Genomic DNA, 144,179 nt, shown 5'->3' with positions numbered 1-144,179 from the left:
TAGCCTCCTGAGTAGCTGGGACCACAGGTGCCTGCCACCACGTCTGGCTAATTTATTTATTTTTGTAGAGATGGGGTTTCACCATGTTGCCCAGGCTGGTCTCAAACTCCTGGGCTCAAGTAATTCTCCCACCTTGGCCTCTCAAAGTGCTGGAATTACTGGCATAAGCCACTGCACCTGGCTCAATAAGAACTATTATGGAAATGACATTTACATTTGTATATGTGCCAGATGTATATGAAATAGAATGAAAAAAGGCCCAAACCCAGCATAACGCACCGTTTCCTGGAATATTAATACATGCCAGGCAGCCTAAAGGTATGTCTCGTGGCAAGCCTGGGTCTGGATGAAACAAAACCTGGATTCCTCACAGCTCTGCATAGATTCTTGGAAGGCAGAGATGAGAGTCACTGTCAGGCAACCAAAATATAGTTTTCTCTTATGACTTCGAGTCACCTCACTTATGGAATTTGGAAACTTACATGTCAGATGACAGTTGGCAACAGCAGAGTGTGTCTCACAGCTAGATGTGGGTGTGTAATTAGCTGGAGGCCATACATGATTAAATCAATATGTTTCATTAGATGTCACATGTTAATCCTCCTTACTCATTTTGAGAATATTTTAATTTTCATAATAAATTATTCTGATTATAGCCGGGTGCGGTGGCTCACGCCTGTAATCCCAGCACTTTGGGAGGCTGAGGCGGGTGGATCACGAGGTCAGGAGATCAAGACCATCCTGGCTAACATGGTGAAACCCTGTCTCTACTAAATGTACAAAAAATTAGCTGGGTGTGGTGGTGGGCACCTGTAGTCCCAGCTACTTGGGAGGCTGAGGCAGGAGAATGGCGTGAACCCGGGAGACGGAGCTTGCAGTGAGCCGAGATTGCACCACTGCACTCCAGCCTGGGCAATAGAGCGAGATTCTGTCTCAAAAAAAAAAAAAAAAAAAAAAAGGAGGATATCCAAATGACCAAAAGACATAAGAAAATGTGATCTATATCATTAGTTACCAGGTAAACACAAATTAAAAGTGCAATGAAACATCATTACATAACTCAAAAATTAAACGGATGGGGAATACCAAGTGTTGATGATGTTAGGGAGCAACTGGAACTTTCTCTCATCAGTTACTAGTTGAAGTGTTAACCGAAGCAGCCACTTTTGAAAACTGCTTAGCAGGATCTACCAGAGCTAAACATACACCTACCCTTTACTCTGGCAATTTCACTCCTAGGTATAAATCCAAGATAAATGAGTACACTTGAGTAGTAAGCCTTGTGTATGAGAAAGTTCAGAGCAGCCTTATTCATAATAGTAAAGCTAGAAGTGTCCCAATTAGCTATCAGCAGCAGAATAAAAACTAAACTCCTCACACCTGTAATCCCAGCACTTTGGGAGGCCGAGGCGGGTGGATCACAAGGTCAGGAGATCAAGACCATCCTGGCTAACATGGTGAAACCCCATCTCTACTAAAGATACAAAAAAAAAAATTAGTCGGGCATGGTGGCAGGCGCCTGTAGTCCCAGCTACTTGGGAGGCTGAGGCAGGAGGATGGCGTGAACCCAGGAGGCGGAGCTTACAGTGAGCCGAGATTGCACCACTGCACTCCAGCCTGGGTGACAGAACAAGACTCTGTCTCAAAAAAAAAAACAAAAATCAAAAAACAAAAAGCAAACAAACAAAAAACTAAACTGGCCAGGCACAGTGGCTCATGCCTATACTCCTACCAATTTGGGAGGCCAAAGTGGGTGGATCACTTGAGGTCAGGAGTTCGAGACCAGCCTGGCCAACATGGTGAAACCCCATCTCTACCAAAAATACAAAAATAAGTTGAGTGTGGTGGTGCATACCTGTAGTCCCAGCTACTCGGGAGGCTGAGGCAGGAAAATCACTTGAACCCGGGAGGCGGAGGTTGCAGTGAGCTAAGATTGCACCATTGCACTCCAGCCGGGGAAACAGAGTGAGACTCCATCTCACAAAGAAAAAAAAAAAGGAAAAAAAGAATAAAAATTTAACTAAAAACTATATTCATATGGCATAGTGTTATACAGCAATAAAAATAAGGAATTACTGATATATGCAGCAATATGGATGAATCTTAGACATTATGCTGAATGAAAGAAACCAGATACAAAAAGAGTGCATACCGAATGATTCCTTTCTTTTCTTGAGACAGAGTCTCGCTCTGTTGCCCAGGCTGGAGTGCAGTGGCACGATCTTGGCTCACTGCTAGCTCCGCCTCCCAGGTTCAAGTGATTCTCCTGCCTCAGCCTCCCGAGTAGCTGGGATTACAGGGATGTGCCACCTCACCTGGCTAATTTTTGTATCTTTAGTAGAGATGGGGTTTCACCACGTTGGCCAGGCTGGTCTCAAACTCCCGACTTTAGGTGATCCACTCACCTCGGCCTCCCAAAGTGCTGGGATTACAGGTGTGAGCCACTGCACCTGGCTGAATGATTCCTTTTATATGAAGTTCAATAAATCAGAATAGTGGTTACCCCTGGAGAGGATGGTGCTGAATGAAAAGGAGTACAGGGAAATCCTCTGGTGCTGGGAACATCCTGTATCTTGATCTGAGCGGTGGTTGCAGGGTGCGTATATATATTTAAATTCAATGATTTCTACATTGCAGGGTAATGTATTTTAAAACTTTATTCTATTTATTTTATACCTCAATAAAGAAGAAAAAAAGAATACAGATGCTAACTTGAAGGGAATACTAGTGGCCAAAGATGGGACAATTTGAATATCAAGAAAAATTTTGACTGTGATGTATTGAAACATATTAAACAAATAAAAACCCATTAGTTTATAATAATTCTAAAAATATTACTTGATCTGTTATCATCTTGAAAATTGGTAAAAAGAAAAAATCAGGTATTTTTTCCTGTTTTTCCTTAGCAGTAATATTTCAGAGTAAACAAATAGTTGATGAAGAAATTATTTTCCCAACTTCCAGCTGATAAATACAGAAGGAACAATAGAATTAGAAAACTGCTGGCTGGGTGCGGTGACTCACACCTATAATCCCAGCACTTTGGGAGGCTGAGGTGGATGGATCACCTGAGGTCAGGTATTCGAGACCAGCCTGGCCAACATGGTGAAACCCCATCTCTACTGAAAATACAAAAATTAGCTGGGCATGGTGGCACGCACCTGTAATCCCAGCCACTCAGGAGGCTGAGGCAGAAGGATCGTTTGAACCCGGGAGGCAGAGGTTGTAGCGTAGCAAGCCGAGATCACGCCACTGCACTCCAGCCTGGGCAACAGAGCGAGACTCCTTCTCTATATAAATAAATAAAAAAGCCTGGCACAGCATGTCTGGGCTGAAATCAAGTCGCGGACCAGGCTGAGTTCCCATCTGGAGGCTCCGGGCAAAATCTGCTTTAAAACTCATTCTCGTCGTTGGCAGAATTCAGTTCCTTGTGGTTGCAAGACCCAGGTTTCCTGGTTTCCTCGCTGGCTGTCAGCCAGGAGCTGCTTCAGCTCCTAGAGGCTCCCTGCACTCCCGGCCGTGGGGTTTCCTGTATCTTTAAGCCATCAAAGACACATTGAGCCCTTCGTCAAATTCAAATTTCTGGCTTCCTCCGTCTTGATCTCTAGACCAGGATTTAAATGGCTAGGCCCATTTGAGTAATCTCTCAAATTTCAGATAAATTTATTTGAGACCTTAACTACATCTGCGAAATTCCTCGTCGTTGAAGGTCACATAGCCACAGGAGCAGCAGCTCTTCACATTCACAGGCTCTGCCTACATTTATGGGAAGGAAGTGATACAAGGACAAGGGTCGTTTGGGGATCACCTTAGAATAGTTCCTACTAAAATCACCAATGCAGGCGGTGGCTCACACTTGTAATCCCAGCACTTTGAGAGGCCAAGGTGGGTGGACTGCTTGAGGTCAGGAGTTTGAGACCAGCCTGGCTAACATGGCGAAACCCCATCTCTACTAAAAATACAAAAATCAGCCAGGCATGGTGGTGCACACCTGTAATCCCAGCTACACGGGAAGTTGAGGCAGGAGAATCGCTTGAACCTGGGAGGTGGAGGTTGCAGTGAGCCAAGATTGCACCACTGCTCCAGCCTGGGCGACAAGAGCAACACTGTTAAAAAAAAAAAAAAAAAATCACCAATGTAGTATTCTTGCCGAATTTTTAAACCTGGATCCAATTCTGAGGATACAGTCAGACAAATCCAGATTGTGTGACATTCTACATGTCAACTGGCCTGAACTCTTCAAAAATGTCAGTCATAAAAGATTTTTTTAAAAGAGGTTACTCTTCCAGATTCGAGGAGGTTAAAGAGACATGACAACCAAATGTATAATCCTCGATTGAAGCCTGGATTTAAAAAAATATTATGAGACATTTTCAAGACAATTTGAAATGTGAGTATATTCCAGCTATTAGTTCATATTATTGTAACAATGTTAAATTTCTTCAGTGTGATAATGGTGCTATGATTATGTAGGAGAATGTCTTTGTTCTCAAGAAATAAGTGAATGCTAGAAAATTTTAGGGGCGAAGGTCAGTATATTTGCAACTTTTAAATGGTTCAGAAAAAAATATATATATGGAGATAGAGAAAAACAGTGGCAAAATGTTAACAATTAGTGAATTAAGAAGAGTATATGGGTATTTATTGTATTATTATCATTTTTTAATCTTTCTGTGGACTTGGAGGTTGTTTTTTTTTTGAGATGGGGTCTTGCTCTGTCATCCAGGCTGGAGTACAGTGGCATGATCATAGCTTACTGCAGCCTTGAACTCCTGGGCTCAAGTGATCCTCCCCTCTCAGTCTCCTGAGTAGCTGGGACTACAGGTGTGCACCACCACTCCTGGCTAATTTTCCTATTTTTCTGTAGAGTCAGGATCTCATTATGTTGCCCAGGCTAGTCTCAAATTCCTGGGCTCAGGTGATCCTTCTGCCTCAGCCTCCCAAAGTGTTGAGATGACAGGCGTGAATGTGCCTGACCTGACTCGAAGATTTTTAAAAAAATAAATCTCAAAGAGAAAAAGAATGTGGTGTAAAACCATCTTAATGGTAAACTTATTTTCCCTTTCTGTGTTTTTTTCTATAGTGAGGCCGTACTGAAAGAATGTGATGTAAAACCGTCTTAGTGGTAAACTTATTTTCCATCTCTCTGGTTCTTTCTATAGTGAGGCAGTACTGAAAGAATGCAGCAAGTGAGTTGAGCAATTTCAGACATTCAGACAACGCCCAAATATCTTGTGGGAAATCTTTTCTGCCCATAAACATAAGTCAGAATCTATTTTCTGGAAGGCTAAATAACCAATTACTTATTGCTATGATTCATAAGTAAAGAAAGACACTACTTTCCCTCCCCCATTATCAAAACATGATCTAGTAAAAAAGTTTGGAAACTCTATCTGTTCACCAAGATTTTGCTTCCGCAGACCTTTATGTTTGCAATAGCCATAGAAGTAGTTCAGGTTCGCGTACTGATATATACAGACAGGCCCAAGCCATACCTCAATAAACGTACCATAGATGTGAAATACAGGATAGAGAGCAAGAGCTTTTGGCACGGTAATCTTAGATGTGGAAATTTACTCTAATACGATTATTAAGAAGGAAAAGTTATATAAGAATATGTATAGTGAGCCAGGCGCTGTGGCTCACGCCTCTAATCCCAGCACTTTGGGAGCCTGAGGCAGGCGGATCACAAGGTCAGGAGATTGAGGCCATCCTGGCCAACATGGTGAAACCCCGTCTCTATTAAAATTCAAAAAATTAGCCAGGCATGGTGGCATGCACCTGTAATCCCAGCTACTTGGGAGGCTGAGGCAGGAGAATCGCTTGAACCCGGGAGTCAGAGATTACAGGAGGTTGCACTGAGCCAAGATCACACCACTGCACTCTAGCCTGGAGACAGAGCAAGAGTCCGTCTTAAAAAAAAAAAAAAAAGTGACAAATTGGAAAAGGTCTCAATGTACATCTGTAGGGAAGTACTTAAATTATGTCTACCAGTACTATGTGGATTTTTTTCATTAATTTGAATATAATGTGAAATCAGAAAAAAATGGTCATCAAATAATGTTAAGGATATTTATTAAGTGCACCAAAACATTATATTCTATACCTTAAACATATACAATTTAAAAACATTAAGGACCCAGCCAGAGCAATTGGCAAGAGAAAGAAATAAAGGGTATCCAAATTGGAAATGAGGAATCAAATGGCCTATTTGCAGACAATATGATCTTTGCAGTTGATCCTTAAACAACGCAGGTTTGAACTTCACAGATCTACTTATACGTAAATTTTCTTCCATCTCCATCTCTGCTGCCCTTGAGACAGCAAGACCAACCCCTCCTGTTCCTCCTCAGCCTACTCAGCGTGGTCCCAGGTACTTGGGAGGCTGAGGTGGGAGGATCACTTGAGCTTGGGGAGGTGGAGGTTAAAGTGAGCTGAGTTTGCACCACCATTTACAATAGCTACAAAAATAAAAATACCTAGAAATAAATTTAACCAAGGAGGTGAAAGATATCTATCAGGAAAACTTTAACACAGAGATGAAAGAAATTGAAGGAGACACACACACACACACACACACACACACAGGAAAAAAAAGGGAAAGAAATAGAAATAGAAAAAAAAAGTCACCTAGCAGAGGCTTGCAAAGGTGCAGATTGCCCTCAGGGATTTGGTAGATACTAGTCCTCCTGCCCCTGGCTGCAGTGCAGAATGTACAGGAATGGGGAAGGTCAGGGAGGATTTCATTCCAGGGCTTTAACCTTCCACTTCTCCAGCCTTTCTCCCTCCACCCAAAAAAAGATTGAAAAAGCTAAGAATAAAAGGTAGAACACCAAATTGTATTCACATTATACTTTTAAACATGTATAAACGATGAGCACATGTGAATAAAGATCAGAAAGACCCAAAAATAATTGTAAATCTTTGGTGGGATTGTGGGCATAAGTCTTTTGATAATTAGAAGTTTTACTATTACTGTTTCCTCCGCCATACTAAAAATCCATGAGATCAGGAATTATCTTGTTCATCTTTGCAATACCAGGGCCTACTTCAGGCTTGAGACGTTTATTTAAGAAATGAGTGGAGAAATGAATGAATGTATGAATAAAATGTTTTAAAATTAAATAACATTTTTTAAAGGAGATTTTCTTTTCTTTCTTTCTTTCTTTTTTTTTTTTTTTTTGGAGATGCAATCTCGCTCTGTCACCCCGGCTGGAGTGCAGCGGTGTGATCTTGGCTCACTGCAACCTCCACCTCCTGGGTTCAAGCGATTCTCCTGCCTCAGCCTCCCAAGTAGCTGGGATTACTGTGAGTCCATTGGAAATGCACAACGAATATTGTGTCTGACTGCCCATCCTACCAGGAAACTGATAGTGTGATGTGGTTTCGAGTTTCCTCATAGGCAGGTGTTTCAAAATTTGGTCTTTGTAACACAGGCCCAAAGGTTGATTGAAGAGCTTGCTTTCACTATAGCTTAATAAAATGAATCCTCTACCTCTGGCCAAAATAGCAGTGTCTAAAATGAATTTGCTTCCTAACATAGTAGGCACCGAGTTTCACACAAGGTTAATTTGTGTGTGTGTGTTTCAAAACTATCATGCTCGTTGAAAATTAAACACAGCAGCATAAAAACATCAATACAATACTCTGTGGATGGGTGCTGGCCTCCCTTGGGCCTTGGCAGGAAGGTTCACATTGTTTGGTGAAGACAGTCTTTTGAGAAATTTCTGGTAAATTTTTGTGCATATTGGAAGATTAAATTAAATCTTGCTTCATAGGATCATGTCCTTACATTTTTTTAAAATTTAGAAAGAGCTAAATTGGGAAAGATGATCATGATTCTTCAGGTCATTATTTGAAGATGGTATTGCTTGACCAAATTATACCACTTATATCATGATGTACATTAATTTCACAAGTGAATATTATTACTGCTTAAATATATGTATGCTTTGCTAGATTTTTATAAAACAGACTCCTGTCATCAGGCCCTATTATCTTTTTACCCACAAGGAAACCAAGAAACCAGAAGTTGAGTAACTTGGCTGTACCAAAATGAATCATTGATACGGGGAATCAGGAAGATAGATTCCCTAGTCTATTAAATCAATTTTTAATTTTTTAGAGATTTTTGGGAGGGAGTGGTGACTCAAGCCTGAAATCCCAACATTTTGAGAGGCCGAGGCGGGTGGATCACTTGAGGTCAGGCATTCGAGACCAGCCTGGCCAACGTGGTGAAACCCCATCTCTACTAAAAATACAAAACTTAGCCATGCGTCGTGGTGTGCACCTGTAATCCCAGCTACTTGGCAGGCCAAGACATGAGAATTGCTTGAACCTGGGAGGCAGAGGTTGCAGTGAGCTGAGATTGCACTACTGCACTCCAGCCTGGGCACCAGAGCGAGACTCCATCCCCAAAAATAAAAATAAAAAATAAAAGAGATTTTTGCAAGCTTCTGGTTTCTACAAAGTCCTTGATTTCTCTCTTTCCTCCCCTCTCCCTCCCTCCTTCCCTGCTTCCCTCCTTCTCTCCTTCCTTCCTTCCTTCCTGTAGTTTGCTGATAAGTATTTAACAATCCACTCTCTGTGGGGAGAATCATGATTTGTAGAGTGTGCCAGAGCCCCTGGTGTAAATCCAGCCATGGCTGTAAACCATGTCTGATTTCCAACGGTGCTGAAAATTTAACAGTTGACTTTCATAAAGGTGGTATGGGTGATCTTTACTTCACCATTGGATGCCTCCTTTATTAAAAATAAAAACATTAAAAATAATAAAGCCCTCGGCTTCTGAGGATTTGCACAAAGAACTTTTAATGACAAATAGATTTTTAGTTTAATAGTAGAAAAAAGGAAAAAATGATACCTAGAAGGGAAAAAAAGGAAAAAAATAGAAGTAGCTACTTAATTGACAATAAAAGCACTTAGTTTCTGCTGCATACCTAAAAGGTCAGCCTGGACTAACTCCTTCTCACTGTGCCATTCCAGCACGATGCGCAGAGCTTGGTAGAAGGACCGGGTATTGGGAGGTAGGCCTGTGTTGTACTATTGTGCAACTTTCAGTATGCTGAGACAACAACATGTTCTAAAATGGGGCAGCTGGCCGAGCATGGTGGCTCACACCTGTAATCCCAGCAGTTTGGGAGGCTGAGGTAGGCAGATCATTTGGGGCCAAGAGGTCGAGACCAGCCTGGGCAACATAGTAAGGCCTCGTCTCTACAAATAATTTGAAATTTAGCCAGGCATGATGGTGTGCACCTGAGGTTTCAGCTACTCGGGAGGCAGAGGTGGAGGATCACTTGAGCCCTGATGTTGAGGCTGCAGTGAGCTGTGACAGTGCCACTGCACTCCAGCTTGGGTGACAGAGTGAGACTCTGTCTCAAAAAATAATGGTAATAGTAAAATAAAATGTGGCAGTACATGATGGAATTTCTGAATTGGATTAGCTACTTTCCTTGCTTTTTGTTTCTTTCTCTTATCTACTAGAGATCAGCAAATAATTCAGGTAATCAAAAGCTGCAAAAAAAAAAAAAAACCATGATTTTTCATAGATGACTCCCCATGACTTCTTCCCTTCACATTTGGCCACAGCTGCCATACCACTTCCTAAGTGTGGCAAGTTCAGCTGCCTTCTCACTTTCAGCTTCAAATGGACTTTTGGACTACCTGGGCGTTCCTTTATTTGTCTCTTTCTGATTTCCTATGTCAAAGATAAACAAGGTGGAAGGACAGATTTTAATCAGTAATATACTATTGCAATGTGAAAAAGAGTCTAGCATGAACTGAACTTAACTTCTGAACCCAATCAGAGGTGACTAGGCATTTTAAAGGGAGGATGAGGGAAGAGGGAAGGGTAAGTGAGGGCTCAGGAGAGTCAGGGAAATGAAAAATTACAAAAAGTAGAAGGGGGGTGGAAAATTAGTCCATTCTGTGTTGCTATAAAGGAATACCTGAGACCAGGTAATTTATCAAGAAAAGAGGTTTATTTGACTCATGGTTGATGAGGACCTCGGGAAGTTTACCCTCATGGCAGAAGGTGAAGAGGGGGCAGGCATGTCACATGGCGGGAAGCTTACCATCATGGTGGAAGGCAAAGAGGGGGCAGGCACATCACATGGCGAGAAGCTTACCATCATGGCGGAAAGTGAAGAGGGAGCAGGCACATCACATGGTGAGAGTGGGGGCAAGAGAGAGAGGAGGCAATACTTGGCTGTCTTAAACAAGTAGCTCCCGCATGAACTAATAGAGTGAGAGCTCACTTATTACTATGGGGATGTCACCAGGCCATTCGTGAAGGATCCACTTCCATGACCCAACTGAGAGGTGAAGCCAGCTGGGCTTCTGTGTCAGGCGGGGACCTGGAGAACTTTTCTGTCTAGCTAAAGGATTGTAAACGCACCAATCAGAGCTCTGTGTCTAGCTAAAGGATTATAAACACACCAATCAGCACTCTGTAAAAACTCACCAATCAGCGCTCTGTGTCTAGCTAAAGGTTTGTAAATGCACCAATCAGCACTCTGTAAAAACGGACCAATCAGCACTCTGTAAAAACGGACCAATCAGCACTCTGTAAAATGGACCAATTGGCACTCTGTAAAATGGACCAATCAGCAGGATGTGGGCAAAGCCAAATAAGGGAATAAAAGCTGGCCACCCAACCCAGCAGAGGCAACCCACTCGGGTCCTCTTCCATGGTGTGGAAGCTTTGTTCTTTTGCTCTTCACAATAAATCTTGCTGCTGCTCACTCTTTGGGTCTGCACTACCTTTATGAGCTGTAACACTCACTGTGAAGGTCTGCAGCTTCACTCCTGAAGTCAGTGAGACCACAAACCCACTGGGAGGAACAAACAACTCTGGACACACCACCTTTATGAGCTGTAACACTCACCGTGAAGGTCTGCAGCTTCACTGCTGAAGTCAGCAAGACCACGAGCCTACCGGGAGGAACAAACAATTCTGGACACGCCATCTTTAAGAGCTGTAACACTCACCGCAAAGGTCTGTGACTTCACTCCTGAAGTCAGCAAGACCATGAACCCACCAGAAGGAAGAAATTCTGGACACATCTGAACATCTGAAGGAAGAAACTCTGGACACATCATCCTTAAGAACTGTAACACTCACTGCAAGGGTCCGTGGCTTCATTCTTGAAGTCAGCAAGACCAAGAACCCACGGGAAGGAACCAATTCCGGACACACAACCACCTCCCACTAGGCCCCACCTCCAACACTGGGGATCACATTTCAACATGAGATTTGGAGGGGACAGGCTTTCAAACTATACTGGGGGACTTGATCAATGTGAAACTTCTCTGGGTTTGCTAACTAACTGGTGCTTTTGGAAGCTGGGCACCTAGCCCCCCAAGGAGGCTGGGCGACAGGGGCACTGTCTTCAGGTGTTGGCTAGAACAAGCACCAAATTCTTGGGGCAGCCTTGAGCTTTCTCTCAGGCAGCTATGTGAAGAGTGTGGGTAGGATCATGCTGGGGGAGGGGAGTTGAGCTGTTAGAAACTGTGTTACTGTTTGTTCAAGTCTTTACAGGCCAAGGATGAGACTCATGCATAACCAGGCTCAGAGGAGCCTGACTAGAGTTTGGTCATGGAGAGGATCTTTGTCACCTGGCTAGAGTTTGGTCCAAGAGAGGATCTTTGTTACCTGGCTAGAGTTTGGTAGAGGAGAGGATCTTTGTCACCTCACTAGAGTTTGGTCAATGAGAGGATCTTTGTCACCTGGCTAGAGTTTGGTCGAGGAGAGGATCTTTGTCACCTGGCTAGAGTTTGGTAGAGGAGAGGATCTTTGTCACCTGTCTAGAGTTTGGTCAAGGAGAGGATCTTTGTCACCTGGCTAGAGCTTGGTCAAGGAGAGTGAGAGGTGAAGCTGGCTGGGCTTCTGGGTTGGGTGGGGACTCGTAGAAATTTTCTGTCTAGCTAAAGGATTGTAAATGCACTAATTAGTGTTCTGTGTCTAGCTAAAGGTTTGTAAACGCACCAATCAGCACTCTGTGTCTAGCTAATTGGGTGGGGACTTGGAGAACTTTTCTGTCTAGCTAAAGGATTGTAAATGCACCAATCCGTGCTCTGTGTCTAGCTAAAGGTTTCTAAACACAGCAATCAGCACTCTGTAAAAATGCACCTATCAGCACTCTGTGTCTAGCGAAATGTTTGTAAACACACCAATCAGCACTCTGTAAAAATGGACCAATCAGCACTGTAAAATGGACCAATCAGCGCTCTGTAAAATGGACCAATCAGCAGGATGTGGGTGGAGCAAAAGAAAGAAATAAAAGCTGGCCACCCTAGCCAGCAGGGGCAACCCCCTCGGGCACCCTGCCATTCTTTTGCTCTTCGCAATAAATCTTGCTGCTGCTCACTCTTTGGGTCCACACTACCTTTATGAGCTGTAACACTCACCACAAAGGTCTGCAGCTTCACTCCTGAAGCCAGCTGAGATCACGAACCCACCAGGAGGAACGAACAACTCCGGATGCACCACCTTTAAGAGCTGTAACACTCACTGTGAAGGTCTGTGGCTTCACTCCTGAAGTCAGTGAGACCACGAACACACCAGAAGGAAGAAACTCTGGACACATCTGAACATCTGAAGGAACAAACTCTGGACAGACCATCTTTAAGAACTTTACCACTCACTGCAAGTGTCCGCGGCTTCATTCTTGAAGTCAGCAAGACCAAGAACCCACCAGAAGGAACCAATTCCGGACAAAGAGGATCTTTGTCACCTGGCTAGAGCTTGGTCAAGGAGAGGATCTTTGTCACCTGCCTAGAGCTTGGTCGAGGAGAGGATCTTTGTCGCCTGGCTAGAGTTTGGTCAATGAGAGGATCTTTGTCGCCTGGCTAGAGTTTGCTCGACGAGAGGATCTTTGTTGCCTGGCTAGAGTTTGGTCAACGAGAGGATCTTTGTCACCTGGCTAGAGCTTGGTCGACGAGAGGATCTTTGTCACCTAGCTAGAGCTTGGTCGAGGAGAGGATCTTTGTCACCTGGCTAGAGCTTGGGCGAGGAGAGGATCTTTGTCACCTGGCTAGAGTTTGGTCGACGAGAGGATCTTTGTCACCTGGCTAGAGCTTGTTGAGGAGAGGATCTTTGTCACCTGGCTAGAGTTTGTTTGAGGAGAGGATCTTTGTCACCTAGGAAATAGTTACAACTGATGTTGCAGGCATTCTTCTATGTTCTCGTGCCCCTAGTCCTACCCTTCACCCTCGAGCTTCAGAACACCCAGCTTTTGACTTTGTGAAGGTGGTGGCTAAGAGCCTGTCCATAAGCCAACCTTGTCTTCTTTTGGAGGAGAAGGGGGCCTTCCCTTTTTCTTGGCACTAACTTTGGTGCAGAAATCAAGCTGTCTGCTGGCCCCTGGACAGAATGAATTCCTTGGAAATCCTTTAGATGAAGAATTGCTTCAAGAAGGGCTAGACCTGGGACTGCTCTACACAAAAGCAAATTGTTCCAAGATTCCTGTCCCAGTAAGTTGGTTTTGCCTGCTTTTGAGCTTTAGAGGAAACGAATGACACAAATGTTCTCTGTTTGGCTTTCTGCTCGGATTAGTGTTTGTGGGATTCATTCATATCGTTATACGTTATGATGGAGAAAAAAATTAAGTTCCCTGGAAGCAACAGGAACATGGCCTCAGTGTCAGAACTGCCGATGGTGGGGTGTGATTCCCACAGTTGCCCCTCGGGCCCTTCTGAAAATCAGCCCTTGCTCCTTTAAAAAACTTACTATTATAAATTATAAAATAATCATTGTATAAATTATTGTTAAAAAGTTTGAACAATATAGAAAGGGATCCTTACTCATTGCTAGCGCAGCAGTCTGAGATCGAACTGCAAAGCAGCAGCAAGGCTGGGGGAGGGGCGCCCGCCATTGCCAAGGCTTGAATAGGTAAACAAAGCGGCTGGGAAGCTCGAACTGGGTGGAGCCCACCGCAGCTCAAGGAGGCCTGCCTGCCTCTGTAGACCCCACCTCTGAGGGCAGGGAATAGCCAAACAAAAGGCAGCAGAATCCTCTGCAGACTTAAGTGTCGCTGTCTGACAGCTTTGAAGAGAGTAATGGTTCTCCCAGCACGCAGATGGAGATCTGAGAATGGACACATTGCCTCCTCAAGTGGGTCCCTGACCCCCGAGTAGCCTAACTGGGTGGCACCCCCCAGTAGGGACAGACTGACACCTCACACGGCCGGGTACTCCTCTGAGACAAAACTTCCAGAGGAACGATCAGGCAGCAACATTTGCTGCTCACCAATATCCGCTGTTCTGCAGCCTCTGCTGCTGATACCCAGGCCAACAGGGTCTGGAGTGGACCTCCAGCAAACTCCAACAGACCTGCAGCTGAGGGTCCTGACTGTTAGAAGAAAAACTAACAAACAGAAAGGACATCCACACCAAAACCCCATCTGTACGTCACCATCATCAAAGACCAAAGGTAGATAAAACCACAAAGATGGGGAAAAAACAGAGCAGAAAAACTGGAAACTCTAAAAATCAGAGCATCTCTCTTCCTCCAAAGGAGTGCAGCTCCTCACCAGCAATGGAACAAAGCTGGATGGAGAATGACTTTGACGAGTTGAGAGAAGAAGGCTTCAGACAATCAAACTACTCCAAGCTAAAGAAGGAAGTTCGAACCCATTGCAAAGAAGTTAGAAACCTTGAAAAAAAATTAGATGAATGGCTAACTAGAATAACCAATGCAGAGAAGTCCTTAGAGGACCTGATGGAGCTGAAAACCAAGGCATGAGAACTATGTGACAAATCCACAAGCCTCAGTAGCTCATTTGATCAACTGGAAGAAAGAATATCAGTGATGGAAGATCAAATGAATGAAATGAAGCAAGAAGAGAAGTTTAGAGAAAAAAGAATTAAAAGAAATGAACAAAGCCTCCAAGAAATATGGGACTATGTGAAAAGACCAAATCTATGTCTGATCGGTATACCTGAAAGTGACGGGGAGAATTGAGCCAACTTGGAAAACACTCTGCAGGATATTATCCAGGAGAACTTCCCCAATCTAGCAAGGCAGGCCAACATTCAAATTCAGGAAATACAGAGAACACCACAAAGATACTCCTCGAGAAGAGCAACTCCAAGACACATAATTGTCAGATTCACCAAAGTTGAAATGGAGGAAAAAATATTAAGGGCAGCCAGAGAGAAAGCTCGGGTTACCCACAAAGGGAAGCCCATCAGACTAACAGCGGATATCTCGGCAGAAACTCTACAAGCCAGAAGAGAGTGGGGACCAATATTCAACATTCTTAAAGAAAAGAATTTTCAACCCAGAATTTCATATCCAGCCAAACTAAGCTTCATAAGTGAAGGAGAAATAAAATCCTTTACAGACAAGCAAATGCTGAGAGATTTTGTCACCACTAGGCCTGCCCTACAAGAGCTCCTGAGGGAAGCACTAAACATGGAAAGGAACAACCAGTACCAGCCACTGCAAAAACATGCCAAATTGTAAAGACCATCGAGGCTAGGAAGAAACTGCATCAACTAACGAACAAAATAACCAGCTAACATCATAATGACAGGATCAAATTCACACATAACAATATTAACCTTAAATGTAAATAGGCTAAATGCTCCAATTAAAAGACACAGACTGGCAAATTGGATAAAGAGTCAAGACCCATCAGTATGCTGTATTCAGGAAACCCATCTCACATGCAGAGACACACATAGGCTCAAAATAAAGGGATGGAGGAAGATCTACCAAGCAAATGGAAAACAAAAAAAAAGCAGGGGTTGCAATCCTAATCTCTGATAAAACAGACTTTAAACCAACAAAGATCAAAAGAGACAAAGAAGGTCATTACATAATGGTAAAGGGATCAATGCAACAAGAAGAGCTAACTATCCTAAATATATATGCACCCAATACAGGAGAACCCAGATTCATAAAGCAAGTCCTTAGAGACCTACAAAGAGACTTAGACTCCTACACAATAATAATGGGAGACTTTAACACCCCACTGTCAACATTAGACAGATCAATGAGACAGAAAGTTCACAAGGATATCCAGGAATTGAACTCAGCTCTGCACCAAGCGGACCTAATAGACATCTACAGAACTCTCCACCCCAAATCAACAGAATATACATTCTTCTCAGCACCACACTGCACTTATTCCAAAATTGACCTCATAGTTGGAAGTAAAGCACTCCTCAGCAAATGTAAAAGAACAGAAATTATAACAAACTGTCTCTCAGACCACAGTGCAATCAAACTAGAACTCGGGATTAAGAAACTCCCTCAAAACCGCTCAACTACATGGAAACTGAACAACCTGCTCCTGAATGACTAGTGGGTACATAACGAAATGAAGGCAGAAATAAAGATGTTCTTTGAAACCAATGAGAACAAAGACACAACATACCAGAATCTCTGGGACACATTCAAAGCAGTGTGTAGAGGGAAATTTACAGCACTAAATGCCCACAAGAGAAAGCAGGAAAGATCTAAAATTGACACCCTAATATCACAATTCAAGGAACTAGAGAAGTAAGAGCAAACACATTCAAAAGCTAGCAGAAGGCAAGAAATAACTAAGATCAGAGCAGAACTGAAGGAAATAGACACACAAAAAACCCTTCAAAAAATCAATGAATCCAGGAGCTGGTTTTTTGAAAAGATCAACAAAATTGATAAACCACTAGCAAGACTAATAAAGAAGAAAAGAGAGAAGGATCAAATAGATGCAATAAAAAATGATAAAGGGGATATCACCACCAATCCCACAGAAATACAAACTACCATCAGAGAATGCTATAAACACCTCTACACAAATAAACTAGAAAATCTAGAAGAAATGGATAAATTCCTCGACACATACACTCTTCCAAGACTAAACCAGGAAGAAGTTGAATCTCTGAATAGACCAATAATAGGCTCTGAAACTGAGGCAATAATTAATAGCTTACCAACCAAAGAAAGTCCAGGACCAGACAGATTCACAGCCAAATTCTACCAGAGGTACAAGGAGGAGCTGGTACCATTCCTTCTCAAACTATTCCAATCAATAGAAAAAGAGGGAATCCTCTCTAACTCATTTTATGGGGCCAGCATCATCCTCATACCAAAGCCTGGCAGAGACACAACAAAAAACAAGAATTTTAGACCAATATCCCTGATGAACATCAATGCAAAAATCCTCAATAAAATACTGGCAAACTGAATCCAGCAGCACATCAAAAAGCTTATCCACCATGATCAAGTGGGCTTCATCCCTGGGATGCAAGGATGGTTCAACATATGCAAATCAATAAACGTAATCCAGCATATAAACAGAACCAATGACAAAAACCATGTGATTATCTCAATAGATGCAGAAAAGGCCTTGACAAAATTCAACAACACTTCATGCTAAAAACTCTCAATAAATTAGGTATTGATGGGACATACCTCAAAATAATAAGAGCTATCTATGACAAACCCACAGTCAATATCATACTGAATGGGCAAAAACTGGAAGCATTCCCTTTGAAAACTGGCACAAGACAGGGATGCCCTCTCTCACCACTCCTATCAACATAGTGTTGGAAGTTCTGGCCAGGGCAATCAGGCAGGAGAAGGAAATAAAGGGTATTCAATTAGGAAAAGAGGAAGTCAAATTGTCCCTGTTTGCAGATGACATGATTGTGTATCTAGAAAACCCCATCATCTCAGCCCCAAATCTCCTTAAGCTGATAAGCAACTTCAGCAAAGTCTCAGGATACAAAATCAATGTGCAAAAATCACAAGCATTCTTATATACCAATAACAGACAAACAGAGAGCCAAATCATGAGTGAACTCCCATTCACAATTGCTTCAAAGAGAATAAAATACCTAGGAATCCAACTTACAAGGGACGTGAAGGACCTCTTCAAGGAGGACTACAAACCACTGCTCAATGAAATAAAAGAGGACACAAACAAATGGAAGAACATTCCATGCTCATGGGTAGGAAGAATCAATATCGTGAAAAATGCCATACTGCCCAAGGTAATTTACAGATTCAATGCTATCCGCATCAAGCTACCAATGACTTTCTTCACAGAATTGGAAAAAACTACTTTAAAGTCCATATGGAACCAAAAAAGAGCCCGCATTGCCAAGTCAATCCTAAGCCAAAAGAACAAAGCTGGAGGCATCATGCTACCTGACTTCAAACTATACTAGAAGGCTACAGTAACCAAAACAGCATGGTACTGGTACCAAAACAGAGATATAGACCAACGGAACAGAACAGAGCCCTCAGAAATAATGCCGCATATCTACAACTATCTGATCTTTGACAAACCTGAAAAAAAGAAGAAATGGGGAAACAATTCCCTATTTAATAAATGGTGCTGGGAAAACTGGCTAGCCATAGGTAGAAAGCTGAAACTGGATCCCTTCCTTACACCTTAAACAAAAATTAATTCAAGATGGATTAAAGACTTAAATGTTAGACCTAAAGCCATAAAAACCCTAGAAGAAAACCTAGGCAATACCATTCAGGACATAGGCATGGGCAAGGACTTCATGTCTAAAACACAAAAACAATGGCAACAAAAGCCAAAATTGACAAATGGGATCTAATTAAACTAAAGAGCTTCTGCACAGCAAAAGAAACTACCATCAGAGTGAACAGGCAACCTACAGAATGGGAGAAAATTTTTGCAAACTACTCATCTGACAAAGGGCTAATATCCAGAATCTACAATGAACTCGAACAAATTTACAAGAAAAAAACAAACCACCCCATCAACAAGTGAGTGAAGGATATGAACAGACACTTCTCAAAAGAAGACATTTATGCAGCCAAAAGACACATGAAAAAATGCTCATCATCACTGGCCATCAGAGAAATGCAAATCAAAACCACAATGAGGTACCATCTCACGCCAGTTAGAATGGCAATCATTAAAAAATCAGGAAACAACAGGTGCTGGAGAGGATGTGGAGAAATAGGAACACTTTTACACTGTTGGTGGGACTATAAACTAGTTCAACCGTTGTGGAAGACAGTGTGGCGATTCCTCAGGGATCTTGAACTAGAAATACCATTTGACCCAGCAATCCCATTACTGGGTATATACCCAAAGGATTATAAATCATGCTGCTATAAAGACACATGCACACGTATGTTTATTGTGGCACTATTCTGTTGTGGGAAGTCAGGGACCCTAAATGGAGGGACTGGCTGAAGCCATGGCAGAAGAACGTGGATTGTAAAGATTTCATGGACATTTATTAGTTCCCTGAATTAATACTTTTATAATTTCTTATGCCTGTCTTTACTGCAATCTCTAAACATAAGTTGTGACGATTTCATGGACACTTATCACTTCCCCAATCAACACCCTTGTGATTTCCTATGCCTGTCTTTACTTTAATCTCTTAATCCTGTCAGCTGAGGAGGATGTATGTCACCTCAGGACCCTGTAATAATTGCATTAACTGCACAAATTGTACAGCATGTGTGTTTGAGCAATATGAAATCTGGACACCTTGAAAAAAGAACAGGATAACAGCAATTGTTCAGGGAATAAGAGAGATAACCTTAAACTCTGACTGCCATTGAGCCAGGTGGAACAGAGCCATATTTCTCTTCTTTCAAAAGCAAATGGGAGAAATATCACTGAATTCTTTTTCTCAGCAAGGAACATCCCTGGGAAAGAGAATACGCACCTGGAGGTATAGGCCTATAAACGGTCCCCCCAGGTGCACCTGTCTTTTATGGTCGAGACTGCAGGGGTGAAATAGACCCCAGTCTCCCATAGCGCTCCAAGGCTTATTAGGAAGAAGAAATTCCCGCCTAATAAATTTTGGTCAGACCAGTTGATCTCAAAACGCTGTCTCCTGATAAGATGTTATCAAGGACAATGGTGCCCGAAACTTCATTAGCAATTTTAATTTCGCCTCTGTCCTGTGGTCCTGTGATCTCGCCCTGCCTCCACTTGCCTTGTGATGTTCTATTACCTTGTAAAGTACTTGATGTCTGTGACCCACACCTATTCGCACACTCCCTCCCCTTTTGAAAATCCCTAATAAAAACTTGCTTGTTTTTGTGGCTTGTGGGGCATCACAGAACCCACCGACATGTGATGTCTCCCCCAGACGCCTGGCTTTAAAATTTCTCTCTTTTGTACTCTGTCCCTTTATTTCTCAAGCTGGCTGACACTTAGGGAAAATAGAAAAGAACCTACGTGAATATTGGGGCAGGTTCCCCATTACTATTCACAATAGCAATTCTTGGAACCAAGCCAAATGTCCAACAATGATAGACTGGATTAAGAAAATGTGGCATATATACACCATGGAATACTGTGCAGCCATAAAAAAAGATGAGTTCATGTCCTTTGTAGGGACACGGATGAAACTGGAAACCATCATTTTCAGCAAACTATCACAAGGACAAAAAACCAAACACCACGTGTTCTCACTCATAGGTGGGAATTGAACAATGAGAACACATGGACACAGGAAGGGGAACATCATACACCGGGGTCTGTTGTGGGGTGGGAGGAAGGGGGAGGGATAGCGTTAGGAGATATACCTAATGTTAAATGATGAGTTAATGGGTGCAGCACACCAACATGGCACATGTATATATATGTAACTAACCTTCACGTTGTGCACATGTACCCTAAAAATTAAAGTATAATAAAAAAAGATTTATCATGTATTCTTAACATTTTGTGTGCATATACATACATTGTTTTGTCTTAAATATACTCTTGTAATGTTAGGAAATTTGGAAGATTTTCCGTGTCACTATACACAGTTTTGTTTTGTTTTTTTTTTTAGAAACATAGCCTTACTCTGTTGCCCAGGCTGCAGTGCAGTAGTGTGATCATGATTTACTGTAACCTCAAACTCCTGGGCTCAAGCAATCTTCCCACCTCAGCCTCCCAGGTAGCTAGGACTACAGATGCACATCACCACACCCAGCTAATTAAAAAAAAATTTTTTTTTTTTTTTTTTTTAAGAAATGGGGTCTCGCTACATTGCCTAGGCTGGTCTCAAACTTCTGGACTCAAGTGATCCTCCTGCCTTGGCTTCCCAAAGTGCTGTGATTACAGGCATGAGCCACTGTGCCCAGCCTACTTCATTCTTCTGTTTTTGTTGTTGTTGTGTGTTTTTTACCTAGAACCACCTGAATGGTCATACTTCATTCTTTATAGCTGCACAGTTCCTATTGAATGAATAGGACACCATAATTTATTTAATAATTCCTCTGATAAAGGACATTTCAGTTGTTTCTACTTTTTGTTATTACAAAGCAATGCTGCAATGACCATTATGTTAGTCCATTTTTGCGTTGCTTTAAAGGAATGCCTGAGGCTGGTTAATTTATAAAGAAAAAATTTTATATTTTGGCTCATGGTTCTGCAGGAAGTACATCAAGTTTAGTGCCAGCATCTGCTTCTGGTGAGGCCTCAGGAAGCTTCCAATCATGGCAGAAGGTGAAGTGGAGCCAATGTATCACATGGTGAGAGAGAGAGAGCAAGAGAGAGAAGGATGAGTGCTCTTTCAACTACCAGCTCTTGTATGAACTCATAAAGAGAGAACATACTCATTATCCTGGGGATGGCACCAAGCCATTCATGAGGGATCCACCCCCATGACCCAAACATCTCCCACCAGGCCCCACCTCCAACGCTGGGGATTACATTTCTACATGTGATTTGGGGGGACAAAACATCCAAACCATAGCAAGCATGCTTCCCAAAAAACAGAATATATATATATATATATATATATATATATAGTTTTTTTAGGGTTTTTTGTTTGTTTTGTTTTGTTTTTATTTTTATTTTTTTAGAGACAATATCTCACTTTGTCACCCAGGCTGGAGTGTAGCTCACTATAACCTCCAACTCCTAGGTTCATGCAATCCTCCTGCCTCAGCCTCCCAAGTAGCTGGGACTAAAAGTGCATGCCACTGTACCTGGCTCTGTAAGATTATTTTTTAGTGACTGTTTGCTCCACTAGAATGTAAACTTCTTGAGGGCAGGGGCTTTATTTGTTGCCATATCCCCAGTACTTTATTCCTAGTGCCTAGTATATAGTTAAGTGTTTAATAAATACTTGAATGCTTACTACTTTACACCCACCAGATGGACAAGCATGAAGTCTGAGAATACCAAGTGCTGACAAGCACGTAAAGCAAGAGGATTCTTGTATCCTGCTGAGAGCGAAAATTAGTGCATGTGCTTCAAAGAGCAGTGAGATAACTCAAATATGGATATTCTAGCACCAACTATTTTCATTCCTGACATATATTCAATACAGTTTCGCACAGGTGCTTTAGGAGAAATGTACAAGAATTTTATTGTAGCATTCTTTGTATTATATTGCACAAAAGCACTATACAAAATTGTACAAAAGCATTGTAGAATTTGGTGTATTTCTCTCTCTCCCTCTCTCCACACATGTATCACAGACATTTTTTTTTATTGTGAATCATTTGGGAATAAGTTCACGACATCATGACCAAATAAGAAAGCTGCAGGATTAACATTTACAAAATATTCAAAATATGCAAAACGGTACTATAATATTTATAAATACATACATGTATAACAAGCAGAAAGATAGGAATAGGAATAATAAACACTGAATTCAGGCAAGTGGCCGTCTTGGGGACGGAAAAGGAATGTGTTCAGGAATGAATACCTGGAAGCCTCGCTATCTGGAATATTTTTCTTAAGCTGTGTTGAGGGTACATATTTGTTATTGGCTGTACCTTTTTAGCAAGACATATATTTCAAAATTTTTAAAAGCATCCATTTATTCCTATTTTAATGAGAGTTTTTAAAAATCAGGAATGGGCTGGGTGCAGTGGTTCATGCGTGTAATCCCGACCCTTTGGGAGGCCGAGGTGGGTGGATCACCTGAGGTCAGGAGTTTGAGACCAGCCTGGCCAACAAGGTGAAACCCCATCTCTACTAAAAACACAAAAATTAGCAGGGCATGGGGGCGCTCCCCTGTAATCCCAGCTAGTCGGGAGGCTGAGGCAGAAGAATTGCTTGAACCCAGGAGGCGGAGGTTGCAGTAAATCGACATCGCGCCACTGCGCTGCAGCCTGGGCGACAGAGTGAGACTCCATCTCAAAAATAGAAAAGAGAAAAGAAAGGGGAAAAAAGGAAGAAAGAAAGGAAGAAAGCAAGCAAGCTCAAGGGTTCTCGGGGTGGGCCATCCCCGAGGCCATCCGCAGATCTTCTCGCACTCTTTGCTCCACCCCCACGTGCAACAAGGACAACCGGCTGCCGCCTCCGGCTTCCAGCAGGGCTAGAAGATGCGCTGTCCGGGGCGGCCAGAGCCCCGCAGAACAAACCGCAGCACGGAATTACGGGCCGCCGTCCGCGCCTGCCAGGCTTGGAAGCGGACTCGCCCCCAGGGCCACCGCCCTAGGAAACCTCCCGTCGGAAGCCTCCCAAGCAAGCCGCTGACCCGCGGCTCCCGCGCGAGGCGGCGTGGGCGTGGGCGCGGCCCTGGCGCGGCGGCGCGCGCGGGGTGAAGGGAGCCCGGCGCGCTGGCTGCGGCGACGGCGGCGGTTGCTGCGCCGGGTACTGGGGTCGCTGCCTGAGGCGCAGGCGCCGTGGACTCCACCCGCCCCGGGGCCTGGGCTCGCTGTGGACTCGTCATGGCGACCGAGCAGCGGCCTTTCCACCTGGTGGTGTTCGGCGCGTCTGGCTTCACCGGCCAGTTCGTGACCGAGGAGGTGGCCCGGGAGCAGGTGGACCCGGAGCGGAGCTCCCGCCTGCCCTGGGCCGTGGCGGGCCGCTCCCGGGAGAAGCTGCAGCGGGTGCTGGAGAAGGCGGCCCTGAAGCTGGGTACAGCGGCGGGGCGGGACGGGGCTGCGCGGGCGGCTGGGCCGGGGACCCCGCATCGCCCCAAACGAGCGTTTCTCCCGCAGGGGTGCGCCCTACGTGTCCCCGAGCCCTGCGTGAGGACAGGAAGAGGAGAGGGAGGGATGTTTCAAATCCTGCCATAGCTTTGTCCCACCTCCTTAACTATGTATGTGTGTGTGCGTGCGTGCGTGTGTAATATACACACACATTTTTTTTTTCTTTCCTTCTCCTCTTTCCCGCTTTTTGCATTTCTGCCTCAGTTTGGGGAGCTCCCCTGGCGAAATGGTCAAGAACTTGAGTTGTCCCTCTCTCTGCTTCATCCTGCCCCGCAGCGGGGGCACCTGTTGAATCTGCGGGTTTCTAGATGTTTGGTCGGAGAGGAGAGGAGGGCTTTGGTCTCTTGGAGATCGGAGTCTCCCTTTGCCTCGTGTTTTGAGGACGGGAGAGCAAGCTTACGAGTTGTACTGACAGTGTCTTTGTGGCTATTCTGTTTTAGTTTCTTGTTTTGTGTGTAAGAATACTCCAGCAGTCTTCCTCTTCAGAGAATAAAAAGTGTGTATTTCTGGTTTAGACGCTTACGTATTCTCTAAGCATTCAGGTAGCATGTATTTATTGATAATCTAAGCATTCAGGTAGCATGTATTTATTGATAATCTAAGCATTCAGGTAGCATATATTTATTGATTCTCTAAGCATTGAAGTAGCATATATTTATTGAGTGACGTTGTCCATGCTAAGACCTGTCCCGAGTCTGGGGTGCAGGATGGGACAGAGAGGAGACAGACACACGGATCCTGCTGCCTTCATGGCTGGGGAGACATCTGACTTACGACTCCGTAGCCTTTAAATTTGGCTATTAACTCCCCACCGTAGGTTTCCCTTATACAGACACCCATTAGAGTTCTGGAAATACTACATTCTTTCTGTTTAATCTACTTTCATACAATGCCCTGCTCGGAGTGCTTTTGTTTGTGGTTATGTACAGAAGACACCACGTAAGCTGGACTCTCCTACAGCTTTTGGTACTGACACTACCAACACGTAATTCTGACCAAAGAGCTTTTTGGTCGTTATTTTTCCAACAGAAGTAATTTTACTATGAAAATATATGCTTCCATTTCTTTTTCCGGCTCAGCAAGATCGTACCGGTACAGCCTAGTCACTTATCATATATAATGCCCAAATCAAGTTTCATTGTGGGGGATATACCTTCACCTATTGAAACCTGCATCACTTAGTTGAGCCAGTTAATTCCAATTATTTTCTTATGAGCCTGTGTGTGTTTATATAGTGTGTGCTTTTCACCTCAGAGTTCTAATTTTTTGTTTTTTGTTTGTTTGTTTGCCATTCTTCTGCCTCAGCCTCCTGAGTAGCTGGGACTAGAGGTGCCCGCCACCACGCCCTGCTAATTTTTTGTATTTTTAGTAGAGACGGGGTTTCACCGTGTTAGTGAGGATGGTCTCGATCTGCTGACCTCGTGATCCACCCTTCTCGGCTTTCCAAAGTGCTGGGATTACAGGCGTGAGCCACTGCACCCAGCCCTGATGGTTTTGATGTTAACAGTCAGTCCGAGACTCTCCATCACCTACAACTGGATCATAGTAATTGTTTAGTAGTTGATGAGAAACTTTATTTTTTTAAAGACAAGTTCTCATTCTGCCACCCAGGCTGGAGTGCAGTGGCGTGATCACAGCTCACTGCAGCCTTGACCTCTGTGTCTAAGTGATTCTACCGCCTCAGCCTCCTGAGTAGCTGGTACTACAGGCTATGCCACCATGTCAGATAATTTTTTTTTTTTTTTTTTAGTAGAGACAGGGTCTTGCTATGTTGCCCAAGCTGGTCTGGAACTCAGCTCAAGAGATCCTTGCACCTTGACCTTCCAAAGTGCTGAGCCACTGCCCTTGGCCAAGAAACTATTTTATGACATAAATTTCTTGTTGGAGAGGAAGTCTGGATAGTTATCTGCTCAGCATTTAAACTTGATTGTGAAATTGTCATGTTACACAGGGTTGTTATTTACACAACGCTTTGATTCGATTTTTTTTAAAAGGTCAGTTTTTTAGTAACTCTTAGTGTTAACTCAGTTTTCCTCATAATTTTTTCCTTTTGTATTACCTGATTAAAAACAGGTTTATCTTTTGTCTAAGCAGGAGAGCTAGCTTTCAGCATATCAGTGTATTTAGTAATTTGCTGTCACTGATTACTGTAAAAAGAAGATAAGGAAGATATAATCCTCTACCGGGATTTACTTTCCTTCATTTGTTTCTTATTTTAGGAAGACCAACACTGTCGTCTGAAGTTGGAATCATCATCTGTGATATTGCTAATCCAGCCTCGCTTGATGAAATGGCTAAACAGGCAACAGTTGTCCTCAATTGCGTAGGACCAGTAAGTAATCAACCCTTCTTTGTATCAGAACAAACAATCCATTCATTTCTAGCAAAATATTCCAGAGGAACATAAGGACAGAGGACAGAATTGTTGGTTGAAGGCCTTAACCCCATATGGGGAGTTTTTTCTTCTTGCGAGGAGCAGCTGGAGATGACCAAAGTCTCCTGAGAGAGTGAGTGACAGGCTCTCCATGACGTTATCCTTAGGGCATGTGTTCTGGCTTGTTGATTGGTTACATCTGTGATTGTCAGAATTTTCTTTCCTTTTTACTATATGCCCCTTCGGTAAAAAATGTTTGAGTGTGACTCCCTAGTATATTTTTTATTTATAAATTATATTCTTGTATTACTGGGTAAATATATTTTTTAAATGCACAAAAAGAAGACTAAAAAACGACTCATTTATTAAATAAATATTTATTGATACTTACCACATGTGAAATGCATTATTGTAGGCACCTGGGACACAATGGTGAACGAAACAGAAAATCCCTCCTGGACATTACATTCTTGGGGAAGACAGAAAAATAGGATTGTAATAGGAGGTAATGAAAAGTGCTTTGAAGAAAAGTGAAGCCAAGAAAGGAGAAAAGGTGCTGGCATATTGGTGTTTTTAGATGGATGGTCAGGGAAGGTTTCTGTGAGGAATTGACATTTGAGCCAAGATCTGAATGAAATGAGAGCAAATTGCATGAACCTTTTGAGGAGAGACTTTTCCAGGGACAGCAGGCACAAAGGTCCTGAGATGCCAGTGTGCTTGGCAAGACTGAAGAGTGTGACAGAGGCCAGTGTGGCTGGGCATGGCAGAGAGGTGGAGAGTGGATCAGAGAGAAACCCGGGAGCTGGGTCATGTGGGATCTTACGGGCCGTGGCCAGGATGTGGATTTTTTTTCCAGGTGTGACCAAGAGGCTTTGAATGGTTGAAAGGAAGGGCTTCAGCTGATTTAAATTTGAAGTTCTTTGGCTTCTGAGTGGAAAAGTAGATAACAAAGGATGAGCAATGGAATGGTCCAAGCACAAGCCCTGGGGTCGTAGTGGTAGAGGTGCTGAGAAGTAGTTAGGTCCAGAGTATATTTTCAAAGGAGAACGGCTTTTGCTGTTGTACTGTGAAAAAGTCATCAAGTCACAGGCCATCAGACTTTTGGCCTGTGTAACAAGGTGAATGTTGGTGACATTTAGTGATCTGAAGAAGCCATCACAGTTGGCAAGATGTTTAAAAATTAAATATCTAAAATATTAATAATTTTTAATTGAGAGCAAAAGGGTTTTTGAATTGCTATTAAATAAAAGTGTTGTTGATTTAGATTCATCTCATTCTTAACTAGCTTAGATTCCATCCATGAGGTCCACTGCTCCACTCTATAATGGACGCCCTCATCTATCTCCCTTGCCTTTTTCTCCTCAGTACTCTGGAAAAATCCCAGCCCTGGTTATTCTCTGCCTGCTCTTCACCTGAACATGAGTAACACAGTGTGGCTGGAGAAAAATGTATCCCCCTGCTAACTGGTCACACTTCAAATATGTGTTTACAAACCTTGTGTGGTGCTTAGCACCTCCGGCAGCTCTGTTCTATTTCCCTCAGGAATTCTCCTGCTCTCTGAAGCAGCTCACAACCTTGTTTTCCTTGAACTTTTAGTATCCCATCTCTCTTTCCTTGTTCTTATCTGATTTTATTTTTCTTTTTTTTTAACTATGAAAATAGAAGCTGGTTAATAACAGAATTTCTTTCTTCATCTTCCTACCACTAGATCTATCTACCTACCTACCTGTCTGCCAATCTGCATCATACCCTGTAGTCTGCCATATCTCTTGTTACAAGGAAAAACTGGTCCTCTTCCTATTGGGCACAGTTTTCAAAGACTTTATTATCGGGGGAACCAGCCCCCAATATTTCAACATAGGTTCTTTTCTGTTTTCCCTAAGTGTCAGCCGGTCTGAGAAATAAAGAGAAAGAGTACAAAGAGAAATTTTACAGCTGGGCCTCTGGGGGTGACATCACTTGTTGGCAGGTTCCATGGTGCCCCTTGAGCTGCAAAACCAGCAAGTTTTTATTAGGGATTTCAAAAGGGGAGGGAGTGTACAAATAGGGAGTGGGTCACAGAGATCACATGCTTCAAAAGGCAATACGGTATCACAAGGCAAATGGCAGAGCAAGATCACAAGGCCAGGGCAAAATTAGAATTACTGATGAGGTTCCATGTCCCGCTGGGCACGCATTGTCATTGATAAACATCTTAACAGGAAACAGGGTACGAGAGCAGACAACCAGTTTGACTAGAATTTGCCAGACTGGAATTTCCTAATCCTAGCAAGCCTGAGGGTGCTGCAGGAGACCAGGGTGTATTTCATCCCTTATCTTCAACTGCATAAGACAGGCACTCCCAGAGCGGCCATTTTAGAGACCTCCCCCTGGGAATGCATTCCTTTCCCAGGGTTATTCCTTGCTGGGAAAAGAATTCAGTGATATTTCTCCTATTCGCTTTCTGCAAGAAGAGAAATATGACTCTCTTCTGCCCAGTCGCGCAGGCAGTCAGACATTATGGTTATCTCCCTTGTTCCCTGAAAATCGCTGTTATCCTCTTCCTTTTTTAGGATGCCCAGATTTCATATTGTTCAAAGACACATGTTTTACAAACAATTTGTATGGATAACTCAATCATCACAGGGTCCTGAGGCAACATACATCCTCAGCTTACAAAGATGACAGGATTAAGAGATTAAAGACAGGCATAGGAAATTATAACAGTATTGATTGGGGAAGTGATAAATGTCCATGAAATCTTCACAATTTATGTTCAGAGATTGCAGTAAAGACAGGTGTAAGAAATTATAAAAGTATTAATTTGGGGAACTAATAAATGTCCATGAAATCTTCACAGTTTATGTTCTTCTGCCATGGCTTCAGCTGGTCCCTCTGTTCGGGGTCCCTGACTTCCTGTAACACTTTATGTTTACAGTTACACATTATCTTGTTATCAAATTTCTCCTCTTTACTGGATTATTTCGATCAGCATTTAAATATGTGATATCTCCCATATTTTAAAAAAAGCTGCTTGATTCCACATACCCTTCCAACTAGTCTACTTTTTGTGCCCCCTTTTTAGCAGCCTCCTTGGAAGAATTCTCACGACTCACTATCTCTGCTTCTTCACCTCCTACTCTATCTTAAACGCCTCCTATTGGGCTTTTGTTTTCCTCCCTCCTCCAATGAAACTACTCTGCTAAAGTCCCACCCTGTCAAATCCAGTCTTCATCTGAAAGCTTGCAGCATTCGATCCAGCTGACCACTTTCTCCTTTCTTTGCTCAGCTTCTACGTTGTCATCTTCTCGTAGTTTTCCTCCCGTCCACCAGCTTCACCCTGGAAGTCCTCGTCTCCTCCACTGCGTCTTTGTCCTCCCCACTCTAAATGCTTGAGGCCTCAGCATTTAAGCTTTAGAACCTCAGTAACCTCATTCAGGCATTAGGTTGCAGTAAAGTGAAAATGACTGAATGAATGAAGAGTGGTGCTGAGGCCCTCTCTGTGTGATGGAAACTTTCCCACAACCCCGTCAGGATACCTGCTGTGTCCTGTCTTCAACACATGACCACTTAACATGGCCCAGGGAATGTCTCATAGTCAGTCCATATAGTAACTGTTAACGGAACGTCATGTTTTTGTAAACATTAACATGGATAAAAGTTCTGCTATTTACTTCCACCCTCAGTGGATCATTCTGCGCTTCCCTTGGGGGAAGACTACTTGGGAGACCACTAGGTTAGAAGATGGAACTTTGAGGGCCAGGCGCGGTGGGTCATGCCTGGAATCCCAAACCTCTGGGAGGCCGAGGTGGGCAGATCACTTGAGGTCGGGAGTTTGAGACCAGCCTGGCCAACATGGTGAAACCCTGTCTCTACTAAAAATACAAAAAATTAGCTGGGCATGGTGGTACACACTTGTAATTGCAGCTACTCGGGAGGCTGATGCAAGAGAATCACTTGAACCCGGGAGGCGGAGGTTACAGTGAGCTGAGATTGCGCCATTGTATTCTAGCCTGGGCAACAAGAATGAAACTCCAGCTCAAAAAGAAAAAAGAAGAAGATGAGGCATGGAGAGCAGGATTGCAGTTCTGACCTTTGAGCCAATTGGCCTCACAGGGGAGAAGTGTCTCCCCGAGATGAAGGATTGCTACTCTGACTGTTCATCTGTCTCAGACAAGCACAGGGTACTAGTGGAGAAAAATCTCGCAAGTTCATAAAACAGGAATAAGTTAGTGAGAAGTCTCAACTCCAGATTACTCAAAGAAGTGGGCCAGATGTGACAAAATGCAGTAAAAGTAAGGAATGGGCAGACTGGCAAATAGGAAAATGCGTTTTCTTTCCAGAAGGAGCTACGATTATTTTAATAAGCTCATTAATACTTCACTGCAGCCTGCCAGTACTCGTAGATACACTGCCTAGCTGATGGGCTCACTAGCCAGACATGAGAAGTGAGCCTGTGGCTGTAAGGCAGAGCCTGGAGGAGCTGGGAGTTGGCCCAGCAGAATGGAGGCAGGGTGCTCCAGGTAGTGGAAGCAAGCACACTGGGTGTGAAGAAGCAGCATGCTTCGGGAATTACATGGAATTTAGAACTGCTGGAACATGAGAATTAAGGGGCTGTGGTATGATATGATACTAAGGACTTTCTGTGACATGCTAAGAAATTTGGACTTTGTACTATATACTGTAGGGATTTTTTTGTTTTTGTTATTTTTATTATACTTTAAGTTCTAGGGTACATGTGCACAACATGCAGGCTCGTTACATAGGTATACATGTGCCATGCTGGCCCGCTGCACCCATCAACCCGTCATTTACATTAGGTATTTCTCTCAGTGCTATCCCTACCCCTGCCCCCCACCCCACGACAGGCCCCAGTGTATGATGTTCCCCACCCTGTGTCCAAGTGTTCTCATTGTTCAGTTCCCACCTATGAGTGAGATCATGCGGTATTTGGTTTTCTGTCCTTGTGATAGTTTGCTCAGAATGATGGTTTCCAGCTTCATCCATGTCCCTGCAAAGGACATGAACTCATCCTTTTTTATGGCTGTATAGTATTCCATGGTGTATATGTGCCACGTTTTCTTAATCCAGTCTATCAGATTTGAAGAGTGGATATGTTATAGGAGTGAGGCAGGAGGAAAGGTGACATCAGATTTTTATTTTAGAATAACAATTTTTTGTGTATTTGGAGATGGGGCTAGCTGGCTGCAGTATAACCAGTTAGGGCCTATTTATAGTAAATTAGATGAGGGTTGACAGGGTCTGAACTAAGATATAATTGTGCAGGGGAGAGGAGACTGATTTGAGATATTTTTAGGAAACTGAATTGATAAAATTCGGTGACTTCCAGGATAGGTAGCATGAAAGACTGCTTCCAGATTTTTTTTTTTTTTTTTTTGAGGCGGTTCTTGCTCTGTCACCCAGGCGGAAATACAGTGGTGCGATCTAGGCTCACTGCAACCTCCACCTCCCGGGTTCAAGCAATTCTCCTGTCTCAGCCTCCTGAGTAGCTGGAACTACAGGCTCATGCCGCCACACCTAGCTAATTTTTATATTTTTAGTCGAGACAGGGTTTTACCAAATTGGTCAGGCTGGTCTTGAACTCCTGACCTCAGGTGATCCACCTGCCTTGGCCTCCCAAAGTGCTGGGATTACAGGCATGAGCCACCACACCCAGCCTGCTTCCAGGTTTTAACCTGAGAATTATGTGGGGAGTAATGCCATTAATAATTAAAAAAAAGAAGCCATCTGAGTACCATGTGCCTGGCCCCACACTAAGCTCTTTGTATTCTCTTATTTCATCCTCACAACTACCCAGGGAAGTGAGTGTTGTTATTCATCATTCTTTGATTGAAGAGGTTGATGCTTAGAGAGGTAAAGTGACTTGCCCAGGGTCACACAGCTAGTGGCTGCAGAGCCTGGATGTAAGTGTGGCCTGACTTAAAGCCCACACTCTAGACCACTCTGCTGTTCAGCCATTTGCTCAGTTTTGTCTCAGAGTCTTCCCTCTTTTGAGCACAACAGAAAGATGTTAGAAGTGGGACCCAGGCAGGCTGAACTAGAGGCTATACTTTGTTTTTTATTTTTATTTTTTTGAGATGGGGGTCTGACTTTGTTGCCCAGGCTGGAGTAGAGTGGCACGAACACAGCTCACTGCTGCCTCAACCTCCTGGGCTCAAGTGATCTTCCCGCCTCAGCCCTGAAAGTAGCTGGGACTATAGGCTGGTGCTATCACATCTGGCTAATTTTTGTATTTTTTGTAGAGACAGGGTTTTGCCCTGTTGCCCAGGCTGGTCTCTAGCTCTTGAGCTCAAGTGATTCACTCACCTTGGCCTCCCAAAGTGTTGGGATTACAGACGTGAGCCACTGTGCCTGGCCAGGTGTTTATATATATATGCCATATATATATAGTCCTTATATGTATGATATATATATATATATAATATGTATATGGCCTCTATATATAGTCCGTAGCATCATATTTTATACACACACACACACACACACACACATTTTTTTCTTAGAGAAACGGGGTCTCAAAGTGATCCTTCTGCCTCAGCCTCCCAAAGTGCTGAGATATAGGTTTGAGCCACCACACCTGGCCTAGAGGCTACACATTGAAGCATGTGCTAGGAAGTGGAGGAGGAGAAATAGGTTTAGAGAGAGAGATGATGAATTCGGTTTTAGACTTGTTGAAATTGAGGTGTCTGCTAGATACCTTGCATCAAGACAGAAAATACAAATAATATACTGTTTGTATATGATGTTTTATAAGTAAGTGAGAAAATCAGGGGGAAGAGAAAATAAAAGGAAAATGTAGGCAAAGTGAAATTAGTTTTATGTGTGACTCATGCTACATGTCCTGTGCTCTCACTGGTCCTGACCTTTCTAACAAAAAACAGAGGGAAATCCTATCAGTGAGCAACTCTAGACATAGAGGTTGGAGGTCACAGCACAGATTTTATTGAAGTTGGGAGAGTAGGTGAGATTTCCTGGGAGAATGTCTGGGGCAGTGATTCTCCATCTTTGAAGTACACAAGAATCACCTGTGAGGCTTACTTACAATGCAAGTTACTGGAGTCTACCTCAGAAAGCCTGATTCTGGGGGTCTGGAGTGGGAGTGAGTGACCAGCATGCAACCCAGGTGATTCTAAAGCAGGTGGGCTCATGGCCAACTTGAGAAATTTGGGGGTGAAATAACTAAGAGACAGGCCGAGAAAGCTCCAAATGAGTTTTAAAATGGATGTGTGCAAACCCTAAGGATCAACCAGGATAATCCACTGGGTGCAGAAAGCATATGGAGCTTCAACTTCTGTTTTAATCTCAACTTTAGTTCTATTTAAATATGTTTAAAATGTGTGTTTTATTCATTTGGTAGGCAATTTAAGTGATTTATAAGTAAATTCATATAGTTAGTAGGTGATGGATTCCAGGTGTGAACTTGGGTCTTACTGCCTTGAAATCCTTTGTTCCATGATACCATACTGCCTCAGAAGTAGAGTTCATTAATTTCATGTGGTTTGTTAATGGGAGGGTAGGAACTCGAATTTCACACACTTCTCCCAGTCCTGTAATTCCAGTGTTATCCGCCATTCTTAGTAAGAGGTGTGAGGTCTTGGAGTTAGGTAAGAGGGCAGCCCATCTGACCTATTTGTAAAGGTCGATTGTGTCTTTTAAGTGTCCCTTGTTCCTCGAAGGCTGGAAGAAAGAAACGATTTCCTTGTTCCATCTTTTGCTGCCAGGAATGAATAAAGCAGAGGAGTTTGTGCTTCTAATCTACTTCTTCACAAAGGAAAAGATTTGTCATGCTTCTTTGGAAATGGGACTGAATTCTGATGTATTAGCTTTTACATATGAAAATTTGTATTTCCTTGAGTTTGAATAACAGATAATATGGGAAATCTAATATCATACAGGCTCAGAATATCTGCTCTGTTCAGTATCAAACTTATCCTTTGCAAACTCTCTTCTTCCTGTTGGTTTGTTTTTAATTTTGACCGATAATACCACTGGTTCTTGGCCCCCGTGTCCAGCCCAGCTAGTCAGGAAATCCCGTCATTTCCACCTTTTTAGTATTGCATGTCTCATCTTTAGTATATCGTCTGTGCTATAAGTCTTATACCACTATGCTGTTTAAAATTCTCCTGGAAAGCCAAGTAAACTAGAAGGGATAAAGTTGAACCTTGTTAGCATGGCACATGTGGTCCTTCCTGATGTGGCCGTAGCCTGCCTTTTCAGACCCATCTCTTTCCACTTCCTACTCAAGTGAATTTGATTCCTGCTTCAAGCAACAGGAACAGCTCCTTTTTCTTAACCTCTGCATTTACTTTTTCCTGTATCTGGATTTTTCTTTTTCCTGGAAAATTTTTATTTGTTCTTTAGGGTTCAACTCAAGGGAATCACTTGTATGAAACTTTTCCTTTTGTCTTCAGGTAGAGGTAAGCATACATTGCTCTGTAATTCCATCATGCCTTTATTTATTCACACTGTGAGAGATGGTATTGTGCAGTTATCTTCTCAATTTATCTTTTTGTTTCTGAGACGGAGTCTCACTCTGTCGCCCAGGCTGGAGTGCAGTGGCACAATCTTGGCTCACTGTAATCTCCACCTCCCAGGTTCAAACCATTCTCCTGCCTCAGCCTCCCGAGTAGCTGGGATTACAGGTGCGTGCCACCACGCCCGGCTAATTTTTGTATTTTTAGTCGAGATGGGGTTTCACCATGTTGGCCAGGCTGGTCTTGAACTCCTGACCTCAAGTGATCTACCTGCCTCGGCCTCCCAAAGTTCTGGGATTACAGGTGTGAGCCACCGTGCCTGGCCACTTTCTGAATTTATCTTTAGGCTATTTTATTAACAGTTGATTTCTTGATAACTAGGACTGTTTACTTCCAGGATTAGATGGCATTTTGTTCATTTAAACTTGTCAAGCAAGAATAACCTCTTTGTTCTTTTTGTTTCCCTAGTATCGGTTTTATGGAGAACCTGTAATAAAAGCATGTATTGAAAATGGAGCCAGTTGTATCGACATCAGTGGAGAACCTCAGGTATAAAAAATAAAAAGGAAAAACGTAGAATTAACACATAAATTTCGGTTTAATGAAGTGGAAATATTTAGTGTAATTTTGCAGACATATTTAGAAGCCGACAACTCCTTTCTAGCATTCAGAGATGGTATTCGTATGGTATTCCATTGATAGCTCAAAGGAGAGCGCTGATGGTAAGGTCTTAGCTTCAGTTTTCTGAATTTTTTCCCTCCCTACAACATCATTTCTTGTAGGTCCGTGCTTATTATAGCTACTTCATGCTTTAAACTGAATCAATTAAAATAGCGGACTGTGCATAATTCTTAGAATCTCATTTCTGTCACGTTTTCATTTTGAATTCCCTTTTAAAAATCAGGTACCTTTAGGCCGGGCACGGTGGCTCACACCTGCAGTCCCAGCACTTTGGGAGGCCAAGGCGGGCAGATCATGAGGTCAGGAGATCGAGACCATCCTGGCCAACACGGTGAAACCCCATGTCTACTAAAAATACAAAAAATGAGCCGGGCATGGTGGCGGGCACCTGTCATCCCAGCTTCTTGGGAGGCTGAGGTGGGAGAATGGGGTGAACCTAGGAGGTGGAGCTTGCAGTGAGCCGAGATCACTCCACTGCACTCCAGCCTGGGCCACAGAGCAAGAGCGAGACTCTGTCTCAAAAAAAAAAAAAAAAAAAAAAAAGAAAATTCAGTTACCTTTATAACATTACAGAAAAATAAAGGTAAAATTCACTAGTGTAAAATCAACCTAAACATTTTAAATGTTCACATTTATTGAATGCTTACCATATGCCCAACATTGTGCTAAGTGTTTTATGTTACTTTTTACAAATATACCTATAGGGTAGTTATCTTCCTCCATTTTTTGTAGATGAGGAAATTAAAGCTTAGGAAGCTTAAGTAACTCACTCAGTAATGCACCTAGTAATGCACCTAGTAAGTAGAAGAACTAGGTCTTCAATTGAGGTTTGCCTGACCACAGGAAGTTATGTGTTAACAGGCATTAAGCTCTACTACAGCCTTTAAAATGGTAACCTCATGTGTCTCTGTAGTAACTGCTGATTATCATCATCAGCGTGCCAATATGATATTAATATGCATTTGCAGTTTATCAATTGGTAAAATACTGGAAAATACTGAGACAGTGTAAATTACCAAAATTGATTCAAAAAGGAGGAAACAAATTAAAAAAAAAAAAGGCCAGGCGAGGTGGCTCACGCCTGTTACCCCAGCACTTTGGGAGGCTAGGTGGGAGGATGACTTGAGCTGGCGAGTTAACAAATTAGCCAGGAGCTGGGAGCGCACCCCTGTGCTCCCCCTACTCAGGAGAATGAGACAGGAAGATCACTTGAGCCTGGGAGGTCAAGGCTGCAATGAGCTATGATCACGCCACTGCACTCCAGCCTGGGCAACGTAGTGAGACCCTGTCTCCAAAAAACAAAAACAAAAAACAATTCCCATGTTATTTTAAATAACCCAGAACATAGAAAATGGTGAAAAGCTTTTAAGTCATCTAGAAACTATCATAAAAGTAGTATCAAACCCCCCCTTTTTTTTTTGATACAGGGTCTCTCTCTCTCTCTCACCCAGGCTGGAGTGCAGTGCTACGATCTTGGCTCACTGTAACCTCTGCCACCTGGGTTCAAGCGATTCTCCTGCCTCAACCTCCTGAGTAGCTGGGGGTACAGGTGCACACCACCACACCTGACTAATTTTTGTATTTTTAGTAGTGACAGGGTTTCACCGTGTTGGCCAGGTTGGTCTTGAACTCCTGGCCTCAAGTGATCCACCTGCATCGGCCTCCCAGAATGCTGGGATTACAGGCATGAGCCACCACGCCCAGCCATAATATCAAAACCTAATAAGGAGTTGGGCACGTTGGCTCATACCTGTAATCTCAGCACTCTGGGAAGCCAAAGTGGGTGGATCACTTGAGGCCAGGAGTTTGAGGCCAGCCCGGCCAACATGGCGAAACCCCATCTCTACTAAAAATACAAAAATCAGCCAAGCATGGTGGTGCACGTCTGCAATCCCAGCTACTCAGAAGGCTGAGGCATGAGAATCACTTGAACCTGGGAGTTGGAGGTTGCAGTAAGCCAAGATGGCGCCACTGCACTCCAGCCTGGGCAACAGGGTGGGATCCTGTCTCAAAACAACAACAACAAACCTAATAAAGAACCAGAGGGCTGGGTGCGGTGGCTCACACCTGTAATCCCAGTGCTTTGGGAGGCCGAGGCAGGCGGATCACGAGGTCAAGAGATCAAGACCATCTTGGCCAACATGGTGAAACCCCATCTCTATTAAAAATACAAAAGTTAGCTGGGCGTGGTGGTGCACGCCTGTAGTCCCAGCTACTCGGGAGGCTGAGGCAAGAGAATCGCTTGAACCTGGGAGTCGGAGGTTGCAAAGAGCCAAGATCATGCCACTGCACTCCAGCCTGGCGACAGAGCGGGACTCCGTCTCAAAAAAAAAAAAAAAAACCCAGAGTATTTAAAGAACTTTTACAAGACAATAATAGAAATAAAGACAATTTATTTTAAAAATGGGCAGGGGATGTAATCCTAGCACTTTGGGAGGCCGAGGCACGTGGATCACCTGAGGTCAGGAGTTTGAGACCAGCCTGACCAACATGGAGAAACCCTGTCTCCACTAAAAATAGAAAATTAGCTGGCTGTGGTGGCAGGTGCCGTAATCCCAGCTACTCGGGAAGCTGAGGCAGCAGAATCGCTTGAACCCGGGAGGTGGAGGTTGCAGTGAGCCGAGTCTGCACCATCGCACTCCAGCCCGGGCAACAGTGCGAGACTCCATCTCAAAACAAAACAAAACCAAAAAGGCAGGGATGAGAAGAGACAAATCTTCTTTGTGGAAGAATTCCAGATAATTTATGTAGCTTCTCCACATTTATGTGCAAGCAGCTGTGTGTGTGACTGAGTGTGTTAATGTGTTTGTGTGTGACTATGTTAGTGTGACTTAATGTTTGTGTGTGCATGAGCAAGTGTGTGTCTGTGTGTGATTGTGTTCGTGTGTGTTTGTGTATGTGCATGAATGAGTGTGTGTGGTGTGTGTTTGTGTCTGGTATGTGCTTGAACAGGTGTGATTGTGTTTGTGTGTCACCTTCTGGGAGAGGGAGCATAAATTGACAGTGGAGAAACCTGGTGAGCACTGCCTCAGCCAGGTGTTCAAGTCAGCATTAACCCTGGTAAATCATGTTGACAGTGTGTAGCCCCGATGTGATATGATATGATAAGAATAACACTTTACCCCTGTGGTCTCTTTCCAAAACCCATAATAATAATGAGAAAAGCATGAGATAAATTCCAGTAGAGGGGCACTCTACAAAATGCCTGACCAGTACTCCTCAAAACCATCAAGGTCATCAGAGACAAGGAAAGTGTGAGAAATCGTCGCAGCCAAAAGAAGCCGAAGGAGACGTAACAACCGAATGTAATCCTGGATGGGATCCTGGAGCAGAAAAAAGGGGTTCAGTTAAAACTAAGGGAATCAGAATGAACTGTGAACTTTAGTGAATTAAATCATATATGTCAGTACTGGTTCATTAATTGTAACCACTGTTCATGTAAAAGATGTTAAAAATAGAGAAAACTGGGTTTCAGAGTACTTGGGAACTCTCTACTGTTCAATTTTTCTGTAAATCTTAAACTGTTTTTAAAAAGGAATTTCTAAAAACAGGCAGAAGAGCAGAGCAGACATTATTCCCCTGTGCCCTCTGCCACCATCTGCTTTCCTGCTCTCTGTCTGTACGTGTGCAGAGCTTTATGTCTGTGATGATGTTCATCTGGGTAATGCTGTTTGGGGTCATTTTTTTTTTGCTTTCTGGTTTTTATATTTTAATATTTTATAATAGGCATTACTTTTATATTTAAAAGTCATTCTAAAAAAATTAAGTGTCATACAGTCAGACGAGCACACCTTCCGTACCACCTGGTGTGCAGTAGGCGCTGTATTTGCCGAATAAGTGGAAAATATTTTGACAGTTAATGTTTTGCTGCAGAGCCACACTGCTTAGCATTTTCAAAGTTTGGTTGCTTTGTTTTTAAAGATAAATTATTTAATACTGGTCTACGTCTTTCTGCATAACTAATTAAAATTCTTATCCTGGATTTTTTAGTTTCTGGAACTAATGCAATTGAAGTATCATGAGAAAGCTGCAGACAAAGGGGTTTATATCATTGGAAGCAGCGGCTTTGACTCCATTCCAGCAGATCTAGGAGTAATATATACCAGAAATAAAATGAATGGTAATTATTGATCAATAAGCAATAATGGAATTTAACAGTACCGTGCAAAGGCTTCATGTTTCTAACTGTGGTGAACTAAAATCTAGTTGAAAAAAGAAACATAGCCATAAATGGGTAATACTAAAACACACGTTTTGTTTTTAATATAGCTGCACTTTTAATAAAATGCTATTGAGACTATTGTTGAGACATGGATAATACTGTATTTTACAGTGATATATTATTGTCTCAGTATAGTTTGGGCTGTAAAATTTCTGGAAAACAACTTTGGCAACCGTTATAAATTCAAACTTCTTTGTTTAGGAATCAGCACATTTGAAAGCATAATTTGTATATTATAGTTAAAAGGTTTTAAATTTTTAACCGTCAAAGCTAGAAAGTATTGAACACAGAATTGGAGACACTTATTTAAGAATGGAGAAAATAATCAATGTTACGATAAAACATTTGAAGTTACTGATGTTTTGCATATTTAAGAGTGTCTGGTTTAGAAAATTACCTGAGCAGGGTGTGGTGGCTTACACCCATAATCTTAGCTACTTGGGAGGTTGAGGCAGCAGGATCTCTCGAGGCCAAGAGTTCAGGACCAGCCTGGGCAACATAGTAAGACTCATCCCTAAGAAATAAAAAAAAATTAGCCAGGTGTGGTGGTGCACACCTGTAGTCAGTCCCAGCTCCTCAGGAGGCTGAGGTAGGAGGATCACTTGAACCCAGGAGTTTGAGGCTTTAGTAAGCTATGATTGCACCACTGCACTCTAGCCTGGGTTACAGAGTGAGACCTTGTCTCTTAGAAAAAAGCAAAAAAACAAAAACAAAAAACAAAACTGAAACAGGTAACTTCAGTACCATATAAAGTGTTCTAGACTTTAAAAATTGGAAAATATTCCAGCATATATTAAAAAGTTAGCATAACTATGAAACCAAAGTCCAACAAAGATAGCACACACACACACAAACTACAAATCTTGCTTATGAAATTAAAAGTAAAAAGAAAATACTATATAAAATTTTAATCCAGTGCCATTTTAAAAAGTTTTTTAAGAGACAGGATCTTGCTCTGCCGTAGCTCACTGTAACGAATGCCTGGGCTCAGGCAGTGCTCCCTCCACAACCTCCTAAGTAGCTAGGACTGCAGGCTTATGCCACCATACTCAACTAATTTTATAAAATTTTTGTAGAGATGGGTTCTCACTATGTTGCCCAATTTGGTCTTGAACTCCTGGCCTCAGGTGATCCTCCCACCTTGGCCTCGCAGAGTGCTGGGATTACAGACGTGAGCCACCATGCCCAGCTCATCCAGTGGCATTTTAGAAGAACAATATATTGAGACCAAGGTTTAGCATTAGGAAGTTATGTAATCATATCAGAGGTGAACAGCTATATGCCCATCTCAAAAAATGATTTGAAAATTGAGAATTCACATCATTTACTGATTTTACATTTTTAGGAATAGAATAGTTTCCTACATAATAAATGTCAGGGCTGGGCACGGTGGCTCACGCCTGTAATCCCAGCACTTTGGGAGGCCAAGGCAGGTGGATCACCTGAGGTCAGGAGTTTGAGACCAGCCTGGCCAACGTGGTGAAACCTTGTCTCTACTAAAAATACAAAAAAATTAGCTGGTCGTGGTGATGTGCACCTGTAATCCCAGCTACTCGGGAGGCTGAGGCAGGAGAATCGCTTGAACCCCGGAGGCGGAGGTTGCAGTGAGCTGAGATCGCGCTGTTGCACTCCAGCCTGGGCGATGGAAACTCCGTCTCGAATGAATGAATGAATGAATGAATGTCAGAAGGCAGTAGCTGTATCATACTTAATGAATGGTGAAACACTAGAACCATTCCAATTAAAAAGTGAAATGTGAATTGAACATCTACAAAATATTCAGTGTTCCAATCCTTAGACCTAATATGTCTCCATTTATTAAAATAATGCTTTAAAGTCTGTGAAGTTTAGAAGTTTTCTTCATGATAATCCTGTTTCTTGAGGTTGTTCTCTGCTTTTATTTTGAATAAGACTTTTTTTCCTTCATAAGGGAGAAATATTAGTTTAAGGTTTGTTTAAAATTTTTTTTCAGATACTGACACCTAGAAGTCAGCACTTTAGCAAGTACCCCAGCTGATTGTTGATGCAGGTGGTCCACTTTTATTGGATTACTGCTTTAGGTGTTCTGTGTTCTTCTGCGGATTGGGTTAGATCACAGAGCCGCACACCCAGGCCACATTCTTTTAGTAACCATCAGAATCGCTCTAGTGAGTTATACGTTAATGATCTGCTTTTTATTTTTGTCTGTGGTCAGACTAACGACATTTATCTGACTGTAGTTCTCTTCTGCTGCAACAGCTTTGTTGATGACATGGTTATTTATTTTGCTTGGTGTCAACTTTGTAAGGCCCCATGTTTTAATTTTCTCTTAGAATTAAAACCAGGAACATTGTCTCTTCAGGAATCAATATATTTCATTTATCAGATTTTGAGAATTAGCCAGCCCATTATATTTTTCTTTTGCCTCAATGTTCTTGAGAAACTCAATAATTAAATACTTAACCACTATGCCTTTATATTAGTCTTCATGGTTAATATACTTGATGTCCCCTTTTTCCTGGCTTGGTTTCCAATTTTTATTTTATACTTATTTTTATTTCATTTTAGTAGTCTTGTTTTGAGTGTTTTATATGCTATCACACAGGGTGTTTTGATAGTTTTTGTGTACATTCATTGTAAGCCACTGTTAATAAGCCTTGTGAAAGCTGTCATATTTTAAAGCAAAATAATTCCCATGGATCTAACTTCTTCCTTCTTTTGACAAGGTGTTTTTCTGTCGCCTAGGCTGGAGTGCAGTGGCGTGATCATGGCTCACTGCAGCCTTGAACTCCTGGGCTCAAGCAGTCCTCTTACCCCAGCTTCCCTAGTAGGGTGGTAGTAGTAGTCCCTAGGACTACAGATACATGCCACTGCAGCTGGCTAATTTTTTTAAAAAAATTGGGGGCCGGGCATGGTGGCTCACGCCTGAAATCCCAGCACTTTCAGAGGCCGAGGTGGGCAGATCACAAGGTCAGGAAATCTAGACCATCCTGGCCAATATGGTGAAACCCTATCTCTACTAAAAATACAAAAATTAGCCGGGCGTGGTGGTACGCGCCTGTAATCCCAGCTACTTGGGAGGCTGAGGCATGAGAATCGCTTGATCCCAGGAGGCGGAGGTTGCAGTGAGCCGAGATCGCGCCACTGCACTGCACTTCAGCCTGGGAGACAGACTGTCTCAAAAAAAAAAAAAAAAAGAAAATGACCCTCCTACCTTGACCTCCCAAAATGCTGGGATTATAGGCATGAGCCACCATGCCCAGCCTCATAGATCTATTTGGTAATTGTGTCCTAAAGAGCCTCCCAGAATTCGAGTGAGCTCAATTGTTGCTTTATTGGGGGAGATTCTTACTGTCATCAGTTTTTAAATACTAGAAAAGATTTTGTCACAGTGAAATGTGAATTGAATATCTTCAAAATATTCAGTGTTCCAATCCTTAGACCTAATAGAGATAGAGTTTATGCTAGACTACTCTTTCTGATGGTTTACCTGGCCATAGCTACTTCTTAAGTCTGTGTACAAAAACATAATAAAACTGTTATCTGTACAAATTTTCTGTGTCAGCTGTAGGCTTAGAAAAGCTAGTCCCTAAGTGAATACGCATTGTTTATTATTACTTACCCCAAATAATTTAGATGTTATTTTATTTTGCTTTTTACCATTCTCCTACTCTTTTAGGTACTTTGACTGCTGTGGAAAGTTTCCTGACTATACATTCAGGACCTGAGGTTGGTTTTTCGGTTTGTCTTGTGTTGTTTCAAGTTAATATTAAAAATATTTTGGAAATGATACATGTGTCTTTTAGGTATGTATAATTTTTAATGTGTGAAAGTCACCATGTTTAATTTTTAAAAAGATACATTGCCAAGATTACTTTGACTTGAAATATACTTTATTTTCTTTTTATTTTATTTTATTTTATTTATTTATTTATTTTTGAGATGGAGTTATGCTCTTGTCGCCCAGGCTGGAGTGCAATGGCATGATCTCGGCTCACTGCAACCTCTGCCTCCCGGGTTCAAGCGATTCTCCTGCCTCAGCCTCCCAAGTAGCTGGGATTACAGGCATGTACCACCACGCCCGGCTAATTTTTTTGTATTTTTAGTAGAGACAGGGTTTCTCCATGTTGGTCAGGCTGGTCTCGAACTCCTGACCTCAGGTGATCCGCCCACCTCAGCCTCCCAAAGTGCTGGGATTATAGGCGTGAGCCACTGCACCCGGCCCCTAAAATATAATTTCTTTTAAAAACAACTGCACAGTTCATTGTATTAGAATGAATTATCATGATCTCAAGACTAAAGCATTTATCACTGGTGCACAGTAAATGTTGTTGGCCAGGAAAATTTTCACCTTAGTGCAAGTCAGCATAGTTTTATCATGCGCCTAACTTAGGTACTGTTGTGACCAAACAGAGGTGTATGAGGTGAATCTAGTCTTACTGAATCTACAGTGCATTTGGGAACGTAAGACATTGACGTTGGGAACGTAAGACAGTTGCATTTCTGGGAAAGGACCATGTTTTATGACAATACTTTTATTGCTGATAGTGCCTAACCCAGTTCTAGGTCTGCACTGTGGCTTCAGAAGTATTTGTTCTAAATTATATTCATTCAACAAATATTGTATAGTGGTGCAAATGCATATAGTAACTGTGCAAGAGAAAATGACATGTAAATGAATAAGATGCAAACCCTACCTTTAAAGTGTAATAATTTAATTTGGCAGGAAAGAAAAAAAGTTTGTTATTAAAGAGATCAGATGAAATACTGTAGGATTCTAAGAATGGCGAATACATCTAACTAAGAGTCCAGAGATCAAGAACTTTCTGGAGAAGCTGGGATATAGCTGAATTTCAAGGGCTGGTGCTGTGGAGATGTGAAGGAAGAGGAAATAGTGTATCAAAGACAAAGATGGGGTGGGATGGAACGTGTTTAATAAGAGGAAGTACTTTCTTCATCTCGATTGTGGGTTCAGATTAACGTAAAGAGGTATGTAAAATATGCTAAAATTTGTGGTTACACAGACTCTTTAGTAGAGTATAAGTGTAGTAGGACAAGCCACAGACAAAACCCCTCAGACACCGAGTTAAAGAAGGAAGGGCTGGCCAGGCATGGTGGCTCACGCCTGTAATCCCAGCACTTTGGGAGGCCGAGGCGGGCAGATCACGAGGTCAGAAGATCGAGACCATCCTGGCTAACACGGTGAAACCCCGTCTCTACTAAAAATACAAAAAATTAGCTGGGCGTGGTGGCAGGCACCTGTAGTCCCAGCTACTCAGGAGGCTGAGGCAGGAGAGTGGCGTGAACCCGGGAGGCAGAGCTTGCACTGAGCCAAGATCGCACCACTGCACTCCAGCCTGGGCGACAGAGCGAGACTCCATCTCAAAAAAAAAAAAAAGAAGAAGGAAGGGCTTTATTTGGCTGGAGCTTCAGCAAGACTCACATCTCCAACAACTGAGCTCCCCGAGTGAGCAATTGCTGTCCCTTTTAAGGGCTTACAACTCTAAGGGGGTCCGCGTGAGAGGGTCATGATTGATTGAGCAAGCAGGGGGTACATAACTGGGGGCTGCATGCACCGTAATCAGAACGGAACAGAACAGGACAGGGATTTTCACAGTGCTTTTCCATACAATGTCTGGAATCTATAGATAACATAACCGATGAGGTCAGGGGTCAATCTGTAACCAGGCCCAGGACGCGGCACCGGGCTGTCCGCCTGTGGATTTCATTTCTGCCTTTTAGTTTTTACTTCTTTCTTTGGAGGCAGAAATTGGGCATAAGACAATATTAGGGGTGGTCTCCTCCCTTATAAGAATAAAAAGAAGTGGCTAGGCGCAGTGGCTCACGCCTGTAATCCCAGCACTTTGGGAGGCTGAGGCAGATGGATCACTTGAGGTCAGGAGTTTGAGACCAGCCTGGCCAATATGGTGAAACTCCGTCTCTACTAAAAATACAAAAATTAGCCAGGCATGGTGGCACATTCCTGTAATCCCAGCTACTCGGGTCATGGAGACAGGAGAATTGCTTGAACTTGGGAGGCAGAGGTTGCAGTGAGCCGAGATCGTGCCACTGCACCCCTGCCTGGGTAACAGAGCAAGAGACTGTGTCAAAAATAAAAATAAAAATAAGTGATAGTGGGCCTGAGTAATTTGGGAATGCTCCATAGAGGCCTTATTGAAATTGGCTTTGAAAAGTGAATAGCATTTGGAAGGTCAAAGGCAGCAACTAGAACAAAGGCTCAGAAACAAGAATGAGAAAAGCATGCTTGGGACCCTTGGTAGCATGTGTTAGAAACCCAGCTTAAACCAACAAAACAAAAAAGAGTCTATTGATTCATGTAACCAAATGCCTGAGAGTAAATCATATGGCTGGATCTAGATGTTCAAATGATACTGTCCAAACTCTTTTTTTCCCCTCTTGTTTCTCCCTTTTTGTCTCTTTCTTTTCTTCTGCTTTTCTTTATGTAGGCTCCGGACAGAGCAGGGAAGGTACTGGCATCCCCAAGTATACTTTGTAATAAAGGTTCATGATTTCTTGGGAAGAGCTACCCAGTTTATATGTCAAACAATAGAGAAGATTAGTCATTTTGCTCATTCTTAAGCCAGTTGATGTGACCTGGGGTAATAGAGTGTGAACCCAGAAAATCTGAGACAGGTTTCAGTTAATTAAGAAAGTTAGGCTGGGCATGGTGGCTCACGCCTATAATCCCAGCACTTTGAGGGGCCAAGGCAGGTGGGTCACCTGAGGTCAGGAGTTTGAGACCAGCCTGGCTGTTAGAAATAAATTTTCAGTGCCGCAAAAGAAATAGCGCTGAAACATAAATTTTCTCAGCAAGGCAACTTTACTTCTATAGAAGGGTGCATCTCGCGGATGGAGCAATGGTGAGAGCACACCTGAACAAGGGAGGGGAAGGTGTTCTTATCCCTGACACAGGTAGCCCCTACTGCTGTGTCATTCCCCTGTTGGCTAGGGTTGGACTGCACAGTCTAAGCTAATTCCGATTGGCTATTTTAAAGAGAGCAGGGGTACGAGGAAGGACAGTTACAGAACAAGTGGCTCAGGATGACTAAGAACAGAGCAGGTGACCAAGGGTGACTAAGATCAGAGCAGGTGATAGAGGCTAGGAGGGGGTTGTTTACTGAAACTAGGGTCAAGGAGACGTAAAGAACGAGGATGTTAAACTTTAAAGAACAAAGAACAGGGGAGCGGAACATAACTGACACATTGGTTCTTTGGAGAGGATCTCAGGACTCATTGTACGTAACAATTTACAGGCTGAAACCTTCGAAGGGGAATTTATTCCATCCTATAATTTCCCCCCTTTCAGTTTTCTTGTTATTTCCTCTTCAAACTTTTTTAAACATGTCTTGGCTTTGCTGCTGGACTTTATCCTCTAAAAGAAAAAGCTGATCTGAATAGGGTGGAGGAGAGCTAAGGGAGGTTTTAGTAAGTGCTGCATCTGTAAGTCTTTGACTAGCCCACGGATGCACGGTATGACACAACACCCACCAAGAATGAGTACACCTGTTACAGCTGCAAGAGAAGTAAGAATTGAGGCTGAGTTCTTTCCATTTACCAAACCACCTTTCTAGCCACCCGGAGAAAGGGTTATCGGCTCCAGAATTTTAGCTAGTTCATTGGACAAAGCGGTAAGTCTTTGAAAGGCGCTCGTTGTGCTCCCAGTGGGGGCAGTGTTGTTTGGGATTAAGGTACAACACTGAGTTTCAATCATAACACAAACACCACCTTTTTTGGCTAATATCATATCTAGGACCATTCTGTTTTCCCAAGCCACCTGGCTAGTGGGCCCCAATTGTTCTGCTATCCCTTTGACAGTATCCCTGGTGTAATTACTAAACCACTGCTGATTATAATAGATATAATGTATCCAGTCTTTGTTTTTATTAATTGTCACCCGTAAAAATATTGACTTAAATCCTGCAGCTATTTGATCTCGAGATTTAAATTCATCTGGTTCTCCTCATGGAACTCCAGTAGCGTTTATATAAACATGGGGGTTAAAGGACCCATGTGGGGCACTTCTTTTATGATTTTCTTTTTTATCATGTTGACAGAATGCTAGGGTGGAAGGGATGGCCAACTGGACTAGAGCACAAGTGCTGCTCTAATTACTTGCAGAGTACCCAGCGATAGTCCCCCGCAATACCACCACGCACCTGCTTGAGGATGAACAAGGGCAGACTGGTGGGTAAGCTCTGGAAAAGGCTTGGTTTCACTGCACCCTGTTAAGTCTCCAAGGAATGCTAACTTTTCCCTCTGCCGTGAAAGGCACGAGGTGAAGTTAATATCGGGCTGGAGGCCACATGGCCCTCGGGGGCTGACCCACAAGGCTCTTGACCTCAGGGAACAGCAGTGAAAGAGTCTTGCATGACTCATCGCCTCGGCTGTAGGGTTCTGGAAGAGAGCTACCACACAGCTCATGCCCAGTCATGAGAGAACCACCCAGGTGGAAAGGGGACAGTTTGGGTATCTGGCCTGCCTGTTGCATAAGCATAACCGTCGCTTTTGTTTAGCGTGCAAACAGAATATTTAATCCATTCCAGCCAAGCATTTGCATCCAGATACCCTGTTTCAATTGCTGTAGTTTGTTTTAAATCTTTAACCTCTACAGTAGCTACATAGGTTTTATCATTGGGTATATAACGAGAGAAAGTTTGGTTAGTGGAGAACTTAGACGAGGGAGAAGGGGGTGCAGGATGTGAGGAGGCAATGAAGTACTTTTCAAAGGATCCTATGGGGTCCTTCCCTGAGACTTCTCCTACACCATAGAAATGGCCTAATGAAGGGGAAGAACTCTGGGGAGCAGCAGTGGTCATCTGTGCTGGATTACATTGGTTCAGCTGACCATGGGGAGGGGAAACTCCTTTAGTAAAATGAATGTATGGTTTTAAGAAGCTGCAAGTACTAGTTGGGGCCGTCCATCCTTGCTCTTTGGTGTTTTATAGAGCATTGGACCAATTTCGGCAGAGAAGCTCTGCTCTAGGAGGACAAGATTCCCCGTTCATACTGGACTCTTCGTCAAAGTCCTCCCAAACTAACTTATCTCAGTTAACAGATTTCCAGTGTGAGGAGAGCTAGGAAGGATAAAGATACTTTTCTGAAGTGTAGAGTTGCCTCTGGTTTGACAAATCTTCACAGGGCATCAGAAGGCAAGCGTCGAAAGTAATGGTTTGGGGTGAACTTGACCTAGTTACACTACTAAAGAAAGGACTAGCAGTAGAAGGGGAAAAGAAAGAGATGCAACATAGAGGTTCAAACCCGTTTTCGCTTTAGCTTGGTTGGAGTTGGCCCTGGAATAGCTGTCCGTGATTCTGGAGGGGGTGGTGCTCTTTTGACCCAGGTGTGATGAGTCCATCCTCTTCCTGCTGTTCGAACCGCAGTCTCAGTGCTTAGAAGCACTAGGTACGGTCCTTCGAAAGCGGGTTCGAGTTTTCCTTCCCTTTAGCTTTTGACAAGGACACGGTCCTCATGCTGATGTTGGTGTACTGGAAACTCTAGCGGGGGTACCTGTGCTAAAAGACCTGTAGTTCTGAGGGACGAGAAAGTGGAAGATAAACCAAACATACAATTTCTGAGGAACTGATCTTTTGTTTTAACTGTGGGAATGTCAGCAGTGGAGTGCAAACAGGGCAACCTATACAACACTTCGTAAGGGGATAAGCGAACATCTTTCCGAGGGGCAGTTCAGATTCTCAGCAGGGCAATGGGATGGCAGCTAGTCCATGGCACCCGAGTCTCTAGACTAATTTGGTTAGGTGGCTTTTTAAGAGTTTGGTTCATTCTTTCCACTCTTCCTGATGAAGGTGGGTGCCAGGGAGTATGATATTCCCACGTTATATCCAGTACCTGGGCTAATTTCTTAATGACATGTACAGTGAAATGAGTCCTATTATCTGAATCAATGGCTTTCTATTAATCTAAACCTGGGTATAATATTTTCAACTAATGCCTTGACTACATTACTAGCAGTTGTACTTGAAAAGGGAATAGTTTGTACCCAACGAGTAAGGTGATCTATTATTACTAATAAATACTTTAGACGACCAATTGGAGGCATCTCTGTGTAATGAATCTGGATACTTTGGGATGGCCTTAAGCCTGGACTCCTGCCCCCAAGGGGTAATCTTTTTATAGTTTGTTGATTGGTTTTCTTACATGCTGAGCAACTGTCTGTAACCCGTTTGGCCAGGGTATAAATTCCTGTGCACCCATAAACTCTGAGGACTGCGTCACACATGGCGTGGGGCCCCCAGTGGGTCCCTTGACGCAGCTGGAACAACATTTCGCTCATAAGGGGTTTGGATAACATTTCTCTCTGGTCTGGCAGTATCCATTTTCCTTCAGAATTCTCTTTAGCAACTATTTTTATTAATTTTTTAGACCAAAGAAACCCAAATGCCATTTTATATTTGACAATTACCAGATCAGCTAAATGTCACCTTTCTATTAGTGGGCTATTAATGTTAAACTCAATTTTAATAAAACCTTTTAGACATATTTATCCAATTTTAATGTCTGACCATAAGTTAAGATTTTTATAGACTCTTTTTAACCCTTTATAATTTTTGTTAAAGAACAGGTTAGTACTTTAAGAAAAACCTGTTGTGCTTTTATTTTAATGTCCAGTTTACAGAAACTTTAACCAATATGTTTACACACAGAATTTCCTTTACAATTAACTTTTCAAACCTTGCTTAAACCTTCAAAACAATTTTTAACCTTTTAATGTAGGTAAAAATCCACATTCTTATGCCTCCTTATAATTCTTTTACCAAAAGTATATTTTACTTTCCTTACACACCTTGCACATAAACTGTTTCTTCAATAGTTTTACATTCAGGAGGCCTAATTACTTTTCAATTATACGACATTTCTTGCATAAATTCCCTTTTATAACATTTTTCACGACTTTCACAGACGACCTTTGACATGCCTTAACTTTCTGACTTGTCATAAATATCCCTTTCTTTAAACAACCAGTTAATTTACTTTAGGACAAGAATTTACCATGTAAGATTCTTTTTACATAAATTCTCCTTTTTTTTTTTTTTGAGATGGAGTCTCGCTCTGTCGCCCAGGCGGGAGTGCAGTGGCGCAGTCTCAGCTCACTGCAAGCTCCGCCTCCCGGGTTCATGCCATTCTCCTGCCTCAGCCTCCTGAGTAGCTGGGGCTACAGGCTCCCGCCACCACGCCCAGCTAATTTTTTTTTTTTTTGTATTTTTTTAGTAGAGACGGGTTTTCACCGTGTTAGCCAGGATGGTCTCATCTCCTGACCTCATGATCCACCCGCCTCGGCCTCCCAAAGTGCTGGGATTACAGGCGTGAGCCACCCACCGTGCCCGGCTAATTCTCCTTTTTTTTTAATGTCAAAGATGATAACCATTCTTTTCCAAAGCACACTGCCTTCATGTCTGTGGACTAGACTGCCTAAGGCCACAAGATTAGAAGTTAGGATCATACATGTTAGACTTAACTTTTAGCAAACTTTACTTTTGTCGAAAACCTTGTAAGTTTGGGATTTTAATTATGTGCTAGGTGTAGAGCCTAGGACCTAGACAGAAGTGCAGATGAGGTCTGGCTTCTTCTAGCATTTAACTCCATGTGTCCTAGGTTTTCCCTAGCTGCAAAGCAGGCCAGTTGTACAGCTAAGAAACGGTAGCCTGTTTGGCTATCTGATTAATAGCTCTAAGTTCTTGCACTAACCAGTATGACCCATCTGGCTTCTTTACAGGCAGAATTTGAGTGTTATAGGGAGACATACAGGGTTTAAGCAGCCCGTCACAGAGAAGACCTTCAATTATCAATTATAGGTTTTAAATTTACCCTCACTTTTAAAGGAATAGGGTATTGCTTTCTCTTTTCTACTTCCCCAGGGGTTTTTAATTTTTTTTAATTTAACACGAATCGGAGGAATCTGTCACTTTCCTCGATTCCCATCTTTTGACCATACCTTGGGATGAATGTGTTCTTTGTCTGCGGTGGGGAGCAAGTTTAGGGAGGGGAGAAATTTTCCCTAATCAATGTAGAGGCCTAAGCCAAATTTTAGCACTAAATCTCTCTCTGATAGGTTTGTTCCTGCCTCTGGAATTAACAGAAATTTAATATGAACTGATTTGCTTTTATATATGACTTTTGTTCTTTTTCCCATTTGGGACATTGTCTTTTGAAGTGACCTATTTTTAATTCGAAACATTTGTTTTGTCCTCTTTCTCTCCCTTTGCCTCTTCGTCTGTGTCTCTGTCTCTCTCTCTCTCCGCCTCTCTGTCTCTTTCTCTCTCTTTGCCTCTCTGTCTCTTTCTCTCTCTGTCTGTCTCTCTCTCTTTCTCTTTGACTCTCTGTCTCTCTCTTTCTCTCTCCTTGACTCCTTCTGTTCCCTCTGTCAGTCTTTCTCCTCTAGGATTTTTTTTCTCTACCTTTGAGTCTCCTGGCTTTGCTCTTTCATCCTCTTTATGTTGCCTGGAGAGTGGGGGTCTAGGTTCTTTACAGGTTCTGGCCCCCTGGGTACTTTGTTGTGTGGTAGACAGCAGAATTTTTGCTTTCTGCTTTTTTCTTCATCTCTTCTTACATACACTTTTTGGGCTTCTCTTAGAAGCTCTTCTATAGGTTTATCTTTCCAGTTCTCTATCTTTTGTAATTTCTTATTAATATCTGGCCAACTGTTAGTGACAAAATGCAGTTTTAACATTCCCTGCCCAAGAGGATCCTCAAGACCTAGACCAGCATATTTTCTCATTTGTTCCTTTAATCTAAAAAATTTTATAGGTGCTTCATCTTTCCCTTGCTGTACATAAAATGTTTGGGTAAGATTCTGGGATACTGATTCTTTAATCCCCTTTATTATCAATTCCCTAAGGTCCTGCATATTTTCTTGAGGGGCTGCGTTGTTATTGTCCCACCTGAGGTTTTGGGTGGGAAATTTTTGATCCGCTGTAGGAACGTTTTGGCCAGAAGGGTGTTCACGTTCCAAGACTCCCATAGCAGTTCGACGGATCGTGGCTCTTTCTTCCCCCGAGAAGAGGGGAAAGGGAAGTTCTGAAAATCCTTTTTACATTGCTCTATCTCACGCTGAAGTCCTTTTAGGGAAGAGGACCTAACGCTCGTAGTGAGTGGGCTCCTGGGACAGTTCCCAGGAGGCAGGGTTATAAGGAGGGGGACAATGGGGATAGGAGAAGGGTCTGGGACAGCAGCTGCTTTTTCTTGTTTTTGGTCCTTTCATTATCCTTCTAGTATTTTAACATGAGACCTAGGGGGCTCTCAAGGGGAATATCCTTGTTATCTTTGTCCTTCTCGGTCCCTGTCTTGCTTGGGGTATTTCCCATATTGGGTCCTGGTTAGGCCCCATCTCTCATCTTAGAGATGTGTCTCCTATCCTTTAGCCCCACCTGCTGGAGGCTCCTTGCATTCACACACACTTTCAACCCCGCAGAGTATCCCGGCCACCGAGGAAATGCTTGGCTGCTCCTGTGGCGTTTCTTACCTTGGTCTGTGCACAGAGTTACCTGGTCGCTGCGGTATGTGATGATCCCTTTCCCCAGGTCGCCAGCCAGTTTCTTTCCGCGTTGCTGAGAGTCCGGGTTTATTTGTAACACCTGGTGGGTCTTGATTCCTTACCCCTGAGGCCACTGCAACGAGGCAGCGGGGCATGCCTCCTCACGGGAGAGGACCAGACCCTTCCCCAAAGGAGAATGGGAATCCCGGGCGGGCCCCCAAATTTGTTAGAAATAAATTTTCAGTGCCGCAAAAGAAATAGCACTCGAACATAAATTTTTTCAACAAGGCTGTAGCAGGATAAGCTGCAGACAAAACCCCTCAGACACCAAGTTAAAGAAGGAAGGGCTTTATTCGGCTGGGAGCTACGGCAAGACTCACGTCTCCAGCAGCCGAGCTCCGCGAGTGAGCAATTCCTGTCCTTTTAAGGGCTTACAACTCTAAGGGGGTCCGTGTGAGAGGGTCGTGATCCACTGAGCAGGCATGTGTCCGTTTCACCTAGGTTATCTAATTTGTTGGCATACACTTGTTCATAGTATTCCTTTATACTCCTTTTTATTTCTATAAGGTTGGTAATAATGTTCCCTCTTTTATTCCTGATTTTAGTAGGTCGGGTTTTCTTTCTCTTTTTTTTGGTCTGTCTAGCCAAAATGTGTCAGTTTTGTTGACCTCTTCAAAGAATCAACTTTTAGTTTTGTTGATTTTTTCTATTCTGTTTCATTTATTTCCACAATAGTTTTTATTGTTCCTGGATATGAAATTAATATAAAAATCAGCTGTATTTCTGTATGCCAGCTACAGTTAGAAGGTGATTATTTTTGTAAAAAACACCATTTATGATAGCATTAAACAAATCAAGTACCTAAGAGTAAGTAATAGAAAGTGTACAAGATTTCTGTGAAGAAAACTGTAAACCTTTATTGAGGGACCATAAAGAAGACATAAATTGAAGGATCCAGCGTATTCATGGATTAAAATATGAATCCATTTTGTAGTTAATTTTCTTCAAATTTGTTTATAATCTCATGCAATTCCCATCAAAATCACAAACAGGTTTTTTTGTTTGTTTTGTTTTGATGTGCATCTTGACAAGCTGTTTCTAAAATGTATGTGGAAACTCAAAGGGCTGAGAACAGGCAAGATATTCTTGAAAGAGAATAAGGCAGAAAGACACTCTTGGATATCAAGACCTGTTATTAAGTCAGCATAAACCCTTGACATATGGTAAAGGGGCTTTTCCTATCATTTTTCTTTTCTTTTTACAAATCCACTTTTACTGATATTTATTTACTTTTCATTAGTTCAAATCCTTGAGGAGTACAGCATCACAGAGCCCCTGTGACTGTGGCCTAAGCAGGAAGGCTGCTTTGGAATTAGGCACACATTATGCCACTGTTTCCGTGGGCACACGTTACCTTTCTCCACGTTACTATGGTTTTGTTTGGTTTGCTGCCAGGAGTCAGTATTATTCTTTGTACACATAAGCGCATCTCCTGCCCAAATCAAATCTCATTTTGTGTCAGCCATAAATACCTTCAGTTTTAAGAAGAGCTGTGTCCTCCCTTTGGTTCTGGAGATCCTGCTGACGGCAAAAACGGCCTTGGACCACAGCTTTCCAGGCATACTTGTCGTTTAGAATTCCTCCTCCCAGCAGGCCTCCGGGCTTCCAGCTGGCAGGAACAGCAAGGGGGCTTTTCGGTAGATGATGCTGGGACAATTGAGTATCTACTTGGAGAAAAAATGGAATTGGATTCATACTGTTGCACCCCGTACCAACATCAAGTTTAGATGGATTGTGGATGCCCTCATGGTTGGGAATGGCTTTTACAAAAAGACAAAGAGGCATTAAATGTAATGAAAAAGTGATACATTTGTGTACTTTTAAAATTGAGAATGTTTCCCAAAACACACGATTAAGAAAGTCAAAAGGCTAGCTGCAGTGTAGGAGTTACTTACAACACGTGGTAAATCCTGACATCACAATTTTGAGCATAAGAAGCCAAACACTCAGTAATAAATCTTGCTTGATTGCATTTCTGTAAAGCTTAGAAACAGGCAAAACTAATTGTACTGTTTAGGGATGAATTCTTAGGTGATTAAACTCTGAAGAAAAGAATTTTTCTTGATTACTGTAAAGGCAGGACGGAAGGAGGGCCTTCTTAGTTGCTGGTTACCTGTAGTTCTTGACCTGGATGTTTACATGTACGTTGGCTTCATAACATACATGAATATACAATTTAATAAAATTGTATTAGGTACGTCTCTATATTTTTCTGTGAAACGCAAATAGTTTTTTAAATTGAATGTAATTTTTTCCTTTTCAATGGCTTAGTTGTATAAGAAAATATGTTTAGATTTTTAAAAAGCTGTTTTCTCCTGGTGTTTGGAATCTTTACATTTGTAGAGATTCACATAGGCCCTTTTGGCTAGGCTCAGATTGAGTAGATAACAAATCAAACCTTTAAGACTTTAGTTCTGTTGTAGTTTTAATAAAACAGAAGAAATAAATCTGTACCAGAATGAAAGTTAGATTTGGTATCTCTGCTTTTCAGTATCATCAAAGCTGAGATAGGAAAACCTGAATCTTTGGATGGTTTTATTGTTTCTCTTGTTTATTAACAATGAAAGGTACCTTCATATCTGCCTCCCACATATCCCTCTTTGAAAATCTTGTGACAGAATTAGTTTTGAATCTTTCTGAATTACTCTGTTCACCTAAACAATGTAAACAACATAGAAGGAAGGACATAATACAATTATGTACAATCAATATAATAAATGAAGTTTATTCCTGTAATAGAGAATTAAAAGGCCCACCTAGAGGTTGGGAAAGAAAGGTCAGTGCTAGGCCGGGCGCGGTGGCTGATGCCTGCAATCCCAGAACTTTGGGAGGCCAAGGCGGGCGGCTTGCCTGAGGTCAGAAGTTCGAGACCAGCCTGGCCAACATGGTGAAACCCCGTCTTTACTAAAAATACAAAAATTAGCCAGGCGTGGTGGTGGGCACCTGTAATCCCAGCTACTCGGGAGGTTGAGACAGGAGAATTGCTTGAACCTAGGAGGCAGAGGTTGCAGTGAGCTGAGATCGTGCCATTGCACTCCCGTCTGGGCGACAAGAGCAAGACTCTGTCTCAAAAAAAAAAAAAAAAAAAAAAAAAAAGGCCAGCGCTGTGATAGTAAATTCAGAGGTCGTGTCCTCTCCTGGGGTCTCAGCCACTCGTTTCTCGGTGGCGCTAGAGGTAAGGGTTGGGGAAGCTGTAAAGGGTAGAATGGAAGGCACTGACAGCCCAAAGTCTCATGAAAGGATGAAAAATCAGTGAATAAATGAGAGTCTGAGTAAGATCAAGCAAATACTAAGGACTCTGTACTGGCTGTGATACCAAAAAGAAATCAAGGGATTGAGGAAAGCAATTAAAATACAAATCATTATTAGTGAACTTTAAATGTTTTAAACAATTATTTTACTAAGACTTCTGTAGGAAGACAGATCTATAACTTGGGGCTAGAGTAAGAGGTGTTGGAGGTAGACGGGGAACCAGGTGTAACAGGATGGAGAGATGGACAGTACACAGTGTATGTATGCATAAATGTGCACACGGACATATCCAGAAATGTTGAGGAATTTGTGTAGGATCGAGAGAGGATTAGGGTGGCTATTCCTGCAGATCATATGGGGCAGAAAAAAAAGGATTAGAGTGGCTGATCTTGAAGGAATATGGTCAATTAGTTGAGTAAAATTGATGAAGTAAAACTAAATAACTTATTACAGAATATAAAGAATGATAGGAGGGGAGAAGAAAGGGCTTCTCTTGGTGTAAATATTGGGTGTGATCAAGCTAATGAATGTGACTGCTCCCTAGCTGGTCATGAAAATTCACCTCAAGATTATTAAATCAGGGATTATGTCTTGTCCAAATATAAGTGAAATATTGTTTGTAACAATGATAAGTTACTTGGCTTTACATTTTAGTAACTACCCTTTCATGTTTCTTTAACTCTTGAAATATTTTATTAGGGGTTGAGCATTCATGATGGTACCTGGAAGTCAGCAATTTATGGTTTTGGAGATCAGAGTAATTTGAGAAAACTACGAAATGCATCAAATCTGAAACCTGTCCCGCTCGTTGGTCCAAAATTGAAGAGAAGGTATATTAACTTAAAATCCATTTTTTATATATCTAGTCTAAGTATATTGTTGTTGGGTTGGCTATTAATAAAGTATGTTACTAAGAAAAGCTTGGAGACTAATTTGTAGTAAGCTCAGAATTGTTTTCACAGATAAATAAGATATAATTAATCCATTACCATAAGCTTAAGATAAATAAGATATAATTAATCCATTACCATAAGCTTAAGATAAATAAGACATAATTAATCCATTACCATAAGCTTAAGTACTTCGTGTGTAATAAAACATTTGAATCCTAGGAAATAAGTGAATCTTATGATGACTTTTCACTATCAATATAGAAATTAACTGTCAACTAAATTTTATGTGAGAACTTTTTTTCTTTTTTAAAAATTTAGTTTAGTTTTATACTGCAGGACATATGTGAGAAGTTTAGAGGTAAGAATTTAGGGTTGGGCTGTTGAAAGGAGCGTTCTGTTTTGTTTTTTCTTTTGAGACAGAGTCTCTCTTTGTTGCCCAAGTTGGTCTCAAAGTCCTGGCCTTAAGTGATCCTCCTGCCTTGGCCTCCCAAAGTGCTGGGATTACAGGCATGAGCCACCGTGCCCTGCCACTGATTTGCTTATTCAGACATTTACCAGCCAAAGTTGTAATTGCAGGAAATGCAAAATATTCATAGGTCTGTCTTGCAGGTGGCCAATTTCTTATTGTCGGGAACTCAAAGGTTATTCCATTCCTTTTATGGGATCTGATGTGTCTGTTGTAAGGAGGACTCAACGTTACTTGTATGAAAATTTAGAGGAATCACCAGTAAGTATATATGGTTTATTTATCAATAAAGTGTGTGTTACAGTTCCTCTTTCTCTTCAGTGTGGGATATTTTTGTTTATAAGGCAGAAAAAGGAAGAGCTAAGTAATACACGTTTCAGCCTCTGGAAATATACAGAATCATTAGGGTAGAACATTTTGTATTTTATAGCCTTGCCTTTTGATTCAGATCTGGCTGCTGAATATCTTTTTAATGTAACACAATAGCAGCAAATTCAATATGGGAAATCCTGCTGTCATAAGCACCCCAGAATCCCTGTTTAGGGTTTCAGTTGCTAGAAACTCTTTTGCTTGTGGAAATGTCTGGAACCCTTTCTGTCCCCTCTCTCCTTGCCACGCCTGGAGTTCCATCCTGCTGCTTTTGGTGAGGAAAGTAATTGCTTTCATTGCTGAGACTTCAGGAGGAAATTATATTTCAAGTTAAAAGGTGGAGGGCATTTTCTTATAGGAGTCTACGTTCTGTAATGTATGATTGCTAAGCTCAGATATATTAGGGATTATGTAGATTTTTGTGCTCAAGTAGGGGAAGCTAATTACTATTTATAAACAATTTTCTTTAAAAAGTAGACTATCATACTTCCTGTTCACCAGGTCTGACAAAACAAACAAAAAATAGGCTCCCAATGTCTGGTTTCTGAACAAGATTTCAGAACATAATGCATTTGTAAAGTGGAAACTGCTTTTGTTCCACATTTGTGATGGAAGAGAAAGGTACAAGTAGCTAACATTCTTACTTGGTCCAAAATGTAGGGAGTAATGTTCTAACTTTGTCTTCTCCATCATCTAGGTTCAGTATGCTGCGTATGTAACTGTGGGAGGCATCACCTCTGTTATTAAGCTGATGTTTGCAGGACTTTTCTTTTTGTTCTTTGTGAGGTTTGGAATTGGAAGGCAACTTCTCATAAAAGTAAGTAAGATTTTATGAAATTAGATTATTTTTATTAGAAGTATTTTCCATGAGTTTTAAAAAAATATCACTGACGGTTTTTTTTCCCCTTTAGTTCCCATGGTTCTTCTCCTTTGGCTATTTTTCAAAACAAGGCCCAACACAAAAACAGGTAATTTCTTTTGTATTAAGACACTAAAATAATATTTTTGTTTTTACTTTTCCTCAGTGCAGTGACGATATCATCTAACACTTGACAGGGCACTATGTTTCAGATACTCTTTTAAGTTCTTTATGTAAATTAGATTATTCAATCTTTTCAAACACCCCTTGAATGCAGGTATTATTATTATCTCCATTTTACACATCAGAGAACTGAGGCACACGGAGGCTAAGAAACTTGCCCAAGTTTCTCCAGCTAGTACGTGGCCCAGCTGGGATGAGAACCCAGCCATTTAGCTCCAGAAATTGTGTTCTCTTCACTTCCAGAAATCTCAAATATTCTTCTTCCTCCATTTTTCTCCTCTGTTATCTTTTCCTTTGTGCCTCCTCTGCCCCCAGTTTCACTTCCTCTTCCACATTCCCTGGATTCCAATGGGGGATCAAGTGAATTTCTGTGTGTCCAGCATCCCCAACAATAGGACTGCCTCATTTTCTACCATTTGGCTTACAGATCCCAACCCTGGCTCAGGCCTTGGGTCATTAGCTTTCATCTCCTTGACACCAGGCACTCCTGGGGGAAATCCCACTGCTGAACAGATGGTAGCAGCAAGTTCCCGTTTCCCCCTCTGTGGAATGTTAGCATCACTTGCTGATTCTTTTCCTTTTCGTTAGTCTTGCCTCTTATCTCCTCTCAGTGGCTTTCTTCAAAATCTACCCAACTGCAGCTGTCTTCCCTATCTGCAAATTATCCCAACTCCTACCTCACTAAAATAATTGAGAGCACTGTTTTGTATCCCCTCAAATTCCTACCCTCAGACCTATCATCATCGTTCCCATCCTGACCTTCTTTCCTCCTCTCTGGATGATATACTCCCTGTACAAGGCTAATCCCCGCCTGTGCACTTAACGTAGCATCATTGTTCCATCCTGACCTTCTTTCCTCCTCTCTGGATGATATGTTCCCTGTACAAGGCTAATCCCCCACCTGTGCACTTAATGTAGGCACTGTGCAGGAATGCGCCACCACGCCCGGATAATTTTTTTGTATTTTTAGTAGAGACACGGTTTCACCATGTTGGCCAGGCTGGTCTTGAACTCCTGACCTCGTGATCCACCTGCCTCAGCCTCCCAAAGTGCTGGGATTACAGGCGTGAGCCACTGCGCCCGGCCTCTTTTTTCTTATTGTGGTAAAATACACAAAACATAAAATGTACCATCTTAACCATTTAAAAATGCTGAGTGGTATTAAGTACATTCATCTTTTTGTGCAGCCATCACCACCATCCGTGTCCAGAACACTTTTCATCTTGCACAACTGAAACTCTACACCCGTGAAACAATAACTCCTCATTTCCGCCCTCCCCCAGCCCCGGCAACCGCATTCCGCTTTCTGTCTCTATGAATTTGATGACTCCAAGTGCCTCATGTAAATGGAATCAGTCTTTGTCTTTTTGTGACTGGCTGGCTTATTTCACTTAGCGTAAGGTCTTCAAGGTTCATCCATATTGTAAGCATGTGTTCGAATTTCTTTAAGGGTGAATGATTGTCTGTTGCCTGTCTGGATCACATTTTGTGTATCCATTCATTCATCAGTGAACACATGGGTTGCCTCCAGCTTTTGGCTATTGCCAGTTATGCTGCTGCGAACATGGGTGTACAGATACCTCTTCAAGACTCTGCTTTAAATTCTTTTGGGCATATACTCAGAAATGGAATGCTAGACCGTATGTGAATTGTATATTTAACTTCTTGAGGAACCACTAAACTGTTCTGCAGAGCCGCTGCACCGTTTTACCTTCCCACAAGCAGTATACGAGAGTTCCAGTTTCTCTGCTTCCAAACCGACATCTGTTATTTTCTGTAATGGCCGTGAGGTGGTGTCTCATTGTATTTTTGATTTGCATTTACCTGATGATTATTAGTGTTGAACATCTTTTCATTTGCAATTATTGGCCATTTGTATGTCTTCTTTGGAGAAAGTATTTTCAAATCATATATTTGACAGAAGATTCATATCCAGAAAATATAGAGAACTCCTAGAACTCAATAACAAAAAACAACCTAATTCAAAAATGAACAAAAGGACTTGAAAATATTTTCTGTTGTTCTTTGGGTTGCCGTTTTACTTTGTGGATAGTGCAGGCTTCTGTCTCGTGGTTGGTAGTGCAGGCTTCCATCTCTTGCTTGAACTTTTCGTAGCATTCCTACGGTTTCTTTCTAATCTGTCTTCCCACTGCTGTCCAAGAGATCTTTCTAAGACACAAAATCTGACCTTGTCATTGCCTTCTTTATAAAATGTTCCTGGCCCACTGCTTTGGCAGTGATTCTTAACTGAGATTTCATATATCAGAATCATGGCCGGGCGCAGTGGCTCACACCTGTAATCCCAGCACTTTGGGAGGCTGAGGGAGGTGGATCACTTAAGGTCAGGAGTTCAAGACCAGCCTGGCCAACAGGTGAAACTTCATCTCTACTAAAAATACAGAAATTAGCTGGACATGGTGGTGCACGCCTGTAGTCCCAGCTACTCAGGAGGCTGAGGCAGGAGAATTGCTTGAACTCAGGAGGTGGAGCTTGCAGTGAGCCGAGATCACACCACTGCACTCCAGCCTGGGCAACACAGCGAGATTCCTTCTCCAAAAAAAAAAAAAAAAAAAAAAAAGAATCACCTAGGAAGCTTTTTTCACTGACACATGCCCTCATCTTGCTTCTGGACGTTCTGATTCCGTAGGTCTGGAGTGGGGCCTGAAAGCATAGAGCAGTGGTTCCCAACTTTGGAAGAGAACCCAAAACAGATGACCAGAGACTCTGGTTCGGTTGGTCTGGAATGCAGCCGGGGCACTGGGGCTTTCTAAATCTGCCCAGTGATGCGAATGTGCTGCCAGGGTTGAGAATCACTACTGTGGAGGAAGGAAGAGGGTTCCAGATTTGAGTGGTTTTGGTACCCACCCCTGGAGCACAACTGGTCGAAAGTCCCTCTTCAGAGATGTGAGGCCGTCCTAGACCCTTCATGATCTAGTTCTGGATAGCACATAGGATTCATTTTTCATCCGACTTTGATTAATTGATAGTAGCCACCCAGAGACTATGCTGGGTTGGACAATGTGTGTAGCCTGAGAGAGGATTAGAACCCATCAGTGTGGGCGCCATAGCAGGAGACGGGACAGGTGTGGCATGTGTGTCTGACCTTGTCTGTACCTCTTGAATTGTATGTTCTGGAAAGGCTATGCTACTGCATCCCTTCTTCCCTTTAAATAATGGGTTCTCCTTTCTGGAATCCATCTACTTTTGGGGTTTTAAAACAACCATTAATATGTGTTTGTGTGTGTGTATATATACAGTTCAGAACCATTGCCCTCTGCCCCGGTAGATTAATAACACCCTCCTCTGAGTTATGCCTGTATGTTTTAGTTCATGTCTCATTGTTATTTAATCTGTTTATCTCTCTCTCCCCCCCTTTCCTCCTACTAAACTGTAAGCTCCAGCAAAGGCAGTGATCATATATTTATGTCTCAGGGCCTCAATGGTATCTGACCCTTAGTTGATACTTAATAAAGATGTGTTGATCATGATTGAATTCTTTATCACCTCATTCCTAAATTTAGTGATTGTGAAAGATGCTAGGATAAGTCCTCAAGAATTTAGTTTTTTGAGTCGAATTTTTACATCTTTAAGTGGAACAATTACATACCTATACTCCAGGCCCATATTTCCATTACTTGCTGGCTATTTTTGTCTTGTCACCTCAAATAGGTATCTAAAACCAGATTTCTATATTCTGCCCCCCAATAAAAACTATCTCCAGATCATCTTTATTTCCTCCCTATTTCTTACCACTCCCCTTCCCCCCAACATCACGCCAGTCTTCAAAACTGACAGCTTCAAAGAATTAGTTTTCGCTCCCTGCTTAAATGATGACGGGATATTCTGGCAGATAAAATAATGTTTTCATCTGTTGACCATGTCTCACTTGAAATAGAATAGTCGGTTTTACTGTGTTCCGGGAGGAAATGACATATTTATGACATGCGCCTTTTGCCTTCTTCACAGATTGATGCTGCCTCATTCACGCTGACATTCTTTGGTCAAGGATACAGCCAAGGCACTAGTGCAGATAAGAACAAACCAAATATCAAAATTTGTACTCAGGTGAAAGGACCAGGTATTTCACATATCATTTAAGAATGCTTGGGAATTTTATACTCTTAAGCTATAAAGTACAATGCCATTACAATATATTCTTTTTAAAGCTTAATTGTTTTAGAAATACATTTGTACAAATTAAGTAACTTAAAATTATTCTGTCAAAGGAAGATTGAAATTATTGATATAATCCAATTTTATTAGTGCATCCTTCCCTCCGGCTGTTTTTGGAGTATGATTCAGTAATTCAGAATGGCAAATTTTAATTAGTATTAATAGGAAAAGGGATTGGTTGATATTCACCTGTTTGAATCTCATATGCAAGTAGTGTAATTATAATGTCAGTCAAATCTGTGCTCTAGGATTTCTTTAGAGTCTCTGAACACCCTGACATTGTTTGTAAAATATGTATGCACACGTGCACTTTTCAAGGGAAGGGAATGGCTTCTGATAGGTTGTTAAAAGAATGTTGCCCAAAACGTTCAAGAACTTTTGCTGTACATTTTACAGAACTATGCAGAGACAGACAGGTCCACTTGTGAACTGTGGTATAATTACTGTCAGACACAGACAGGTCCACTTGTGAACTGTGGTATAATTACTGTCAGAGACAGACAGGTCCACTTGTGAACTGTGGTATAATTACTGTCAGACACAGACAGGTCCACTTGTGAACTGTGGTATAATTACTGTCAGAGACAGACAGGTCCACTTGTGAACTGTGGTATAATTACTGTCAGAGACAGACAGGTCCACTTGTGAACTGTGGTATAATTACTGTCAGAGACAGACAGGTCCACTTGTGAACTGTGGTATAATTACTGTCAGAGACAGACAGGTCCACTTGTGAACTGTAGTATAATTACTGTCAGAGACAGACAGGTCCACTTGTGAACTGTAGTATAATTACTGTCAGCCCTTTTAGGTCACAGGCTATAATTTTTTATTGAGACGGGGTCTCACTATGTTGCCTAGGCTGGGCTCAAGCAGTCCTCCTGCCTCAGCCTTCTAAAGGGTTGGGATTACAGGCATGAACTGCCATGCCTGGCCCACGGGGGATTTTAATCAAGCCAGATGATAGTATGTTTCCATCTTGCCCTTTTCTGAAATTCCCACCTGACTTTTTAAGGTAAGTTGACTGTATTTTCATTATTTGACAGGATTATAAATGCTAATGTTCCGTTTGTTTATAAACATTTTTTAAACTTATGTTTAGTCGTTATTCTTTAAGAAAAAATTGAGAGGATTTTTTTGTTGTTTTTAAGTGAAGTGTGTGAATACAGATAGGGATCGGCTCAGTGTACAATAGAGAAACAAAAAACCTAGGATCATTGGCTTCAATGATTGTCAAGAAGCAGTACAGTGCAGTGGGTGGAGTGTGGACTCTGGAACCAGCTGCCTGGGTGTGATTCTGGCTCAGTCACTACCTGTTAGTTTGGACAAGTCACTTAACCTCTCTCTCTATGGGATGAAAGTAATATTGACCTTAAATAATTGTTATGAAAATTAAATGAGTTTAATAGACCTAAAGCACTTAGTACAGTTCCTAACACTTAATAAATACTTTCGATATGTTATTTTTGTTAAGTGACCAGAGTATCTATTGAAAAAAATCTGCACACCTAGAGTAAGATATAAAATCTACCATTTGATTTTTGATGTTGTTGAATGGGTACTTCATGAATCCTTTCTTTTTCCCTGATCAACTGTTTTCTGCAGAGGCTGGCTATGTGGCTACCCCCATAGCTATGGTTCAGGCAGCCTTGACTCTTCTAAGTGATGCTTCTCATCTGCCTAAGGCGTAAGTTTGGTTTTCTTCCAATTAGAAGATCTTTTTTATCTATGTTATATTTTAGCTTATTTTGATTTGATTTTCAGGCTTTGGGTTTGCATGTAAGCATTTATAGTTCAGTTCCTTTGCTTCAAAAATATAGGTAAATTAAAACTGTGAGAAGGACAGCTTCTTACCAGCCCAGAGTTGGTCTCAGAGGAACAACTGTGGAGGTAAATGAGAGGAGACAGAAAAGTTGGAGAGCCATGAGTTAACTTCAGCCCTTTATAAAGATACCTCAAGTCCAGAGTCAGCCACTCAAAAAAGTCCCTGTTGTTAATAGTATTACTAGGAGCGTCCAATCAGTGCCTAACTATACCCAGCTGGTAGTAGTAACCCTGACTGACACCAGCATGAATGGAACCATGGGATCCTGGCTAGATGATTTTCAGACGTACTGTCTTACTGGAGCATTTAGCTGTCCCCCTAAAACTAGGCCAGCTTTTCAAATGAGCAGAGGCCTGCTGCTGAGAAGTAAACCAGGCATGACCTAAAACAGGATTAATAAAAGTAAAATTTGTATATAGTAAAATCTAATTAAATTTTTTCAAATACCTAGGTCCCCCTTGAAAATATTTAGCATTTATGAATGTTAGCTATTATATTTTTAAAAACTTCTTTTTCATCCGATTTAAGTTCTGTTTACACTTTAATAATAATTGATTATCTAAATTTATTCCATTCGGGTCTTTCTTTAATCCCCCTAAGTCTGAGGACTGTCCTTGTAAACAGCAGCGGTTCTTCGGGGTGATGGCGCACAGTGCACCCACCAAACACATGCATAGAATGGAAACAGTATCTCCAGGAACAGAGCCCGTCTAGATAGGGTTGGCTGTGGTGCGAGTTTCTCCTGACTAATAGCTACTCGCTCATTTGGCTGATTTTAGGAAGGAATCAAAGGTAGCCGTGATTACCATGAAGACTTTGGTTTTCAGGGGTTCTGTAGCAATTTGATAGTGAGGCTTGTGAAATAGGAGACTGGAGAGGAGCTGAGTGCACTGTTTTCTCTTGTTATTGTTTTATAGGGGCGGGGTCTTCACACCTGGAGCAGCTTTTTCCAAAACAAAGTTGATTGACAGACTCAACAAACACGGTATTGAGTTTAGTGTTATTAGCAGCTCTGAAGTCTAAACACTGGAAGAATTAACTGAAGTCATAACGTGCGTGAATTAACAGCTTCTCTATTTGATATTTGAAATTCTTCTGTAAGCCTGTCTGAGTGTATGTGGAAACGATTGTCAAATCTAAAATATCTATATATTAAAAAGCAGGAAATTGTCCTAGCTTACCCTAAATTTCAAATCTGAGTTGATTTTGTGATTTTATTGCTTATAACAGAGAACTCATATTTGACATATTTTTTTCATTGATGTGTTCCTGGTAGATTTTCACGAATGAGCTGGCAGGTCTAATGGGGGAGGCGGTGTCCCAGTCTGTGTTGCAGCAGCATTCTCATCGGGGGTGCGCACACCAGCGTTAGTGTCGGGCAGTAACTGCCGCTTAGGAGGGAAATCTCACCTTCCTTCCACATACTGTCTTGAGCCTTTGCTAAATTAAACTGCACTTTTTGCTATTTTTGCCTAGTTTTTCGCCAATCTACACTGATTTTGGACTGTTACCTAAGTTGAAAAATAAAAGGTTGTCAATCGAATGGTGGTTTAGTGTTTGGACCTGCCTATGTATTTGTATAGTGGTAGAAACATGCTGCTTAAGTGGCCTAACCTGTTTCTTGCCAATAAGTAGGCTTAGCATTTTATCTTTACCTAATTCTATATCTGTGACTAGGTTTTTAAGGATACAGCTTATAAGTTGCTATCAATTTTCACTACCTAAGCAGAATTTTTCTCTAATTTACTTTTTGTATTTTAACTAGGTTTTACATGGAAGCCCTAAAATAAGGCAAAAGACTTTTTCTTTTGTAATAAGCATATAATAAACACGTATATACATAGCAATCATGTTGTTCATTACTTAAACAAGACAGCCACTCCTTTATGGAATTTCTACCAAAAAGTGAGGAACATGAAATATTTAGGAATATTATTTGTGTTGGGAGACCCTTCTGCTCTGCCTGTAAGAAGAAGAGGGGGCGGTATCTAACTCAAAGAGGCCTGTAAGGAGAAGGGGGGGGTATCTAACTCGAAGAGGCCTGTAAGGAGAAGGGGGGGTATCTAACTCGAAGAGGGGGTTCTTGGTGGTAGTATTCCCCACCCTAACTCTGCTTCCTCTGTCCTGGCCTGGTCATCACAAGATACAGATCCTCAGCTGTGCCCTAGCTTGTGGGACCTTAGAAAAGGTTTTATCGGCTGAGAAATTAGAAAGCAGTACAGGAGCAATAGAGCCCACGACTAGCTGCACATCTGAATCACAAAACAGTAACAGGTTCCTCCGTGCCTGCAGCAACTTGCGTTCAGGAGGGCGGGAGGTCGAAGCCTCTGTGTTTTTGATATGCATTTGGGAACCGCTGGGTGAAGCTGCATATCCTGTCCCTGTTTCTAGCTTTGCAATGTATGCTCGAGCATTGACTCTGATTCTGAAGGTAGCAGTGTGACCCCGTCCTCTGGCTTGAGGTACATGTGTGTCTCATCCTGATTTTCCTTTTAATCCCCCAAGGTTCTGCCTGCTCCCATTTGCTGAAAGTATATGACTCACCTCAGGTGAGTAAACTGCTAATTGTCCAAAATGTTGAGGCTCAGTTCAAGAGACAGAAGCCATTCCTGCTCCCAGTGGCCAGGCCCAGAGGACTGGAGTCTGCCTAGCCTCTACTGTTACTGGGTCTCACTGACAGAGTCTTCCCAGGATTCCGTGATGCCTTTGCTGGCCCTGTCCTGGCTGTCACCACGAGGTGCTCCACACTTGGGCTCCAGGGTTACAGCAGTTTTTTTAGTTCACTTGTGTATGTGGTCAGGACCTGAGCTGCAAGCAAAACCCATGCCTCCCTTACGAATCCTTGGACCCTGCTCTTAAGCTGAAATCACTAGCCCAGATTCCCTTGTCTTTCTAGAGGTTCCTTTTTGGAGCCCTTGACAGCCTCTCCTGCCAGTGCAGCTTCGGCGTCATCCTATTTGACCTTCCTTAACTTCATATTTTAGGGAGCAAGGATTGAGGTTGTCGCCCCTTATTTTCTCCTTCCTGATTTTTTCTGCATGTCAGCCAGGACTCCCAGGGACAGTCCTGCACCGTCAGGCAGCAGGCCGTCACAGTTAGGAATGCAGGCTCTGGCATCAGCCTCTGTGCTTACAGTGGCCTGGGCACGTTACTCAGCCTCATCGAATTATTGTGAGAATTAAATGAGCTAACATGTTTAGCACTTGGATTAGTGCCTGGCACATGGTGTAAGCACTTACTAAGTTTCAGCGTCATCACTACTGTTGTTATTAGAAGTCTGTCTTTGGGCTGGGCACGGTGGCTCATGCCTGTAATCCTAGGACTTTGGGAGGCCGAGACGGGTGGATCACTTGAGGTCAGGAGTTTGAGACCAGCCTGGCCAACATGGTGAAACCTCGTCTCTACTAAAAATACAAAAATTAGCTGGGCCTGGTGGCGGATGCCTTGTAATCCCAGCTACTCAGGGAGGCTGAGGCAGAAGAATTGCTTGAACCCAGAAGGTAGAGGTTGCAGTGTGCTGAGATCACACCACTGCACTCCAGCCTGGGTGACAGAGCAAGACTCCGTCTCAAAAAAAAAAAAGACGTAGTAGTAGTAGTAGTTTGTCTTTGGCCACAAAACGTTTCTTTTTTTTTTTTTTTTTAACTTTTTAAGTTCTGGGGTACATGTGCAGGTTTGTTATATAGGTAAAGTGACATGGGGGTTTGTCGTACAGATTATTTTGTCACCCAGGTATTAAGCCTAGTACCCATTGGTTAGTTTTCCTGCCCCTCTCCTTCCACCCACTCTCCACCCTCTGAGAGGCCCCAGTGTTTGGTGTTCTCCTCTATGTGTCCGTGTGTTCCCATCACTTAGCTCCCACTTATAAGTGAGAACATGTGGTATTTGGTTTTCTGTTCTTGCATTAGTTTGCAGAGGATAATGACCTCCAGCACCATCCATGTTCCTGCAAAAGACATGATCTCATTCTTTTTATGGCTACGTGGCATTCCGTGGTGTATATCTACCACATCTTCTTTATCCAGTCTACTATTGATGGACTTTTAGGTTGATTCCATGTCTTTGCTATTGTGAATAGTGCTGCAATGAACATACACATGTGTGTCTTTATAACAGAACAAGTTATATTCCTTTGGGTATCTACCCAGTAATGGGGCTGCTGGGTCAGAAGGTATTTGTTTTTCGGTCTTTGAGGAAGAACCACACCGTTTTCCACAACGGTTGAACTAATTTCCACTTTCACCAACAGTGTGTAAGCATTCCTTTTTCTCTGCAACCTCGCCAGCATCTGTTTTTTGTTTGTTTTTTGAGACGGAGTTTTGCTTTTGTTGCCTGGGCTGGAGTGCAATGGCACGATCTTGGCTCATCACAACCTCTGCCTCCCGGGTTCAAGCGATTCTCCTGCCTCAGCCTCCCAAGTAGTTGGGATTACAGGCATGCACCACCACGCCTGGCTAATTTTGTATTTTTAGTAGAGTTGGAGTTTCTCCATATTCGTCAGGCTGGTCTCGAACTCCTAACCTCAGGTGATCCACCTGCCTCAGCCTCCCAAAGAGCTGGGATTACAGGCGTGAGTTACCATGTCCAGCCTAGCATCTTTTATTTTTTGACTTTTTAATAATAGCCATTCGGACTGGTGTGAGATGGTGTCTCATTGTGGTTTGGGTTTGCATTTCTCTAATGATCAGTGGTGTTGAGCTTTTTATCATATCCTTGACTAAGACCCATCAGTCAATTTGTGGAATCAAGAGTGGCTTCAAGATAGACTAACTCCTAGTAGACTTTTTCACTAACAGTTACAATCCCTGAACCACAGACCCTACACTGAAAAGGTCCCATCATATGGGCACTCCTGCTGCTGAGAAAATTGAACATAACAGTATTTCAGATAAACCTATGAGAAGATGAAACTAAGTGGAGGTAGAATTCAAACTTGTTCAGAGAAAGATACAAAACGAGAGACGTGAAATAACCATTGTCTGTAGGTCTGACAGCAAGAAATAGAGATAGAAGAGCTTCATTTGAAGTTTTGAACTGTTTACCGTAAAAATATTAATGGTGAATGCTTATCAATCATGTCTGTGTGTCAGGCACTGTTCTAAGTGCTTTATGTTCATTAACCATTTGCAGTAAATACTGTTTTCCTTCCCACAAAACAAGTGAGGAAAGAGAGGCTTAGAGAGGGGAAGTCAGTGGCCCCAAATCCTGCAGTTGATTAAGTGATGGACTTAACCAGGATTTAACCCTGGGCAGTCTGATCCCAGAGCTCCGAGTGCTAATCGTTCACCCTCTCCCTCCTCCCACCCTCCAACCTCAAAGAGACCCCAGTGTGTGTGGTTCCCCCTATGCGTCAGGAACATAGGGCCATTCAAGCAGCCTTTAGGTTATAGAGATGATTTACAGTCACATGGAAGGAGAGTTTTGCTTAAAACTGGTAGAAGAAATAGGTAAAGTAAGTGGGAAATGAGGTAAGCTTGCTAGCTACACAAATCATCTTCACAACTCGAAGCTCAAATACCCTCAGTGTTCAGCTGGTGAGCAGTTTTGTTTCGGATGACCCTAAGTTACTGCCAGTAGGGAAAACTGGTGAGATAAGTCAAATATTTTCCATTGGAATGTTACTTCCTTAGTGTTTTAATACTGTCGAAGGAGTATTAAAGGAGTCTTGAGGGGCCAGTGGGTGTAGGGGCTCTCCTATTGGTAGGGTTTTGCCGATGCTTCCCCTAACCTATGGAGGCAAGTACCCCTGAGAACTAGGGATGCCCTGGGGCAGAGTCCTGGAGACAAGTGGTGGAGGAGATAGTACCGCACTGGCTGAAAATGGGAACGGCAGAGAGCAGGTAGTGTGACGTGATGGAGGAGATGGTACCGCACTCACTGAAAATGAGAACTGCAGAGAATGGCACTGGGATTCAGTTTCTATTTCCCTGAGTATTAGTGAAATGCCTGTTCAAATCCTTTGCCGATTTTTTTCGAATGTGCTTTCCAACATATTATCTTTTTTTAAATCTTAAAAGTAATAGTTTATTCTGAATACTAATGCTTGCTAAATAATATTAATATATTTTCCAGGCTGTGGTTTATTTGAAACTTTGTTTAAGGTGTCGTTCATTTAACCAGTTATTCTTTTTTATTGTGAGCTACGTAGCACGGAAAAGTACCCTAAATATATTGACAGGCCTAAAGTGAACACACCTGCTCTAGAGAGCCCACTGCCTGGAACTCCTCCTGTCACCTTCTTCCTGTCCCAGAAGCAACTGCCAGCCTGACTTGTGTGGTCACCATTTTCTTGCCTTTCTCAATAGTTTTGCCACCTAGAGTATATCCCTAAACAGTATATTTTGCCCTCTTTGAATGTTTATAGAATCATGTTGGATGTCATCTTTCGTAACTTGGTTTCCATCACTATTGGAAGACTCTTCTTGTTGCCTGTGGCTGTTGTTCACTGTCATGGCAATGTAGTGTTACACAGCATAGAGGGGGCCAAAATTTACCCGTCTTCGGTGAACATACATTAGGGATGTTTCCAGTTTGGGGCTACTATGGAAGAGGGTTTTATGAACAGCAGTGCACATCAACTAAGATTTCTGTAGTGTTTTTCAACTGGCCCCTCATCTGAACCACAGAACGGAAGTGATTTGAATAACTGTTTTCTCAGTTCTTTCAAGAATGGTGTGTAACTAGTGCCATCCTAGACATGTATGACAGAGTTAGCTTATTTCATATGTCAGATGCCTCAGTGCAGTAGGTTCTCAAACTTGAAGACAGAATCATGGAGAGGGTTTGTTGAAACACGTGTTACTAGGCCTCACACCCAGAGATTCTGATTCAGTAGGTCTGGGGTGGGGCCCTGGATTTTGCATTTCTGACAAGTTCCTAGATGCTGCTGAAGCTGCTAGGCCATAGGGCACACTTCCAGAATCTCTGCCTGAGGCATTAGGGCTTTAACTCTGCAGAACCAGTTCAGCTGTGAAGGAAGGAAGAGTTGAATTGCAGGCTTCTAGGTTCTAGTATCTTCAACTTTTAATAAGTAAATGCCAAATAATTTTTAAATGTTTGTACCAATTTATACTCCTCTCAGCCATACATGAGAGTTTCTGTTACTTCATATCTTCACCAACACTTGATATTGTCAAGCTTTTTAATTTTTGCCAGTATGGAAGGTTAATAATGGTATCTCATTGTGGTATCAGTTAGTATTTCCCAAACTATTAATGCGATTAAGCACTTCTCCATATATTTATTGGCATTTTTAATTTCCTCTTTTGTGAAGTTCCTGTTCAAATCTTTTGACCATTTTTTTTTCTATTGGGTTGTCTATTTTTCTTTTTGGTTAGTAGTTGTTCTTTATTTTGGTTATTAGTTCATTATATGTTAAACGTGTTGCAAAGAACTTTTCCCATTCCTTCTGGCTTTTTCATTTTGGTGTCTTTTGATGCACCAAAGTTCACCATTTTAATTTAGCTGACTTTATCAGTCTCCCTCTTTAAAGCTAGGGGTGTGTGTGTGTGTGTGTGTGTGTGTGTGTGTGTGTCATGCATAAGAAATCCTTTTCCACTGTGAGGTCGTAAAGACAGTCTCCTAAAGTATCTTCTGAAAGCATTTGAGGCAGGGCATGGTGGCTTATACCTGTAATTCCAGCACTTTGGGAGGCTGAGGCGGGAGGATTGCTTGAAGCTAGGAGTTCGAGACCAGCCTGGGCAACATAACAAGACCCCCATCTCTATTTTTAAAATATTTAAATAAATAAATAAAAGCATTAGGGTTGTGCCTTCCAATTTAGCTCTTTAATTCTCACCTGAAATTGATTTCTGGGGGTAGTTTTAGATAGGAATCCAGTTTCATTTTTCCCCATACATATTCCTAATTCCCCAGCACTGTTTATTGAAAAGTCCATCCTTGCCACATTGATTTGCAGTTCCACTCGGTTGTATATCAAGTCTGTAGTCCTGAATAAATCTGTTTCTGAGCCTTCTGTTCTTTTTCTTTGGTTATTTATCTATCTTTGGGCCAACACCTTACCTTACTGCCTCTGTTACAGAGGCATTAAAATGAAGTGTTGATATCAGGTAGGGCAAGTCTTTCTGTCTTGTTCTTGGGTCTGGTCTCATCTTGGCTAGTTTTTGCTTTTGCAATTCCATACAAATTGTAGAATTATCTTGTTAGGTTCTATTACACTTGATTGGAATTACAATTACTCTGACTCTTGGGGAAGAGTTGACAGATGTACAATAACAAATCTTCCAAACCACGGAGAGATGGCAGTTTCTCTATCTATTTATATCCTTTTAAACATCTCTCAAATAAGTTTTAAAATTTTCTCTGTACAACTCTTACATATTTTATGTCAGCTATAGGCCTAAGTATTCCATATATTTGATGCAATTATCAATGGTGTCTTTTATTTTAAAAATAATTTTCTGCTTGCTGCTGTTATATTCAAATACAGTTAATTTTTAAATCTTGATTTTTGTATCTAGCAACTTTGTAATTCATTTATAAATTCTTGGGGATTTTCTGTCTATACAAGCAGGTCATCTGGGATGATACTAGAGGCAGCGCAGTATAGACTGGGGAACAGCACCCGCAGGGTGTGGACCTCAGCGCTGCCACAGATGAGTCATGTGTCTTTAGACACGTTCCATGAACTGTAAAATAAGGTGAATAATAGTACCTGCCTCATAGGGTTGCTGTGAGAATTGAGACAGTAAACGTAAAGCAGGTTGTAAGTGTTACATAAGTGTATGCTATTATTGTAATTACTTTTCTTTCCTTTCCAGTCATACTTTGTATTTCTTTTCCTTACTGCACTGGCTAGAACCTAAAGGACAGAGGTCAAGAAAGCTGGCGTCCCTGACCTGATCTGAAAGGAAAAGCTTTCAGTCATTCATCACTAAGCATTTTGTCCACTGTGTGTTTGTCTTAAGATTGCCTTTATCAGATTAAGGAATGTCCATTTTATTCCTAGTTTGCCGAGAATTTTTATTGTCATAGGATGTTTAATTTGGCCACATCTTTTTCTGCATCTGTTGAAGTAATCAAATTATTTTATCTTATAATCTCTTAATATGATGAATTACATTGGGTTTTATAATGATAAACCAAACAGGGTAGTCTGTATATTGCATTGTAAAGTGAGTGGGTATCAGTCGTGCAGTGACCGTGGTAGCGCGGAGCCAGCCGGATGTGCACTCAAATAAAAAGGTCAGAGCAGAGACGGACGACGGCCTGAGAGGGCAGCAGATTCGCGCTCACAGAGCAGGTCAAGCAGGGCCTCCTCGCCTTGCTCTTCCGCTTCAGCATATACGTCTCCAAGCTCAGGAAATAGTTACATCAAATGTCTAAATTGGATGGAAAGAAATTCTGTGTGCTCCCAGGATTCCAGTTCCTTACCGGAGGTTGGTGCCGTCTGAGTCTGAAAAGCTGCCCTCTTGCCGTGTTCATGCTTTGGTAGAACACCTTCAGAGCCTTGGCAAGCTCTCGGTCAGAGCCGGCTTGCTGTGTGCACATTTGGCTCATCTCCCTGGCGGATGGCAGTTGCACAGTCATCCCGCCGATCTTCAGAGTGTTGGAAGGCTTCGGGGCTGAGGTGGAAAAAGGTAACATTGATTTATGTATCTCTTTCTCTGGGCATCTCTATATTTATTTATTTTGGTGGCATTCTACTGCATCAGCATTTATCAGGCACCAGTTTGGATCCATCCAAGGGAAAGGGGAAATCTCACAGGGCAGAAGAAATGTCCGGCATTTTTTGTTTATGAAACAAGATATGAATTAACTCATTTAAAAGTTTGTTTCTTAAAAGACAAATACACATCCCAAATGTAGGAGTCTAGGGATAAGCTAAACAGCCAAGCCTGGAGCAGTCTCTCACCTTGACCAGAAGCAATTTTTGCAAGTGATGCTTTGAGAAGCACGTTCTGCTCTCTCAGGGTTCTGTTAATGTTCCTGAGCAGTTCTGTCTCCTGCTCTAGCTTGAGCAGCTTCAGATAAAGTTCTGGTATCTGGTTTGATGCTGCCTACCAGAAAACATGTCAGTTTCGTCTTTTGTTGTATCATCTGCATATCCTTTGAGACTGGCAATGTTTGCTACCATGGGAAAATCAAATGGGATGGGAGTGTGTGTATGGTGAGCAGAGTTTAAGCCCCTCAGGGTACACAGGAGTAAATAAAGAAAACGTTTGTTAAGGGGGAAGGAACGTCAAGCAGCCGTCATCAGAGATTTTCTAGCCACCTGGGATGCCCACTTTAGTGTCCTATGTACACACTTGGCTTATATCCTTCACAGTGGAAATTTTCTTGGTGTCTACCAGGATGTGGCCTTCACCTGTGACCCTGAGGCCCAGCTGAGAGCAGCTCAGCTCGGTGCAGCCTTCTGTAATGGGGAGAGACACAGTCAAAGAAAGAAACATCCCAGTCGCCCAGCTCCAGTGTCAGGTGAGAAGTTGTTAAAGCATGTAACCACCCTGCTGGACGAGAACCCAGAGGCCCAGGGGAAAAGATGGCTCTGGCCCACCGCTGTTAGGACGCTGACTGCCTCGCTCCTCTACCCCTTCTACAGCCCTGAATGTATGGCATGTCTGATGAAAGAATAAGTAAGCAAGGTACCTTGAAGGCCCCATAGGTCAACAATAAGGACATTTGTCCGCAAATAATTCAGAAACTCCTGAGATGCAGTTAAGGCTGCAAATTGGACAGTCTCTTCAATTTGTGGATTCACACTTTTCCATACAGGTTTGGTATAAATAGTGTTTGGAAGGTCATAAATTCTGTACCTGAGAAAAACATAAAACATAATTTAAAACCAGAAGGGACACATTTGTAAAGAAAAGGGACAGATGAGCCAAAGATTTACAGCCCATGTGTCAGATAAAAGATGACCTATGATTGATTGTCATGTTTATCACCTCCAACATCTTATTCAACAGGGATATCATCACTAGATAGATAATAATTTTTTTAAAAAGCTCAGGCTGGGCGCAATGGCTCATGCCTGTAATCTCAGCATTTTGGGAGGCTGAGGCAGGCAGATTGCTTGAGCCCAGGAATTTGACACCAGCCTGGGCAACATGGCAAAACACCATCTCTGTAAAAAATACAAAAATTAGGTGGGTGTTATGGTACATGCCTGTAGTTCCAGCTACTCAGGAGGCTGAGCCCAGGAGGCAGGGGTTGCAGTAAGGTGAGATCGCTCCACTCCACTGCACTCCAGCCTGGGCGACAGAGCGAGACTCTGTCTCAAAAACAAAAAACAAACAAGATGGATTTCAATAAATCCCTTCTACTCAGATAATCAAAAATGGTTAATTTTCTATGTGAGGCGGTGATTTGGTTTTCGTTCTTCAAAGTCTCTCTTTATTGCCTTATCTTTATTTATTTATTTATTTATTTATTTTGAGACAGAGTCTCGCTCTGTCACCCAGGCTGGAGTGATCTCGGCTCACTGCAACCTCTCCCTTTGGGGTTCAAGCAATTCTCCTGCCTTAGCCTCCCGAGTAGCTGGGATTACAGGCGTATGCCACTAAGCCTGGCTAATTTTTCTACTTTTAGTAGAGCTGGGATTTCACCATGTTGACAGGCTGGTCTCAAACTCCTGACCTCAAGTGATGTGCCAGCCTCGGCCTCCCAAAGTGCTGGGATTACAGGCGTGAGCCACCACACCTGGCCTGCCTTATCGTTCAATATCCTTTTAGCCTAATTTGTTTAAGCATATCTGGTGCTTCTGCCATATCATAATACAGTCCTTTTGTTTCCAACTAAAACCTAAAAACTGTTTTGCTTAGATAACATGGTTTTACTGGATATTCTTTCTGATAATTAGAATTTCTGCTTCAGTTCTGTAAAGAGTTCAGTACACACTGACCACAGGCCAGAGACCTGGAGGGACATGTGGCCCCTCTATTAAATAGTTGGGAAATAGTCGTCTCAAAGTTAGAGAAACTATGAGGGAAAATAGTCATCTTAAAGTTAAACAGAGAAACTTCCTCTATTAAATAGATGAGGAAATAGTCATCTTAAAGTTAAACAGAGAAACTTAAGAAAACTTTGTGATAAGCTCATTTTTAAAACTTGAAGAAAGACTGGACTGCCCCCCACAGGGTCCACACGGCAGGTGGCGTGTGTGGCCCTGTTCCGCGGTGCAGGCTGGTACCCTATCTGAATGCCCCGCTTTGCATCTTCCTTCATCCAGTTGACGCCAAGGCACCGGACAATGTGAATCTGAAAATCCATCCTCTTGCCCAGCAGCTCCAAAGGGTCGATAACCACATCCTCCTCGCCATGCGTTCTACAAACAGAAGAGGTGAACGTTGACCTCGGGTTAGGCTGGGTCCAAGCAAGTTAAGATTGTAATGTTAAGGGGGTTAAATAGAATCCTTAAGAGAGAGCTAATTTCACTGAAGACAGGATCAGTAGAGTTCATTCATGCATTCAAGAGACATGTTGAATAAGAGCCCATTACCCTGGCACGTCAAAGTAAGATCAGACCTTCTCAAGGATCTCCCTGCCTGGAGGAAAAAGGAAGATAAACAGCGTCATGCGATGGATGCACACAGATGTGGATGCTAAACTTGCATTGAAGATTTAGGCAGCTCCCTAGTGGAACAGAGTGGGAAAGCCAGCGGCTGCCCAGATACAGCCTCTCAGGTTGTCATTTTCCTTTTCCTTTGTTTCTTTATAGTCTAGAGAAGAACCCCAGGCCTGCAAGCTCAGAAACGGACTCGGACAGCTTTCCAACAAGGGACTGCTGTCCTATCAGCCAGGCTCACAAAGTCTGAAACCTTTCAAATTAAATTCATTAATTTGCAACAAGAAATACAACTTGCTGGGCAGCCCAGAAGCTCGAGGTAGCCAAGTGATCAGAGTAAAGGCAGTGAGTTGTTGGGCAGCTTGGTTTCTTGGTCACAGAACGTTGAGGTTCTCTTCTTGAGCTGATTCTTCAGAAAGATGGAAAGGTTGCACTGAGTGCCTGTTGAGGGCCTTGGCACCCAGACCAGGCCACCGCCAGCCTCTTGGCTTAGGGTTGCTAAAAGACTTTTGCTTTTGTAAAAACTGCCTGTGACAGATGAGTATCCAGAGAGGACAGTTGAGGGTAACGAGGCAACGTTTAGGACAGAGCCAATAGCTCAAAACAAAGCCTGTGCCCACAGAAAGGTCAGGTGACAGCACAGAATGAGGTCAGGCTTCACCGTCCCTACCTCGAGAAAAGGGCTGAGCTGGAAAATCAGCTTCTGCTTCTGGCTCTTGAAGCAGGTTGGGCCCTCAGCATGGGAAAGCGTCCCACGTGGCACATGCCAGGCCCACAGGGCCAGGAGGGGAGTGTGGCTGGGGAGGCCCTGCAACCCACTTGGCTTCTCTCCTGAGGGTCCATTGTTTGGAACCCACCCAGCTCTTTCGGTTTTGTCCAAGGTTCCTTCCACTATACCTGCCTCTGCCAGATGTCCTCCTCATTCCTCAGGTCCCCCAGGGGACAGCAAAAATCACATTCGTTGAGGCCAAATGGTGAATGAATGAGCTCTTTCATTTGTCTTATGAATGACCTGTTCAGGGTACCAAGTTGACCACCCCGTCAGGAGAACTCAGGCCTGCTCTGGATTTTATGTGTGTGACTGACCCAGAAGTAGGCAGGGGGGAGAAGGAGACACTCACTGTCCTGTTGGGGAGCAGGGTGCTATGCAGGTATGCAGCACCGCCTCCTCCAGCCTGTCACAGTTCAGAAACTCCACTTGCTCCTCCAGCTTCATGCAGTAGGCCAGCGACTGGAGCCAGATGTGAGCTGAGCCCAAACAGACGACCTCGACAGGATCCCAGAAAGGGTCGTCTTCTCGAGCCACAGGGCCGTGATCTCCATCTAGAAAGCGCTGGTAAAGTTCCTGCATTAGGAATTTCCTATTGATGAACTTGGCTTTTGACCATATCCACACCTGGAAACACAGAGGTAGGTCACCAGTATTTGATTCATCTGCTGCTCTCACGATTCATCACTCTGATTTTCCCAGCACGCTCCCTTCATTGACTGGGTTTGCAGTACTCGTGACCACATCCCACTTTCTCCACACCTAGCTTTGCTGACGTCAAGAATATCGTATTAATTCCTGGACCTGTTACTTCCCCATTGCTTGAGCCTAGGAAACGATTTAGAGGAGATGATGAAGGGGTTAGAAAACAGATCCTCTCAGGGGAGAAGGTTTGGGGCTTATGGTGGCAGAATGGTCCTCAAAGATGCCCATGTGCTAATCCCCAGAACCTGTGAATATATTACTTTGCGTGGCGAACGGAAATTAAGGTTTGTCATCAACTGACCTTAAAATACGGAGATTAGCCTGGAGTATCCAGGTGGCCCCAATGAAATCACAAGGGTCTTCAATATGGCCGAGAGAGGCAGAAGAGAGGGTCAGAGATAGGATAATGCCTGCGGGGTCAGAGAGAGGTTATGTGGCGGCTTTGAAGACGGAGGGAGGTGGCCTCGAAAAGCTGGAAGGGGCCGGGAAACAGATTCTCTTCCTCAGGCCCAGAAAGCAGTACCGCCCTGTGGACACCCTGCTTTTAGCCCAGTGAGACCCAATTTGGACTTCCCATCTGTAGAACGATAAGGTAGTAAGTTTGGGTCATTTAATGAGCCTGGTCATTCATGAACAGCAGCCATGGAAGATGATGCAGGGGTAGTTAGTCTGGAGAAGAGCTGAGAAGTGGCTCCCCCGCCATGATTGGAGTGCACACGGGCACACATCCACAAGCACAGGAGACACTCCCCACAGCCTTCCCAGCCCAGCATGGCAGGCATTCTGAGCTCCATTCTGCAGAGACCCAAGCAGGCGTCCTTCCTTGTTCAGGGGTTCACACCCAGTGCACAGCAGATCCAGGACAACAGCCTGCCGCTGTCTTCCTCCTCACTGGGTGAGGACAGGGCCTCTGTCAACACTGGCTCTGGAGAGGAAACAAACCTGAAGCCACAGGAGGAGGGATTCCAGAGGGATTCCAGGTAGGTCGTTTTTAGACCATAAATATCAGGTAAAACTAGCAACTCCTTTTCTGGGCAACTTGAAAAGCAAAAGCAAAAATCAACAGACAAGTCATTCTATGTATGATGTCTCTTCATAAAAAGGACATTCTCAGGACTCTGAAAACGATTCCATCTTTTTCTGTTGGCCTCAAAGTGAAGAACCATAGTGCTCTCCTAGAGGCGGCACCACCATTAAATAAGAATGTGGGGGGCCGGGCACGGTGGCTCACGCCTGTAATCCCAGCACTTTGGGAGGCCGAGGCGGGCGGATCACGAGGTCAGGAGATCGAGACCAGCCTGGCTAACAGTGAAACCCCGTCTCTACCAAAAATACAAAAAATTAGCCGGGAGTGCTGGCGGGCACCTGTAGTCCCAGCTACTTGGGAGGCTGAGGCAGGAGAACGCTTTAACCCAGGAGATGGAGCTTGCAGGGAGCCAAGATCACGCCACTGCACTCCAGCCTGGGTGACAGAGCAAGACTCCATCTCAAAAAAAAAAAAAAAAAAAAAAAAATGGGGGCAGCAGGGAACAACAGGAGTTCTAGTCATTGTGGTTTTTCTGTTTGTGTTTTTCTTTTCTTTTTAAGACATGTGATCTTGCTGTGTCACCCAGGCTGGAGGGCAGTGGCCCAGTCCTAGCTCACTGCAGCCTTGAACTCCTGGGCTCAGGCGGGCCTCCTGCTTCAGCCTCTGAGTAGCTGGACTGCAGGCGTGCGCCACTGCACCGGCTTATTCTGTTTTTTTCTTAAAGACTTTAGGGAACTAAGATCATGGGAATCTAAATAATAAATGAATTCACTGCCTCATTACCTCTGGATATCAGACCACAGGCCTGGTGTCAGTTAAAATTGCATGTCATCCTTGGCCTGAGGAGGAAACAGGTCGGCGAGGCTCCAGGATAGGCTGCGAGCCCATGCTGACTCCCGCCTGCTCCCAGGTGGGCTCTGCAGGCCTGGTCAGAGTTCCCTGGCAGGATGTGCTGCTCACCAGAGCCAACAGCTCTTGGGTGAATACTGCTGAAAGGTAACCGCAAGCTGGCAGCATTTCCAGGTCAAAAACCCTCCCCAACCCTCACACAGCCCTGGTTTGCTCGTGAGCTTGTCTATGATACGTGACTCCCAACAGCTGCACAACACTGCGTCCTCCCTGAGAGCTGCAGCAGCAGTCACCGTCCACACGGTCAGCAGGGAGGATAGGTAAACACGTACAAGATCAACCGCAAAGTAGCATTCGTGTTTCTAGCTGGGACCCACAGCTGTCTCTGCTGCTCTTCTAGTCTTCGGAAGTGCCTGTCTCACACGCACTGCCAACATCTACACACCGTGTCACAAGAGACCCCCAGACCACAGCCTTCCAGAAGCCTCCATCTACACACCATGTCACAGGAGACCCTCAGACTACAGCCTTCCAGAAGCCTCCATCTACACACCGTGTCACAAGACACCCCCAGACCATAGCCTTCCAGAAGCCTCCATCTACACACCCTGTCACGAGACCCCCAGACCACAGCCTTCCAAAAGCCTCCATCTACACACCGTGTCACAGGAGACCCTCACACTACAGCCTTCCAGAAGCCTCCATCTACACACCGTGTCACAAGAGACCCTCAGACTACAGCCTTCCAGAAGCCTCCATCTACACACCATGTCACGAGACCCCCAGACCACAGCCTTCCAGAAGCCTCCATCTACACACCATGTCACGAGACCCCCAGACCACAGCCTTCCAGAAGCCTCCATCTACACACCGTGTCACAAGAGACCCTCACACTACAGCCTTCCAGAAGCCTCCATCTACACACCGTGTCACAAGAGACCCTCACACTACAGCCTTCCAGAAGCCTCCATCTACATACCATGTCACAGGAGACCCTCAGACTGCAGCCTTCCAGAAGCCTCCATCTACACACCGTGTCACAAGAGACCCTCACACTACAGCCTTCCAGAAGCCTCCATCTACACACCGTGTCACAAGAGACCCTCACACTACAGCCTTCCAGAAGCCTCCATCTACACACCATGTCACAAGAGACCCTCACACTACAGCCTTCCAGAAGCCTCCATCTACACACCGTGTCACAAGAGACCCCCAGACCACAGCCTTCCAGAAGCCTCCATCTACACACCATGTCACAAGAGACCCCCAGACCACAGCCTTCCAGAAGCCTCCATCTACACACCGTGTCACAAGAGACCCTCACACTACAGCCTTCCAGAAGCCTCCATCTACACACCGTGTCACAAGCGACCCTCACACTACAGCCTTCCAGAAGCCTCCATCTACACACCGTGTCACAAGGACCCCCAGACCACAGCCTTCCAGAAGCCTCCATCTACACACCGTGTCACAAGAGACCCTCAGACTACAGCCTTCCAGAAGCCTCCATCTACACACCATGTCACAAGGACCCCCAGACCACAGCCTTCCAGAAGCCTCCATCTACACACCCTGTCACGAGACCCCCAGACCACAGCCTTCCAAAAGCCTCCATCTACACACCGTGTCACAAGAGACCCTCACACTACAGCCTTCCAGAAGCCTCCATCTACACACCGTGTCACAAGGACCCCCAGACCACAGCCTTCCAGAAGCCTCCGTCTACACACCCTGTCACGAGACCCCCAGACCACAGCCTTCCAAAAGCCTCCATCTACACACCGTGTCACAAGCGACCCTCACACTACAGCCTTCCAGAAGCCTCCATCTACACACCGTGTCACAAGGACCCCCAGACCACAGCCTTCCAGAAGCCTCCATCTACACACCATGTCACAAGAGACCCTCAGACTACAGCCTTCCAGAAGGCTCCATCTACACACCATGTCACAAGAGACCCCCAGACCACAGCCTTCCAGAAGCCTCCATCTACACACCGTGTCACAAGAGACCCTCAGACTACAGCCTTCCAGAAGCCTCCATCTACACACCATGTCACAAGGACCCCCAGACCACAGCCTTCCAGAAGCCTCCATCTACACACCCTGTCACGAGACCCCCAGACCACAGCCTTCCAAAAGCCTCCATCTACACACCGTGTCACAAGAGACCCTCACACTACAGCCTTCCAGAAGCCTCCATCTACACACCGTGTCACAAGGACCCCCAGACCACAGCCTTCCAGAAGCCTCCATCTACACACCCTGTCACGAGACCCCCAGACCACAGCCTTCCAAAAGCCTCCATCTACACACCGTGTCACAAGCGACCCTCACACTACAGCCTTCCAGAAGCCTCCATCTACACACCGTGTCACAAGGACCCCCAGACCACAGCCTTCCAGAAGCCTCCATCTACACACCATGTCACAAGAGACCCTCAGACTACAGCCTTCCAGAAGGCTCCATCTACACACCATGTCACAAGAGACCCCCAGACCACAGCCTTCCAGAAGCCTCCATCTACACACCGTGTCACAAGAGACCCTCAGACTACAGCCTTCCAGAAGCCTCCATCTACACACCATGTCACAAGGACCCCCAGACCACAGCCTTCCAGAAGCCTCCATCTACACACCCTGTCACGAGACCCCCAGACCACAGCCTTCCAAAAGCCTCCATCTACACACCGTGTCACAACAGACCCTCACACTACAGCCTTCCAGAAGCCTCCATCTACACACCGTGTCACAAGAGACCCTCACACTACAGCCTTCCAGAAGCCTCCATCTACACACCATGTCACAGGAGACCCTCAGACTGCAGCCTTCCAGAAGCCTCCATCTACATACCATGTCACAGGAGACCCTCAGACTGCAGCCTTCCAGAAGCCTCCATCTACACACCATGTCACAGGAGACCCTCAGACTACAGCCTTCCAGAAGCCTCCATCTACATACCATGTCACAGGAGACCCTCAGACTGCAGCCTTCCAGAAGCCTCCATCTACACACCGTGTCACAACAGACCCTCACACTACAGCCTTCCAGAAGCCTCCATCTACACACCGTGTCACGAGACCCCCAGACCACAGCCTTCCAAAAGCCTCCATCTACACACCATGTCACAGGAGACCCTCAGACTGCAGCCTTCCAGAAGCCTCCATCTACACACCGTGTCACAAGAGACCCTCACACTACAGCCTTCCAGAAGCCTCCATCTACACACCGTGTCACAAGAGACCCCCAGACCATAGCCTTCCAGAAGCCTCCATCTACATACCATGTCACAAGAGACCCCCAGACCACAGCCTTCCAGAAGCCTCCATCTACACACCGTGTCACAAGAGACCCTCACACTACAGCCTTCCAGAAGCCTCCATCTACACACCGTGTCACAAGCGACCCTCACACTACAGCCTTCCAGAAGCCTCCATCTACACACCGTGTCACAAGGACCCCCAGACCACAGCCTTCCAGAAGCCTCCATCTACACACCGTGTCACAAGAGACCCTCAGACTACAGCCTTCCAGAAGCCTCCATCTACACACCATGTCACGAGACCCCCAGACCACAGCCTTCCAGAAGCCTCCATCTACACACCATGTCACGAGACCCCCAGACCACAGCCTTCCAGAAGCCTCCATCTACACACCGTGTCACAAGAGACCCTCACACTACAGCCTTCCAGAAGCCTCCATCTACACACCGTGTCACAAGAGACCCTCACACTACAGCCTTCCAGAAGCCTCCATCTACACACTGTGTCACAAGAGACCCTCAGACTACAGCCTTCCAGAAGCCTCCATCTACATACCATGTCACAGGAGACCCTCACACTACAGCCTTCCAGAAGCCTCCATCTACACACCGTGTCACAAGAGACCCTCACACTACAGCCTTCCAGAAGCCTCCATCTACACACCGTGTCACAAGAGACCCTCACACTACAGCCTTCCAGAAGCCTCCATCTACACACCGTGTCACAAGAGACCCTCACACTACAGCCTTCCAGAAGCCTCCATCTACACACCGTGTCACAAGAGACCCCCAGACCACAGCCTTCCAGAAGCCTCCATCTACACACCATGTCACAAGAGACCCCCAGACCACAGCCTTCCAGAAGCCTCCATCTACACACCGTGTCACAAGAGACCCTCACACTACAGCCTTCCAGAAGCCTCCATCTACACACCGTGTCACAAGCGACCCTCACACTACAGCCTTCCAGAAGCCTCCATCTACACACCGTGTCACAAGGACCCCCAGACCACAGCCTTCCAGAAGCCTCCATCTACACACCGTGTCACAAGAGACCCTCAGACTACAGCCTTCCAGAAGCCTCCATCTACACACCATGTCACAAGGACCCCCAGACCACAGCCTTCCAGAAGCCTCCATCTACACACCCTGTCACGAGACCCCCAGACCACAGCCTTCCAAAAGCCTCCATCTACACACCGTGTCACAAGAGACCCTCACACTACAGCCTTCCAGAAGCCTCCATCTACACACCGTGTCACAAGGACCCCCAGACCACAGCCTTCCAGAAGCCTCCGTCTACACACCCTGTCACGAGACCCCCAGACCACAGCCTTCCAAAAGCCTCCATCTACACACCGTGTCACAAGCGACCCTCACACTACAGCCTTCCAGAAGCCTCCATCTACACACCGTGTCACAAGGACCCCCAGACCACAGCCTTCCAGAAGCCTCCATCTACACACCATGTCACAAGAGACCCTCAGACTACAGCCTTCCAGAAGGCTCCATCTACACACCATGTCACAAGAGACCCCCAGACCACAGCCTTCCAGAAGCCTCCATCTACACACCGTGTCACAAGGACCCCCAGACCACAGCCTTCCAGAAGCCTCCATCTACACACCATGTCACAAGAGACCCTCAGACTACAGCCTTCCAGAAGCCTCCATCTACACACCATGTCACAAGAGACCCCCAGACCACAGCCTTCCAGAAGCCTCCATCTACACACCCTGTCACGAGACCCCCAGACCACAGCCTTCCAGAAGACTCCATCTACACACCGTGTCACAAGAGACTCTCACACTACAGCCTTCCAGAAGCCTCCATCTACACACCGTGTCACAAGAGACCCCCAGACCACAGCCTTCCAGAAGCCTCCATCTACACACCGTGTCACAAGAGACCCCCAGACCACAGCCTTCCAGAAGCCTCCATCTACACACCGTGTCACAAGAGACCCCCAGACCACAGCCTTCCAGAAGCCTCCATCTACACACCGTGTCACGAGACCCTCACACTACAGCCTTCCAGAAGCCTCCATCTACACACCATGTCACAACAGACCCTCAGACTACAGCCTTCCAGAAGCCTCCATCTACACACCATGTCACGAGACCCCCAGACCACAGCCTTCCAGAAGCCTCCATCTACACACCGTGTCACAAGAGACCCTCACACTACAGCCTTCCAGAAGCCTCCATCTACACACCGTGTCACAAGAGACCCTCACACTACAGCCTTCCAGAAGCCTCCATCTACACACCGTGTCACAAGAGACCCTCACACTACAGCCTTCCAGAAGCCTCCATCTACACACCGTGTCACAAGAGACCCTCAGACTACAGCCTTCCAGAAGCCTCCATCTACATACCGTGTCACAGGAGACCCTCACACTACAGCCTTCCAGAAGCCTCCATCTACACACCGTGTCACAAGAGACCCTCACACTACAGCCTTCCAGAAGCCTCCATCTACACACCGTGTCAGAAGAGACCCTCACACTACAGCCTTCCAGAAGCCTCCATCTACACACCGTGTCACAAGAGACCCCCAGACCACAGCCTTCCAGAAGCCTCCATCTACACACCATGTCACAGGAGACCCTCAGACTACAGCCTCCCAGAAGCCTCCATCTACACACCGTGTCACAAGAGACCCTCAGACTACAGCCTTCCAGAAGCCTCCATCTACACACCGTTTCACAAGAGACCCCCAGACCATAGCCTTCCAGAAGCCTCCATCTACATACCATGTCACAAGAGACACCCAGACCACAGCCTTCCAGAAGCCTCCATCTACACACCGTGTCACAAGAGACCCTCACACTACAGCCTTCCAGAAGCCTCCATCTACACACCGTGTCACAAGAGACCCTCACACTACAGCCTTCCAGAAGCCTCCATCTACACACCATGTCACAGGAGACCCTCAGACTGCAGCCTTCCAGAAGCCTCCATCTACATACCATGTCACAGGAGACCCTCAGACTGCAGCCTTCCAGAAGCCTCCATCTACACACCATGTCACAGGAGACCCTCAGACTACAGCCTTCCAGAAGCCTCCATCTACATACCATGTCACAGGAGACCCTCAGACTGCAGCCTTCCAGAAGCCTCCATCTACACACCGTGTCACAACAGACCCTCACACTACAGCTTTCCAGAAGCCTCCATCTACACACCGTGTCACGAGACCCCCAGACCACAGCCTTCCAAAAGCCTCCATCTACACACCATGTCACAGGAGACCCTCAGACTGCAGCCTTCCAGAAGCCTCCATCTACACACCGTGTCACAAGAGACCCTCACACTACAGCCTTCCAGAAGCCTCCATCTACACACCGTTTCACAAGAGACCCCCAGACCATAGCCTTCCAGAAGCCTCCATCTACATACCATGTCACAAGAGACCCCCAGACCACAGCCTTCCAGAAGCCTCCATCTACACACCGTGTCACAAGAGACCCTCACACTACAGCCTTCCAGAAGCCTCCATCTACACACCGTGTCACAAGAGACCCTCACACTACAACCTTCCAGAAGCCTCCATCTACACACCGTGTCACAAGGACCCCCAGACCACAGCCTTCCAGAAGCCTCCATCTACACACCGTGTCACAAGAGACCCTCAGACTACAGCCTTCCAGAAGCCTCCATCTACACACCGTGTCACAAGGACCCCCAGACCACAGCCTTCCAGAAGCCTCCATCTACACACCGTGTCACAAGAGACCCTCACACTACAGCCTTCCAGAAGCCTCCATCTACACACCGTGTCACAAGGACCCCCAGACCACAGCCTTCCAGAAGCCTCCATCTACACACCATGTCACAAGAGACCCTCAGACTACAGCCTTCCAGAAGCCTCCATCTACACACCATGTCACAAGAGACCCCCAGACAGCCTTCCAGAAGCCTCCATCTACACACCGTGTCACAAGGACCCCCAGACCACAGCCTTCCACAAGCCTCCATCTATACACCATGTCACAAGAGACCCTCAGACTACAGCTTTCCAGAAGCCTCCATCTACACACCATGTCACAAGACACCCTCAGACTACAGCCTTCCAGAAGCCTCCATCTACACACCATGTCACAAGAGACCCCCAGACCACAGCCTTCCAGAAGCCTCCATCTACACACCCTGTCATGAGACCCCCAGACCACAGCCTTCCAGAAGCCTCCATCTACACACCGTGTCACAAGCGACCCTCACACTACAGCCTTCCAGAAGCCTCCGTCTACACACCGTGTCACAGGAGACCCTCAGACCACAGCCTTCCAGAAGCCTCCATCTACACACCGTGTCACAAGGATCCCCAGACCACAGCCTTCCAGAAGCCTCCATCTACACACCATGTCACGAGACCCTCAGACTACAGCCTTCCAGAAGCCTCCATCTACACACCCTGTCACGAGACCCCCAGACCACAGCCTTCCAGAAGCCTCCATCTACACACCATGTCACAAGAGACCCTCAGACTACAGCCTTCCAGAAGCCTCCATCTACACACCGTGTCACAAGGACCCCCAGACCACAGCCTTCCAGAAGCCTCCATCTACACACCATGTCACAAGAGACCCTCAGACTACAGCCTTCCAGAAGCCTCCATCTACACACCGTGTCACAAGGACCCCCAGACCACAGCCTTCCAGAAGCCTCCATCTACACACCATGTCACAGGAGACCCTCACACTACAGCCTTCCAGAAGCCTCCATCTACACACCCTGTCACGAGACCCCCAGACCACAGCCTTCCAGAAGCCTCCATCCACACACCATGTCACAAGAGACCCTCACACTATAGCCTTCCAGAAGCCTCCATCTACATACCGTGTCACAAGGACCCCCAGACCACAGCCTTCCAGAAGCCTCCTGAGGAAAGCAGGGCTTCATCTGAAGACAGGTCACTGGCACTAAGCTTGCTTGTTTTTTTGAGACAGGGTCTCCGTCTGTTGCCCAGGCTGGAGAATAGTGGCGTGATCACGGCTCACTGTAGCCTCGACCTCCTCAGGCTCAGGTGATTCTCCTACCTCAGCCTCCCCAGTAGCGGGGACTACAGGTGCTCACCACCATACTCAGCTAATTTTGTATTTTTTGTAGAGACGGGGTTTCACCATGTTGCCCAAGCTGGTCTCGAACTCCTGAGCTCAAGCCATCCACCCACCTCGGCCTCCCCAAATCCTGGGATTACAGATGCGAACTACCATGCTGGGCCTAATCTTACTTGTTTTAATGTAAAAATGGATAGTCTTGAGGAAGACAGATTGGTAAGATTCATATCTTCATGAGAAAAAAAAATAGAAAAAAAAACCAAACTGTACGACCCCCTTAAAAGAGAACCTGGTATGTTTTAGCAGAAGCAGTCCTATCAGACAGCTGCCTGTCCCAGTGACAGGATGCTGGGCTGAAGGAAAATGAGGGCATGAATCCAGGCCCTCAGCCCTCCCATACAATTCTCCCAATGATCAGTGTGAGAACACCGTCTCCTGTTCTGTTTCTGGTAATGACAGGCAGGTGCTCATGAGTGCCTTCGTGTGCACTCAATAACCCTTCTGTTAGCAACAGTTTAAAAGGCTATTTTTCAAACTACCTTAGACTATAATACAAAATAGAATAGCATGGAAAATGGTTTTTTAGAATTACAAATTTTCTTAAAACAAGGTCTGACAAGACAGGAAACTGCCAAGCCAAATTCTAGGGGAAAGCCTGGCCCGAAAGAGGCACGTGGAATATCGGGGCACCGGAGCCACTTTGCCCCAGTGGCCTTTGCTGGAAAAAACAGAAAAATGCAAAGTACAGACACACTGAGGGGTCCCCTCCAAGGCCTCACGGAACATGGCAGAGAAGTCCTGGCTGACTCCCCAGGGTGAGGGTCTCACGGGAGACCCTGTCTGCATCACACAGACCTGCAGGAAAGGGGCTGGTCTCTGAGGAGCTGGGTTCCAGGAGGATCCTTGCTTGGTTTCCTCCCTGGGGCATCATCTTGGCAGCCCCAGCACCTGGAGGGCGAAACCCCGTGGACGGGGTGGCGGGTGCAGTGCACAGGTGCTGACCACATGGGACGCACACACATGCTTATAGTCTTAGCTCATTGCACAATTGTTAAAAGCTTTACAAAAATCGGTCTCGGCCCAGAACATTTTGGCAATTTTCGGGCGATGAGCAGATGAGCAGAAAAGTGAAACTCAGAGAAGCTTCAATTGCTGAGCAGGGAGGGAGCAGCCCGGGGTGGGGGCCGGAGGCGCAGTCTCGAAAGGCAACGGGTGAGTGTGCTGGAGCCGGAAGCCTGAGGGCTGCTCCTCCAGGGGCCTGATATGCACAAGGGGTGCTGCAACATGGGCCTGCATTTCTGTTTCCTCCTTTGGAGGCAGAGGGAGAGGAAACAGGGTCTTAAGTTTCTAAAATGGAACTTCCTGATAGTAAGGTCCAGCCAGTGGAGTTGGTGAAACAGCCTTTTCTGGAGTCCCTAGGAGGATGGCTTTTCTCATTGCTGCAGAAAGGCAGTCTGTGTTCTCACGGGCACATGTACACACAAACACACACTTGCACACACACACACGCACATACGTGCATGGACAGACACCACTACCACTTGCATAAACTCCCAGGCTCCCTTCTGGTACAAAAGCCTTTGAGTCATACTCAGCATGAACAGATGCTCAGTGCAGGCTAGCTTAGGAACGCTCCCAGGAGCTGGTGCTGTGAGGGAGGGTCCAGGACAGGGAATGGCTGGTGCTGGGAGGGAGGACCCAGGACAGGAAACAAGAGAGTGGATCCCCCTGTTCCCCAGAGCTCCAGCTCATACTTGGAATACGTTTTGCCCTTGACTGGGTCTCCGGAGGCTGCAGCTGGTAAAGATAATCTGTGTCCCCATGGATCCTCACCCCCTGAGTCCCGTCCCCGTGGATCCTCACCCCCTGGGTCCCGTCCCCGTGGATCCTCACCCCCTGGGTCCCGTCCCCGTGGATCCTCACCCCCTGGGTCCCGTCCCCGTGGATCCTCACCCCCTGGGTCCCGTCCCCGTGGATCCTCACCCCCTGGGTCCCGTCCCCGTGGATCCTCACCCCCTGGGTCCCGTCCCCGTGGATCCTCACCCCCTGGGTCCCGTCCCCGTGGATCCTCACCCCCTGGGTCCCGTCCCCGTGGATCCTCACCCCCTGGGTCCCGTCCCCGTGGATCCTCACCCCCTGGGTCCCGTCCCCGTGGATCCTCACCCCCTGGGTCCCGTCCCCGTGGATCCTCACCCCCTGGGTCCCGTCCCCGTGGATCCTCACCCCCTGGGTCCCGTCCCCGTGGATCCTCACCCCCTGGGTCCCGTCCCCGTGGATCCTCACCCCCTGGGTCCCGTCCCCGTGGATCCTCACCCCCTGGGTCCCGTCCCCGTGGATCCTCACCCCCTGGGTCCCGTCCCCGTGGATCCTCACCCCCTGGGTCCCGTCCCCGTGGATCCTCACCCCCTGGGTCCCGTCCCCGTGGATCCTCACCCCCTGGGTCCCGTCCCCAAGATCCTCACCCCCTGGGTCCCGTCCCCGTGGATCCTCACCCCCTGGGTCCCGTCCCCGTGGGGCCTCACCTCCTGGGTCCCGTCCCCGTGGGGCCTCACCTCCTGGGTCCCGTCCCCGTGGATCCTCACCTCCTGGGTCCCGTCCCCGTGGGGCCTCACCTCCTGGGTCCCGTCCCCGTGGGGCCTCACCTCCTGGGTCCCGTCCCCGTGGATCCTCACCTCCTGGGTCCCGTCCCCGTGGGGCCTCACCTCCTGGGTCCCGTCCCCGTGGATCCTCACCTCCTGGGTCCCGTCCCCGTGGATCCTCACCTCCTGAGTCCCGTCCCCGTGCGGCCTCACCTCCTGAGTCCCGTCCCCGTGGGGCCTCACCTCCTGGGTCCCGTCCCCGTGGATCCTCACCTCCTGGGTCCCGTCCCCGTGGATCCTCACCTCCTGGGTCCCGTCCCCGTGGATCCTCACCTCCTGAGTCCCGTCCCCGTGGATCCTCACCTCCTGAGTCCCGTCCCCGTGCGGCCTCACCTCCTGAGTCCCATCCCCGTGGGGCCTCACCTCCTGAGTCCCATCCCCGTGGGGCCTCACCTCGTGAGACCCGTGGTGGGTCACCTTCACCAAGACCTCCTTCTGTAGGTCATAGCCCCTGGAATCTGACGATGCCAAATTTTTCACCTTCAATTCCATGTTAAGTCCCTGGTAAAAGAAACACTTCGCACTAAATAATCGTACATTCGGCTGGGCACAGTCCCTCATGCCTGTAATCCCAGCACTTTGGGAGGCTGAGGCGAGTGGATCGCTTGAGCCCAGGAGTTCAAGACCAGCCTGGGCAACATAGCAAAACCCCATCTCTACTAAAAATACAAAAATTAGCCAGGCATGGAAGTGCACACCTGTAATCCCAGCTACTTGGGAGGCAGAGGTGGGAGGATCACTTGAACCCGGGAAGTGGAGGTTGCAGTAAACCATGATTGCACCACTGCACTCCAGCCTGGGCGGCAGATTGAGACCCTGTCAAAAAGAAAAAAAAAATCCTACATTCACAGCTCATACCACCTTTGCAATTTATTTTTCATTCTTCCACCCTCGGGCTTCCTAAATGATGAATGAATAAGACTTTCTCTAAGATGTCCCACTCTTGCCCCTTGGATTTCCCACTAAGAGGAAAAACAGAGCACCAGATTTTCTCCATTATATCCTGGAACTAACACTTGGAGTCCCTACCAAATTGATTAAATCTCTTACAAGGTTCCGGCCGATGGGAGCTCACGTCTCCAGGGAGCTGTCCCCAGCCCAGGTGGTCTGTGTGGCACAGCAGCCATCAGGGTGCCTAGACCCAGAGAGGCCCCAGGACCATCTGGGAGGGCCTGCTCATGGCCAGCAAGAATTGGTCTGGGATCCCGGTGGCCCTGGTAGGCTGTTGGTGAAAGGAATGGTACTCGGGCCTGGGCTGGGCAGTCTGGCTTCTGTCGCTAGTTCCCTGAGAGTCCCTGGGAACGCACCCCTGCCCCACAAGGCCTTGAGGTCCTTTCTGCACCTGGCACACCAGCTCCTGGCTCCAGCTAACTTACCTTCTTCAGCTCTTCACTCATTTGATTTGCTTCTGAACCAGCGGCATCAGTTTGATGTAGTCCTGGAATGCAGCCAGGACACTGGGGCCTGCCTTGCCGTCTCCACCGTCCGCAGCACCTGGCAACAATCACAGTGGAGGCGAAAGTCAGTCACTTGTTCCGCCATGAAGAATTTTTTTTTTTTTGAAATAGAGTTTCACTCTCGTTGTCCAGGCTGGAGTGCAGTGGCGGCCATCTCGGCTCGCTGCAACCTCTGCCTCCCAAGTTGAAGCAATTCTCCTGCCTCAGCCTCCCGAGTAGCTGGGATTACAGGTGCGCACTACCACACCCGGCTAATTTTTGTATTTTTAGTAGAGATGGGGTTTCACTATGTTGGCCAGGCTGGTCTCGAACTCCTGACCTCAGGTGATCTGCCCACCTCGGCCTCCAAAAGTGCTGGAATTACAGGCGTACAGGCATGAGCCACCATGCCAAGCCCTTTTTCTTTTTCTTTTTTTTAGATAGCTGTCTTGCTCTGTCATCCAGGCTAGCGTTCAGTGGCATGATCTCTGCTCATTGCAGCCTCCACCTCCCAGACTCAAGCAATCCTCCCATCTCAGCCTGCTGAGTACCTGGGACTACAGGTGCAAGCCATCATGCCTGGCTAATTTTTAAAATATTTTGTAGAGATGAGGTCTCACTTTGTTTCCCAGGCTGGTCTTGAACTCCCAGGTTCAAGCGATCCTCCTGCCTTGGCCTCTCAAAGTGCTAGGATTACAGGCATGAGACACCACGCCCAGCCGCCATGAATAAATGTGTATGCTTATTTGTTCATTCATTCGTTCAGCTGTTCATCAAATATCTACATTTTAAAATTACAAGCATGTAATTTAAAAAAAAAAAAGGGAAAATGACACTGCCTGGCTTCTCCTTACGTGGTTGCTTATCTCGACCCATGAATCCTGGCCGCAGGCAGGAGGTCCTCTGCCCCCAGTTCCCATTCTTGGTCTCAGGGTCCTTGACCCAAGGTGGCTCCAGACTGGAGGAGGGTGGGGCGAGGTGAAACATGGCTGGCTAGACGGAAGGCCTGGAGTTATCCTCAAGCTGCTGCTGGCACAGCAAGCGACCTGTGCTTCTCTTATACTTGGGGTGGCTTGAAGGAGGGGCTCGTGGAGATTATGGGAGGATCAGTCTCCCTCCCAAACCCAGGCTGGTACTGCCTCTAATCAGGAAATCTCAACTCTTAGAGACCCCTGGCCTGTGGGTGCACACAGTGACCTTGGCCCTGAGGTCTGACCCCAAACTGCTCACACAGCTGCTGCCTTGTTGAGGACCCAAGTCTTCCCTAGGGTCCGAGCCAGGGTCTGGGGCTGGTTCAGCTGCATGGCGCCACCAGGGCCACAAGGGCAGTGGCACGGTCAACCTCTGAGGACAGGTCAATGAACAGATGGCTTTTCCGGGCCTGGTATGACAGAGTCTTACTGGTTCGTTTTGTTTTGTTTTGAAATGGAGTCTCGCTCTGTCACCCAGGCTGGAGTGCTGTGGCACGATCTCAGCTCACTGCAACCTCCTCTTCCCAGGTTCAGGCAATTCTCCTGCCTCAGCCTCCCGAGTAGCTGGGACTACAGGTGTGTGCCATCACATCCGGCTAATTTTTTGTATTTTTAGTAGAGACGGGGTTTCACTGTGTTAGCCAGGATGGTCTCGAACTCCTGATCTCGTGATCTGCCCGCCTCGGCCTTCCAAAGGGCTGGGATTACAGGCATGAGCCACCGCGCCCGGCCTGGTTCATTTTTAAAAGTCGAGAACTTCAGCAGAAGAAGAGCAAGGAGGTGGATTTCAAATCGATTTATTTTGCTGAAATTCTGAGAGAAACACTGTGGTGTGGGGACAGGGAGGAACTCTTTTGCACACACACAGGTGGATCTGCCCACTTTCCACCAGCGGTTTCATTACTGCGAGTTCAGGCAGAGTCCCGGTGCTGAGCAAAGCGTGGGGCCCCTCCGGGAAGCCCGCACGTCACTGAGATCGCAGCGGGCTCCGGCCTCGCCTGGATTCTGGGGGAGCCGCCCGGAGCCTGGGGGAGCCGCCCGGAGCGCGGTGAATCGGGGCCGGGGAGAGGGGCGGGGAAGGCGTGCGAAAGCCCCAGCAGAGACCGGCAGCGGCGGGCGGCCAGCGTGGGTTACTGCTGGGGGCTGCGTTCAGGGGAGAAGGGGAGATTCTGTCTCAGAAGCCTCGGGCTGCACGTTTTTGTGGGCCGCGCATTTGCAGCCCAGAGCAGGCCCCAGCCGGCCCCTCTGGAGTTGGGCCACTGCTTCTGCAGGCCCAGCAGGCCCCTGGGGGTGGCCGGAGGCCACTAACTGGCTTCTCCAGCTCAGCATTCTTCTCTCATTTGCTGTGTACCCCACTCTCTTCTCTACCCCTTTGAACCATCTTTACCCTCATTCCTCAGGGAACGTTTAACGAGTTGAATGTTTACCATGTAGTCACTCTATATGGAAATCATAATTCAATTTTGTAAACATCAGACTTTGACAAAACAAATGATGATTTTCTTAAGGAAAGCAGAGAGACAGAGTGTGAAATCGCTGCTCTCAGATCAGCACACGGGAGAGGCCAGCAGTCAGGAGGGGGCTCACCGAGTTTGTCTGCACTCGCTCCCTCCGCAGCCGCCCTCTCCAGCTGGAAGAAGTCGTAATCGAACCTGCTCAGGTCCTCACTGCCCCACTCCGAAGGAAACCCCACGTACAGGTAGGTGCTGTTGGATCCCAAAATCAGGCGGTCCTGGGGAGGAGACGGTGGGCTCAGGAGGGGTTCGAGGCCAAGGAGGGTGAGGTGAACCTCCCCAGTGAGAAGGATCTGAGCAATGTCCTCCCCGCAGGAATCCCCCAGACAGGGAGAGACGCAGACAGGAGGGAGGTGGCCTCTGGCTCCTGCGTTCACCTTCATCGCACACATTGAGGGCGTGACTCCCTTGGCCCTGGGGGGTCTGTGGGGACCACCCAGAGCCAGGCCCTCCCTCCACGCTTTCCAGGCTGGTCTGGGTGAGTGCAGCCATGGCTGCAGGGGACACCAGGGCCTAACTTAGACTACAGGCTACAGACGGCCTTTTCCGAGGCGTGATGCCCAAGCTAAGCCCTCCTGGGCGGTAAGTCTTGGTGAGGCAGAGACAGCTGCTGAACAACCAAAAGAAGGGCAGTGTGGCCAGGGACAGGAGGCCGAGGGAGGTCACTGAGGGGGCTTTCCAAATGGGGAGTGGCCAATCCCCATCTGCCTGTCCTGTCTGAAAGGCTGTGGCCACCAGGGAGGGGAGAGGGCTGCTGGGAAGCTGGCAGGGGCCCCAGGGTTGGCAGATTGGGGAGGAAGAGGCAGCGATGTTTGCAAGATGCTGTTCAACCCCTCTCAGTGACAGGCTCTTAGAAAAATCTAAAATGGCACAAAATGTTAGAGCTGGAAGGGACCTTGGAGAACACCTAGTTCAGCCCTCCTTGTTTTCCAGGTGAGGTCAGAGGAGTGAAGTGACTTGCCCAAGACCACACAGCGAGTCAGGAGCAGGCCTGTCCCTCCAGCAGTGGTGCCATGTTGTCCCCAAGCCATGGTGGCAGAGGAGCTGGTGTGAATGCCCCATCCTGCCACGTCTGTGATGTGGGCACCTCACATGACTGTCCCCTCCCAGCTTTTGGGGGGGACCTAGGACATTCTGTGAGCCTGCAGGAAAGTTTACCAAATGCTGCAGCTTTGTCCTGGTGGTGATGGGCACCCCATTAACGGCAACCTTGCATTTGCTGTGTGGAGTGACCATCACTTTACCGTCGGCATTTGTGAAGGAAGCGTGTTTATCTGAAATTCTAAGAAGACGAGAGTCAGTCTAAGACACCCAGCAAACGGCGGTTTCCGTGAGCAGGTACGCTGACCTTTCTCATGTGCACGGGAGGGAAGGTCTACAGCTGCGGAGGATGGCAGGTGGCATCTCGGGGCCTCCTGTGTGCTGTGGCCCATGATGCATGGGGACAGCAGCGGGCGCAGAAGGACCCTGCCCTTGGGGAGCACGGGGAGCTGGGAGACAGCAGGTAAGGGCTTCATAACAGAACGAACACCAGCTGAGGGCCTAGCGCTGCGGGGAGCCGGCCAAGGCCACACTGGAGTCCTCCCGCTCCCAGGCCAGCGGGATGGGGTGGTGGGAAAATGGCAGCAAGCAAGCTTCAGAAGAGACACTCAGGAGGCGACTCTTAACGAGCCTCACCTACTCCGGGTACGTTTTGATCTGTTTCTGCGCCCTCGCCGTATAAATTCAGACCTTATAGGATTTGGGGCTGGACATCAGGGGTGTCAGGTTGGTGTCCCCCCTCCCCGCCCTGCTCCCCTGCACCGGATGTCATCTGTGTGTCCTGAATGACTGGCTCCCTGCCTTAGCATGTTCCATGTTCCTGCACTCCTTGGCCATCATGGAATGTTCTGGATGTGGAGACCCGTGTGCATCCAAACCCTTTTTTGCATGGGGCCCAGGGATCCTGTGGGAAAGGTTGCGGCCTCATCACTGGAGTTCAGACATTTACGCACCTGTGTGTTGGACTAAGGACGTGTTCTGGAAAGGGACTTGAGGGGGATCCCCAGGAAGATGTCCCAAGAAGGAGGCTGGCAGTGCAGGACGAGGCGGGGCCAGCCAGCCCCTGGGTCAGCACCCCTCCAGCCACGACGGCCCGTGGGCTTTCGTACGGGGACGGGGGTGATCTGTCTGAAGGACGCAGGTGATGGTGCTTCCCAGCTGGAGACACTCCAGCAGCAGCCTCCCAGGCAGGGCAGCCACAGAGCTGGGGACAGCTCTTGACTGGGTGAGGCCCGGCATGGGGTTTCCCAGGGCTCCTGCAGGGGCCTCCTGAGGGAGCCCCAGGGGTCACTCCACAGTCTGGGCTTTCTGTAGTCTGGTGGGTCAGGGCTCCAAGCACTAGGAGAGATCCAGGGATGCGCTTATGTTTGGGCCACCCCCGGTGGGCTTGTTCGTTCAGCCCCCTTCGTTTCCTGGCCTGCTCTACTTACATCTGTTTGTGAAGAATTATTACACAGAATCTAGAAACCAGCTTTCCCTTTTCTCCCAGGGTTGGAGCCCAGGAAGCAAACCAGCACTGCACCCTAGATTTCAGCCAGAGGACGAAAGCCCTGCCCTCAGCTTTCTCAGACCAGCCCTGGAGTAGGTGGCCCGGGGAGACCTGGGCAGTGTCCCTGCTTGTCCTGCAGACTGTGTGGCTCTGCAGACCTCTAGATGGAGGAGGCACAATTCTCTAATGCTAGACGAGGACACTGATCATGGAAACTCACCCCAAACCTTGAATCGTGATAGCATTTGAGGCAGCCCGACCAGCGTCACATGAACCTGAAAAGAATCAAGATATAATTTATTTTGAAAATAAATCAGACACTTTCAGAATTTGAGCGTAAGAAGTTAACATGTCTGATGCGTTGGAAGTGACGTTTTCTCTACAGTGGGATGGTACTGAAGGGATTTTTCCAATTGGGATTTTCAGTCATAATGGTACTTAGACATACTTTTCTTTCTGCCTTGTGTGTGGGGGGAAGAGCGGGGATGTTCCTAACTTTTAAAAAGTTCCACCTTCTTCATGAGCATTCTGGAGGAAGACACCGTTAGGTCTGGGCCTTAGGAGACCCGCTGAATACTGGCCACAGCAGAGGTTCCGGTGTTTGAAGCTCCGTTTCTGTGTAGTGACTGACCCCAAGGAGTGCAGACATGTCACCCCCCACATCCCCACATCCCACGGCCATCTCGCACGGAGCCCTCGCGGCCGCCCTGGGGGGTGCACGGAGCCCTCGCGGCCGCCCTGGGGGGTGCACGGAGCCCTCGCGGCCGCCCTGGGGGGTGCACGGAGCCCTCGCGGCCGCCCTGGGGGGTGCACGGAGCCCTCGCGGCCGCCCTGGGGGGTGCACGGAGCCCTCGCGGCCGCCCTGGGGGGTGCACGGAGCCCTCGCGGCCGCCCTGGGGGGTGCACGGAGCCCTCGCGGCCGCCCTGGGGGGTGCACGGAGCCCTCGCGGCCGCCCTGGGGGGTGCACGGAGCCCTCGCGGCCGTCCTGGGGGTGCACAGCCGGGGAGGGGAAGCCAGGGGCTCCTGCGGTTCTGGGCGCTGTGTTCCGACCTGTTCAGCACTCATTTAGGTCAGGAAGACAATTCAACGGCTGATGCCCTCCTCAGAAACCGCTAAACAAAAATGTAACAAGAACGATGCCAGGATAATAGATGAATAAAACGTGCTGTATACATCCGAGGGAATGGTTTTCAGCCTTCAAGAGGAAGGAAATTCTCACACATGCTACATGGATGCACCTTGAGGACATTCTGCTGAGGGCATAAGCCAGTGAGAGATGGATGAAAAGGTCCTCATCTGAGGTCCCCCCATCGTCAAATCCACAGAGACAGAAGGTGGGACAGTGGCTCCCAGGGCTGGATGGGGAGGGGTTATCTGAGGTCCCCCCATCCTCAAACACACAGAGACAGAAGGTGGGACAGTGGCTCCCAGGGCTGGATGGGGAGGGGTTATCTGAGGTCCCCCCATCGTCAAATCCACAGAGACAGAAGGTGGGACAGTGGCTCCCAGGGCTGGAGGGGGAGGGGTTATCTGAGGTCCCCCCATCGTCAAATCCACAGAGACAGAAGGTGGGACAATGGCTCCCAGGGCTGGAGGGGGAGGGGCAGCTCCCGTTTCATGGGTACAGAGTTTCCGTCTGGGAAGATGAAAATGTACTGCAGATGGATGGTGGTGATGGTCACACAATATGAATGTACTTAATGCCACTGAGCTGTACTCTTAAAATGGTTCAAATGAACTTTATGTATATTTTACCAAAATGAAAAATATTTAAAAAACAAGAAAGAAAAGAAACATGCCTGTGGGGCAAGAAGCATGGGAAGGGCGGGGACAGGGGGGAGGGTAGGGGAGGGCGGGGTGGAGAGAAGGCAGTGCAGGGGCAGGGGGAGCACAGGGGGAGGGCAGGGTGGGGAGAAGGCAGGGCGGGGGCAGGGAAAGGGAAGGGGGAGGGGAAGGACACGGAAAGGGAAGGGGCAGGGGAAGGGCAGGGAGGGGAGAGCAGGGGCAGGGGAAGGGCAGGGAGGGGAGAGCAGGGGCAGGGGGAGGGCAGGGTTGGGGCAGGGGAAGGCAGGAGGAGGGTGGGGTGGGGAGAAGGCAGGGCGGGGGCAGGGGGCCGGCTGAGTACCAGCTTGAATGAAGTACTTGAGCACCCTGGTGAGCTGAGGGTCCTCGTTGACGTTAAGAAGGTGAGGGAAGGTCATCATCTGCCGCTCCTGCAGGAGAAGTGGAGAGGGTGGGTGTCACCAGTCCGCACCAGCCCACTGGGGAGAGCAACACTTCTTTCCCGTCTCTGTGCACCTTGTCAACCCTCCTGGGGAGGGAGGAAAGCTGAGAGGGGCTGGGGCATTGCTGATGGTGGGGTGGAGTCTCAGGCAGGCCAGCCGTCAGGAGTCTGAGTACATCTGGACTGGACAGTTCCAAGGAGCTGTCTCCCGGCTGCCCTCCCCAGCTGTCTGCATGCCCCGCTCTGGTCCCCTGCCTGGGCAGCCCCTCCCCATGTCTCCATGCAGCCTCTCATTCTCCCGAAGTGCTGCTGGCTGGCTGAGAATCAGATGTTGATGGCAAAAAGTGGGGTATGGCACGAACCCTCGCCTGGCAACCTGAACATGTCATTCGTCCACACAAGGACTGTTGTGGCGTAGGGATTTGACAGTAAACAGAACGGGGATGATTATGCAGCCACGAGGAAGACTTTTACAGCTTGAAATCCTCTCTGACAAAGAGTAAAGAAGGCAAAAACCCTTCCAATTTTTACTGTATATGCAGAACCCAAAATCACGTATTCCTCCATGTGACCCTACTTGACCCTTGAAGCTGAGAGTCCCAGCCACCACTTACACAGAACGTGACTCAGTACAGCCCTAACTGTCTGGTTTCCTGATGCCACAGACCCCACCCTGCTCCACCCCCCAGGCCCTGAGGCCGTAGTTAGGCAGTATGAGGTTCCGGAATCCCCAGCTCCAGTCCCCTCGTACTCCAGGTCTGATCCTCGACTTTGGGATTTTCCCAGGGCCTCGTGGCCACGGGGAGTGGGGTGGGGTGGAAGCCGGGGTGGCCAGGGGAGGCCGAAATTCACATCACAGCCCATTTAGGGTGTGATATCATCAGCGAATGCCAGGATAGACACCCGGCCTCACGCCCTGCCAGGCCCCGAGTCCTCCCCGTTTCCCTTGCTGGCATGCCCTGATGTTCTCTCCCTAGCTCTGCCAGTAGCATCATTACCAGTCACACGTTACACATTCACCAAAAAAGCCTCGCCACAGTCGGGCCTGGCCAGCCGGACTGCAGCCTGTGCCTGGCCCCCTGCCCTGGGCTCAGCCTCCGCAGGTGGCGGAAGTGAAGCTCACCTGGGCCTTCTCCAGCAGGTGTGCCCAGGTCACCTGATCAGGAGTCCCCAGCTGCTGCTCTGCCTGGAGACAGGCCGACGGCTCTGGAAGGAGGGAGGCATTTTAAGCAGCGGGTCTGTGGTGCCAGGGGGAGGCACGGGATAGCTAGTGTGTCTCCGGCCCTGTTCTCAAAGCCCAGGATCCCAGCAGCAGCAGGAATGCAGCATACTTATGCGTGAAGACGAGATCTTTCGGTAAGTCCTACAAAGAGGACTTTTAATTCCCCTCCTAATTCGTAAGACGTTAGTGCAAGAAGGTCCTTTAAGGGGGAGGCATGAGTTCAGTGTTCTGTCTCTTATTTTTGTACTTGCTCAGGCTTGTGAGGGCGTTTCATGTGATTCCTTGCTACAGGGAATTGCCATGGGGTCGGGGGATTCGGGAAGAACCATAGGCTTACACTGTTTTCCACACAGTCCGTGTCTGTGCTTGAGAGCAGTGGGGGTTACGTGCTACGCATAGGTCCACATCTGGCATGTCCAGTTTTTGATGGTACGGAGATTTGTGACAGGCAGAGCCAGGCCCAGGCCAGCCACACACACGTGTGCACCGATTCTGATTTAGGGAGCGCTTTGTTGAGGCTGAAGCCTCAGCGAGTCGGGTCGTGTGCCTGGGAATGGGCCAGGTGGGGCTCGGGGCTGGCCCACCCTCTGTCTGAGCCTTTGGGTAGCCTGGCATGATGGGTAGGGCACGGGGCGCAGGAGGTTCTGCCACTACCCGAGGGTCCCCAGGAGGGAGGGAGCCCGTTCGATATTGCTGCTTTGATACTGGATGTTCATGCCAATTTCACCTCAGTAGTTTTGTTTTACCTTTTTTTCCATCTCATTTTAAATCATTAATGAGCATAAAACGATATATATCTTTATGCTGCCAAACTGCAGTCGAAGGTCTGTACCTATCACAGGGGTTCTCGATAATTGCGCACGTTGGAATCACCTGGGGCCCTTTAGCGCTGATGGCTGCCCGGGATTCTGGTTTGTGAGTTTGGGCGGAGCCCTGTCACCAGGTGGCTGGGATGCATAGCCAGGGTGGAGCTCTGTCTTGGAGGAGGTGGCCAATCCTCCATGGGCTTCCAGCGTCATCTCTCCGCAGGAAGCCCTCAGCGGGCAGATACCAGGTGGCCACTGTCCAAATCCGGTAAGGAAAAACATGCTGGGAGAAACAATGTTCTCAAAATAAAAAGGCTGGTCGCGGTGGCTCACGCCTGTAACCCCAGCACTTCGCGAAGCCGAGGCAGGAGGATTACTTGAGCCCAGGAGATTTGAGGCTGTCGTAAGTGGTGATCACACCTCTGCACTCGAGCCCGGGTGACAGAGCGGACCCTGTCTCAAATACTAAATAAATAAAATGTCAATAAAAATGAGAGTAAGGGCCGGGCGCGGTGGCTCAGGCCTGTAATCCCAGCACTTTGGGAGGCCGAGGCGGGTGGATCACGAGGTCAGAAGATCGAGACCATCCTGGCTAACACGGTGAAACCCTGTCTCTACTAAAAATACAAAAAATTAGCCAGGCGTGGTGGCGGGCGCCTGTAATCCCAGCTACTCGGGAGGCTGAGGCAGGAGAATGGCGTGAACCTGGGAGGTGGAGGTTGCAGTGAGCCAAGACTGTGCCACTACACTCCAGCCTGGGCGACAGAGCGAGACTCTGTCTCAAAAAAAGAAAAAAAAAATGAGAGTAAGATGACCATCTTAAAATGCAGGGCTATTGTTCCTCACAACTGCAAGTGAGTCTATGTTTATCTCAAAGTTTTTTTTTAAAAGGATGGAACCACAATATCCTGGACAAAGCCCCAGTGCTCCCCACTGTGCCCCAGCCACCCCTCAGATTCAAATCCAGGTGCTCTCTCCACCCCCGGCCCCAGGCTTCGGCCAGGTCAGACCCCCCCGTTGCTCAGGGCATCGGCCCCTGACTCGGTTTACCTGACATTATGGAGTTTCTGCATCAGGGCAGCAGCTTGCTGTTCTCCGCCCTTGACTTTCTCATCAGTGTCCAGGTGTTGACCACTGCTTTGTTCCGGATCTTTTAAGCCCTTTCATGTGCAAAGATGGACACACTCTTAGGCTTGGAGCCCCTTGCTGGAGCAGCAGCACCCCCAGGGCACACTCAGGTCTCCCCCCACCCCCCTCCCCCCCAGATGACTTGAGATTCCGCACCAGGTCTGGTTCCATTCAACCATTAAGACCAAAGTGACTTGAATCGCCTGCACAGTTCAAATAAACACGTGCAGCTCAGCCAGGCCGGACCTCAGCCCCTGACGTGTCCTGGGACCTGAACACAGTCAGCCAATTGGGCTGACTTGGTTAACCTAAGAACCTGCCCAATCCCTGTGGCTGCTGAAATTAACTCCTGGCCTGGAGGCTGTCCGGAGGCTCAGCTCTGCGCCTGCGCCGGGCTAGGAGGAGCCTCAGAGGTGTTCTAGGTCACTCCTTCCGATGTCGTCAGAGAAAACAGATGCCCCCAAATATTGCATGGGATATACAGTAAAACATGCCTTGTTCTCTGAAATTTCAATGTAACCAAGCACCTTGTATTTTTATTTGCTAAATCTGGTAACTGTACCCCTTTCGTTTTACACAGGGGAGATGGAATCAGAGTTTACAAGTCCCACGGGCCATGGGCACCATTTTCTCTTTCCTCTGTATCACATGGTCTCTTGTGTAAAAACTGGGAGCAACAGATTTGCATCTGATAAGCAGGGAGAAAACAAACGTTCTGGATACTGCTTAAGGCAAAATTCGATCTAAAGCTCTGAGCTTGGGCAGGGCATGGTGGCTCACACCTGTAATCCTGGTACTTTGGGAGGCCGAGGAGGGAGGATCACTTGAGTCTGGGAGGTTGAGGATGCCATGAGCCATGATTGTGCCACTGTACCCCAAGCTGGGTGACAGGGTGACACCCTATCTCAGAAAATAAACATAAAACCTGAGCTTGTGTCAGATGCTGGAAGAAAATGCCTCATGGTGTGCCACAATACCGAGGCTGTGCAGTGAGGAATGAGAAGGAAGACATTTGTCACCAACATGCAAGTGTGGCTGTGCTGAGAAGAGGGCCAGAGAAAAGACCAGAACGGGAGGCAGCTCCTGGGTGGCACAGTCGTAACCACAGTTCCCAAGCCTCATTCACACACCAGGCAGAACTCTGCTAGGCACAGTTCACACATGACCTCCTGCGGTCCTCTCCGCAGCGCTGTGAGTGAGGAATGCTGGCTCAGTGTAACAGGTGATAGGGGAGAGGTTCTATTTCTTGCCCGTGGTCACAGCTGCTAGGGCCAGACTCTGTCTGACCTCTAAGCCCATAGACTTGGTGAATGACATATCAGGGCTGGCAAGTAAGTTTCACCTCACATGCCAACTCCAGCTGTCCAGAACCAGGCCTGACAGTCCCAGTCTCCTGCCCGGACTCGGTGGGGAGCTGGGCTGGTGGATTCCCAAGGCCGGCCTTCACCTAAGGAGGGGTAGGCAGCATGTGGGGACGGTCCTACCATGGCCACAGACTCTCCTCTCCCCACACCTCCCTTTCTTAGAAGGTTCAGGAGAGCAGACTTGGAATGAGCTGCAGAGGCCGAGAAGCAGGAACTCGGCTTGGTGACAGCCTCCCGTAGTGCTGACCAAGTGGACCTGTCTCCCAGCCAGGTGGGTGGGAAGGAACCTGGCAGTGACAGCCCCTCCCTCCCTGGTGACTCCTGCGGCCATTAGGCCACCTCCACAGACTGCAGTGTGCAGAGTGGACCCTGGGAAGTGCGGTAACTCACAGTGTGGAGAGCTGGTCTGTGCAGGGGCTGCAGGGCTGCCCAGCGAGTGGCTCTGACCGAGGAGCTGTCGCTTACAGAGCTCATCTTCATTTGTCATTAGCACAAAAATCCCCTTGCCTGGCACCATGCCCTGTGTGACAAAAGGAGAAAGCTGTGAATAGCCGTGCTATTCGGCAGGAAAATACAGGGACAGATCAAACCAATCACATCAGGACCAGCATCCGTGCCGCCCCCATCCCTGAGGCCCCAGTTCTGCTCCCATCCAGGACCCAGTGACACAGCCCTGCCCTGAGGCTCCGGGTCTCCATTCTTTCCCTCATGTTTTAGTTCCTTTCATTCCTCTCTCTCAGGTCGTTTTGTTTTCCTCCTGGACCCCCTTCCCAATGGCAACCCCTGCAGTCTAAGAGCACTGACAGACTTTGCTAGATTTAGAACGTAGAATCACCATGGATGATAAATATTCACAGACGTACCTTTCCGCATATCTTAATGTTGATAGAGTTTCCTCATAGCAGATGTCAGCTGGACTTACGGCTGCGATCTGTGAAAACAGCCCTTTCAGACTTTGTTACTTATAGAGGAGTTTATTGTTATTAAAGCAGCTCGTATTCACAGGGCAGTTTGGCATCTTGTAATTTATGATATTGTTCCAAATTTACAGTTTAGAAATGGTGGCTTAGAGGAATGCCTGAGGCCACTTGCTGAACTAGGGCTCGAACCCACCCCTGCCTAACTCATACCTGTGCTGCCAGCTGTGAGACTGACCGCCCTCGGGACTGAGTCCTCCGTGGACTCCCTCAGGGGCCTGAGTGACGGTTGAATGTTAGTCTCACAGAGACCTTGCTCGTTTTGTGACAGCCACTTGTATGGTTTCAAGTCTGGCTGTTGACTTTATTTATACTTATATTTTTTTGAGACAGGGTCTCACTCTGTCACCCTGGCTGGAGTGTGGTGGAGCAATCATGGCTCACAGCCTTGACTTCTTGGGCTCAGGTGGTCCTCCTGCCTCAGCCTCCAGAGTAGCTGGGACTACAGGCATGCACCACCACACTCGGCTAATTTTTGTGTTTTTTGTAGAGACAGGGTCTCTCTGTGTTGCCCAGGCTGGCGTTGAACTCCTGGGCTCAAGGGATATGCCCACCTCAGTCTCCCAAATTGTTGGGATTACAGGTATGAGCCATAGTGCCTGGCCTTGACTTTGGATTGATTGTTCCAGAATTCAGAAAAGTTTTCAACTCAGAAGCAAACTTAGTGATGATTGGGTGGGCAGGTCACTGAGGATGGCTGGGGAGGGTGGCTGAGGGTGGCTGTGGCAGCTGCCATGTGGCAGCACATCCTCTGTGGGCTGGGAGGCCCGGGACCCAGAGCTCTGGGAGCCCGGGAAGTAATTATTTACATTTGTCTAACTTCACAGCTTTTAAAGCTTGTTCACTTACGCCATCTCATTTAATCATCATGGCAATATTTTCAGGTGGATTTTTATCACCACTAAAAATTAAGGCTGTAAGACATTTGTGTTAAAACTGGGATTGGCGCCATAGAGACTGGAGAGCTTGGCTGTCGGCCTTGCAGGTCCTCTGTTCTCTTTGCTTCTTGAGATAATGGATGCCACCCTCTGCCTCTCCCCAGCCTGCTCCTTTGTTAAAGTTTGTGGGTTCCTGAGATGATGGATACCCACCCTCGGCCTCTCCCAAGCACGCTCCTTTGTGAAAGCACTGCACTGCCCTCAGGCAGCCCCTGTCAAGTCTTGCAGGTCTGGGCGTCTCGGTGGCTTGGCACACATCTGCTGAGACCCGCTAGATTGAATGTTGTAGGTTAACGTTCAAAGAGCATCTTACAGGCCTTCTTGTGTCCCAGGTTTTTGGGGAGATGTCCCGTTGAGGCCCACAGGTAACTGACAACCAGAAAAACTTTAAAATGAAGTATTGAAAATGGTCAGGATTGAGTGATAAAGAGTAAGGTTGTGTTTTACTGTGGATTTTGGAGAGAAATGCATGGAACTGGTCCCGACAGGGAGCATTTCTCTCCTAAGCAGGACAGCAGAGTGGAGGCCAGCGCCAGGCTGGGGGCAGAGTTCACCCCATTTTGTCCCTCCCTGCAGCTGAAGCAGAAGAGCAGAGTCCTGATTTTAACACATTCCACACTGTACCCACTTGGCAAACATTCGATAATGGGATTCCAGAGCCTTTGCTGAGATAACGCGGTGCAGCTGCTCTCCAGGGTGAACACACAGTCACACTGATTTCCAGCCTTGCCGGGGATGACTGCTAACTTAGAATAACATGACATTGCTAGTTGTTTTTTTTTTTTTAATGGTACTAGTTTTTTTCCTGATAATAAAAGTAACATATATTCCTTGTAGAGAACTTAAACTACAGAAAAGAATAAATTTAAAAATTAGTAATACAGAAACATTGTTTGAACATTGTACTAGAGTACCAGAAGTTACAAGATAATGGTAGGTCATCATTTGTTAGTCCTGAGGGGGAAACCAAACAAGGCCAGGTGCAGTGGCTCATGCCTGTAATCCCAGAACTTTGAGAGGCCGAGGCAGGTGGATCATCTGAGATCAGGAGTTCAAGCCTGGCCAACACAGTGAAAACCCGTCTCTACTAAAAAGAAAAAAAAATAGCCAGGTGCATGCGTCTGTAGCCCCAGCTACTCGGGAGGCTGTGGCAGGAAAATCGCTTGAACCTGGGAGGCGGAGCTTGCAGTGAGCCGAGACTGCGCCACTGCACTCCAGCCTGGGCGACACAGCAAGACTCCGTCTAAAAAAAAAAAAAAAAAAAATTGCTAGGCTAGGTCACTGCAAAGTCCTGTGTTATATGACAGGTGTATTGGGAATAATTTAATCACAACAGCAACAACAACAACTATAATAGCAGAATCCGTGTGAAATGTTGTAAGAAAGCTATTTTACCAAAGCGGTTCTGCTGTTCCCACCCAGAGCTGACTGGAGCAGTTTGGTCAGAACAGAATCTCTGTATGGAATGTGCAAGACCTTCTTCCCCATAGCTGCGTCAGCCAGAACACTGAAAGAAAAAGAAGATTCAAGACAGAAAAAGAATGCCTCAAGAAGAAATCTACCTCCCTTGGGATGAGTTGGAAATGGCTCCCACATCCCCTCTTTGGCCCCATAAGCCTGACGATCATATCCAATAGTAGAGATGCCTTCTGTCATCGATGCTGGAGTAAGCTAGCTAACCACGGGCCTGACTCCTCCGAAATCAACCCTAGAGAAGCCATAACCTAGAGAAGGAAGCCCAGGTCTGAGGAACAAACACACCCACACCTGCGAGGAAAACACGAAGAGCCTGCAGGCTACCATAGTTTGTGTGTAGAGAATGAGCTGCAATTCAAGGAAGGAGGTGCCAGGCCTGGCAGTGTGCAGATAGGCTTGGGGGGTAGTTTTAGGGTCTTTTCTTGCCTCTCTCTCTCATGCTGCCTTAAGATCCCATAAAGTTAGGACCTCGTCTGACCACAGCCTCAGGATAGGGGTGAGTGAGAAGCCCCTGCCCTGCTCCAGGGGCCACAAAGAAAGCAGTGTTGGCACTGAAGACAGCGGGGAAGAGTGCAGGGAAATCCCACCCGTGAGAAATTATAACCACAAACAGGACGGGCACGGTGGCTCAGCCTGTAATCCTAGCACTTCGGGAGGCTGAGGTGGGCAGATCACTTGTGGTCAGGAGTTCAAGACCAGCCTGGCCAACATGATGAAACCCCGTCTCTACTAAAAATACAAAAAAATTAGCCGGGCATGGTGGTGCGTACCTGTAGTCCCAGCTACTCGGGAGGCTGAGGCAGGAGAATCCTTTGAATCCAGGAGGCGGAGGTTGCAGTGAGCCAAGATTGTGCCATTGCACTCCAGCCTGGGCAGGGACTCCGTCACCAAAAAAAAAAAAAAAAAAAAAAAATCACTACTCCATAAAGTCTTGAAGGCCAAGGGCTTCCAAAGAGGAGGAAAAGAAATAGGTTTACACTCGGATGCAACAACATAGTGAAACTGGAGAACACCAAAAACAAAGAGAAAAGCTTAAAAGCAGCTGGGGAAAAAAGACAGATTATCTTCAAGAAAAAGCAGTTAGACAACCAGTTGACAATAGAATTCTTTCTGTGTGGAAAGAAACTACTACCCATCTAAAATTCCATACCCAGCAAAAATGTCTTTTTAAGAATGAGCCGGCTGGCTGCGGAGGCTCACATTTGTAATCCCAGCACTTTGGGAGACCAAGACGGGAGCACAGCTTGAGCTTAGGAGTTCAAGACCAGCCTGGGCACCGTGGATAAACCCTGTCTCTACAAAAAAATACAAAAATTATCTGGATGTGGTGGAACACGCCTGTGGTCCCAGCTACTTGGGAGGCTGAGGTGAGAGGATTGCTTGAGCCTGGTGAGGTAGAGGCTGGAGTGAGCTGTGATTGTACCACTGCACTCCAGCTTGGGTGACAGAGTGAGACCCTGTCTCAAAAAAATAAATGAGGTAAAAATAAAGATATTTCAACCTAACAAAAACAGATTGCCACCAGCAGATTATCACTAAAGGAAACCCTGAATAATACACTTCAACCAGAAGGAAACTGATCTTGGATAGCAGCTCTGAGGTACAAGAATGAATACATTTAAAAAAAGATAAATGTGAATGAACACTGTGTAAAACAGTGATAATGTCTTTTGGGTGAAGGAAGAATGGAATTGAAATACATAAGAAAGAAATACATAACAATGACATATGTAGGATGAAGAGTCTTGTATTATCCAGGAGGATTTATTACATTTAGACTTTGACCACAGATTTAAGAGCCAAGAAACAGAGTTAAGTATATATTAGCCGGGCACAGTGGCTCACACCTGTAATCCCAGCACTTTGGCCGGCCGAGGAGGGAGAATCACTTGAGCCCAGGAGTTCGAGATCAACCTGGGCAACGTGGTGAAACCCCATCTCTACAAAAGCTACAAAAATTAGCTGGGCATGGTGGTGCACGCTCTAATCCCAGCTACTCAGAAGGCCGAGGCGGGAAGATCGGTTGAGCCTTGAAGGCAGAGGTTGTAGTGAATGGAGTTCACACCACTGCACTCCAGTCTGGGTGACAGAGCAAGACTCTGTCTCAAAAAAAAAAAAAAAAAAAAAAAGCGAAAAGCATATAGACGACCACTGGGGGAAGGAGGGACTACTCAACAAATGAAACTGGAAAGATTGGTAATCTATAAGGAAAAAGGATGAAAAGGATGCCTACCTTACATCAAACACAGAAATCAACTCCGGACCATAGGAACTTAATGTAATATAGGTGGTTACCTTTCTAACTCTAATTTTCTTAAACAGGAAACAAATGCAAAGCATAAACCATAATCATAACTTCTGCTCATCAACAAAACCTTAAAGTGGAAAGACAAGCTACTAACTGGGAGAGATACTTACAATACGTTTACTTGAGAAAAGAATAATAAATACGTAAAGAATGCCTACAAGTCAATACAAAGGCAATAACTCAAGAGAATAATAGAAAAAAGTAACAGGCATCGCAGGAGGAAATATATTGCTAAGAAACACATAAAGATGCTTAAACTCGTCAGTAACCAGGAATATCAAGACCATAGTAAGATTTATTTGCACCAATTTAATTGGTAAATATAAAGAAATCTGATAACATCAAGTCTTAGAAAAGATGTAGATCAATCCGATATCTAATACATTGCTGCTGGGAATGTAAATTGGTCCAACTATTTTGGAAAAGTTTGTTAACATCTTTCCAAATTGGGTATTCATACACCTTCTAACCCAACAATTTTAGTTATTGTCTATACTCAAACTTCAATACAGTCATACATCCCATAACCATGTGTTGGTCAACGACAGGCTGTATACACAGCCATGATGAAAATACCATATTTTTACTGTATCTTTTCTACGTTTAGATACACAAGTACTTACTGTTATGTTACAGGTGCCTGTGGGATTCAGCACAGTTACATGCTACACTGTGGTATAAGCTCAGCTGGGAGCAATCTTTTACCACAAATAGCCTTGGTGCTCTGTAGGCAACGCTGTCTAGGTTTGCGTAAGTGCACTCTATGATGTTTACACAACAAAACCGCCTACTGATGCATTTCTGAGAACAAATTCCCATTGGTTTTTTGTTTGTTTTGTTTTGTTTTGAGCCAGGGCCTCACTGTGTCACCCAGCCTGGAGTGCAGTGGCATAATCACAGCTCACTGCAACCTCTGCCTCCTGGACTCAAGTGATCCTCCCACCTCAGCCTCCTGAATAACGGACTACAGGCAGGCACTACCACATCTGGCTAATTTTTAAATTTTTTGTAGAGCCGGGATTTCGCCGCATTACCCATGGTGGTCTCAACTTCCTTGGCTCAAGTAATCTGCCCACCTTGGCCTCCATATTGCCATTGTTTTTGTTGTTGTTGTTTGTTTGTTTTGTTGTGTTTTGTTTTTTTGAGACTGTGTTTCACTCTTGTCACCCAGGCTGGAGTGCAATGGCGTGATCTCGGCTCACTGCAACCTCCACCTACGGGGTTCAAGTGATTCTCCTGCGTCAGCCTCCCGAGTTGCTGGGATTATAGGCATGTACCACCACGCCTGGCTAATTTTGTATTTTTAGTAAAGACAGAGCTTCTCCAGGTTGGTCAGGCTGGTCTCGAACTCCCGACCTCAGGTGATCCACCTGCCTCAGCCTCCCGAAGTGCTGGGATTACAGGCGTGAGCCACCCCGCCCAGCCGATATCCCCATTGTTAAGTGGTGCATGACTGTGTTAATACCCAATGATTTGCACAGGAATGTTCATAATAGCACTACTTATAATAGCAAAAAACAAAGTGGGGACAATCAAAATGCCAATCGAGAATGAATAAATTGTGGCACATTCCCACTATGGAATGCTATGCAACAATGAAAAACAATGATTGCTACATGCAACAACATGGAAGAATCTCATAGGCAATGTTCAGTGAAAGAATGGAAAACTCACTCTAGGTATAACATAGTGTGGATAGATATTGTTAATAGTGTCGAGTCTAAAAGCAAGTCCTCGCAGTTCTACTCCTGCCTACATACCCAAGAAAAATGAGTAACTATTTTCCCCAAAATACACATATAAAAACGTTCACAGCAACTTTAAAACAGCCCAAACCTGGAAATAAGCTAAATGCCCATCAGTTGGAGAATGGATAAATAAATTATGATATATTCATACACTGATATATTGCATAACAATGAAAATAATAATTGGTACATGAAACAACTTTGATTAATATCATAGACACAATCCTTGGTGAAAGAAGCCAGAAGGTTAAGCCGTGACCTCATATAAATGATTGCATTTATACGAAAATCACTACAATTAGGCATATCTAATCTATAATGACAAAGGTTCATTTCTTCTGGTGGGAGTGTCAACTGGGAGGGAGTATGAAGAGCTGGGTGGGTTTTGGAAATGTGTTATATTCTGATCTGGATGATAATTATGGAGGTATATACATCTATACAAACTTATTGTGCTGAATGTGTAGGATTTATGTACTTTACTGTAGTTTATACCTGAATGAGAAAATTTTAAGAAGTTCCAGAAGACAAAATGGAATTTCCTTTTTATAAAGTTCAAAAATGAGAGCTACTAAACAATAATATTCACATGTGATAAAACCAGGAAGGAGGTAGCTGAGGGGGAGAGAACATAAAATTCAAGATGATGGTTACCTCCAAGGGGAGCATAGGAGAGGAACACCAGCTAGTTCTTGAGTTGGATGGAAGTTTTATTAGTGTTACTCTATTGAAATTAAAGTAATTGGTTAAAAATAAATATAGGCAGCCCAGGCATGAGCCAGTGATGCCAGCAGATCATGAACCAAGGGTTATCATTAATCCAGTTTTTCATACCTGAGGTTGTTTTTATAACACAAATACCTGTCCACTGATTATTTACCTGATAACACTTCCCAAATTGGTTAAACTTAAGTTAACGCGTGATCCTTCCCTCAGTCTGTCTCCTTCAGATCCTGAAGATTTCTGCCTCTCACTTCCTGCCAGGTCCACCAAATTAATACTGGATTGTTTGGTGAGATCTCTGTCTAGGAAAACCTGGAGAAAAGCGTCACAGGTGATGCCACAGTATTAGGGACGTGGCAGGCTGCATGGGTGGGCACTCCCCTTGACATGTTAAGTGGCCTTTTTTTTTTTTTTTTTTTGAGACGGAGTCTCACTATGTCTCCCAGGCTGGAGTGCAGTGGCATGATCTTGGCACACTGCAACCTCCGCCTCCCAGGTTCAAGTGATTCTCCTGCCTCAGCCTCCTGCATAGCTGGGACTACAGGTGCCTGCCACCACACCCGGCTAATTTTTGTATCCTTAGTAGAGATAGGGTTTCACCATATTGTCCAGGCTGGTCTCGAACTCCTGATCTCAAGCAATCCACCCCCCCTCAGCCTCCCAAAGTGCTGGGATTACAGGCATGAGCCACCGTGCCTGGCCTTAAGTAGTTCTTTTCATTGTTTTTCAGACTGAAAAAATATAAAATCTGCAACATAAAATGCCATTCTCTACGATGACGTTTACAATAAAATGTCTGTCTCCTCTTCCCAATTCTGTAAATCTCCTTTCCAATAAGACAGTAGATACCAATTAGTGCTCCATTATTTCTACGATCAATACATTCTTAAAATATAAAACTATGAAATCTGCAAAATAAGTAGATGTTCAGGACTGTGTGGTCATGTGGAAAGAACACCTACTTCAGAATCCTACGGATTCCTTTGCTGGCTCCATGACTATGCACAAATGACTTACCTTTTCAGAGTTTCAACTTTCACAGTGGTAAACCAGTGATAGAAACACATTCCTGAGATGTTATGAGGGTTAAAGATCGTAGACGTAATGGTTCTAGCACATGCCTGGCATACAATATCAGGTGTTAATATCACTACTGACCCCAATAAACAGAGTACGGTGCTAGCTCTCTTCTCTCTTCACTCCTTTTTTCCTAGCTATTTCTTCACTTGCCTCTAAAATATCAAGTTAAAAAACCAGCAGGACAAACCATATATAAAGTTGATGAATTGTACTAACATTGTGAAATCAAGTGACTAGTACTTAAAAGTTTACAAAGTTCCTTAAAATGCACTATCTTATTCAAGCTTCCTGACGTTACTGCAAGGACAGTGTCTCGTCTCGTCTTACAGAAGAGGAAACTGAGGCTCAGAGGCTATTTCCCAAAGTCTTAGAGCTGGTGAACAGAGGCATCCAGACTTCAACACAGTCCCGTGTTTTCCCCTTATTCCTGCATAGAACGGGATTCTTTTCATTGATTACTGTTCTATTACTGGTACTATGACTTATGGGACAGAGGTGGTAGGATCATAGCTACATGTAACATTGACCCAGGATTTGTGAATAGCCATTTCTAGATCAAATTGGTGGCACTGTAGCGATCACTCTCTGATGTCCACCAAGGTACTGGTATGGAGAATCAAAGTGTGCTCTAGTTGATCAAAGATTCTAGTTAGTGGAATGCTATATGCATTGCTTGGTTCCAAAGAACGTATCTTGGTGCGGCCAGGCGCGGTGGCCCACGCCTGTAATCCCAGCACTTTGGGAGGCCGAGGTGGGCAGATCACCTGAGGTCGGGAATTCAAGACCAGCCTGACCAACATGGAGAAACCCCGTCTCTACTAAAAGTACAAAATTAGCCAGGCATGGTGGTGCATGCCTGTAGTCCCAGCTACTTGGGAGGCTGAAGCAGGAGAATTGCTTGAACCTGGGAGGCAGAGGTTGCAGTGAGCCGAGATCGTGCCATTGCACTCCAGCCTGGGCAACAAGAGCAAAACTCCGTTTCAAAAAAAAACAAAAAACTTGGTGCATCCACACATGGAAAGGGTACTTCAGTACCTGGTGGTCCTCAGGCTCGTGGGTCTGAAGGCTGGTCTCATGGTGGTAATGTACAGATGTGCTGCTGATACAGTTCTCCAGGATAAACCATGGAGACACTCTCATACCTTCACAATTTGCTCCTTGATCAAACTGAGATCAAAGCTTATTCCTCCAAGCACCGGAATATACTTGAGGGAAAACAGCTCTTACTCCTGTGGGCACTTTGGGCCTCTGGTAGGCTCACTTAGGCTGGGTGGGGTGTGACCATTGAAGTGGGAGGGAGGCAGGAGAAGGGCACACACATCCCCTTTTCCTGTTTCTGGCTCTATATGCTGTGGTTGGAAAAGCCACCTTCATCCATAGGTCAAATCTGCAGGATCCTATAATACCCACCAGCCCATTATGCCAGGGGGAACCTTCCACGGAGCAGCCTTGTGTGGAGATCCCATCAAGGGGAGCCTTCCGCAGGGGGAGCCTTCTGCAGAGCAGCCTTGTGTGGAGATCCCACCAGGGGGAGCCTCCCGCAGGGGGAGCCTTCCGCAGAGCAGCCTTGTGTGGAGATCCCACCAGGAGGAGCCTTCCGCAGGGGGAGCCTTTCACAGAGCGGCCTTGTGTGGAGATCCCACCAGCCCATTATACCAGGGGTAGCCTTCTGCAGAGTGGCCTTGTCTGGAGATCGGGACAGTGGCGTCCACTCAGCTCTCACCTGCTTGAACTGGATGGTGATGACCAAGTGAGACCAGCTGCTGCTGGCGGCATTCATGTTGGTGGAAGCTGTGGTCCTTATTTTTGTTCCTTGTTCCATCAGCCTTTCAATTTGGGCATAGTTCTCACAGGGCACCGACTTCAGGCCTTCCACGTAAAATCCCAGCTGTTGATCTTCCCTTACTCTAAGCCCACCAGGTTTTTTGGTTCTGGACAATAAATCTCTTATCTATAGAAAATAGAACAAATAATATAAACTTCAGGGAGGCAGGGATTGTTGTTTACTTCACTGCTGTATCTCTGCCTATATAGATGCTCAATAATAGTTATTGGATGAATGGATAAATTTCTGTAGGTATTTCATAATTTAGCGAAGTAAGAAATAGGGAAATTGCAAGCAAAAGGATAGGAAGACTGCTGTAATTAGTGAAATCAGACGCATGCTTTTTTTTTTTTTTTTCCCCAAGACAGAGTTTTGCTTTTGTTGCCCAGGCTGGAGTGCAGTGGCATGATCTCAGCTCACCGCAACCTCCGCCTCCCTGGTTCAAGTGATTCTCCTGCCTCAGCCTCCCAAGTAGCTCGGGTTATAGGCATGCACCATCATGCCTGGCTACTTTTTGTATTTTCAGTAGAGACAGGGTTTCACCATGTGGGCCAGGCTGGTCTCAAACTCCTGACCTCAGGTGATCTGCCTACCTCTGCCTCCCAAAGTGCTGGGATTACAGGTGTGAGCCACCGCACCTGGCTGGCTTTTCTTTTTAAGTAAAAAATATATATATATTATCTTTTAGAAATACAGTTTTATTGTTGTCAGGTATATATCTAGACCACTCCAACCAGACTGAGTTCCCTAAGGGTGGGTGTCTTTTTACCAGTGGATCCTCACAGTTCCTGACGCAGAGCACGCACGATGCTCATTGCATGCACAGTGCAACTGGAGCTGGGCTAACACCTGACACTTAGTTCACTGCACCGGGGGGCCGGGGAAGCTGTCTTTGCAGTGTGATGAGGCATGTGAGTAGGTATCCACAGCGGTCTGTCTATAAATAGGTGCTTCTGACGTTTTTACACTTGAACGCATTGTTCTCTTATTAACATAAATATTCTCCTAGCAATCTCGTTAACTCTATTTCATTAGCAACTCCTTTGCAGATAATAGAAAAATAAACCACCATGGCCTCTTTCTAAATTCTGTATTACAAAGTAATGAAGTCTTACTTTACTGAGAACAGTAATAAATAATAAAAATAATTAGAAGTTAGTAATGTTCAAAGTACCTAATATACGCAGAAGACACATTCTGCCTAGGTTAAGTCATGGCACAACAAATACCACTGCCCTGAGATCTCTACTTCCAAGGGAAACTTATTCAGTCTCAACAGTATTTGTGGCCAGGCACGGTGGCTCACACCTGTAGTCCCAGCACTTTGGGAGGCTGAGGCTGATGGATCATTTGAGGTCAGGAGTTCGAGACCGGCCTGGCCAAGATGGTGAAACCCCATCTCTACTAAAAATACAAAACAAATTAGCAGGGCATGTTGGCGGGCACCTGTAGTCCCAGCTACTCAGGAGGCTGAGGCAGGAGAATCACTTGAACCCGGGAGGGTGGAGATTGCAGTGAGCTGAGATCATGCCACTGCACTCCAGCCTGGGTGACACAGTGAGACTCCGTCTCAAACAAACAAAAACAAAACCCCCGTATTTGCAACATCCTAACCAAACCAGAAAATCTGGGTAATTCTTTGGATTTTATTATGGGAGGTTTGTGTGATGATGCTTACACCAGGGCCTTAGGAGAATTCCCATGTCCTGTTGCTCTCAAAAAAGCCATGCTGAGAAGGCCAAGTAGAGTCATGCTGGGGTCCCGGCAGAGTCGGTGCAGTCTGTGTTACGTGGTGCAGAGCAACCCGGACTGAGAATCAGACCCGGCTTCTTAGTCCCGGTTCTGCCTCCAACATGTGAGACCTTTGGAGAGTCTCTGACATTCCCAGTGTTCTCCTTCTAGGAGGACAGATTAAATGATCTCTAAGCTCTCCCCAAGCTCGAGCGTCTGTGGCTTTAATTCCTAGAGTCCAGCCAAGATCGCAGATTGAAGTTTGGGGGAAGCAAAATTAGGATAACAGACATAAGGTGCCGGAGATAAAACATCAAAATGGGGACAACTGCTGCCTTAGCTAGGAAGCCTTTCTGTAATTTCCCCTGAGTGATAGAAATGATAGGAAGTGGCATCTCAGACTGAAGATATGACTGAATAAGGCTTATTAGAAAAAAGGCAAGTAGGTTTATCTGGATGGAATGAAGTACAGGGACTTGCTGCTGGCAGCAGGACCCTCCAAGTTATGCCTGGAGATCAAGAGTGACAATGGGCCGGGTGCGGTGGCTCCTGCCTGTAATCCTTTGGGAGGCCAAGGCAGGAAGATTACCTGAGGCCAGGAGTTCGAGGCCAGCCTGGGCAACACAGTGACACCCTGTCTCCACAAATTGTTGTTGTTTTTTTTTAATTAGCTGGGCATGGTAGTGTGCACCTGTAGCTCCAGCTACTTGGAGGCTGAGGTAGAAGGATCACTCAAGCCCAGGAGTTTAAGGTTACAGTGAGTTATGATCGTGCCACTGTACTCCAGCCTGAGCAACAGAGACCTTGTTTCAAAAAGGAAAGAAAGGGAAAAAAAGATCACCACAACCTTGTCCCTCACCTGGGCTATGGAGAGCCTCCTAACCCCTGCTCTGCCCTGTCTGGTACTCCTTCAAGTACAGCTTCACTCTGCCCCTGGAGAAATACCTAAAACACTGATCTGATTATTTTACTCCCCCGTTTGGAAGCCTTGCTTGGTTCTCCATTGCCTGCTCATTAAAGCACTTTCCTTCTTGGCAGCCATCTTTGGCTTCATCCCCGGATGCTCCCCCTCCCCTCAGCGGCCACATACCCCCTCCCCCGACACAGGGCACTCACCTGACCCACAAATGCTAACTCTCACGTGTTAATGATTTAAAATACCCATCCTGCTGCCTGAAGTGCTGCTATTTCTATTTGCACCTTGCACCCTCGCTTCTTTGCCTCACCAAACTCATGACCCTGTTTCAAGGCCCAGCCTAACTCCTCTGCGAACAACACGGAACAGTCCTGGTGGTATTAGCTCTATCCCCGCTTCCAGGCCTCGGCCTCGGGGCCGCTCCTGCGCACACGTAACTTTGTGTCACTTTCTGCAGTGAGTGTTGCATCCTCCACTAAGCTGCTCCAGGGCAGGAATCAAGTGTTAGGTTTTATTCATCCTCAGAGTCTAGCATTCTGTCTAAAACATGAAGGATATTTAACAGACCTTATTTAATTGACTGCTGAAAGAACTGATGGAAAAAGGAGGTCTGAAAAGGATCTAAGATTGAGGCCTCTGAGCCCAAGCTCAGCCATCATATCCCCTGTGACCTGCACGTATACATCCAGATGGCCTGAAGTAACTGAAGAATCACAAAAGAAGTGAAAATGGCCTGTTCCTGCCTTAACTGGTGACATTACCTTGTGAAATTCCTTCTCCTGTCTCATCCTGGCTCAAAAGCTCCCCCACTGAGCACCTTGTGACCCCCACTCCTGCCAGCCAGAGAACAACCCCCTTTGACTGTAATTTTCCACGACCTCCCCAAATCCTACAGAACAGCCCCACCCCTGTCTCCCTTTGCTGATTCTCTTTTCAGACTCAGCTCGCCTGCACCCAGGTGAAATAAACAGCCTTGTTGCTCACACAAAGCCTGCTTGGTGGTCTCTTCACACAGGCGCGAGTGAAACTTAGGATGCCCGATTCCCATTCTCTGCTTTTCTTTCCTTCTTTTTTTTTTTTTTTTTTTTGAGATAGAGTCTCGCTCTGTCACCCAGGCTGGAGTGCAGTGTCGCCATCTCAGCTCACTGCAAGCTCCGCCTCCCGGGTTCACGCCATTCTCCTGTCTCAGCCTCCCGAGTAGCTGCGACTACAGGCGCCCACCACCACGCCCGGCTAATTTTTTGTATTTTTAGTAGAGATAGGGTTTCACCATGTTAGCCAGGATGGTCTCGATCTCCTGACCTCATGATCCGCCTGCCTTGGCCTCTCGAAGTGCTGGGATTACAGGCGTGAGCCACCACGCCCAGCCCCGATTCTCTTACTCAGAGATAAGGAAGCAGAATTCCAGAGAGATTATCATCATGAGTGGGTGTCAGCAGGTGGACCATGATAAGATGTCCTTCCCCCCGTTCTTCCCCATGAGAACCCGGTAGTAAAGGGTCTGAGGTCCAGGGCTTTGGTAGTAAAGGGAGTGAGGTCCAGGGCTTTGGTGGTAAAGGGAGTGAGGTCCAGGGCTTTGGTAGTAAAGGGACTGAGGTCCAAGGCTTTGGTAGTAAAGGGAGTGAGGTCCAGGGCTTTGGTGGTAAAGGGAGTGAGGTCCGGGGCTTTGGTAGTAAAGGGAGTGAGGTCCAGGGCTTTGGTAGTAAAGGGAGTGAGGTCCAGGGCTTTGGTGGTAAAGGGACTGAGGTCCAGGGCTTCGGTGGTAAAGGGAGTGAGGTCCAGGGCTTTGGTGGTAAAGGGACTGAGGTCCAGGGCTTTGGATAGTTTCTGGGGTTCCACTGAAACTATTAGCATGTGGCCTCTGACCATAAGAAATCTACAATTACAGGCACATTTGTCAATTTATCCATTCAGCAAACATCTAGGAAGCACCCATTCTAGACTGAATATTGCATAAGTCTTGCAGATGAAACAGTATTCAAAAGGAAATCATTATTTGGAAATCACATACAGCTATGTAAATAAAATTTTACAGTACAATGTAATAAGTGCAAGGGGAAAGGGCAGAATGAAAAAAAATGCTGAAGATCCAGCTTTGGATAGGCAATGTTAGACATTTAAAAATTGAGTACATCTTCAGATGTAGCGTCTTATTTTAAATTCTCCTTATGCAAATGCGAACTGAGCTCTGAGATGAAATGAGTTTCCAAAGTCACACGGCTGGTCAACAGGAGAGCTGGGCTTGGAAACCATCCTCTTCCGACTCTTCAGGAGCTGGTGAACCACAGCCTGTGAGCCGAATTCAGCCCACCGCCTGCTTTTGACCCTTGAGCTCTGAGTATTTTTCATGTTTTTAAATGGCTGAAACAAATGTACTATTTTGTGACATATGAAAATGATGTAACATTCAAATTTAGTGTCTATAAGTAAAGTTTCTTTGATACACAGTCAGTTGCACCTTCTCGTGTCTCGTCTACGGCTTCTCTTGAACTATGACAGCAGAGTTGAGTGCCTGCAGCAGGCACAGTGTGGCCCCCAAAGCCTGAACTATTGACTACCCGGCCCTCCTCGGGTAAAGTTTGCCAGTCCCTGTACAGTGTCATGCAGGGCGAGGTGCTGACCTTGAGCTGGATCTTAAGTTTAGTGGTGTCTTTAAGGACAGAGAAGGCAGAAACGGTGCTCCAGGCAGAGAAAGGATAGATGTGAGAAAGGGGAACGTGATCTGGAAAGGAGGAACGGTTCCGTGTGTGAAGAGAAGGGGACGTTGATGAAGTTGGAGAGGTAGGTGGGGCTGGGCGGTCGAGGCCGGGCCAGAGTTTACAGGCAGGACAGGTGACCTTGAGTCCCAGAGGTTCACTGAGCTGCAGAGTCACCCAGATTTGCATGTCAGAAACATGTCTATTACCTGTTCATTGTAAATTTCTAGCATACTGAATATAACCTGTATGGAGAAGAGCATACAAAGTAAATATTCTCTCAAAACAGTTATTTTGGGGGCAGAGAAGTGATAGGGAAATAACATAAATGTTGAATAATGGGGAAAAAGCTGATACTAAATAAAGCAAAGCTCTGTTTCAATGTGCAATGTGAGGTTCTCAAATAATGATATGGAGGAAGTTCTTACTATAATTAAAAACAGATATAGGCTGGGCGCGATGGCTCAGCCTGTAATCCCAGGACTTTGGGAGGCCGAGGCCGGCGGATCACCTGAGATCAGAAGTTCGAGACCAGCCTGGCCAACATGGTGAAACCCCGCCTCCACTAAAAACACAAAAATTAGCCAGGCAGGGTGGCGGGTGCTTGCAGTCCCAGCTGCTTGGGAGGCTGAGGCAGGAGAGTCACTTGAACCTGGGAGGCAGAGGTTGCAATGAGCTGAGATCGTGCCACTGCACTCCAGCCTGGGCGACAGAGTGAGGCTCCATCTCAAAACAACAACAAAAAGATACAAAACAGTAGTATACGTGTTTTGGTCTCGACTGGGGACAGAGAAAGGCGGTTCTTTCATGTTCACGCCCCAACCTGAACACATGTAGAGAGACTGGTCTCCACCCTCCCATGCTCTTGGACTCCTGCTAGCCAAGCTCGCACCTCTTAAGCAGGACTAGGGGACTCCGAATGGCTCTAGTCGAGAGCAAAGGCCTCAAGTACTGGCGTTTTCCCACCTCCCCCAAGAAAAAGCTGGCTTGCCTGTGAGTCACCCCGCAGTAAGTCTTGCTTGTCAGGCCGTGCAGCCACAGAGCTTCCTGTTAGCTTCTGTGTGTTTCATGTTTTTTATTTTTATTTTCTATGTGTAATATATCCATGTAAGAGTGTCTCATGTTTAAAAATGAGCAAAGGGCCAAGCATTAGCAGACAGAGAAAGCCTCCAATATGAGAGAGGGGTCAAAGCAAACCAGTAGAAAGAAGGAACTCGGAAAACAGACCGAGAGAGTAAAAGGCAATGTTTTTTTCTTTCTTTTCTTTTCTTTTCTTTTTTTTAAGACAAGCTTCTGCTGTCGCCCAGGCTGGAAATGCAGTGGTATGACCTCAGTTCACTGTAGCCTCAACCGCTGGGCTCAAGCCATTCTCCTGCCTCAGCCTCCCGAGTGGCTGGGACTACAGGATCACGCCACCACGCCCAGCCAACTTTCGTATTTTTAGTAGAGGCGGGATTTTGTCGTCTTGCTCAGGCGGGTCTTGAACTCCTGGCCTCAAGTGATATGCCCCCCTCGTCCTCTCAAAGTGCTGGGATTACAGGCATGAGCCACCGTGCTCAGCATAGAAATATTTTTTAAAGCCCTAGAAGTAATAGCCTCAAAGAAAGAATGATAATTATACCCATGGAAAAAAAGAGCATTTTACTTAAAAGAACAGCTGGAGAATAAAAGAAAGTGCTTGTAAATTAAATTTATGAATGACAGCCGAAATAAAAATGCAGGAGAGTTATAATATCATTAAGGGAATCTTCTAGAATGCAGAATAAAAAAGACCAGTGGTGGCTGACACTTGGAATTCCAGCTACTTGACAGGCTGATGCCAGGAGGATCCCTTGAGCTCAGGAGTTCAAGACAAGCCTGGGCAACAGAGTGAGGCTCCATCTCTTTTAGAAAAGACCGAGAAATACAAGATAGGTTGTAAAAGATCATAAAATTAGAACATTAGTGCAAGAGGCCCAAAATCCAATTAGTAGGAATTTCAGAAAGAGAAAACAAGAAATACAGGAGATGAAATAATAAATAATATAAGAAAAGTTTCCCAGAACTGAAGGACAGGAATCTCCAGATTGAAAAAGGTCTACCAAGTGTCCAGCATGATAAATGAAAAAAGAATCATTAAGACATCAGAACATCAAGGATAATGAGAAGACCCTGAAGGCTGCAAGAGATAAACTGACTGTCAAAAAAGGTTGCATACAAAGAACTGGGGGTCAGAATGGTAGCCGACTTCCCAGCTGCAACACTAGAACTTAAAATATAATGGAGACCTTCAATATTCTCAGAATTCCATTCCTGGTAAATGTCAATCACGTGTGGAGGTACGAAAAGATATTTTCAGTTGTGCAAAGGATAAACAAAAAAGTACTCTGGATGCACCTTTTCTGAGGAAATTGCAGCAAAAAAAGAGTAAATCAAGAAAGAAGAATACATTGGATCCAGGAGTCAGGGGAGCCAACGAAGATGAAGGTTGAAGTCAAGTTCCAGAATGACAGTGTTGAGGTAGCCCTGTAGAAACAGTACCCCAAATTGTGTCAATAGAATTAATAAAATTGTAGTAGGAGAATTGAGGACTCCTGCTGAGGGAGACCCCAAAAATCACGGTACCAGTACGTTTGAGTGTATGGAGATTTGTCAATAGGCATGTGACAGTGATTTGGAGCACTTAGAAAGATTTATAGAAAAGTAAACCTACTTAAAACGGCAATTAAAAATTCCAAGAAAAATAAAATGTGGAAAGGATGTATGCATTATCTGCTGCAGCAGTGAACAATACTTGTGCAGTTAAAATGTTAACAATTAAATCCTGAGGCAGAAACTGTTAAGAAAAAATAATAAGATGTTAACAATTATTGATTTAACCAAATGTTATAATAAGCATTGTCCTAAATGTAGGGAGTATATGGGGGGAACGTATTGTGGTTGTGGAGTATGGGGGGGAACGTACTGTGGTTGGGGGGTATGGGGGGAACATATTGTGGTTGGGGAGTATGTGGGGGAACGTACTGTGGTCGGGGAGTATGGGGGGAACGTACTGTGGTTGGGGAGTATGGGGGGAATGTGTTGTGGTTAAGGGAGTATGGGGGGAACGTACTGTGGTTGGGGAGTATGGGAGGGAACGTACTGTGGTTGGGGAGTATGGGGGGAACGTACTGTGGTCGGGGAGTATTGGGAACGTACTGTGGTTGGGGAGTATGGGGGGGAACGTACTGTGGTTGGGGAGTATTGGGGGGAAGGTACTGTGGTCGGGGAGTATTGGGAACGTACTGTGGTTGGGGAGTATGGGGGGGAACGTACTGTGGTTGGGGAGTATTGGGGGGAACGTACTGTGGTTGGGGAGTATTGGGAGCGTACTGTGGTTGGGGAGTATGGGGGGAGCGTACTGTGGTTGGGGAGTATGGGGGGAGTGTACTGTGGTTGGGGAGTATGGGGGGAATGTGTTGTGGTTAAGGGGAGTATGGGGGGAGTGTACTGTGGTTGGGAAGTATGTGAGGGGGATGTGTTGTGGCTGGGGCCATTGGTGTGGCCGAGTTAAATTCTCTTCTACCACGATGGGAAGACAGTACATAGTGTCCAGAATTGCTTTTGCAGAAGAGACAAACCAACATTATTTTTAAATATGGAGATGGCTACCAGGGCAAACAGTGAAAAGGTTGAAGAAAGTAACTGGAGAATAGAGGGAAAGGGGAAAGGATGGGCAGGAGACTGGTGGTTTCCATTATAAGCCTTTCAGAACAATTTGAAGTTTGACAGCTTAATTGAGATATAACTCACATACCATATAATTCACCAACTTAAAATGTTCCATGCGATGGTTTTTAGTATATTCATAGAGCTGTGAAACTGTCAACAACCTAAATTTAGAATATTTTGTTTACTGACAAAAGAAAACTGTTACTCCCCTTTCTCTACCTTGTCCCCTCCCCTCCCCTCCCCTCCCCTCCCCTCCCCTCCCCTCCCCACAACATCCAGCCCAAGGCAGCTGCCAATTTCTTTTCTATCTGTATAGATTTGCTTCTCCTGGAAACTTCATTCAAATGGAATCATACAGTGTGTGGTCTTTTTTCTCTGGCTTCTTTTACTTAGAATGACACGTCCAAGGTTTGTCCACATTGTAATGTGTTAGAATTTCATTCCTTTTTAAGGCTGAATCATCCATTGTAAGGATAGACCAATTTTATTCAACTGTTCATCAGTGGATGGGTGTTTGGGCTGTTTCCACTTCGTGGCCTGTTATAAATATGCTGCCGTGGAAAATTCACGTGCGAGTTTTTGTGTGGACATATTCTTTCTCTTGGCTATTTGGGGTTTTAAACTAGACTTGTATGCCTTTGAAAATATTTGAATTAAAAATTAGAGTCTGGGCACAGTGGCTCATGTCTGTAATCCGAGAGCTTTAGGAGGCCAAGGAGGAGGGATAGCTTGAGGTCAGGAGTTTGAGACCAGCCTGGGCAACATAGCAAGACCCCAGTCTCTACAAAATATAAATATAAAAATCTAAATGAATAAATATTAGAAAGGTACTGAAATGTTAATGGTAGTTAGGTGATATTATAAATATAAAATTCTCTAACTTGAACATGTTACCATTAACATCAGAAAAATAAGATAAAAAATAATGCTCTACTGCGTTTTCATAACACCAGCTTAAACAGTCCTACCATTTTAAGAAAGCAGAACCATGAACTATGCTTACAGGCATTTGCTGACATTTTCCTGTTGTGTTTTAAAGCTAATTATGTTAATGGTACACTCCATCTTGAAAATGTCACCAGCGTTCAGTGAATCTAAAATTTGGTCTTGGGTCTCATATGCTAGGGCGAGTAAGAGGCTATGCTCTGTGTAAAAAAACAACTTAAAAACGAAGTAATATCCTTCAGAAATAAAAACAAGTTGATTAAGACTAGAATAGAGCCACAGCCTTGGCAGAAGAGGGTGGCAAAGGGAGCCACAGATGTCAGTCGGCTAAGGTTTTGTTTTATAAACCAAATAACAATATCCAATAATAATCCCTTGTTAGTGTTAGCAATTAAGATGTCTGCTTCTAGAATATTACACCAGAGTGAGTTTCCTTGGATTTGCCTCCATATAACCAGAAAAATCCAACATCTTATTTAGCTGCAACATGATTTTGTAATCATATAAACATTTTGGTATAAAAAACAAACATTATCCTAAAATAGAGATGCTGAGAACTTCCATTTGGGGAAGGGGTCCAGAATGAAAAAATCCAATCCCTTAAAGAAAGGATTCAAGAATACGTACCTGGTGTTCTTGATTTCTCCCCTGGTTCTCAATTGCTTGAAAGAGCTCCTCACACACAGTTGGAATTATACCCTGTTTGCACCAAACCCAATCATGGAATAGCTTTTCCCAGAGCCAGTTTGGCCATAGGCTAGGAGAGTTGCATTATAGCCTTGCCAAGCACTGTCCAGAACTCCCCTGCCAAGGTCATGGAAGACGTCTCTCTGGAAAGATGACAGGTGGCATGTTCAGCACAGGCCAGTGGCGTGCAGATTTCCTCTTCCCTACTTTCTGAGTCCTCTTAAATCTGAATAAGTATCCTGACTTTCATAAATCCCACCTCGATTCATACCATATGACCTGCTTGAAATGCAGCTCAGATGCTGGCTTAGAACAGGTGGAGTGAAACTGAAAGGGATTTGTCAATTTGGAAAACACTAATCATTTACATTCATGGATCACATCGGATACATCCTGAACTAGCTAATCCCCGTTGGTCATGAAATTGCATAGTTCATAGCCTTGCCAAAACACGGGCCAGGTCTTTAAAATTAAGCAATTAGACAAAAATGTCAAGGCACAGAAGCCAGTCAAAGCATTTTCTACTACTTTATTCGTTGACTCAAACAATAACATCACGATAGAGCCACACTGATTTTAGTCCTCTGCTAGTGAGCTCCTCTTTTTCTATTTTTCCAGTGGTTCTGGAACACACACACACACACAGACACACACACGTGCGTCCCCCTTTTTTAAGTTAACATAGAAATGTTTGTGCCCACAGTTGCTGAAAGAGAGGGGATGTGGTCTGCCTCCTTTTATCATCTGGGCTGTGACCATAGACCGCAATAGTTACCTTATTTGAGGCTGTTTCAAAGTGTATATTTCTTCCTACTCTCTAATAGCAATGGTAAAGCACTAAGCATTATTCCATTTGTTACAATATATACATTTGTATAATTTACTTCATGTTTCTGGGGAAAATGCACATACCAACATAGTGTGATTTACAAGAGGACAATAGACAATAACCAACGTTCATGTAATATTTGAGAAAGGGATAAAAATTATTCCACCAAAAGGGTTAGGGGAGCTCTAGACTTTAAAATGTGGAGTCTCACCAGTGGTTTCCCAGAACACTGTGACTGTACTTTTACCAGAAGAAATATATTAGTTAACAGATGTTGACTCTACTGTAGAAGCTGTGTGCTAAACCTAACACATGCCTACCAAGTAAAAGTAACCAGTTTTGCTGTTTTGTTTTCTCAGTGCTATTGGAGATTTCGGAAAACATTTTGTGTGTGTGCTTAATTTTTATGGATTGAAAACTTTAAACAAGTAATACGGACCAGGCGCGGTGGCTCATGCCTGTAATCCCAGCATTTTGGCAGGCCAAGGTGGTGGATCACCTGAGGTCAGGAGTTCGAAACCAGACTGGCCAGCATGGTGAAACCCCCATCTCTACTAAAAATACAAAAAATTAGCCAGGTGTGGTGGCAGGTGCCTATAATCTCTGCTACTCAGGAGGCCGAGGCAGGAGAATCACTTGGACCTGGGAGGCGGAGGTTGCAGTGAGCCGAGATTGCACCACTGTACTCCAGCCTGGGCAACAGAGGGAGACTCTGTCTCAAAAAACAAAACAAACCCCAGGTGTTGGCATGGCCACGCTGCCTCAGAAGCCTCTAGAGGAGAAGCCTCCCTTGCCTCTCCCTAGCTTCTGGTGGCTCCCGGTGGTGCTCAGGGCTCCTCCCCTCGCTGCGGCTTCGCTCCACTTGGTGTCCTCTGCCACATGGTTCCCCATGTCTGAGTGTCCACATTTCCTCCTCCCTATAAGGATTGGACTTAGGGCTCATCTGCCAAGATGCTGTTTGCACGTAGGGTCCCATTCTGAAGTTCTAGATGGACGTGAATTTTGGGGGGTCACTATTCAACCCATTACAGCACCTTTGTAGAGAATCAGTTGATGATATGTATGAGGGTCTATTTCTGGACACTCTATTCTGTTCCATTGATCCATATGTCTATCTTTAAACCAATACCAGGCCAGGTGTGCTGGCTCATACCTGTAACCCAGCACTTTGGGAGGCTGAGGCAGACAGATCACCTGAGGTCAGGAGTTCGAGACCAGCCTGGTCAACATGAGGAAACCCCATCTCTACTAAAAATACAAAAATTAGCCAGGCATGGCGACACGTGCCTGTAATCCCAGCTACTCGGGAGGCTGAGGCAGGAGAATCGCTTGAACCCTGGAGGCTGAAGTTGCAGCGAGCTGAGATCACGCCATTGCACTCCAGCCTGGGCTACAAGAGGGAAACTCCCTCTCAAAAATAAATAAATAATAAACAACCAATACCACGCTATCTTGATTACTGTAGCTTTGCGGTGGGTTTTACTTTCTCCAACTTCATTCTCTTTCAAAATAATTTTGGCCATTCTGAGTCCTTTTTACAATTCCATGTAAATTATTGAAATAGCGTATCAATTTCTACCAAAAATGCCTGCTGGGGTTTTGATTGGGATTGCTTTGAATTTGTTGATCAATTTGACTTCTGAATAATATTGTCTTCTTATTTATTTAAGTCTTCCTTTCAGTAATGTTTTATAGTGTTCAGTGCTCAGTTTTTGCACATATTTTGCTAAATTTATCGTTAAAGTGTTTCATGTTTTTGATACTATTGTTCATATTTAAAAATTTCATTTCCCAATTGTTCATCGCTATTATAGTTTAGAGAAATACTATTGCTTTCTGTATATTGACTTTTCTAAACACAGTTATTAACTGTAGTAGCTTTTTTGTTTTGTAGAGCACTTAGGATTTTTATTTTTTATTTTATTTTTGGATATAAGGTCTCACCATGTGGCCCAAGCTGGACTGCAGGTGCCATTCACAGGTGCAATTATAGCCCACTGGGGTCTTGGACTCCTGGCCTCAAGTGATCCTTCTGCCTCAGCAGGATTCATGTCATCTGCAAATAGTTTCACTTCTTTTTCTTTTTTCTTTCTTTTCCTTTCTTTTTTTTTTTTTTTTTTTTTTTGAGACGGAGTCTCCCTCTGTCGCCCAGGCTGGAATGCAGTGATGCAATCCCAGCTTACTGTAACCTCTTCCTCCTGGGCTCAAGTGATTCTCTTACCTTAGCCTCCCAAGTAGCTGGGATTACAGGCACCCACCACCAAGCCCAGCTAATTTTTTTTTTTTTTTTTTGTAATTTTAGTAGAGACAGGTTTCATCATGTTGGCCAGGCTGGTCTTGAACTCCTGACCTCAGGTGATCCATCTGCCTCGGCCTCCCAAAGTGCTGGGATTACAGGCATGAGCCATCGTGCCCAGCCTTCTTTTTCTTTTATTTTTTGAGGCAAGGTCTCACACTTGTCCAGGCTGGAGTGAAGTGGTGTGATCTCAGATTGCTGCAGCCTCTGCTTCCCCAGCTCAAGTGATTCTCCTACCTCAGCCTCCTAAGTAGCTGGGATTGCAGGCGTGCACCACCATGCCCGGCTAATTTTTGTATTTTTTGGTAGAGACAGGGTTTCACCATGTTGGTCAGGCTGCTGGTCTTGAACTCCTGACCTCAAGTGATCCTCCTGCCTTGGCCTCCCAAAGGCGTGAGCCACCTGCCCAGCCTACTTCTTCTCAATCAGCATATTTCTTATTTCCTACCAATGGTCTTTGCCCTGGCTAGAACTTGTAGTGAATGTTGTAGAGCAGTGACGGGAATAGACACCCTTGGCTTGCCTGCCGTCCTATGGAGAACACCTGCTTCACCATCAAACATGATGGAAGCTGCTTTCCAGGCAAGTTCTATTTCTAGGAAACTTCCTCTCATTTCAAGTTTGTTGAGAATTTTATGATTGAGGGTTAAATTTTGTCATTCTTTTTGCAGCCGATCATATTTTTTCTCCTATATTCTATTCTAGATCATGAACTTTAAATGTTAAAACAATTTTACATTCCCAGGAAAGGGCCCACTTGATAGTGATTGGGCTTGATTGATAGTGACAGTAATATATTAAGGCCCACCCAATATATGATTCGATTGTGTTTGCTGAAACTTGGATAATAATTTTTGTCTGTGTTCATGAAAGATAATGGTCTATAGTGTTTTTGTAATATCTTTGGCTGCTCTTGTTGGAATACTGGCTTTGTAAAATGAAATGGGAGTGTTTACTATGATCTGCATTTTTTTTTTTTTTCTTTCTTTGGTAGAATTCACCAGCAAAGATACCTGGAAATGGAGTTTCTTTGTGAGGTTTTTAGTTACAAATTCAATTTATTTAATAGATACAGGACTATTTGAGTCATCTATTTCTTTGCATGAACTTCAGTAGCTTGTGTCCATTTGTTGTTGAATGTATTGGCATTAAGTTGTTCAAAATATTTTTAATCACTCTTTTTAAAAAAGGGAGATTTGCCCAGGCTGGCCTCAAGCTCCTGGCCTCAAGCAGTCTCCAGCCTCAGCCTCCCAAAGTGCTGGGATTGCAGTTGTGGCCCACCCAGTCTTCTCAGTCTTTTAATGTCCCTGGGATCACTTATGCTCTTGGTATTTGGCTTATCAATTTTATGGATGTTTTCAAAGAACCAGCTTTAGGTTTCAGTGTTTTTTCTCTATTGTTTTACTGTTTTTCGTTTCATTAATTATCACTTTTATCTTTTTTCTTCTGCTGCTTGTTTTATGTTTAATTTGCTCTCTTTTTAAATTCTTAACTGGAAGATTATAATGCCAAGTTGAGATGATGATTCTCTAATGTAAGCTTGACTGCTGGAAAACCTCCCCCAGCTCCATTTAGATGCGTCCCACATAAGAAAATATATGTGTGTATATGTGTGTGTATGTGTGTTTATGGGTGTGTGTATTTGTGTGTGTATATGTATATTTGTATATATGTATATGTATGTCTGTGTATGTGTGTCTGTATACATGTATGTGTGTGTTTATGTGTATGTGTGTATATGTGTATGCGTGTATGTGTGTGCATATGTATTCTGTGTGTGTTTATGTGTATATGTGTGTATGCGTGTGTATGTGTGTGTACGTGTGTATATGTGTGCATGTGTAATGTGTATGTGTATTTGTGTGTATGTATGTGTGTGTATGTGTGTATATGTGTGTGTATATTTGTGTGTATATGTATGTGTGTATATGTGTATCTGTGTGTATGTGTGTGTGTATATTTGTGTATCTGTGTGTATATGTGTGTTATCTGTGTGTGTATATTTGTGTATATGTGTGTATCTGTGTGTATATTTGTGTGTATGTGTGTATCTGTGTGTGTATATTTGTGTGTATATGTGTGTATATTTGTGTATATGTTTGTGTATCTGTGTGTATATTTGTGTGTATATGTGTGTGTATCTGTGTATATTTGTGTGTATATGTGTGTGTATATTTGTGTATGTGTATCTGTGTGTGTATATTTGTGTGTGTATAGGTGTGTGTGTATGTGTGTGTGTGTGTATATATTTGTCTATCCTGACTGCATACTCCATGCTTGTTCTACACATTTTGACAGGTGTCTTGAGTTGCCTTTTTTTTTGTCTTTTAAACATTTTTTTAAACTTATTTTTTATTTTTTGTAATACTGTTTCTCTGGCCTCTTCCTTGTAAGTAGTGTTTTGATTTTCATTCAGTTAAAAAAAAATGTTTTCTAATTTCCCTAGTGGTTTTTTCTTTAACCAATGGATTATTTAGAAGTCTGCTATTTTCCAAATGCTTGTGAATTTCCCAAATATTTTTCTTCTAGTTTAACTCCAGTGTGGTCAGAAAACATACTTCATATGATTTCAATCTTTTTTTTTTTTTTTTTTTTTTTTTTTGAGACAGGATCTCACTCTTATTGCCCAGGCTGGAGTGCAGTGGTGCAATCACGGCTCACTGCAGCCTTGATTTCCTGGGCTCGAGTGATCCTCCCACCTCAGCTTCCAAAGTAGCTGGGACCACAGGCGCGCACCACCATGCCCAGCTAATTGTTTGTATTTTTAGCAGAGACGGTTTTTCGTCATGTTATCCAGGCTGGTCTCAAACTCCTGGGCTCCGGCGATCCACCTGTCTTGGCCTCCCAAGGTGCTAGGATTATAGCCACACACCACCATGCCCAGCCAATTTCAGTCCTCTTACACTCACATTTATTGAGGCGAGTTTTATGATCTGAAATACTGTCTATCATGATGAATGTTCTGTGTGTACTTACAAAGAAAGAATGTGTGTGCTGTGGTTGGGTGGGAAGTGGTTGACATGTTTTATGATATAATTGTGAATTAGGTTGATATTATTCTGCTCTTCTATAATATGACAGTTTTGTCAATTACTGAGATAGCTAGGAGTGTTGAAATCACTAAATACAGTTGTAGATTTGTCTATTTTTCTGTTTCTATTTTTGCTTTGTTTACTTTAAAGCTCATTTTTTAGGTACATACCCATTCAGGCTGGCTATGTCTCCTTAATGAACTCTTTCCTCATTATTAAATATTTCTTGTTCTGAAGCCTATGCAATGTGATGTAAATGTAGCCTCTAGTTTTTTTTTTTTGTTAGTGTTTGCATGCTTTTTTTTTAAATATGTAAACCAGGTTTTTAAAAATCCTGTGATACAGAAGCACTTAAACTACCCCCAACCCACACACACATTTTGTAGACAGATATAGTTGGATCCTGCTTTTTCTATCTTATCTGATGATCTTTGCTTTTTAATTGCTCATGTTTAGACTATTTATATTTTATATAATAATCGATATAAATTATTGGCATTAAATCTACTGTCTTGCTATTTGTATTCTACTTATCCCATCTCCTCTGTGTCTAAATCCCAAACATGGCAGGATAAGAGGGGTAAAGAATGTTTTATAGTTCCGTTTCCCCACGCTTGACTCATTAGTTAGTTATACTTGTTTTATTTATTTATTTTGTATTGATTGCTCTAGGGCATCAGTTCACACAATGCATTCCAGGATCTGTGAGGTCTTTTCTGGGTGTTTGTAAAGTGACACTTCCTTTTGTGATCGGACTAATGTTTGCTTTTTTCATTCTCATCCTCTCCTGAGCATAGAGTGGAGTAACGTGTGCAGTGGGGTTTGCCAGAGGCTATGTAACGTGATTTTATAGATGACATGCAGGGCAGAGAATCAAGCTCTTTCATGAAGTCAGACATTACAGAGATTTCAAAAAATGGAAAGCAGTGCCATTCTCTTCAGTGTCGGCTCGAGTACTATTTTTTGGCCTGGCATGGTGTTTCACACTTAAGATCCCAGCACTTTGGGAGGCAGAGACAGAAGGATCATTTGAGCCTAGGAGTTCGAGACCAGGCTGGGCAACAGGGCAAGAGCTCATCTCTAAAGAAAAATAAAAATAGATCGGGCGTGATGGCTCACACCTGTAATCCCAGCTCCTTTGGGAGCTGAGGCGGGCGGATGACTTGAGGTCAGGAGTTCGAGACCAGCCTGGCCAACATGGTGAAATCCCATCTCTACTAAAATACAAAAATTAGCCGGGTGTGGTGGCACGCACCTGTAATTCCAGCTACTTGGGAGGCTGAGGCAGGAGAATTGCTTGAACCTGGGAGGCAGAAGTTGCAGTGAGCCGAGACTGCGCCACTGCACTCCAGCCTGGGTGACAGAGCGAGACTCCATCTCAAAATAAATAAATCAATAAATAATAAAAAAAGAAAATGACTTTTCATAAAAATATTTTTATATTATGTATGTTTACTAGTAATGGATTTTTAATGTTTTTATTAACTGATGTTAATAAAACATCACCCTGTGTTTGTAATAAAACAAACCCTGTGCTCTAGGGTCACAATAGATTTCTTTAAAATATTTTATTTTCAAATATTATATTACTTCCTCTATAATGCAAAACCTTCAAACAATATACTTCTGGTAGCTGTCTCTTTTTTTTGGTGTAGTCATATTTTATTTCTGTATTTGTTTTGAATCCCAACAGAATTTATTATTCTTGCTTTGACAATCAGTGATCTTTCTGAAAGATTCAAAATTAGAAAAAAATTTTCTTGGGCACAGTGTTCTAGGTTGAGAATTTCTTTTCTTTTTTTTTTTTTTTTTTGAGATGGAGTCTCATTCTGTCACCCAGGCTAGAGCGCAGTGGTGTGATCTCAGCTCACTGCAACCTCCACCTCCTGGGTTCAAGTGACTCTCCTGCCTCAGCCTCCCTAGTAGCTGGGATAACAGGCATGTGCCACCATGCCCAGCTAGTTTTGTTTTGTATTTTTAGGAGAGATGGGGTTTCACCATGTTGGCCAGGCTAGTCTTGAACTCCTGACTTCAAACGATCTACCTGCCTCGGCCTTTCAAAGTGCTGGGATTACAGGCATGAACCACTGCTCCTGCCCAAGGTTGAGAATTGCTTTCAGCTCGTACGTCTCTCCATTGTGTTCTAGCTCGCATAGTTCTGACAATATATCTGTGGTCATTCTTGTTGTTCCTCCATCTTTTCTCACTTGTTTTAAGATTTTATCACTGGATTAGAGCAATTTAATGAAAATGAGAATTACTGTGATTTTCCTTATTCTACTTAGGACTTATTGCTCTTCTTAGACCTGTGGGTTTATAGTTTCCATCAAATTCGGGAAAATTTCAGCCATCATTCCTTCAAGGACTTTTTGCACACACACCCCTCCCATTCTTTCTGTGACTCCAATTACATGTAGAGTAAGACTGTCCCACATGTCACTGAGGCTCTGTTCATTTCCTCCCCATAACTTTTTCTGACCGTTTCTCCTTGTCTGTCAAAATTCAGCCTAAACATCATACCCTTTATTAAACCATTCACCAAATATCCTGTCTAGATTGAATGACCACCTCACCTTTGTACCCCACTGTATCCCATACATCTTATCACAGAGCCTGCAACATCTGAGTGTACTTTTTTCCTGTCTCCCCAAACCAAATCGTGAGCAACTTTCAGGCAGAACAGTGCATGGCATATGATAAATGCTCATTAAAACAGAAGTTCTCAGATGCTAAGTGCCTCATACAGTTTGCTTATTTTGCTTATCTCAAGGAAGCAAAATATAATTGACTTGACTGTCATACCTTTTTCAGTGTGTCAATACATTGGCAAATGAATTTGAGTATCTAAAAATTACTTAGGCAATAGCTGTATTTTTGGACCTCATGTTCAGCATAGAAAAGGAGTAAATTTAAAGTGAAATTCTCATATGGAAGCATATATTTATGCTTGCATAAAATTATTGTACTTTCACACTGTGAACACATCATCAAAAACAAAACAACAAAAAACTGGCATTGAAGCTGTGTTTTAAAGCAACTTACCTGGCCTGCAAATTTATGACTAGGATCAGCTGAAATAAGGACACCATCCTTATCCCTTTGAAATCCATTGTGAGACCAATATGCCAGGTCAAAAGTAAATGTCTTCACATGCTCTGGATTCTTAGGGTCCTGTGTAGTGGTGGTAGTTCCAGAATGCATGGAAATCACACATTTGCTCCCAGAATTCTTCTCTCTCTACAGTCAAATTACAAATTCAGAGTCAATCATTCCAGTTTCTCTTTGTTATGCAAGTTCATTGTTTTGCAAGTCTTTATACCTAGCAAGAAATTAAGCCAAGAACTTACCCTTCCCTCAGTTTGTTCTCTAATTGTGTTACTTTTAGCAGCTATTATGACAAGCAGTTGTTCCTGTACTCCCTCGGAATTTTTGAAAGGCTTGTCTCTAGTCACATTAACTTTCTGAGAAGAGCTGGCTCTCTAACACCCAGGTATACTAATAATAATAACTACAGTAGTGGAGAGACTGACTTCCTGCATAACTGGTGAACTCCCCAGTAAAACTAGTGAAAAATTATCCATCAAAAAATGAAAATGAAGAAAAAAACTCTTTTTAATGGTCCTAAGGACAAACAGCACATGAAGAAACATCTATTCATGGCCGGGTGCAGGGGCTCACACCTGTAGTCCCAGCACTTTGGGAGGCTAAGGCGGGCAGATGACTTGAGGTCAGGAGTTTGAGACCAGCCTGGCCAACATGGTGAAACCCCGTCTCTACTAAAAATACAAAAATTATCTGGGTGTGGTGGTAGGTGCCTGTAATCCCAGCTACTCAGGAGGCTACGGCATAAGAATCGCTTGAACTTGGGAGGTGGAGGCTGTAGTGAGCTGAGATTGCACCATGGCACTCCAGCCTGGGCGACAGAGTGAGACTGTCTCAAAAAGAAAAAAAAAACAAAAAACATCTATTCAAGAAAATGTACTAAAATTTTGTAAGAAAAGAGTTTGTGGTATTTGAAGCAAGATCATTCCTTTCCTTTCCCTGCCAGCTCAGGAAGGTGGAGATTCCACTCTGGACAGCTAGAGCCAGTAACACAGGATTCTGTCTCTGCTCCAGATCGCAGCTGGAGGACTTTCTTCCCAGGAAGATCCAGATATTAGCATTTCTCATTCTGCCTCTCTCTACCTGTTAGTGAGGCCAAGTGTCAGGTTAATTGGGGGTCTCCCTTTGACACCCAGCTCTCACTCGAGGAATGGAGGCTCTATTTTGGTTGCAGCATGCTGAGCTTACTGGAGTACTTACCACTTTTGCCCTGGGTCCTGAAAGGGTTCAACACCAGGAGAGACAAGCTGAGAGGACCTTAGGCTAGGACCCCACCTCCACTGAGGACTCAGCTCCTAGAGCAGGTGTGTCATCTGAAGAGCAATTGACTATTGTTCACACATCCAATTCCAGAGCTCTGGCTTAGAGATTTTGCCTGGGGGATAATTAGGCCATACAACCCACGGTGCCTAACATCTCTTCCTAAAGGAACTGACTTCATTTGTAACAGATTGGGGAAGTTCAAGCCTAAGGATGCCCTCGAGAATGGTGGAGGTTGTGATGAAAGACAACTGAGAAAAGAGTCAAATACAAGTAAAAGTGTATGCCCTCCAATTAGCGGGGATGAACTGGAGAATAAGATAGTTGGAAGGTGAAAAATATCAAACACTGGTTTTAGAAACGATTCCCTTCAAAGGAAGCAGAATTTGATCGGATTCATTTGTAAAGCAATTTATACCCCAGGACATTGTTGAAAACAATAATCAGCCAGCAAATAGTGAAGTTTAACAGCTGGGCATGGGCAAGGAAAGACAGGAAGGGGGCCCTACCAAAACCATTGTTCTCCCAGTGTGACTGGGGCAGACCCAAAACTGTGCTTCCCTAAGGAACAAGGGTGGGGGCTGGAGGACATAATAGACTTTACTAAAATAATTCAGCCAGTCACTAAACAAACTGGCAAATGAAAGTAACAAGCCACAGAGGAGACGCAGAGCTAGGAGCTGCTACGATATATCTACAATGTCCAGTTTCTAAGAAAAAATTAGGAGGCACGCAAAGTAACAGGAAAGTATGATCCATACACTGAGGAAGAAACAGGTAACAAAAACAGAGTGAGCAGATGCAGGATTTATCAGAAAAATACTTTTAAAGTAGTCATTATGAATATATTCACAGAATGAAAGAAAACTATGATTAAAGAAAGGATTGTAAAGGAATACTTTGAACAAATAAATACCAACAAATTAGATAACTTAGATGAAATAAATTCCTACAAAGGCAGAAATAACAGAAATTGACTCAAGAAAAAAATCTAAATAGACCCAGAACAAGGGAAGACATAGAAGTAGAAATGCTGGCCGGGCGCGGTGACTCACGCCTGTAATCCCAGCACTGTGGGAGGCCGAGGCGGGTGGATCACGAGGTCAGGAGATCGAGACCATCCTGGCTAACATGGTGAAACCCCATCTCTACCAAAAATAGAAAAAATTAGCCAGGCATGGTGGCAGGTGCCTTTAGTCCCAGTTACTTGGGAGGCTGAGGCAGGAGAATGGCCTGAACCCAGGAGGCAGAGCTTGTAGTGAGCCAAGATTGCGCCACTGCACTCCAGCCTGGGCGACAGAGTGAGACTCTGTCTCAGAAAAACAAAAACAAACAAAAAACTACATGCCGGGCACGGTGGCTCACACGTGTAATCCTAGCACTTTGGGAGGCTGAGGAAGGCGGATCATGAGGTCAGGAGTTTGAGACCAGCCTGACCAACATGGTGAAACTGTGTCTCCACTAAAAATACAAAAATTAGCCGGGCGTGGTGGTGGGTGCCTGTAATCCCAGCTACTCAAGAAGCTGAGGCATGAGAATTGCTTGAACCCAGGAGGTGGAGGTTGCAGTGAGCTGACGCTGTGCCACTGCACTCCAGCCCGGGTGACAGAGTGAGACTGCGTCTCAAAAAGAAAAAACACAATTACAAACCATTATCTCTTATGACTATGCATGCAAAAATCCTCAACAAAATACTATGAAACTAAATCCAGCAACGTATAAAAAGAATTGCATACCACGACCAAATGGAATTTATCCTAGGGCTTCAAAGTTGGTTCAACAACGGAAATTATTGTATTAATCGTATTTTAAAATTTTCTGTATATGTGAAAAAATATATACATATGTATAGAAGCTTTGAGACATTTGCTTCCCCACATTACCAATCATGATTATGTCATAATTATGAGTAGCTGTCTTTTTTTTTTTTTTTTTTTTTTTTTGAGACTGAGTCTCGCTCTGTCACCCAGACTGGAGTGCAGTGGCATGACCTCGGCTCACTGCAAGCTCCGCCTCCCGGGTTCACGCCATTCTCCTGTCTCAGCCTCCCAAGTAGCTGGGACTACAGGCACTCACCACCATGCCCAGCTAATTTTTTTGTATTTTTGGTAGAGATGAGGTTTCATCTTGTTAGCCAGGATGGTCTTGATCTCCTGACCTTGTGATCCGCCCATCTCGGCCTCCCAAAGTGCTGGGATTACAGGCGTGAGCCACCGCGCCCGGCCGAGTAGCTAAGTCTTATATCTCCTCAGGAAAACATAGCACTATTCACTATGGCATCCTATGGAGATCTATACTTTATGATGGTTTGACGTCCTGCAGCTCACCAAGGCTATCAGATTCTTAGAGATAGCAAACAACTTGCCTTTCATGTGCAAACCAACCAATCAAAGCCCGTATCCCCAACTACCTCCTCTATCTAACTCCTATACACCAAGCCAGTACTTCCCCTGCTCTAAATCACCCCCAAGGCCAGGTACTAAACAACTAAAGACCACTCTTAAAGGTCAGAGTCCATCAAAATTATTCATACTATCCAATCCTAAACTTGTCAAACTTGTCTCCTCTGCCTTGCCCATTCCTTCCTGCAGAAACTACGGCAAAGGCTCTAAGTCCTGCTCTCTCCTTTGTTTTGCCTGTCCTTGGTACTTCCCCATGTGGCTCTGCATGGTTTGGCGTGCCCCCCTTTAACTGTAAGGCAGTTACATAATTTTGTGGGTACCCACAAAAATAAAAATATAAGGCCGGGTGCAGTGGCTCACGCCTGTAATCCCAGCACTTTGGGAGGCCAAGGTGGGTGGACCACCTGAGGTCAGGGGTTCGAGACCAGCCTGGCCAACATGGTGAAACCCTGTCTCTATTAAAAATACAAACAAAAAAATTAGCCGGGCATGGTGGAGGGCGCCTGTAATCCCAGCTACTTGGGAGGCTGAAGCAGGAGAATCGCTTGAACCTGGGAGGTGGAGGTTGCAGTGAGCTGAGATTGTGCCACAGCACTCTAGCCTGGGCAACAAGAGTGAAAAACTGTCTCAAAAATAAATAAATAAATAATGATAAAATAGGAATACATTTAATGAAAGAAGTACAAACCATACTCTGAAATCGATATGACTTTTTTTTTTTTTTTTGTGAGACAGTCTCACCCTGTCGCCCAGGCTGGGAGTGCAGTGGCGTGATCTCAGCTCACTGCAAGCTCCACCTCCGGGGTTCACACCATTCTCCTGCCTCAGCCTCCTGAGCAGCTGGGACTACAGGCACCCACCACCACGCCTGGCTAATTTTTTGAATTTTTAGTAGAGACGGAGTTTCACCGTGTTAGCCAGGATGGTCTCGATCTCCTGACCTCGTGATCCGCCCGCCTCAGCCTCCGAAAGTGCTGGGATTACAGGCGTGAGCCACTGCGCCGGGCCCACTATATGACTTTGTTGAAAGAAACTAAGAAACCAGAGACTGAAAAAACATCCTATGTTCGTGGATCAGAAGACTTAAGGTCATTTGGAAGGCAGTATTCACCAAAGTAACATACAGATCCAGTGCAATCCCTAGGAGAACCCACCTGACTTCTTTGTAGAAAATGCTGAGCTAATTTTTTTTTTTTTTTTTTTTTTCTGGAGACGGAGTCTCACTCTGTCACCCAGGCTAGAGTGCAGTGGCACAGTCTCAGCTCACTGCAACCTCTGCCTCCCGGGTTCAGGCAATTCTCCTGCCCCAGCCTCCTGAATAGCTGGGATTACAGGCGCCCACCACCATGCCTGGCTAATTTTTGTATTTTTCTTAGAGACAGGGTTTCACCATGTTGATCAGGCTGGTCTCGAACTCTTGACCTCAGGTGATCCACCCGTCTTGGCCTCCCAAACTGTTGGGATTACAGGCGTGAGCCACCATGCCTGGCCATGATGAGCTGCTTCTAAAATTCATATGGATTGCAAAGGACCCATAGTAGCTAAAACAATCTTGAAAATGAAGAAAAAAGTAGAATTCACACTTCCTGATTTCACAACTTAATACAAACCAACAGTAATGAAGGCAGTGTGGTATTGACAAGGACAGACATACAAATTAATAGAATTGAGTCCAAAAATAAACCCTGACATCTATGGTCAGCTGATTTTTCAACAAGGCTGCTAGAACCATCCAATGGGGAAAAGAAGAGCCTTTTTAAGAAATGATACTGGGAGAATGGGATAGCTATGTGAGAAAGAATGAAATTGGCTGGATGCAGTAGCTCATGCCTGTAATCTCAACTCTTTGGGAGCCTGAGGTAGGGGGATAGCTTGAGGCCAGGAGTTTGAGACCAGCCTGGCAACATAGTGAGACCCTATCTCGATTAAAAAAAGAAAAAAAAGTTGGGCATAGTGGCACATACCTATAGCCCTGGCTATTTTGGAGGCTGAAGTACGGGGAGTACCTGAGCCCAGGAGTTTGAGGTTACAGCGAGCTTTGATCACACCACTGCCCCCCAGCCTGGGTGACACAGTGAGGCTCTGTCTCTTAAAAAAAAAAAAAAAAAAAAAAAATTGAACTCTTACTATATACAAAATTATCTCGAATTAAAAGCCTAAACGTAAGAGCTAAAACTATAAAAGCCTTAGGAGAACAGGAGTAAATCTGCATGGCCTTGGATTGGACAAGGGATTCTTAGATATGACATCTAAAGCAAAGCAAGAAAATTGCCAACATTTAAAATGTTTCTGCTTCAAAGAACACTGAGAATGTGAAAAATACAATCCACAGAATGGGAGGAAAATTTGCAAATCATGTATCTGATAAGGATTCATATTCATAATCTATAAAGATCAGCTCAATAATAAAGATGATCCAGTTTAAAAAATGAGCAAAGAATCTGAATTGATACTTCTCCAGGAAGATACACAAATACCCCTAAAAAGATGCTTGATATCATTAGTCACTAGAGAAATGTAAATCACAGCCACGACAGGCCACTTCACATCAGCTAGGATGACTGTAATTGGAAAGTCAGATAACAATTGTTGGCAAGGAGGTGAACAACGTGGAGCCCTCATGTACCGCTGTTGGGAATATACGTTGGCACAGCTGCTTTGGAGGACAATCTGGGAATATCTCAAATGATGAAACATAGTTACCATATGGCTCAGCAATTCAATGCTGAGGTATATAACCAAGAGAAATGAAAACATGCCCACACAAAAACTTGTACACAAATGTGTGTAGCAGTCATTAATAATAGGCAAAATGCAGAACCAACTGAAGTGTCCTTCCACTGATGAACAAAACTTTGTGTATACACAAAATAGAATACTGAATATTCACCAGCCATAGAGAATGACGTTTTAATATATGCTGCAACATGGGTGGACCTTGAAAACACGCTGTGTGGAAGAAGCCAGTCACAAAAGACTATATATGATTCCACTCACGGGAAACTTTTGCCCAGGAAAGGAAATCTGCAGAGCACATTAGTGGTTGCTTAGGGATGGGAAGTAGGGTAACTAAAAGGTGCAGAAATTCTTAGGTGATGAAATGTTCTGAAATTTACTGTGGTGATTGTTGCACATATTTAAAACCTTTGAATTGTATTACCTCAAAGTTGTTTAAAAGAGATTATGGTGAAAAACATAGCAGCTAAAATAGTTGTCAGGCACTGTGCTCTGCAATAGACATATTTCCTCTGTTACAATAGCAATCTTGTGAAGTGTCGAGCCCATTTTACAGATAAACTGAGGCCCAGAGAATACACAGTCTGAGAATATATTGTTTTATTTTTATTTTTGAGACAGAGTCTCACTCTGTTGCCCAGGCTGGAGTGCGGTGGTGTGATCTTGGTTCACTGCAGCCTCTGCCTCCTAGATTAAAGCAATTCTCGTGTCTCAGCCTCCCAAGTAGCTGGGACTACAAGCGTGCGTGACCATACCTGGCTAATTTTTGTATTTTTAGTAGAGATGGGGTTTCACCATGTTGGCCAGGCTGGTCTTGAACTCAGCCTCCCAAAGTGCTGGGATTACAGGTGTGAGCCACTGTACCCACCAATATATTGCTTCTTATCATGAAAGTGCCATAAAGTAGGTTCTCTGATCCCACAATGAACATAGGCACTAGATATGGAGTTAGAAAATTAGGCAGTGTCCAGGTCACCTAGGCCCTGTAAACTGCAAAACTTTATTTTTAATAAACTGAAAGGTTTTGAGCAGAGAGCTCCATGATACTAGTATTTTTCTCTTGCTGCTAGGTAAAGAATGGATTGGGGGTGGCAAGTTCATGTAGGAGGTACTGCAGTTGTCTAGGCAGGATGATCTGTAACTGTCTACAGTGGTCCCCCCTTGTCTGCAGTTTCGCTTTCTGTGGTTTGTTACCAGCAGTCAACCAGAATATGAAAATACGAAATGGAAAATTCCAGAAATAAACAACTTGTGTTTTAAATTGTGCCACCAGTCTGAGAAGCGTGTGAAAATCTCACGCCATCCCACTGTCCTGCCTGGACGTGAATCATCCTTATCTAGCATATCCATGTAGAGCCGCTTAGGAACCATCTTGGTTACCAGATGAGCGTGGTGGCACCGCACTGCTTGTGCCCTTATGTGACTTAATCATGCCCCGAAGTACGAGAGTCTGTGACTCATTTATACAGTATCATAGATATGTACGTACAAGAAAACATGTAGTGTATATATAGGGTTAGGTTCTACCTGTGGTTTCAGGAATTC

At 45.2% G+C, this 144,179-nt stretch overlaps 4 protein-coding genes across 4 annotated transcripts; 2 read left to right on the top strand and 2 right to left on the bottom strand.

Moving 5' to 3' along the window:
* Positions 1-23,526: 23,526 nt before the first annotated feature.
* SCCPDH (saccharopine dehydrogenase (putative)) lies at positions 23,527-66,398 on the top strand. Its single transcript, NM_001246632.1, is given in 12 exon segments — positions 23,527-23,810; positions 26,104-26,216; positions 35,201-35,281; positions 39,404-39,533; positions 43,294-43,343; positions 57,136-57,266; positions 57,939-58,056; positions 58,862-58,981; positions 59,076-59,132; positions 63,173-63,284; positions 64,985-65,066; positions 66,122-66,398. Coding segments are annotated over 12 exon segments (1,290 nt in total). The 5' UTR covers positions 23,527-23,620; the 3' UTR covers positions 66,228-66,398.
* A 3,885-nt stretch (positions 66,399-70,283) lies between these two features.
* On the bottom strand, positions 70,284-97,395 carry LOC101059730 (kinesin-like protein KIF28P). The gene is given in 10 exon segments (XM_063789753.1): positions 70,284-74,788; positions 75,079-75,579; positions 75,813-75,979; positions 77,356-77,490; positions 78,852-79,126; positions 92,435-92,542; positions 93,418-93,452; positions 93,455-93,535; positions 96,036-96,456; positions 97,207-97,395. Coding segments are annotated over 9 exon segments (1,530 nt in total). The 3' UTR covers positions 70,284-74,788; positions 75,079-75,460.
* On the top strand, positions 84,682-89,569 carry LOC134809855 (mucin-12-like). Its single transcript, XM_063809334.1, has 2 exons — positions 84,682-89,368; positions 89,452-89,569. Exons 1-2 carry the CDS (start codon positions 84,684-84,686, stop codon positions 89,567-89,569), a joined length of 4,803 nt encoding a protein of 1,600 aa, XP_063665404.1. The 5' UTR covers positions 84,682-84,683.
* A 573-nt stretch (positions 97,396-97,968) lies between the features above and the next one.
* Positions 97,969-109,316, bottom strand: LOC104004824 (uncharacterized). The gene is made up of 8 exons (XM_063809338.1): positions 108,548-109,316; positions 106,101-106,168; positions 105,628-105,757; positions 103,796-103,905; positions 101,841-101,923; positions 100,619-100,706; positions 98,713-98,767; positions 97,969-98,341 (listed from the first exon to the last, which is right to left on the bottom strand). Exons 4-8 carry the CDS (start codon positions 103,800-103,802, stop codon positions 97,969-97,971), a joined length of 606 nt encoding a protein of 201 aa, XP_063665408.1. The 5' UTR covers positions 103,803-103,905; positions 105,628-105,757; positions 106,101-106,168; positions 108,548-109,316.
* Between the last annotated feature and the right edge of the window lie 34,863 nt (positions 109,317-144,179).

This window comes from Pan troglodytes, chromosome 1 (assembly GCF_028858775.2).
Source record: "Pan troglodytes isolate AG18354 chromosome 1, NHGRI_mPanTro3-v2.0_pri, whole genome shotgun sequence".
NCBI classification, from domain to species: Eukaryota; Metazoa; Chordata; class Mammalia; order Primates; family Hominidae; genus Pan; species Pan troglodytes.
The sequence above is the reverse complement of the archived record's forward strand: the minus strand, read 5'-3'. Positions and strand labels throughout refer to the sequence as shown.

Coding starts and splice junctions, on each gene's coding strand:
- LOC134809855 (XM_063809334.1), top strand. CDS start 84,684: ATGTCACGAGACCCCCAGACCACAGCCTTCCAGAAGCCTCCATCTACA. Junction 89,369..89,451: donor CTCGACCTCCTCAGGCTCAG/GTGATTCTCCTA, acceptor TATTTTTTGTAG/AGACGGGGTTTCACCATGTT.
- LOC104004824 (XM_063809338.1), bottom strand. Junction 100,707..101,840: donor ACCTGCTGGAGAAGGCCCAG/GTGAGCTTCACT, acceptor CTTCTCCTGCAG/GAGCGGCAGATGATGACCTT. Junction 98,342..98,712: donor ATCACGATTCAAGGTTTGGG/GTGAGTTTCCAT, acceptor GATCTCTCCTAG/TGCTTGGAGCCCTGACCCAC.